Source organism: Culex quinquefasciatus, chromosome 2, assembly GCF_015732765.1.
Source record: "Culex quinquefasciatus strain JHB chromosome 2, VPISU_Cqui_1.0_pri_paternal, whole genome shotgun sequence".
Classification (NCBI taxonomy): Eukaryota; Metazoa; Arthropoda; class Insecta; order Diptera; family Culicidae; genus Culex; species Culex quinquefasciatus.
Window position 1 is genome coordinate 115,200,483 of NC_051862.1, and position 141,774 is coordinate 115,342,256.

The 141,774-nt window shown below is 40.5% G+C and overlaps 11 protein-coding genes and 2 long non-coding RNA genes across 19 annotated transcripts; 7 read left to right on the plus strand and 6 right to left on the minus strand.

The window, feature by feature from the left end:
• Positions 1 to 4,661: 4,661 nt before the first annotated feature.
• On the minus strand, positions 4,662 to 43,457 carry LOC6052361 (histone acetyltransferase KAT6A). 3 transcript variants are annotated; one of them, XM_038257494.1, is made up of 8 exons: positions 43,051 to 43,455; positions 24,217 to 24,789; positions 23,814 to 24,145; positions 23,626 to 23,742; positions 23,363 to 23,556; positions 21,941 to 22,048; positions 11,390 to 11,681; positions 4,662 to 11,305 (listed from the first exon to the last, which is right to left on the minus strand). In XM_038257494.1, exons 2-8 carry the CDS (start codon positions 24,778 to 24,780, stop codon positions 4,966 to 4,968), a joined length of 7,947 nt encoding a protein of 2,648 aa, XP_038113422.1. In that variant the 5' UTR covers positions 24,781 to 24,789; positions 43,051 to 43,455; the 3' UTR covers positions 4,662 to 4,965. The 3 variants fall into 3 exon arrangements, with proteins under 3 accessions (XP_038113422.1, XP_038113421.1, XP_038113423.1); XM_038257493.1 differs by having other exon boundaries at positions 21,941 to 23,556; positions 43,051 to 43,457; XM_038257495.1 differs by lacking the exon at positions 21,941 to 22,048.
• Positions 43,458 to 46,480: 3,023 nt separating this feature from the next.
• On the plus strand, positions 46,481 to 50,658 carry LOC6052358 (centromere/kinetochore protein zw10). Its single transcript, XM_001868612.2, has 4 exons — positions 46,481 to 46,691; positions 48,331 to 49,941; positions 49,999 to 50,264; positions 50,324 to 50,658. Exons 2-4 carry the CDS (start codon positions 48,348 to 48,350, stop codon positions 50,543 to 50,545), a joined length of 2,082 nt encoding a protein of 693 aa, XP_001868647.2. The 5' UTR covers positions 46,481 to 46,691; positions 48,331 to 48,347; the 3' UTR covers positions 50,546 to 50,658.
• Positions 50,659 to 50,971: 313 nt separating this feature from the next.
• LOC119766275 lies at positions 50,972 to 55,347 on the minus strand. Its single transcript, XM_038250720.1, has 3 exons — positions 53,662 to 55,347; positions 52,142 to 53,563; positions 50,972 to 51,208 (listed from the first exon to the last, which is right to left on the minus strand). The coding sequence occupies exons 1-3, from the start codon at positions 55,345 to 55,347 to the stop codon at positions 50,972 to 50,974; spliced, it is 3,345 nt and encodes a 1,114-aa protein (XP_038106648.1).
• A 27,700-nt stretch (positions 55,348 to 83,047) lies between these two features.
• On the plus strand, positions 83,048 to 84,941 carry LOC119767100 (phosducin-like protein). Of its 2 annotated transcripts, none has more exons than XM_038254738.1 (2): positions 83,048 to 83,197; positions 83,908 to 84,941. In XM_038254738.1, exon 2 carries the CDS (start codon positions 83,930 to 83,932, stop codon positions 84,785 to 84,787), a length of 858 nt encoding a protein of 285 aa, XP_038110666.1. In that variant the 5' UTR covers positions 83,048 to 83,197; positions 83,908 to 83,929; the 3' UTR covers positions 84,788 to 84,941. The 2 variants fall into 2 exon arrangements, with proteins under 2 accessions (XP_038110666.1, XP_038110667.1); XM_038254739.1 differs by having other exon boundaries at positions 83,108 to 83,228.
• LOC119767099 (lysosomal-associated transmembrane protein 4B) lies at positions 84,864 to 92,539 on the minus strand. 2 transcript variants are annotated; one of them, XM_038254736.1, is made up of 8 exons: positions 92,387 to 92,539; positions 88,330 to 88,464; positions 88,069 to 88,261; positions 87,868 to 88,006; positions 87,520 to 87,799; positions 87,099 to 87,454; positions 85,983 to 86,783; positions 84,864 to 85,707 (listed from the first exon to the last, which is right to left on the minus strand). In XM_038254736.1, exons 2-6 carry the CDS (start codon positions 88,438 to 88,440, stop codon positions 87,125 to 87,127), a joined length of 1,053 nt encoding a protein of 350 aa, XP_038110664.1. In that variant the 5' UTR covers positions 88,441 to 88,464; positions 92,387 to 92,539; the 3' UTR covers positions 84,864 to 85,707; positions 85,983 to 86,783; positions 87,099 to 87,124. The 2 variants fall into 2 exon arrangements, with proteins under 2 accessions (XP_038110664.1, XP_038110663.1); XM_038254735.1 differs by having other exon boundaries at positions 85,983 to 87,454.
• On the plus strand, positions 92,516 to 93,229 carry LOC119767101. The gene is made up of 3 exons (XR_005277327.1): positions 92,516 to 92,778; positions 92,839 to 92,908; positions 92,968 to 93,229. It is a non-coding gene; the product is annotated as an uncharacterized LOC119767101 (long non-coding RNA).
• A 793-nt stretch (positions 93,230 to 94,022) lies between these two features.
• Positions 94,023 to 97,069, plus strand: LOC119767885. 3 transcript variants are annotated; one of them, XM_038257709.1, is made up of 3 exons: positions 94,023 to 96,237; positions 96,339 to 96,638; positions 96,703 to 97,069. In XM_038257709.1, exon 1 carries the CDS (start codon positions 94,785 to 94,787, stop codon positions 95,775 to 95,777), a length of 993 nt encoding a protein of 330 aa, XP_038113637.1. In that variant the 5' UTR covers positions 94,023 to 94,784; the 3' UTR covers positions 95,778 to 96,237; positions 96,339 to 96,638; positions 96,703 to 97,069. The 3 variants fall into 3 exon arrangements, with proteins under 3 accessions (XP_038113637.1, XP_038113638.1, XP_038113636.1); XM_038257710.1 differs by having other exon boundaries at positions 96,342 to 96,638; XM_038257708.1 differs by having other exon boundaries at positions 94,023 to 96,638.
• Positions 97,070 to 104,858: 7,789 nt separating this feature from the next.
• LOC119766276 lies at positions 104,859 to 107,614 on the minus strand. The gene is made up of 2 exons (XM_038250721.1): positions 105,707 to 107,614; positions 104,859 to 105,647 (listed from the first exon to the last, which is right to left on the minus strand). The coding sequence occupies exons 1-2, from the start codon at positions 107,612 to 107,614 to the stop codon at positions 104,859 to 104,861; spliced, it is 2,697 nt and encodes an 898-aa protein (XP_038106649.1).
• A 2,995-nt stretch (positions 107,615 to 110,609) lies between these two features.
• Positions 110,610 to 112,010, minus strand: LOC6041419 (FAD synthase). Its single transcript, XM_038258015.1, has 4 exons — positions 111,856 to 112,010; positions 111,084 to 111,431; positions 110,906 to 111,027; positions 110,610 to 110,845 (listed from the first exon to the last, which is right to left on the minus strand). The coding sequence occupies exons 1-4, from the start codon at positions 111,901 to 111,903 to the stop codon at positions 110,707 to 110,709; spliced, it is 657 nt and encodes a 218-aa protein (XP_038113943.1). The 5' UTR covers positions 111,904 to 112,010; the 3' UTR covers positions 110,610 to 110,706.
• A 12,594-nt stretch (positions 112,011 to 124,604) lies between these two features.
• Positions 124,605 to 125,866, plus strand: LOC6041418 (cleavage and polyadenylation specificity factor subunit 4). The gene is made up of 4 exons (XM_001850628.2): positions 124,605 to 124,878; positions 124,940 to 125,466; positions 125,526 to 125,680; positions 125,744 to 125,866. The coding sequence occupies exons 1-4, from the start codon at positions 124,776 to 124,778 to the stop codon at positions 125,832 to 125,834; spliced, it is 876 nt and encodes a 291-aa protein (XP_001850680.1). The 5' UTR covers positions 124,605 to 124,775; the 3' UTR covers positions 125,835 to 125,866.
• A 567-nt stretch (positions 125,867 to 126,433) lies between these two features.
• Positions 126,434 to 129,294, minus strand: LOC6041417 (cytoplasmic phosphatidylinositol transfer protein 1). Its single transcript, XM_038257513.1, has 9 exons — positions 129,135 to 129,294; positions 129,035 to 129,072; positions 128,913 to 128,961; positions 128,775 to 128,836; positions 127,366 to 127,454; positions 127,268 to 127,275; positions 127,119 to 127,190; positions 126,803 to 127,054; positions 126,434 to 126,738 (listed from the first exon to the last, which is right to left on the minus strand). The coding sequence occupies exons 1-9, from the start codon at positions 129,180 to 129,182 to the stop codon at positions 126,553 to 126,555; spliced, it is 804 nt and encodes a 267-aa protein (XP_038113441.1). The 5' UTR covers positions 129,183 to 129,294; the 3' UTR covers positions 126,434 to 126,552.
• Positions 129,295 to 131,485: 2,191 nt separating this feature from the next.
• Positions 131,486 to 132,100, plus strand: LOC119767273. Its single transcript, XR_005277427.1, has 2 exons — positions 131,486 to 131,853; positions 131,913 to 132,100. It is a non-coding gene; the product is annotated as an uncharacterized LOC119767273 (long non-coding RNA).
• Positions 132,101 to 141,083: 8,983 nt separating this feature from the next.
• On the plus strand, positions 141,084 to 141,644 carry LOC119766277 (secreted RxLR effector protein 161-like). The gene has a single exon (XM_038250723.1). It carries the CDS (start codon positions 141,084 to 141,086, stop codon positions 141,642 to 141,644), a length of 561 nt encoding a protein of 186 aa, XP_038106651.1.
• The last annotated feature ends 130 nt before the right edge of the window (positions 141,645 to 141,774 follow it).

The window sequence follows — 141,774 nt, forward strand, 5'->3', positions numbered from 1 at the left end:
TTAGACTGGACTGTCGCGCTGCCTTGGGCTGTTCCCTCTCGCGTAACCAACACGAACTCGATGTCAGCCAAGTCACCAAGGTCAGCAACTCGGAAGCGTTTGTTGGACTCCGGGTGCGTGATCCAGGTAGATCCCTTGTAGATCCACGGACGCTGCAATCCAAGCTTACACAGATCCCAGGCCTTGGTGTGTATCTTGTGCTTCTCCGGTGTGAGATGATCCTGGACCAAGATGAACTTGTTTGGGGACCGGATGTCGATGTCCCGTGGAGCAATCGGTTTCTTGAGGGACCGGATGCACCGAATGAACCGACCTTTGTCTTCGACCCTCCAGAACTTCACCAGCACGGCGTCGGTACGTTTGTTGTTCTTGAAGACAAGTGGACGCACCTCCTTCACGTCGTCTGGCGTGTCGAACCCAGCGCGCTCGCAGACACCACGGAACACCTCCAGGTGTTGATTCGGACGTTCAAACTTGAATCCCTTGATAAGGACTTCCTCCTGCAACCGATCTTGGCGCAGGTCCTCGATTTCCCTTTTCAGCAGTCGGTTTTCCGCGGAAACAACGTCGACCCGATGCGCAAGCTGCAGCAGCTTCCCGTAGAGGTCCTTGTTTAGCTTTTCCAGGTCGTCCAGCTTTTGCAGCTTCGCGGAAATCTCCTGCAACTGCTGTGAGACGGTGGAATTCGCCGTCTCGGAGTTCGCCGACTTTCCGTTCTTCCCACCTTTGGAATTGATCGAGCGTCGGTCGGATCCGGTCATCCTAACCTCAATCTGCGACACGGTGAAATTTGAAGATGATTTCACCGAAAAGTGACCACAGGACCAGAACTCCAATCCTCCCGGTTCCGCAACGTCCTCCAGCGACCGGAAATATGCAAAACACAAGAAAAACAAGTTAATTAGTAATTTTTCCGAATTTATTTTACGGAGCGTAAATAATGCCGACCTTTCAGGTTGCAGTGCTGCCAGTGCCGTGTTGCAGCAGCATCAATTAGTAAAATAAAGTGGAAAAGCGTTGAGAAATAAGAGAATCAAATAAGTAAAATCGAAATCAAATGGAGGATAGTAAACAGAAGCTGCGTTAGAGTATCAGTGAAACAAAATTAACAGAATATAGATGATAGATAAAAACGGAAAGAAGAGAAACCCCGTTGTGTGATGTTTCAGGTACATCCACAGCAGTTGACTCAACATACTGCGAATCAAAACAATACCGTCTACAATCACAAATTACTTCCCTTTCCCACATTGTCGCGCCCCTTTCTTCTAGCCGTCTCGACTCTGACCCTCGCTGGTCAAAGGTTTACGATCCGTTTCCACAGGCCACCAGCTAGGTCATCATGAAAACCAAGCCAACGTGGAGGTAAGAAAATAGGACACTTGCAAGGAACCAGAGCTATACTGTCCTGATCAAGAAAGATCTAACAGGACTACGGACGTAGTCAGTGACGCTCCTTCCAGGATGTTCCTCGCCTGAGCGTCAACTGAAGGGATATCATCAGAATCATTCGCACTTGGCCTGCAAGAACGATCAAAATCATGGTTAAATCATAATCAGGTCCCTGCAATGGCGGCCATCTTTTTGTAACAAAGGCTTCTGACGAGTACGAGAAGATAAAGAAGACACCAACAAAAAAACAGGTTGTCAAATTGTATCAACAAACCTAACCGCGTGCATTGATCCACTTGGAAAAATGATAATTTTAATTGAATTTAGGAGAAATTCGAAGAACGGGGTCTCCTCGGAGCCAATCCGTCACCGAATCTGGATCACCGCAAAAAACGGCTTATCAACACCTCACCGAGGAATTCGTTTCAGCAAACTTACTGCAGCGGATAGTGGAACCGTACTGCTCCGAACAGCTCCACTGAATGCAACGTTGATTAGCTAAAAACCCGGCCATTCCGGTGCAAACAGTCGGGCAGATGCATATCGAGCAGGTTAAGGTTTTATGTTTGCCTTCAAAAAAAAATCCTGGGTGCTCCTTTTTCAACAAATCCACCGTTATTTTTTGGCCAGTGATTTAGACCACGACGGATATTCGGTGGTAGCCGCGACATTTCATTACTAAAGTTACTCTCTGATTACGCAAACATCAAAATAAAATATTTTTAAAGCCACACTACCGCAAAGAATTCCACATTTTCGCGAAAAAAAAATGTGGGTTTCGATCGCTTTGACGTTTCTTTCGGCTAGTCTGCAGAAAGGGGTCAAGAAACAGCTTTACGAACAGCAGAACAAAGGAGAGGGAGCGATTTCTTGGGGCTTTTCTTCACCCTCTCTGACTTGCTTGCGCTGCCGCTGCTTCCCATTTGAAATTTTTCTTGACCGGTTTCTTCCGAAGTGCATACCTTACATTAATGTAAACAGTAGGCCGCCATCTACCACTAGAGAGCCTATATGGAGAGGCGAAATGTCACTCTGAGGGTTCCAGTCGAACTGTCAAATCGGGGTTCCAATCGAGCAACAAGATCATGCAAAAACAAGGTTGGAATCAATTTAAAATAATTTTGGCAAAAAAAAACGAGACTTATAACAATTACAAGTATTGTAAAACTGTTGTTGATAATAATCTGGTAGTTTTTATTATGTTTGTGCTTGTTCGGTACAAGAAAAGTGCCAACACCAAAGAAAAACTACAAGTTTTTTAACCTTAAATTTAAATGCCAGAACATTTCATTTCCCTATGTAGGTCCCTATCTACCACTACATCAGCAGACGATTTCAGACGATTTATGCGTGGGCTATTTTTCAGACAGGGGCTACTCACTAATACTAATGCAAGATTATGGTGATGGACGAGTAGAGTATCCCTTTACTCTGACACCACCCACTCGGGCCACGCTTAAATGCTCGTCGCGTTCAACGCCGACCCTCTGAACGTCGGGGAAAAAATCGGGGACCTGGCGTTGCCTGCAGGGCTCGCATTTTTCGCTTTAGTATTGGTGGGTTGGGAAGAGTAAAGGGTGACGGGCCAATGCTTTTTCGGTGCATGCAGCGCTGCTGAACATAGGGCGTTGATTTTGTTAACGTGTGTGTGTGTGTGGTCCAATCCAATACCCGCTAACTGGTAGCGATATTATGGGAAAGTATAGTTTGTATCAGACTCTGTATATGCCTAATGCTGATACAACTTATCTCAGTCCCGGGTATTAGGTGGTGATAGCCCTCGCGCTGCTTCCAACGACCCGTTTCAGAATGACAGAGCTCCTTGCGGTCCAATTCCGAGGTCGCTGGGCATTGTTCGGCCCCGCCTAAACATAGAAGCAAGCATCTGAAGGAAACTCGATCTATATTTAGACTTCCAATCCCGTCAGGCAAATCAGGAATCAGCGCGTATTTAATATGAGGAGATAACATGTTTCAACACTGAGAGCTGGTTGCACTGGCAACGTGATCGGTCAAGTTAATAATTAAAAAACTAACTCTACTTTATTCGCCCGCAATACCTTTCGGGGTGTATCCTAGGGTTCTACCTCTCCTACTAACATTGAGTCCAAAACCTCCCTACAAACATCTATACCACTAAGGTGACGTAGGGGTCCCTGCGCACTTTAGATAGGTGTTTACTAACATTCCTTCATTTCCCCGAGGATAGCTTGGACCCGGCGTGGACCCCCTTATGCCCTGGGCTGTATTACACACTCATCAAAAGATGAAGACATGGTATCTCCCGTGTTGAATTATTATTCCGGATGAGGGTCTAACACAACCACACCAAACAGTGGTATAAGCGTTGTGGAGCCTTCCGGTGGTGGGGCGTCCTCCAAATGCTAATGCTAATGCTAATAACATGTTTCAACACTACGGATCAATTCACTGCTAGAGTGTAAACCTTCTGATGGCCGACTGCTTAGCGTCTCAGACCACCAATCCAGAGGTGTGAGTTCGAATCTCACCTGATTCATTTTCGTTTTTGTTCATATTCAAAATTCAAATTCCTGATTCCAAATTTCAAAGGTACCGGCCGGGATTTGTTCCCTGAACCTTCTGCTTATGAGGCAGAAGCCGTAACCATTAAGCCACGGAGCCGGTCAGGGCGTTGATTTTGTTAACGTGAGCTTATATTCAAACAAAAAGCTCCTCGATATTTAAATAAACATTATTCGCTTGAAATCGTCTACCTGTTCAATGAACAGGTTGAACAGGTGGACGAGTCGCCTCTGGTTTTGTTTTATAACAGGCCCTTTCACTCAAGCTTAGTGATGTTTTATCCATGGTCTGATAACTTTTTTTGTGAAAATAACAGTTAAATTCAGGTGTTCCACAATTGTGGGAGGCACAATAACATCCCACAATCATGGAACAGGCAATTTGGAGGCAGTGTTTTTCTGCTCTGGATAAAATAGTCTTGAAGTGATGTTTTTTGTTCAAAAAGTACTACTTTTACTAATCAAATAGCAAGAAAATGTCCAAATAAAGGTCCTAAAAATAGCAGGGTCGAGAGAAAAGCTGCATTTGACATGCTATTGACAAATTATCACAAAAGTGTTCCGAATTTGTGGGTGTTCCGAATATGTGAGATGACTGTTCTGTTATGTTTCTGAAGGTTGTCATCAAATCGTTATATAGAAATAGACAATGTTAGGAATTAGATAATATTTTTTTTAATAATACAACTAAAAGTTCACATTTCTTTAACAAATAATATAACATAATTACGTTTGTTACAAATGTACAACTCTATTATTAATTTATTTTTGCTTACACAACTAACTACATACAAGTTATTTTACGATTCGAAATGTTGCGTACGCTTGCAATATTGTTCTTTCCGTTTTTATACAAACCGACGATAAGTGAATACTTGCCATATGACTATTTCCAGAAGTAGGTATTTCAGCACACTTTATTCGCTGAACTAGAACAATTAAATCCAATCAAGAAGTTGAAGAGAGCTGATCCCAAAGAAGATACGAATAAAACGATTGTGCATAACAAAACACACTATTTCTGCTACTCCTATCGCCGCATAGCAGGTAAATAGGCGGAATAGGCCGCCGGATACATCGAATTCTGCTGTGCTCTCTGAATTGCCGAAGGGTCTTGATATTGCGATTGCATGTTCATTACACCCATTTGGACCGGAATTTGAGCAGCATTATTGATGAACCCGGCAGCCGGATTTGCGATGTAACCGCCAGTGGTTGAAGATTGTGCTGCCGACATTCGGTACGTATTCAGTGTGCTATAAGGCGACATAAGATTCGGACTGATGGCCACGTTAGGGCTGACCCGGCTGGAACTGTTGCTCATGTGTTGAATTGGGGCAGACGCAGTGTTTCGAGACAATCGGCCGCTACTGTTTTGTGCCCCCGTGATCGGTGCTACGTTCATGTTACCGGTGTAATATTTGTGATAGTTCAGCGAAGGCATTTGAGTTTGTATTGATGCCGGTGGAGTCGAAATGTTTCTCACCGCATTTTGGTTGCTCATGTGCGACGGCGACGGCGTGATCGAGCCACCAACATGGGAGTGATGATTCGGCGGAGGAGTAATGTTTACAGCTCCCGTTGGAGGAGTATTACAAGACGGACCTACCATGTCCACGCTAGTCGTCAGTTGCTGCAACTTGGATAGGCACGATAATGAACCTTGGATTACGTTTCCCTGACTGACGGTTCCTTGAATGTTTCCGGCTTGACAGGGGCTATCCATCTGTGGAGTTGGGGTAGGAGTGGGCGTTGGCGTTGGTGTCGAAGCCGGTATTGGTGTGTGCGACTGCGTATGGCTTACATTGCCTGACTGGATGTAGAAATTATTAGCCGAAGAAACCGCACAAGACGACGGCGACGGGCCCAACCGTTGGTGCGGACTGTGCAAACTGTTGGGGGTCGCCAAACTCGTGTGGCTTCCGGACATCCTGTGCTGTATCACAGTCGTCATGGGGACGCTCCCGTATGACGTCGGCGATTGTGGATAGCTTTGACTAGATAATCCTAACTGTGATGTGATGTAGCCGGATTGATGCATGTTTTGTGAATGGTTTTGGTGGTTCGAAATGTGACCATACGATTGGTGCATTTGTTGCTGCAACGTCAACTGATGCTGATGCTGTACGACATTTTGCTGTTGCATTGCCTGCTGTTGCTGTTGCTGCTGTTGTTGCTGCTGCTGCTGCTGTTGGTGCTGTTGATGCTGACCAGGACTGGTTAACGGTTGCAAGGCATTACCCACAGGTGGAGTAGCTCGGTTTTGATGTCTTTGTTGTTGCTGTTGCTGCTGCTGCTGTTGCTGTTGCTGAGGATGATTTCCAACTGGAGTGGCAGTATTTCTACTTATTTTGGGTGTAGACGAACGATTTGTTGTAGAAGTTCGATTGTTTTGATGTTGCATCTGTGACTGAGCTTTCCCTCGCCCGCTAGTGTTGGATTGTTCAATGCTTTGATTATTGATTATTGCCATGGTTTGGTGCTGTGGACTTGAAGCTGGTACGTGAGTGTGCATATTCATCTGTTGCATTTGTGTTTGATGCTGCTGTTGCTGAATTGAGCAATCTGAATATTGGTTAACCTGATGTGGGATAACACTTGCAGGACGAATACTCTCGACGGAATTCTGAGCTGTCATATCGGTGGAAATACTAGCCGGAGATTCCAACCCCAACTGGGTTACATCCAAATCACACTGTCCATACTGGTGCATGTTGTGGACTGAATTCGAATTCGCATCGGAATTAAAACCACCGATGGCTTGTACCTCACCTCCATGCTGCTGTTGCTGCTGCTGCTGCTGCTGTTGTTTGATATCGGTCGCAACAATGTTCGTATTGTCCTGTTGACCTAGCTGCTGTTGCTCTTCGTTTTGGAACGTTCCTTTGGAGTTGATCGTTTGTGGGTGAATGTTCTTGTTCAAAAGGTGCTGATTATGGTGCTGTTGTTGATGCTGCTGAATAGCGACCATCTGACACGATGCCGCCTGGTTGTTGGTGTGAGCAGTTTGATGATTAGGCTGCTGCTGTTGCTGCTGGTTCGACTTGACAAGCATACAGTTTTCACTTGATTTGTTGTCCAACTTGTTTGCTTTCGAATTTGCTTTAATTTGATTGTGACTAATGTATTGGCCAGGAATCGATTTGGCACATGAAATACCGTCTATGTTGACAGTCATATTAACACCAGACATTTGCTGTTGCGTCTGATGTTCAGTGGCACTTTTGTTAAACTTGGATTCTTCCATTGCCTTCATGGCTTTGTTTGATTTGTGTATGTCACTGCCACTGTTCAAATTCATTTGACTTTTCTTGTCAACTCTTTGGTTCTGGCGCTCTTTTGTCTGGTAGGATTGCTGATGCTGCTGATATTGTTGCTCCTGATGTTGTTGGAATGCTGTTTGATATATATTAGGTGGAAAACTGCCGTACGCCATCGATGTTGCTAGGTCAAGATGAAACTTGTTAGGTGATTTTTGATTAGAGGCATCCAGGTGGGACAAATTATATCCTTGATAATACGGATCCAATTGCCAATACTGAGAGGTTGTGTGATAGTTGGGTAGTTGATTAATTGCAGGAAACTGTGGAGCTATCTTATTGAGATCAATTTTCGTATCATGCATGTTATGTTTCGAAACATACTTGTCCGTCCTGGAATTTGCGTTGTTGCTAGAAACGTTACCACCCATTTTGTTACCATCTTGGTTTGTCATGTTTTGTTTTAGCAACTCTGACCCATAACTATTCTTTGCACTACTGTTGACACTCGACGATGATGTGCTTTTCTGTGATTCCTTTTTGATAGTTTCTGGTCTTTTCAACACATTTCCACTAAAATTACTTAAATCTTGTTCATTTCGTGCTTTCGCGTTTTCATTTTTCGTTTCCGACTTCACGTTTGTGCTTTGCGTTTTCTTAAAATCAGATTTCACCTTTTTAGTATCATCGACAGCAACCGATTTCTCTTTGAACTTTTTTGCGTCTGTGCAGTTCTCATTCTCGTGTGCACCAACTGAAGGTTTGTTGTCCACAATTTTATCAGCATTGTTTGGGGAAAGTTGCCGATACTGAGTCGACGATTCAGTTTTGGGAAATTTATTTGGTGATGTTTCCTTTTTCACGTCAACGTTCTTGATGGAAGGTATGCTGCTTTGTTCGTAGGATTTCGCTTGAACGGTTACGGCTGTGCTCACTGCAACCGTCACCGGTAGCGTTGGAAAACATCGTACATCTTCACACTGCTGAATCACCGACTTTTCCTTTGGAATTTGATCTGTCTCGGCCAGTTTGTTGGCCTCTTCGGCTGCACTTTTGATGAACTTTTTCTTATGAGATCCGGCGCTATCCACCATGCCGACGTACGAGACATTATCCAAACATGCATTGCCACTGTCTTCTGCCTTGGTTTCCCTATGCAGATTTTTCACGGAATTTTTGTTTTCATCGCCCTCAAACGATACATTGTCACCAGGAACCTCTTTTTCAGGAGATTTCTTAGAATTTTCAGTGCTAGACTTTACATCGACAATAATCTTGGGTCTTCGACATTCCTGGTTCTTGTCATAGTTTTCATTTATTTTCAAAACACTTGCTGTATTACTGCCGCTGGTTTCCGAGCTTTGATTTACGGGAAGAAAAAATGTTTGCTGCTCGTGTTTTGTCGGACTAGGTTTCTCGACTTGCTTAACAACACCACCGGAATCCGCCGACGATTCCGTAGTAGTTGTGGAACTTGATTTGGATTCTGTTATAACGGAAATTTGTTCTACTTTTTCGTTCAGCGAAGCTTCTTTATTTGCGTCAACAATTTCTTTGTTACAATTTGTACTGTTGATAAATTTCTCCTTTTTCTCCTCGCACAACGCATCTTCGGGCGCATCCGGCGATAGCTTCTTCGGCGATGCATTATCCGACCGCTGTGAGTCAGGCAAGTCCTCTACCTTCAGATCTATGCAGGGAGATACAGATTGATCAGTTGGTGAATCTGTTTGCTGTTTTGAGGAATTTGGTTGGACTACTTGCTCAACTTCTTTTCCTGGCGGCTTTGAACTCTCCGAAACGCTCTCAGTTACGCCATCAATCGCGGGATTGTCTACGGGCTTGTCTGGATCACTGGTCCCCTCAGCTATTAACTCTGGTGCCGCTTCGAGGGAACTCTCCTTCTCCTGTTCTTCGCTTTCGGCGTTAACTTGAACTTGACTGTTTTCATTCTTTTTCTCACAGTCTGCATCCGCAACAGCAGCTTCAGGCGTTTCCTCCTTCTTTTCCGGTGATTTCTCCAATACTTGGTTTGTATGCTGATTGACGACGCTATCAGTGGCACTTCCGGCATCAACCTCCGAATCGATTGGTTTAGTTTCGTTTCGCTCGTCTTCTCGACATTCTCCGGGGGACTTTTGCGGCTCGTCCAAGGCGGGCGGTTCATTTGAATGGGTCGGCCCGAGTGAAACCAACATGGTGGCTTGCTTTGTTACAGGTTCGTTTGTAGTGGTCAGAACAGAAGCTTTGTCTGAAGTTCGTTCATTCTCTTCTTCCATCTCATCATCGGCTTCCCCGGACGAAACTTCACCCGTTGAATCAGCTTTACTACTGCTCAGCTGGTTTTCCACTTCCGATGGCTTTGATTCTTCCGAATCAGTCTTTGAACAAATGTCCATCGAGTTGCTTCCTTGAGATTCCTGACTCGCTCTGCCGCTATCCTTTGCCGAAAGTGAAGCCTGTTTGGCACGAAGCAACTCCGGAAGAGTTGCCTGTCTTTTAACAACTGGACTCATTTCCTTCGATACTTCTTCTGCAGGTACAGACGAAGCAGCGATCCGGGTGGAATTGCGACTTCCGAGCCGCTGGATAGCACGCCTTTTGCTTTTAAGTGGCACATCAGGTGATCGGCAAGCTGGTTCCTCGTCGAGCGGCTTCTCCTCGCTGGCGGCATTTTCCGTATCACTTTGGTCCATGGCCAGTCCTGAGTTTTTCCGCAACTCGGACGGGGGTTTTAGCTCCGGCTCAGGCGATGGAACTCGTTGCTTGTGTTTCCGAGAGGTGCTCGCATTCGGCTTTGTCGCTTTTTCTGCCTCAGCATCGGTAGACAGACGGGTTCGCTTTGGGTCACTTTCACCAGTGTTTGCCACATCTGACCGCCTTCGCTTTCTGAAGTCATGCTTGTCGGATGTTGTGGCTAGCTGTGATGCGGGTGGCGATTTTACCATCAAATCGTACGTGGTATCATCGAACTTGTTGGGACGAACCCGTTTGCGTCCAGCCGCAGACGTTGATATAACCGGAGTTGGAACTTCGCTTTTCTCTTGAACTGGCGCTGTAGACGGTTCTGGCTGAGCCGGAATAACCGGCCGCTTTTCGCTGCTGCTGAATCTTTTGTTGGCCTTGAACGACGTGAATGATTTCTTGCCTCGCTTCTTAACGCCTCTGAACTCCTCGCAAACATCGCTCTGCAAAGCAGCCACTACCGAGATTGGATGTTGTTTGCCAGTGTCCGGCTCCGGAGTTGGAGCAAGATCCTCAACCTTCTCTTGCTTCAATCTTTTGTCCTCTGCCGGTAAATGGTCCGGACTTAGATCACTTTCGACAAACGTCGGTGCCACCAACAGCAGCGGAGTCCAGCGCAGACATTCTTTGTCGATTGTTCGCCTGGTTTTAGATTTCAACAATCGCTCGTTGTTCTTGTTCACGATGTCCCAGTCTATGCAAATGACCGGTTTATAAATCTTGAAGCTGCCCTGTTCAACTTTAATATATTTGACAAAATTCAACAACTGAAAAGCAAGCGCAACATCGGCAATCACAATTCCAGTTTCCCGTGAAATGGATTTCAGAGAAACGAACCGACTTCTGTTATTGTGCAAATATTCTAGTACTACGGACCGCCAATATGCATGGTACGTTACACGACCCAAATCAGAGAGCGGTTTCTCAGGGGTTCCGGGTTGCCCTTCCTCCCGGCTTAACAAATAACTAAAATCTATCAAGAACCTTCCAAAGCCCTGTCGCTGATACTGCGGCATTGTCATTATGCACGACACGTTGTACTTTTGCTGGCAATGTTTCTCTTTTGAGAAGTAACCTACCAAATGATAGCCCTTCCGGTCGTACTTGGTCAGCACGTAGAACAAAAACGGCTCCACGTCGTAATACAGCGTCTTGTGGTCCAGAAACAACTTCGCCAACAAACAAAGGTTTTGACAGTAAATCTTGTTTGCGTTGCCGTCCACCTCAAAGATGGAAATGTCGTTGCAGCGATAGATTTCCGTTCCCGGTGGATGCCGCCAGGTGCACTTGTCCTGATGCCGCTGAAGAACCGCCTTACTTTTGGTGTACTTTAGGCAAAATTCACACAAAAACAGCTTTGGCAACCTGATAAACAAAAGAAACAATCCTTAGTTTGCAAATCACACATACACACACACACTGTCTTTCAAACACTCGTCGATCCCCTACCTTGCATATTCCTGAGGAAATGGACTCGAATACCAGGTTTGTATTTCGTATTTCCCAAACTCTATGGCAGCAGGACATCGCTCTTGCGCGGCCATGAACTTTGACGGTGACTGCAGCTTGGACGATTGAAGGGGCTTTTTAGGCAGCACAGGCTCGGGTGTGGTGTCTCGAACGAATGAAACTTTGGTATTGAGACTCATCAGCTCGGCCAGCGAATGCGTTGCCTGCTCGCGAACTTCTTTGTACAGATCGACGTCGTTCTTGGTGACTCCATTCGGCAACGGAGGTTGTTCTGAAAACGGAGATAACCAGAAAAAAAACATGGTAAAGGGTGAAGGCAATTTAAATCGAATTTGAGAAGTAATCACCACGTCTTTATAGATCATGTAATAAAATAACACTTAAACCCTAGTTCACACATTAATTGTGGAATGCTCTCTTAATACATCTTTGATTTATTTTTCTGCTGTCCGGTTATTCAGGACATAGTTAGAATCTGGCTAGTTATTGTATCTACATTCACATTGTTTGCGCAAATACTAGCGTCAGAATCTTGGTTGCCTTACCAAACCTGATCTTTCTTAATCCATCAGAACTCGTGATGTTACATAGTACACAAAATAAATATTTCTCCAAAGTCGTTAAGTTACATTTCGCGGTCAGATTGACTAAAAGAGGACTGTACACTTATCTTCGTAAAAACTGTGGACAATGCGATGCTTTTGAAGGATGAATCGTTGATTAAGGAGACACTGGACGTCGATCCAATGCGCACCTTGGGGACAGAATGGACAACCCTAATTCCTTCTGGAATGTGTTCATTGGACCATCCCCTACACACCTGTCTTTATTCCGAGTGAATCCATGTTGTCCTTAGACTTGGAACGATTGAACGAAAAGCACAAAAATCCCATAGAAATTTCCGGATTTTTTTTAAATGGTGCAAATTTCCAGTTTTTGCTTTTTGGGTGTTTTTGAAACCGCCTTGAGTCAGGGGTATTAAAAACACCCAAAAAGCAAAAACTGAAAATTTGGTTTTTTGGACCTTTTAAAAAAAACTCAGGATGTAAACTTTAATCCGCTAAATCAAAATCAAATCATTCGCTCTACAGCATTGCCTTAGCGTTCTCGATTGCGAGATTCCTACTCGAAACTAGGTGTCCGAAGGCTTGATTGTTGAGGCAATTGCAAACCTCTTTTTACACCTAAGCTTCCATCCACCCCGGGATTCGAACTGACGACCTTTGGATTGTGAGTCCAACTGTCTACCAGCGACTCCACCGAGGCAGGACCCAGGCAGACGACTCCTACACCTGGATTGAGCTAACGACCTAACCCTCTAGGTTAGACCGGGGCCAACATTTACTTCCCTTCCGACGGAAGGCGTGATCAGACAAATCTCGTCTCGTAAAATGCCACCGGGACCGTCTGGGATCGAACCCAGGCCGACTGGGTGAGAGGCAATCACGCTTACCCCTACACTACGGTTCCCGGCTAAGGACCGCTAAGGAAAGGCCAATTCTCAGCCAAATGGGCTGCTATTTGGCGTGAGAGTCCCTATGGGTATCCTTTTTTTTTTTTTTTTTTTTTGGGAGGGTGGTCCAGCCGCACATCGTTGATGTTGAAACCTCTAAACTGGGCCCTCGTCCTGTCACGTCCGTCAGTAGTCTTGTCGTATATTACAACTAGAATCAGATCTGCCAATGAATTAGTACACTTCGACCAAATAAACACTGACGCTGTATGGATCTGACTCTAGAATAAATGCACAGTTGTTTGTTATTCATAAGTCCAAAATGTTCAATTATTCGTGGAAATCTAAATTTTAATCTAAAATCCTGTTCAAAACTAAATGTTCATTTAACTGTTGCAGTACTACTTCTATCAAAAAACAATTAAAATTTGTGAACTGATATACAAATAGGATAGAAATCGCGATTTCAAAAACAAATTACCATTTACGTCAAAAGATCCGTAGTTCCTCGATTCGCAACAATGGTCAATACAACCATAATCCGAAAACCGTTAGTTCAACAGATCAACGAATTTTGTCCGATATAATAACATTATTGATTGATTGAGACTCTATGGACAATTTGACATAAAAGAATGCCTAGTATTCTACATCAATCAAAGTTTATTGACAGCATTACTCTAACTTAACAATTGCAACTAAATTTATCATCAAATAGATTTCGAAAGCATACAGATTTATTTTAAATGCTAATGCTAAGCAACAAATCAATTGTACTATCCTGAAGTCCCAACCTAAAACCCACATTGTGATAGTGAAAAAGTCACAGTAGCAGCGGTGTCTTGTGCAATTGTGATATTTTCACTATCGGAGAACTACCTAGTTCACGAAGACAGCTTATCGGTCTACGCTTAAGCCCTGGGGCTGCGACAAAGCGAGTTCTCGTAGCATGAAGTGGTGTCCATAGCGCTTATAAAAAAGAATGTATACCCAAATTTTAACTAATGCACTAGGATCAAATCATGCCCCTTGACTTTACAAGGCCCAGGGAGTCCCTATGGGTATCCTTTACAAGAGAAAAATCTGTTTGCTTTTATCTGAGTTTTTTTTTTTTTTTTGTTTAGTTGAAACACTCTAATACATACGGAAGGGTGTTTCAACCAACAGTTCGTTGACAGCTACCAACCAGTCAACATCGTGGAAAAGTCGCTCTCGGGCTTGTTTACTTTCAAAATCGTTAATCTCGCGTAATCTCGCGCGGTTTCCCTGCCGAATATGGGAAAAAAGAAGTCAAAGGCACCGCCGCAGCACACGTTCGATCGACGAGACTACGGTCCGAAACAGAAAACTAACCCCACTTTGGACACCGAAGTGAAACAACTCGCTGCTGCGGATGACGGCTATTCACTCCGGCGAAGGGCATCTTACTCGGCTTTGTCTAGCACGCCAAACGAAAATACCTGGGCTGGTGCGTCCACCCAGCCAATCCCACTTGCCAACGGGCTTGACATTTTGCAGTCGATGGAAGACGATGACTCCAGCAGTATCAGCGGTGACAGCATCCCGGGAGTTGTTGACATCCGCGGTAAAGTGCGCGGACCTTTTTGAGAAAAATAACCGCTGAGCTGGTGCAGTTGAACGCGGAGGTCTTCACCCATGCCAAGCCGGAGGACGCCCTAGTGAAGATTGTCCTTTCGGGTCTCTCCGTGTTCGAGGTTGATGATCTGATCGAAGAACTAGAAAAAAAACTACATATCCTGCGGGAAGTCAAAGTGCTGTCGAAATCGGAAGGTGGAAATCGGGTACTTTACCCCCTCATCTTGTGGAAGGGTTCGGTGAAGCTGACGCAGCTTCGCGAGGTGAAAACCATCTGCAACGCCGTGGTCTGGTCTGGCGTTTTTACACTGGCCAGAAGCACGGATCGAAGCTGGAGAAAGCCCCGGATGACGTCCGCCAGATGATAAAATGTGCCAACTGCAGGGTTGTTACGGAGAAGTCGAAAAAAATCCGCGCCAAATCCGCGCCGTCCCAAAATCCAATCCGCGCGATATCCGCGCCATATTAACAAAAATAATTTCACAACAACATACAAGAGAGTTTATTTTTTTATGAAATAAAAAAAAATGGGAACAAAATCAAGAGCTCCATCAGAAGAAACACAAAAATCACAGACGATTAAATAAAGTTTTATTCAATCAAAAAATAGCCGCATGAGGCCGAATCTCAGAACGCAAAATCTTGAAACGCTGAAAATTTTATGTTTATAAATTTGAAAATCTTGAAAAATCATAAATCTAGGGATTTGAAATTTTAAATGCAGTTCGTACTTGATGATTTTCGCCACTCAGAAAAATCGAAACACGAAATTTGTATTATTTTCTTCTAAAAATTTCTCGAACCCAACATATGTTTCCGAAAATACTCCAATATTATCAGTTTTTCTGTAATCTATGATGATGAAAAAAATAATATCATTTAAGAATTTAAGAATTTTGCAGTTCTTATTTCAAAAGGTTCTGAATTTAAGAATTCAAGAATTTTGAAATTAAGGGATCTTCTAATTTAAGAATTTGTGAAATAAGAATTTGAGAGTTAAGAATTTAAAAATTTAAGAATTTAAGAATTCAAGAATTCAAGAATTCAAGAATTCAAGAATTCAAGAATTCAAGAATTCAAGAATTCAAGAATTCAAGAATTCAAGAATTCAAGAATTCAAGAATTCAAGAATTCAAGAATTCAAGAATTCAAGAATTCAAGAATTCAAGAATTCAAGAATTCAAAAATTCAAGAATTCAAGAATTCAAGAATTCAAGAATTCAAGAATTCAAGAATTCAAGAATTCAAGAATTCAAGAATTCAAGAATTCAAGAATTCAAGAATTCAAGAATTCAAAAATTAAAGAATTCAAGAATTCAAGAATTCAAAAATTCAAGAATTCAAGAACTCAAGAATTCAAGAATTCAAGAATTCAAGAATAAAAGAATTAAATAATTATATAATTAAAGAATTAAAGAATTAAAGAATTAAAGAATTAAAGAATTAAAGAATTAAAGAATTAAAGAATTCAAGAATTAAAGAATTCAAAAATTCAAGAATTCAAGAATTCAAGAATTCAAGAATTCAAAAATTCAAGAATTCAAGAACTCAAGAATTCAAGAATTCAAGAATAAAAGAATAAAAGAATTAAATAATTATATAATTAAAGAATTAAAGAATTAAAGAATTAAAGAATTAAAGAATTAAAGAATTAAAGAATTAAAGAATTAAAGAATTAAAGAATTAAAGAATTAAAGAATTAAAGAATTAAAGAATTAAAGAATTAAAGAATTAAAGAATTAAAGAATTAAAGAATTAAAGAATTAAAGAATTAAAGAATTAAAGAATTAAAGAATTAAAGAATTAAAGAATTAAAGAATTAAAGAATTAAAGAATTAAAGAATTAAAGAATTAAAGAATTAAAGAATTAAAGAATTAAAGAATTAAAGAATTAAAGAATTAAAGAATTAAAGAATTAAAGAATTAAAGAATTAAAGAATTAAAGAATTAAAGAATTAAAGAATTAAAGAATTAAAGAATTAAAGAATTAAAGAATTAAAGAATTAAAGAATTAAAGAATTAAAGAATTAAAGAATTAAAGAATTAAAGAATTAAAGAATTAAAGAATTAAAGAATTAAAGAATTAAAGAATTAAAGAATTAAAGAATTAAAGAATTAAAGAATTAAAGAATTAAAGAATTGAAGAATTAAGGAATTAAGAATTAAAGAATTAAAAATTAAAGAATTAAAGAAAAACTAATCTTTCCCAGTTCCTGAGGGGAACACCCTTGAAGAGTATCGGGGCCGGCATTTACAAAGCGGATTCAGTGGCAGTTTCATTCTCAAATTAATGTTAACATGTTAAGGTTAATGTCAACATTCCATAGGTCGCCTACCTAAGGTGTCGTGATAAGGTCCAATTTGTGACGATACACTACCTTCCCTTTACTAAGCAATCGATTCCAGAAGGGAAAAGATCACCAGTTGTGTTGGTCCGAGCCGGGATTTGAACCCCGATCTACCGCTTACGAGGCGGAAGCGTTACCACTGGGCTACGTGGCTCGGTAAAAGAATTAAAGAATTAAAGAATTAAAGAATTAAAGAATTAAAGAATTAAAAATTAAAGAATTAAAGAATTAAAGAATTAAAGAATTAAAGAATTAAAGAATTAAAGAATTAAAGAATTTTAAAATTTAAGAATTTAAGAACATAAGAATTTAAGATCAGGATTTCATGTTTCAAACACACCCCCAATCTGACCTAAAAAACTAAACTGCATCACCCCACATTGTCAAAAGTAATTTTTCATGCGTAACTTGCAGCACAGGAAGGAAAATACCTCCAAACTCGAAGAATTGAAACCGAAAAATCAATCATCACTCCTAATGTTGACATTTACTAACGTGAGCAGGATAAATTCTTTTTTTACAAACTCACATTGGCCTAATTACATTGTTTTGCTTGAAAAAACCATCCGTCAGACGATTTGCTCCCGGTAGATCCCGGAGCTAAACCTGAGTTTTGTTTAGATTCGGATGAACACGGATGAACTCGAACCTAAATTAGCTCTCGCACAAGTACCACGGTGGGCTTGACGCGGGTGCCAAATTAGCTTTGCAACGCAATTAGTTCCCTGCGGTGGAGATGCCCTAAGGCCGTTGCAAATATTTTTCAAAGTTTCAAAGTATTTTAAAACATTTTTTTCATTTAAATGTTGAAACCATAGCTCGTAATTACAATTTGTATACTTTTTCAATTTTTTTTTATGTAAATTTGTATTTCTAATCAAAAAGTACTTTACAAATTTTTTGATAAAGGGCTCTGTTTTCAAGATATACCCACCGAAAGTTTGATTTTAGCTAAATATTTGCAGTTTTTATATTTAAAAAAAAAGTGACCATGAGTGACCATTTCTGAAAATATTTTTTTGAAAAGTTCAGAAAATTAGCTATAAAATTGTCTAAGAGGCATTGAAGATTGGACCTCCGGTTGCTGAGATACAGCTACTTTAAGTAAAAGAAACACGAAAATTGAAGTTTTTTAAGTTTCACCTAAACAACCCACCATTTTCTAATGTCGATATCTCAGCAACTAATGGTCCGATTTTCAATGTTGAAATATGAAACATTCGTGAAATTTTCCGATCTTTTCGAAAAAAATATTTGAAAAAAATAAATAAATCAAGACTAGCATTTTAAACGGGCGTCACATCCAATGTTTGGCCCATTTAAAAGGAAAGTCTTTATTTAAAAAATTATAAATTTTTTTTTTTTCGAAAAGTTCGGAAAATTTCACGAATGTTTCATATTTTAACATTGAAAATCGGACCATTAGTTGCTGAGAATCGATATTGGAAAATGGTGGGTTGTTTAGGTGAAATTTAGAAAACTTCAATTTTCGTGTTTCTTTTCCTTAAAGTGGCTGTATCTCAGCAACCGGAGGTCCAATCTTCAATGTCTCTTAGACAATTTTATAGCAAATTTTCTGAACATTAAAAAAAATATTTTTAGAAATGGTCACTAATGGTCACTATTTTTTAAATTTGAAAAACTGCAAATACAGTCGACTCTCTGGTTGTCAATATCCAAGGGACCGTCGAGGAAGAGAATCATCAGTTTACAAAACGATGCAAAATGAAGACTCGATTAAAAAAAATGTTTTTCTTGGTACCCAGCTATGGGAGAGAATCATGGCAACGTCCAGCAAACAAAAACAAACTAATGTCAAACACCCTTCAAAGCTTCGTTTTGCAAAGAAAAATGTCTATGCAAGCCATGTGATAGTGACAATATTGACAACCGGAAGCGATTTTTAAAGCAAACAGAATTCAAGGGACCGTCGAGGAAGAGATCCTTCAAGCAAGAGAAAATATCGAGGAATAAAGCCAATCGAAGTATGCAGTTTGAAGGGACTGAAAAATTCATCGATAGATGGAGCAATATTGATATCGAGAAGATCGACAGCCAGAGAGTCGACTGTATTTAGCTAAAATCAAATATTCGGTGGCTACATCTTGAAAACAGAGCCCTTTATCAAAAAATCTGTAAAGAACTTTTCGATTGAAAATTCAATTTAACATTAAAAAATTACGTTAAATTTGTTTTTGCATGAAATTTCGATTTTTTTTCCAAAAATCAAAAAAAAATCAACAATTTATGACTCGGCGGCAGATTTTTTGACCATGTTTCTCTATGGCTCAAAAGTTGCGGGTTTTTGTCGCCTAAAACATATCAAAAAATCTCGAAAAACATAAATACGTATTTTGGGAAAATGAGTTTTTGTAAAAAAAATTATAAAAAAAATCTGCAAAATTTTTTTCCGTGTACCTATTTTTTTCTCAATAATTCTCACCAATACATACAACTTTGCCGAAGACACCAAATTGATCAGAAAATTCACTCAAAAGTTATAGCTGTTTGAATATTTACTTACGATTTTTGTATGGACAGCTGCCGAAATTGCATGGAGACTTGTATGGGTGAACCAATTCGCAATTCGCAATTTTCAGTGTAAGAACGGGCCTTGACCGATCTTATGCACTAGGTTCCCAACGAACACGCACTGCCCTTACACCTACATCTCACCCTTGCTCTGAGTCAGTACGAGCAGCACGCTAGAACACGCTCTTAGTGTTCGTGCCAGGCATGCACACCTTCTTTTCCGATTACGCATTTTAACTCGGCTTGGGGTGGTACATTACGTAGGGTTTGATGTAAGTATAAGCGCCTAACCATTTGTAGTGTGCCTATCAATTTTCATTAAAGAAAAAACTGTTTTATTTTTAGTTTGAATTCAAAAACTAATTGTTATTTACTGTGTTTTGTTTTCTCCTGAAATCTTTCCTAGTGTTGAGTCGTGTTTATATGTTGCTATTTTTTTGTCACGGTGTTTTGTTACATTTTTGGTCCTAAGCATTTTATAAAAGTTTTTCAAAAGTACAATAGTAATATTTGTGTTAATTCTTTAATCATTCCAAAAATTGAGTAAGGGCTCGAACCTCATTTGTTTGAAGAAAAGGGTGAAGATTGAAAACAATGGACAGTGAAAGAAATATACTATTTGAAGAATCAATAGTAAAAGAAAGATAGTAATTTATGAAGTAGATAAAGAAATTAACAATAGTTAATAAATAGAGGTAACAAACAAGCTCAGATTGTATTCAGAGCAATTTATAGGGCAGATGAAAAATTATTCAAATAGATAAATACAGATAAACAAAATTGACATCGCTGCCAAATTAAGGGAAAACAGACAGTTTGTTACAGCAGCATCAATTAGTAAATAGAGTGGAAAAGCGTTGAGAAATAAGAGAATCATGAAAGTAAAATCGAAAACAAATGGACGATAATAAACAGAAGGCGGGTTAGAGAATCAGTGAAACAAAATAAACAGAATATAGATGGTAGATAAAAACGAAAAGAAGAGAAATCCCGTTCTGCGATGTTCAGGTACATCCACAGCAGTTGACTCAACATACTGCGAATCAAAACAATACCGTCCACAATCACAAATTACTTCCCTGTCCCACATTGTCGCGCCCCTTTCTTTCAGCCGTCTCGACTCTGACCCGCGGCGGTCAAAGGTTTACGAGCCGTTTCCACAGGCCACCAGCTAGGTCATCATGAAAACCAAGCCAACGTGGAGGTAAGAAAATAGGACACTTGCAAGGAACCAGAGCTATACTGTCCTGATCAAGAATGATCTAACAGCACTACGGACGTAGTCAGTGACGCTCCTTCCAAAATGTTCCTCGCCTGAGCGTCAACTGAAGAGGTATCATCAGCATCATTCGCCCTTTGCCTGCAAGACTTGTATGGGTGAACCAATAACACAAAAAAGCTTATTTGGCCATAGGGAAGGACCCCACAAAGTTTGAGCCAAATAAAAAAATACAAATAAAATCCTTTTTCGGTTTTGGTAGAGAATTTGAAAAAAACTACGTTTTTGTGCTTTGCTAAGCTTGCTGGGTTCCTATTTAGTTAGTACAATTGAGCACAGAGGCTTCGAAATATTACTAGTACTGAAAAAGTTTAGTTCTGCAACGTACGCAGCGTACAAAATGAATAACTCAGTCAATCGTTTATTTTCCCGTTTGAATGTCAAAAAATTTAATAGTTTCAAAAGTATTACCTTCAATACAAGTGTTTATAAGTTGACCTTTTCCGAACTTAAATTAGAGCTATAATGAACTTTTCAGCACTGGTATTTCTAGGGAAGAAAAGTATGCCGTTTTGTCTTTTGAGAATGACAGAATGAAGTAACTGTAAAAAATGTAATATTGTCTGATACACTGCAAATCAAGCATTGAATGTCTCGTTTTTCAAGAAACTTTGCATACAGAAAATTATGTCAACCTTTAGAGAACTTGTTAAAACTTTATTTAATTATGAACACGTTTCGCCCACCCAAAATAACACTTGGCCGTAAGTCATTTGGCAGAACAGCGAATGGCAGAAAGAACTAGACTAAAAGGCTTTTAGAAAAACGAGCCAGATTATTTGATACTCAAGCATAAGTATTTTTCAATATCCATGTAATCGAGAGGTTTAATATATCAACAAACGGTGAATGACTTTGTTAGTTGCGCGCTCCCAACATAATGTACACCAGAAGAAGAGGGGGCTGAGAGAACGAAAGAGAAAGAGAGAGAGAGTGATAGAGGGAGCGTTTAGAAAAACTTGCGGTGCCAGCTATTTTGCCAATACATTTTCAATGTTTCTGCCAAGCACCTTTTAGTCAAATATTCTTTCTGCCAAGCGTCGCTTCTGCCAAATGACGTTACAACCAAGTGTTTAACGACAACAAGTGGATGCGCAATATCCTTGTCGTTAATTTGTTTTATAAACTTGCATAGCATTAAGATAGTTGACAGTTTGTGTATTGTAAAAATAATGTAACATTAAAGGCATGGCATTGAAAATTTTATATTAGGGAACAATTCTTCCGGATATTTTTTAACGCTTTTATGTACACCGCGTCAGAAAGAGGATTAGCAGTTCAATCGATTTAGTCATTCGTCATATTAATTTGATATATCTTACCAATTCGAGAGGAAGATGGATGGTGCAAGGATTCTGTCGCAGCTTTTCCAACCGAATCTGTGGCGAAAGAAGATTTCGTCTTCTGCTTGTTTGCTGTTGGGGCTTCGCCTGTAAGAAGTTCACTATTGTCGCCTTCGAGAGCTTTCAACTTGGCGGTGTTGAACATTTTTTGCGTTTGTGGGTCAGTCTTCGTTAAGTTTCGCTTTTTGTGCTGGTCAAAGTGTTTTTCATTGATCGCTTTCTTAACAAGCTTGCTCGGGGATAGCTTGTCTGGCATTCCTTCCTCTCCAATGGATCTCATGAACAAGTTGTAATTGTCCTTGATGGCTTGCTGCTGGTTGTTTTTCAACGATGAAAAGCAGCGGCTTAAAATTGTGCTTTTGTTGCAAGTTTCTGTCGTTTTCTTGCTTTCATGTTTCAAATTTAAGGCCGATGCTTTCTGTTTGCTGGATTTCAAGCTCTTTTCCACACATTTGGACGTTTCTTTGAACGAGGATCCTGCGGACAGAGTGTCAGTTGATGCATTCTGCGTCTTTTGAAAATGTCTTTCTCCTAAGACTGCTACATTAGTAGCGGACGCTACGGTTTGGAACAAGTTGCAATTTGCCGTTGGAGTATCTTTTTTTCTCGGTTTAACGTTTAGACGATTTTTTTTATCCGACAGAACCGACGCTGCTGGTAAGCCGATACTCGTAGTCAGTTGCTTTGGGTCGCTAGATGATTTGGGACAAAATATGTCAATATTTTTCTTAGCCTCCGCCGCAAACCCCCACGATTCGTTGCTGCTAAACATATTACTGCCGAACGCCAGTGCTGCTGTGTTCTGGCTGGTCATTACCGACTTTGAGCTCGCTTGAGATGCGATTATTCTACTGTCCATGGTATTAACACTACCAGATATTGCCGGATTTGTTTGCATTTTATCACAGTTGTTGTTAGTTTTTAACTCGAGTTCATCGGACGAACTGTCCCCGGATAAGTCATTACTGTTTGAGCTGGACGTGCAACTCTCACTTGAGGAATAGTTATCGTCTTCGTTATCACTACTTGACGATTCCGAGGACGAATCGGACAAGTTGAAATCTCGGCAATTGGCAATGGGACCTGCTTTATTAGAGTAACTTTTTGAAAAGCTTGGACCCGAGTGAACTTTATCACTGCCAGATCTAGAAGTTACTTTGGACCGCTTATTGGGAGGACCAGACAAGTTTGAACATTTCATTTCATCGTTTGAATAGCTGTTCGCGCCTGCAACCATTCTATGGTCGGCTGGCGACTGGCTTGTTTCAAATTGTGAGCGATACGAGTGTGACACATTTCCATTGAGAAAAAGACTTGGAACCCTTGCTTCGTTCTTGGATGTGACGTTCTTGGTCACCGGGGTTGGAACAATGGTAGAAGTAAATGAATTGAAAAGTTTACCAGGCAATTCCTCTTTCCGCTCCGGCGACTCGGGAGATGATAACTGGGGCTGCTTAATACGACGAACGTTACTAATTTTAGCACCGCTCGCTTTAGATGATGACTTGACCGACGCACCCGAATGGCGCGCCGTTGGAGACTGGTTCAAATCGACCGGTTGAGCTCCTTGCTGTACGTGCCTATCCTGTGTTGATCTGTTGGGTTAAAGTGTGAAAAAGTGTATTAGCTTAAAGCACTAAAGTATCACTACCGAAAGGAATTACTTCTTCTTTCTTTTTTCCTCCAATGCTTCAGGTAACTTTCGGATTTGTGTTTCAATGCTTGGGGAACCGACCTCTGCCTTGGCGGTTTTGTTGTAATTGTTCAAACATACAACGCACCTGAAATAACCAAAAACAAGTCAGTCAAACAACCAACGTTTCACGCAAATTTCAATCTTCTCCACACAAACCTCCAGATTGTTTTAACTTTCTTCAAGTCACTTAACCCGGGATCCATGCACGAGAAGTGGAACGCCTTGGGGCAGTTACCACAGCTCAGCACGCACGGCCCACGTTCGTTCTGCGTTGCGCAAGCGTCACAGGATCGACATTCCTCGCAGAACCATTTGTTGCCCCGCGTCACCAGCACGGAAAGGGGCGGAACCAGGTCGGAATCGCCGCTGGCACACTTGTTGTGCAGCGACATGCCGCACCCGTTACAAGAACTGAGTGGTTCCGGACCGCCCGCTGGACCTTTCGTGTCCGTGCCGAGGCACTCGACGCACACGGTGTTTGTTGATTTCTGTAAATAAAACAAACAACATCATTTCATAATTAGGGTCACAATAATTAAAAATCATGCATTTTACAAACCTTTGCAGGAATTTCATTGCTGGGTTTGTCTCTCTTTTTGGGAGAGTTTGATTTTCTCTTGACCACGTTTTTAGCAGAACTGCCAAGCTTGTACAGTTTGCCTTCCTGCACCACGCTTCCTTCGGCAAGTGCAATCCGGATTGAACTTTTGATTACTTGGTTGTAGTCTGTGTCAGACATGATGTTCAAATTGTTTGTTTGTTGAACGTAGTTTTCGATCGACTTTAACGTCGACCCATCACACTCGCCCAGGTCACGAACCGCTTTCGCTACCAAACGTGACAGATCACTGCTGTTCGTAACTGCCGTTACACGACGTTGTGTGTTGGTTGGTGCTTTATAGGAGTGCAATCCTTTGTTGTATACTTTCAGTACGGCGCCCGCTTCCACCGCTTCCTCGAGCTTCTCGGCCACAATGTCCTCGTGAAACTTGTGATGGCTGCCGATCGCCTGGCAGATTCGCTGGACGCTCGGGCGCTGCTTCTGGCACCGAATGCGCCGTATGGCCTCGAGGATCCATTCTTTCCACACGTGCGGACTGACGTCGTCACTGTTTTCACGCATGGTTGCAATCTGCGTGAGAGAAAAGAAAGTTGAAAAGTATAAGTTTTTTTTCCAAGACGTTAAACAGAAGATTTTTGTTGCTGTAAAAGTATTTACGTATTTGTCAAGAATACGCATAGGCATGTACAATAAATCAGGAACGCAAAGCTCGATAAAAAAAACCTGATTTAATCCCACCAGATAGAGCCTTTCTTACTAAAGAATATTACTTCTTTCAATTCATAACATCGACTTTGTTTATTTATAACGTCAGCACAAAATGATGATGATTGATACAAAAAATCTTATGATGAAAGCAAGGTATTATTAATGATGTGTTTTCCAAAAGAAATTGAAAACGCAATTTTCACCAAAAGAATATTTTTAATCGTATAAATTCTTAATCAAGCAAGCGTTTATGACAAACGCGAGCATAGAAAGCTTCCCATGCGCCAGTGAAGACGCACACTGCGGTTTTGGTTTTCTAGTTTTGGAACGAGCCCAAAAACCGAACAAAGCAGGCGCAAAGCAAAACCGAGTTAACCGCACAGTGGGAAGCTTGCCATTCAGCATCTACGAAAGTGAGAGAGTCAGAGATAGCTATTTTTACAACCGCACCACTACACACTCAACCGCGAGAACCTTAGGTAGATAGCCATTGGCGTTGCGAACATTGAAAACTTTGAAAACGATATAAAGCTTAGCGGCTTAGAAAGCTCCTGTTCGAATCCAATGAACTCTGTTAAATAAACTTACGAAATCACGACAAAATGAAGCCTACTTAAAGGCGATTTAAGGAGCACACGGGAAACAAATTGTTTGTAGCGGGATGAATGTCCTAAGTCACAAAAGTTTTTGCATAAACATTGGACAGTTATTCAATAAACGGACAGAGCAAAAGAAACCGAAAAGCTACGATATCATACATGTTGAAGGAAACATCGGTAGACAAGCTACTACAAGTCGAGCCAAAACATATATGCGCCAGCATTCTCGCGCCAGTATTCGAAGCTCAACTTGACAACTTGGCGACGAAGCGTCGAAAATCAATGCAGTGTGATTTTTTGGCGATTTTTCCGATTAATATTCATGCTGCATCGTCTTATTTACGAAGATGAAAATGACGTCCAGCTAGTGATGGGCAAAACCGCTCATTTCTGTGAGCCGCTCATTTTCGTTCGCTCATTTAAATGAGCGGCTCTTTTGAACGGCTCATCCGCTCATTTCGCTCAAAGTCAGAAAATAGACTGGAATGCATCTGTTCATGGTATTTAGATTTTTTAAACGACCAATGGAGTGTCCATGATCACACTTCGTATGATTTTTGTTGATTGATAATTCAAAAATATATGTTTTCATCGCACTTATTCTGAGCAGATTGGAGATCGTCCATAAAACATAGAAAATCTCCGATTTGCTTTATCCTTTTAAGGAAAGCATTTCAAATACAAACGTTTTATATGAAAAAGGAGAAAAACATTGATCTCTGAAATCCACAAATATCTAAAACTTTTTTCATAGAGAGGTAAACAAACTTGAATTTTATTCAGAAGAGAATATTTTCAACCAAATTATGCTTTCAATCGTTAAAAGTAATGAAAAGTAAGCTGAATTATCGTTTTGATAATTATCTTCCCATTATTTTGAGAAACAATAGATTTTGGTGTTCAGTAACAGGCATATTTGAGGTAGCGTTTTGCTGCACTTGATAAAATAGTCTTGAACAGCAACTTTTATTCATGACAGCAAAAAAATGATCAAAACAAGCGTCAAAAAAGAAGATCTGAACAAATGCCTTATGAAAACTATTGAACAATTACCACAAAAGAGTACCAAGTTTGTGTGATGTGCTGTGGTAAATTACATTTTAAATCACAAACGGTCCAATACATGGATTAAAACCGCGAACCTAGTTTCCCCTCTTTTCTCAACAGCACCGTCACCACCAGCGCGTGGAAGAACGAACCGAACGAGAGCGAATGAGCGAGAGCGAAATAACGAAAGAGTGAGCGAAAACGACGCCGTTCGACGACGTCGACGACGGCGCGAGCGACGCTAATCAAGCGCTTCGTTCGTTCTTTCCGTTCATTCGCTCTCGCTCATTCGCTCTCGTTCGGTTCGTTCTTCGACTCGCTCTTTGATTTGACGGTTCTTTGAAAAGAACCGGTTCACAAAATGAACCGCCGCTCATTTTTTCTGAGCGATCGCTCATTCGTTCTTTAGCTTGAGCCGGTTCATAAGAACGGTTCGCTCAAATAAGCCCATCTCTACGTCCAGCCATAAAGTAAAACCTATACCTTTCTTTAGTAAGAAAGGCAAAAAGTAAATTGTTCTAAAAATTGATCGGGATTGCCGATCGATGTCAAATTTGTTTCAGATTCTCACTCATGGTCATGTGCTATGAATGTAGTAAGAAATTTCGAATAAAATCAGAAATGAAAAATGTTGGCGAAGGTCACCAGGTGGGCTTTTACCTTTTAAGGGATTTTTTTTTCTTATGGTAGGTTAATCAAACGTCTCTAAATCCAGAACCATAATATGAATCTGGATGAAAATTTGGGAGGTTGTAGAGCTCGAAAAGTGCAATTTTTGAGATAAATAAAAGATATGAAAATGAAACATTTTGACCATATTTTCATTTGAAAACTGTGTATTTTGTTGAAAAGTCTGTCCACATCCGAAAACAGATGGATATTTCGAAATTTGAGCGGCAACTCGCCCAGGTTCAGCACACTAGCTTTTATCTGCATTCAGAAGAATCAAAATCGGATTCAGGGGAGCTGAGAACAACGCGACACAAAATTCGGCAAAATTTTACCACATACGAACATCACTCGATCTCCACGGATTTTATTTTCTCAAAATTCGAGGGTTGGAGATAGACGAGTTCTGTCAAGATGAATCGATAGAGCATCGAAAATCGATGCAGTGTGATTTTTTTAGCGATTTTCCCGATTTAAATTCCTGCTGTATCGTCTTACTTATGATGATGAAAATGACGTCCAGCCATTAAGTAAAACCTATACCTTTCTTTAGTAAGAAAGGCAAAACGAGAATTTCTCGGAGTTGTGGCAATGTGGCAGCCCAAGGATTGATACCTAAGAGCATGCAATGGCACTGATCTTGTTGCGTGCACTTCGGTTGACGTCCAGGTAAGGTCAGGTCAGTGTGAACTATATATCAAGTCAAGGAAGCAACTATCCGGAAATTTACATTTGATCTAGTGGTGGGCAAAACCGTTCATTTTCGATCGCTCATTTAAATGATTGGGTTTTTTGAACGGCTCATCCGCTCATTTCGCTCAAAGTCAGAAAATAGACTGGAATGAACTGAAGCATCTGCTCAAGGTATTTAGATTTTTTTAAACGAACAATGGAGTGTCCATGAGTGTCACACTTCGTAAGATTTTTGTTGATTTATAATTAAAACATAATGTTTTTATCGCACTTATTCTGAACAGATTGGAGATCATTTATAAAACATACAAAATCGTCGATTTGCTTTATTATTTTTTGGAAAGCATTTCAAATTTAAACGTTTTATATGAAAAAAAAAAGAGAAAAACATTGATCTCTGAAATCCAAAAAAATCAAACCATTCACATTAACGACCCCCGGGTCTTTTCTGGTCTCTATTGCAAGTTTCTGCTCGAACCTAGGAGTCCAAAGGCTTGAATGGGGAGATCACCCAAATCTCTTTCTACTCCAAGGAACCTTCCACCCCAGTGTTTGAACTGACGACCTTCGGATTGCGAGTCCAACCGCCGCCAGCGATTCCACCGGAGTAGGCTTGGTTTGGTGTGTTATTTGTACTTATGGCATGGAGACGACTCCTACACCTGGAATGACTTAACGGCCTGACAACCAAGGCCAGGACCGATATTTTACTTCCTCATCCGATGGAAGGTTGCAGCAGATGGGAATCGAACCCAGAATCATCCGCTTACAAAGCGGACAGCGTAACCATTCGGCCACGAAATCCACAACTATCTAAAACTTTTTTCATAGAGAGGTAAACAAACTTGAGTTTTCTTCAGAAGTGAATATTTCAACCAAATTGTTGCTTTCAATCGTTAAAAGTAATGAAAAGTAAGCTGAATTATCGTTTTGATAATTATCTTCCCATTATTTTGTGAAACAATAGATTTAATTTGGTGTTCAGTTACAGGCATGTTTGAGGTAGCGTTTTGCTGCACTTGATAAAATAGTCTTGAAATGCAGTTTTTTTGTTTAATAACAATAACTTCAATTAATGACAGCAATTGAATAATCAAAACAAGCGTAAAAAAAATATTCGCAATTCGCAGTTTTAAGTGTAAGAACGGGCCTTGACCGATCCTATGCACCAGGTTCCCGACGAACACGCACTGCCCTTACACCTACATCTCACCCTTGCTCTGAGTCAGTACGAGCAGCACGCTAGAACACGCTTTGAGTGTTCGTGCCAGGCATGCACACCTTCTTTTCCGATTACGCATTTTAACTCGGCTGGGGGTGGTACATTACGTAGGGTTTGATGTAAGTATAAGCGCCTAACCATTTGTAGTGTGCCTATCAATTTTCATTAAAGAAAAGAACTGTTTTATTTTTAGTTTGAATTCAAAAACTAATTGTTATTTACTGTGTATTGTTTTCTCCTGAAATATTCCATCATATTGAATCGTGTTAATCTGTTGCTATTTCTTCTGTCGCGGTGTTTTGTTACAATTTTTGGACCTAAGCATTTTAGAAAAATTTTCAAAAGTACAATAGTAATATTTCTGTCGCGGTGTTTTGTTACAATTTTTGGACCTAAGCATTTTAGAAAAGTTTTTCAAAAGTACAATAGTAATATTTGTGTTAATCCTTGAATCATTCCATAAATTGAGTAAAGGCTCAAACCTCACTTGCTTAAGTAAAAGGCGAAGTTGCAAAACAATGAACAGTGAAGGAAATATACTATGTAAAGAATCAATAGTGAAAGAAAGATAGTAATTTATGAAGTAGATAAAGAAATTAACAATAGTTAATAAATAGAGGTAAATAGATTGTATTCAGAGCAATTTACAGGGAAGATGAGAAATCATTCAAATAGATAAATAAAGAAAAGGCACATGATAAACAAAATTGACAAAAAAGCAAAGCAAAGTAATTCACTTTAACGCACCCCGGGTCTTTTGTGGGCTCTGTTGCAAGTATCTGCTCATTTCTAGGCGTCCGAAGGTTATGTGTGATGAGTCACCCAAAACCTCTTTTACGCAAATGGACCGACGTTTTACTTCCCCATCCGATAGAAGGCCAGGAGGATAAGGCGGGAATCGAACCCGCGCCCCATAGCAACTTATGGATCGGCCGACGAAGCCGCTAACCACCGCGCCACAAGGCCCTTGACATCGCTGCCAAATTAAGGGAAAGCAGACAGTTTGTTACAACAGCATCAATTGGTAAAATAGAGTGGAAAAGCGTTGAGAAATAAGAGCATACAATGAGTAAAATCGAAATCAAATGGAGGATGGTAAACAGAAGCCGCGTTATAAAATCAGTGAAACAAAATAAACAGAAGATAGGTGGTAGCTGAAATCGAAAGAAGAGAAACCCAGTTGTGCGATGTTTCAGGTACATCCACAGCAGTTGACTCAACATAGTGCGAATCAAAACAATACCGTCTGCAATCACAAATTACTTCCTTTTCCCACAATGACGTTGACATTGACGCCTGGGTGTCAACCGACGAGTATCATCAGTATCATGCACCTTTGGCCTGCCAAAACAAGCGTAAAAAAAGTTCAGAAAAAATGCATTAAGAAAACTATTGAACAATTACCATAAAAGAGGACCAAGCTTGTGTGATGTGCTGTGGTTAATTACATTTTAAACCATAAACGGTCCAATAGGGTAGAGGACCCAGAAATCGCCCACTTTATAGTGGCAATCTAGGAAATTTGATGAGAATTTAATGACAAATTATGGTATTTGGTTCTATTTGTTGTAGAACATTGATAAGCTATTTGATTTTAAGTTTCCACAAGGTTTTTATCATTTACATGTTCATTTTTGATAAAATTTTGCGTTTTAATAAAGTGCTCTGAAGAACCTATTTTCGTGCCCCTAAATCCAATTTTCGCCCACCCTTAGAACCAGTATTCGCCCACGACAAAAATCAAGAAATCAAATAAAATTATGACACAAAGCTATGCAAATATGGTCTCCTATTGATACACAACATGTTCCCGAAGCTCAATTTCATTAATGTGCACATATTTTGTCGTAAAATAAATTGAAGTTCAAAAATCCCTATAGGAGTTTCCTTTACAGATATCCTACTAATTTTGAGATTCTTTGTATAATCTAACTAAAACCAAAACATGTTCTAACTCTCACTAAAAAAAAATATGACTAAATCTAAATGTGTGATAGAACCCAGTAATAACATTTCAAAAGGGCGAAACCTACAATCCTGCCGTTTCGGGGAAATCAACATTCAAAATTTTGCAATTTCGATCAATTCCTATTTCCACAAAAAAAGCATGAAAACCATCAATTTTGTCGAAACGTAATAGAAAATAGCAATAATTTCATCATAGAGAGCAATTTGAAATTAGGTGTTTATGCTATTAAAAAATTAGAAAAAGAAATTACACCTTTTTGAAGATCGTGCCTACATTTTCGCCCCACCGTATGCGCCACCCACCCAACCAAAACAACGGAATCGCCCGTCAGGTTACGCCAAAAAGCAGAAGTAAACAAACGATTCGCCCTTTTGCGTTTTTTTTTCGGGTTTTAAGGAAAAAAGTGGTTGAACAACTATTTTATCATTGTGAAACGTTACAGTCAGTGATAATACAGTGATATTTGCGACCTCAGTGATAAAATATGGGTCTAAAAAGCCTTCAGAAGGAGTCCGATTCAGGCCAAGAATCGTTGAGCAAGGATCACGGCTATGATACACAGTAAGTAGCAAGTTGGTTTGACGATGTGGTCTATATTGAAGCGACGACCCTTGGGGTGTCCTGGCCGGAAGTGGGAGACAAGGCAGCCGACGTCAAGGCCACCCCGCGACGCCATCCTGCCTTCTCAATCTTTGCATAGCTTCAATGGTTACGGATGCGATGATTTTGTACAGCATTCCTCCTAAACTTTTTGCCCTGCAACTGCTCGACCCAGAATCCCCGGATGTCCCAAGAACCGGTAAATTATGAACCTTCATGTCTAGATTGTGAAACCAGACCATATCCGATACTACAATAATTGAAATAAAAAAGTTATGTATTTAGGATCATACAAATCAGTGTTTGTTGTGGAATTGTGGTCAGAGACCTCAGAAACATACATTTTGATCCATTTTGAGGATTGTCAGGTTAAAATTCACTAAATTATAACGAAAATTTAGTGTTTCTAAATATACGTCGGAACTTGCAGAAAACACTACATTCGCCCCTCGTGATTGGGTGAAAACACAAGGGCGGAAACTCAATTTGGTTTGTTTTGATTGATGCTCTTGATTAGCCCATTTGTTTTTTGCTTGTAAAACTACGTATTTTCGAAATTTTGAGTTGTTGGAGGGTGTTTTAGAATCAGTTTTGTTCGCTTTACATGATTCTGACGAAAACTCAGTTTGTTTACATCTGAGGGTTTCACCCTTTTGAAAAGTTGTTACTGAACTCATGTGTCACAATTCACCCAAGATAAGGGCACACAGTTACAATAAGCTCCATGTTGTTGTTGATTTGTTAGGGGAGCTTTCAACCTATGGGTCATTCGCTCCCTAATGAATGAAAGTAATTAAAATGATTATTTAACTTTTATAAATAATCTAGAATGTTCCAAATATATTTTCAAGCACATGTCGCTGCGATTAGATAAGTTTCATGGTAAACGAAAACTGGTTCTAGATACAATCTGAAAACACAATACTAGATTTCGCCCTGGACGAAAATTGGATCGCATGTTTTTCATGACCCCAGAAATCACCCACTTTATTTTATTGAAATAACCTTTTTTAAACGTTTAAAACAGGTAAATCACTAGATTTTCATGAAATTCAGATAGCAATGTGAACTAATGAATTATTCATTTACATTATATTCGGACAAAATGAGTTGTTTTCCCTCATTAATATTAATACCCGCTGTAGTCGAAATTGACAAAAATATTGCGGCTGCAATAAGGCTTTTTTTTTAAATGGTTATAATAACTTAATAAACAATAGAAATTCATAAGGAAAGTTCTATTAGTACTAGAAATGAATGAATATGTAAACCTGCATAATAAATTCAACCAAAAAATGGTATAAGTTTGCTAAATACAGATTAAATCCAGTAGGTGGGCGAAAACTGGAGCAGGGCGAAAACTGGGTCCTCTACCCTACATGGATTAAAACCGCACACTATCATACGAACTATGTTCGAATGCGTGTAACAACTTCATGTAGGAACATTTGAGAGATGTATCGATATTTTCATAATGAGATCATGCAACATCGGGCGACAGTCAGTAGATTCAAAATCCCAGACGCCCGACACAGACTAGCAACAAGCATAAAGTGCGCCATAATGTTGGACCGGTGAGAACCTAGTTTCTCCTCTTATCTCCACAGCATCATCACCACCAGCGCGTGGAAGAACGAACCGAACGAGAGCGAATGAGCGAGAGCGAATGAGCGAGAGCGAAAGAACGAAATAGTGAGCGAAAACGACGCCGTTCGACGACGGCGCGAGCGACGCTGATCCTCCGTTCGTTCTTTCCGTTCATTCGCTCTCGTTCGGTTCGTTCTTCCAAGGATCTGACACGCATGCAGTTTCCTGAAGTCTCCGCCAGAGGCGCTGTCAATATTGTTTACGCGTGGTTTTTGAAAAGGTCGTATGAAATAAATACATAAATTGTGTGTGTGTGTGTGTGTGTGTGGTCCAATCCAATACCCGCTGGCCGGCAGCGAAATTATGGGAAAGTATAATTTGTATCAGACTTGGGTTTTGCTGATACAGCTTATCTCAGTCCCGGGTATTAGGTGGTGACAGCCCTCGCGCTGCTTCCAATGACCCATTTCAGAATGGCAGAGATCCTAGATAAAAAAAAAACTGGCAAAAAATAATGTGGGAACAAAATTTATGTATTTATTTATTTCATAGGCGTCGTTGTTTAGCGCGGGAGAAAAAGAAGAAAAAAGTGTTTTTGAAAGAAGCTGGCCAGTCTCGTCGTTGCTTTTTGCGAGGCAAGGCCTGCTTCGATCGTGTTTGGCCTGCGTCGTTGTTTCGCGCGGGATAAAAAGAAAAAAAGAAGAAAAAAGTGTTTTTGAAAGAAGCTGGCCAGTCTCGTCGTTGCTCTTTGCGAGGCAAGGCTTGCTTCGATCGTGTTTGGCCTGCGTCGTTGTTTCGCGCGGGAAAAGAGGAAGAAAAAGTGTTTTTACCCAAATGCCACTTATTCATCATTATATACGCGCTGATCCCTGTTTTTCCTGATGGGATTGGAAGTTTAAAGATAGTTCGAGGATCCGTCTGGTTCTTGTTCTATGTTTAGGCGGGCCCAGACAATGCACAATGACCTCGAAATTGGGCCGCTAGGATCTCTGCCATTCTGAAATGGGTCATTGGAAGCAGCGCGAGGGCTGTCACCACCTAATACCCGGGACTGAGATAAGCTGTATCAGCAAAACCCAAGTCTGATACAAATTATACTTTCCCATAATTTCGCTGCCGGCCAGCGGGTATTGGATTGGACCACACACACACACACACACACACACACACACACACACACACACACACACACACACACACACACACACACACACACACACACACACACACACACACACAATTTATGTATTTATTTCATACGACCTTTTCAAAAACCACGCGTAAACAATATTGACAGCGCCTCTGGCGGGGACTTCAGGAAACTGCATGCGTGTCAGATCCTTGGGCCAAACACGATCGAAGCAGGCCTTGCCTCGCAAAGAGCAACGACGAGACTGGCCAGCTTCTTTCAAAAACACTTTTTTCTTCTTTTTTCTTTTTCTCCCGCGCGAAACAACGACGCAGGCCAAACACAATCGAAGCAGGCCTTGCCTCGCAAAAAGCAACGACGAGACTGGCCAGTTTCTTTCAAAAACACTTTTTTCTTCTTTTTCTCCCGCGCTAAACAACGACGCCTATGAAATAAATAAATACATAAATTTTGTTCCCAAATTATTTTTTGCCAGTTTTTTTTTATCTTTTGCGTATATATGCGAGATAATTTCAATTATTACGTAAATTTTTCCACATTTACAATTTATTAGATCAATAAAACAAAGTTCTACTTGACGATACAATACAACCAAACTCACTAAACTAAACTAAAAATTTTAATATCTTCAGTTACCTTGAAATAAAATTAAATTAGTTTGATTCTTCCTGACCGTTGGTTTAAAATGAATGGAATACTTATTAAATTTCAGTCAAACAAACTTTAAACTAGCTGTCACTGAACATCACAGTGCTGATATGCCAACATTAGGTGCTTCACGGAATCAAATGCAGTTCCCCTAGTTGTCCCCTGAGATTAAATATATATAAAAAAAACTTATATTAAACTTTAAAAAAAAATAATTTTGTTATTTATGTTCGAGGCGCATACCACATTTTCAAAAGCAACGCGCCAAAAACTTGGTTCGATTTTGACTTCACTCGCTTTATATGTGGATGACAGTCTTGACGTAGCCTTGCGTTCTTCGATTCGCTCTTTCCCAGTCAAATCAATCCGAATTCTGAAACGGAATCTAATTAGAATCGCAATTCGCAATTCGCAATTTTCAGTGTAAGAACGGGCCTTGACCGATCTTATGCACTAGGTTCCCAACGAACACGCACTGCTCTTACACCTACATCTCACCCTTGCTCTGAGTCAGTACGAGCAGCACGCTAGAACACGCTTTGAGTGTTCGTGCCAGGCATGCACACCTTCTTTTCCGGTTACGCATTTTAACTCGGCCGGGGGTGGTACATTACGTAGGGTTTGATGTAAGTATAAGCGCCTAACCATTTAAAGTGTGCCTAACAACTTTCATTAAAGCAAAAACTGTTTTATTTTTAGTTTGAATTCAAAAACTAGTTGTTATTCTACTGCGTACTGTTTTCTCCTGAAATCTTCCCTAATGTTGAATCGTGTTAATCTGTTGCTATTTCTTCTGTCGCGGTGTTTTGTTACAATTTTTGGTCCTAAGCATGTTATAAAAGTTTACCAAAAATACAATAGTAATATTTGTGTTAATCCTTTAACCATTCCATAAATTGAGTAAGGGCTCAAACCTCACTTGTTTGAAAAAAAAAATGGTGAAGATTGAAAACAATAGACAGTAAAAGAGAATTTATTTTATAAAAATCAAGTATCAATAGTAATAGAATGATGAGCGTATTTTGAAGAGTAAAAATGAGAAGCTAGATGTATTAGATGTAAAATTAGACAATAGTTAATAAATAGAGATACAAAACAAGCTTAGATTATAGTAATGATAATTCATAGGACAGATAAAGAATTATTCAAATAAATAAATTCGCAATAAAATCGAAAAAGATTAGGCGGATGATAAATAGACTTGATATTACTAGTACATTAAGGAAAACTATATTTTTAAGGAAAAAAAAAACAAAACAAAGTTTGTTACAGCAGTATCAATTGATAGAAAAGAGTGGAAAAGCTTTGAGAGATAAGAGAATCAAAAGTTAGTTAAATTAAAATCAAATGTTGGATATTAAATAGAAGAATCAGTGAAGAATTGGGAATCAGAAGAGCAAAATAAAAATAGGAGATAGGTGGTAGCTGAGATGAAGAGAAGAGAAACCCCGTTGTGCGATGTTTCAGGTACATCCACAGCAGTTGACTCAACATACTGCGAATCAAAACAATACCGTCTACAATCACAAATTACTTCCCTTTCCCACATTGTCGCGCCCCTTTCTTTTAGCCGTCTCGACTCTGACCCGCGGTGGTCAAAGGTTTACGATCCGTTTCCACAGGCCACCAGCTAGGTCATCATGAAAACCAAGCCAACGTGGAGGTAAGAAAATAGGACACTCGCAAGGAACCAGAGCTATACTGTTCTGATCAAGATAATTCGGATGATCTAACAGAACTACGGATGTAGTTAGTTACGCTCCTTCCAGGATGTTCCTTACGTGGACGTCAACCGAAGAGCACGCAACAAGGTCAGTGCCATTGCATGCTCTTAGGTATCAATCCTTGGCCTGCAAACGGAATCTAATTAGAATCGTACACAAATTCCGTTTCAAACGCAACAACCGGTTCGAACACGGAACCGGTTGTTGCGTTTGAAACGGAATTTGTATACGTTTCTAATTAGATTCCGTTTCAAAATTCGGATTGAGTTAACTGGGTCGATTTGGCGGTTTTTTGAAAAGAACCGGTTCACAAAATGAACTGCCGCTCATTTTTTTTGAGTGGTCGCTCATTCGTTCTTTATCTTGAGCCGGTTCATAAGAGCGGTTCGCTCAAATAAGCCCATATCTCAAATTTTGATCCAAAGTAAACTAACAACATGGTGTCGATCCAAATCCCAAAATAAAATTCCCTGACTTTTCCCTGACCTCTCCAGGCGACCAAATTTTTTTATTTTTTTATTATTTTTTTCTAACATATTGTTTGCAGATTTTATTATGGTTTCATGCAATTTCCCTTTTTGAATATTTGAAATTTAAGATATTAAAAAAAATAGAAAAAAAATATTTTTTAATACATTTGTTTGAAAAAAAATGGAAACAAACGATGGATTCAGCAAAAACTTTCAAACTTTTTTTATTCTGTCAATGAATTTTTCCTATCGAGTATCCAAAATGAGCAACCATAAGAATTTTCCTGTGGTGTTATCCATCCGTATTTTTTAATCAGAAACAAAATAGTCAAAATTGTAACCAATAAAATTTAGTTAATTTCACAATATTTTCCATTAAAAAATAAAGTTGAAGTTTTCAAAGAAAATTTTAAGTTTAAAGCTTTCAATTGAAACCTTGAATTAAAATAAGGGCTCATATTTCATTATAAAATTGTTTGCTTTTGCCGAATTTTCAAACGAATCAGGCCGTTGAAATTTTTCAAAGTTTTATAAAAAATATAAAGGTGCTGGAAACAAAAACTTGAAAGAATATGTAATATAGCTTTAGCTACATAACTGAACGTTAAATTCTTAAATTCTTTAATTCTTTAATTCTAAAATCCTAAAATTCTAAAATTCTAAAATTCTAAAATTCTAAAATTCTAAAATTCTAAAATTCTAAAATTCTAAAATTCTAAAATTCTAAAATTCTAAAATTCTAAAATTCTAAAATTCTAAAATTCTAAAATTCTAAAATTCTAAAATTCTAAAATTCTAAAATTCTAAAATTCTAAAATTCTAAAATTCTAAAATTCTTAAATTCTTAAATTCTTAAATTCTTAAATTCTTAAATTCTTAAATTCTTAAATTCTTAAATTCTTAAATTCTTAAATTCTTAAATTTTTAAATTCTTAAATTCTTAAATTCTTAAATTCTTAAATTCTTAAATTCTTAAATTCTTAAATTCTTAAATTCTTAAATTCTTAAATTCTTAAATTCTTAAATTCTTAAATTCTTAAATTCTTAAATTCTTAAATTCTTAAATTCTGTAATTCTGTAAATCTGTAATTCTTAAATTCTTAAATTCTTAAATTCTTAAATTCTTAAATTCTTAAATTCTTAAATTCTTAAATTCTTAAATTCTTAAATTCTTAAATTCTTAAATTCTTAAATTCTTAAATTCTTAAATTCTTAAATTCTTAAATTCTTAAATTCTTGAATTTTTAAACTCTTAAATTCTTGAACTCTTTAATTCTTAAGTTTTTCAATTCCTTATTTTCTTAAATTATTAAATTTTTCAATTCTTAATTTTCGTAAATTCTTTTAAAAAAATAACTTTTTTTGCCACTTTTTTAGATTACACAGATCAGTTCACTTTGGATCGAGCTTTGGATCATTTCGAGTGATAGTTTAGTTTATTTTTAAGAAAAATTAAAATTTCGTGTTTCGATTATCTTAAGTGAAACTTTGGCCAGCGTTCCAATTTTCTAATCCTCAGATATTTTGAATTTAAGGAATTTTGAAAGTAGGATAATAAAACAAAAAAATATTTAAGAATTAAAATTAAAAATAATTGACAACTGTAGAATCTCAGAACTTAATAATTTATGAATTTTAGAATATCAAATTTTTATAATATTAGACTTTTAAAATTTGAGAATTTTTGCCTTTGAATTTTGAAATTTTCAGGTGTTTTAATTTTTGAGCTCATCGAATCAAAATAAAATTCCTTCATCGACGGTTTAATTTAAGAATTAAAAAAATCAGAAATTATAAATTTCAGAATAAAAATTTGAGAATTTTATAATATTAGATTATAAGTCTTTAAGAATTTCAAAATTTGAGGATCCTGGAAATTAAAAAAATATAATCTGATTAAATTTTTGACACTTGAATTTTCCAAATTCAAATGTTTGCTATGCTACAATTTTTGAACATTTGTTTATTTGATTTGATTAGATAACCAACAAGGTCACAAGGATGACCTATGTAGCGGTTGAATGACAGTAGCTCAGACTTTAAAAAATCTGACAATGCTGAAAAACAGGTGAATTTTAGATTTAAAAAGAGGATGTTTTTTTCTCTGGTTTATTTACATTATTTTGAACAAAAAACACAAACCGGCTATTTAATTTTCGTCCTGAATGCAAAAAGTGTTTTAAAATTCATTTTACACTAGTTCAGTTGTTTTGCAATGATTAGTATAAAAAAAGTAAGATTTGACGGAAACAAACAACGTTTGACGAAAAACAACATTTAATTTTTTTAAAATTCAAACTTAAATTTCCATTGAAATTTTGAAGAAAAAAAAATATTTTGCCCCCTGAGTTTTCGGGACAACTGTGACGGGGTAATTTGTTTGTTTTGAAACCACACAACATATTATACATGAAAAAATAGGCTGAACCATTTTTTATGGTTGGAATCTTTTGTCTTATAATTTCTTATTGCACCCTGAGCAGAACTGGTGAAAAAATCAATGTCTTTAAACAATCTAAAACAAATTTTCCCGAAATGACTAAAACGATAGTTTTCCTTGTAACATAATAGTAATTCTGTGATCTCCAAACAAATAATAATAAGAGATGATCAAAATTGACATTCAATCGAAATTCGCACCTGAACGAAATTTTCTAGTAAATTCACGCCAGATCCCTCAACACGCGCGTTCCCCGCCGTCCGAAGAAAGCACTAGCTCTACCCATCCTTTGCGAAAAAAAAACCTAGGGAGCATTCTTTTATTACGTAACGCGAAAAATCGGACTTTTAGACCCCCTCCCCCCCCTCGTAACAAAATTTCCATACAAATTTTAAAAATTTTGTATGGAGCGTAACACGGCCTCCGACCCCCTCCCCCTACTGCGTTACGTAATATAAGAACGCTCCCCTATATTATATCTATTACTTAAACAAATAAAAATTATCAAATTGGGTACTAAAGTCCTATGTCAATTTTTATGTACAACGGTAAAAAACACGATTAAAAACCATTTCTGATCACTTTTTTTCATTTGAATGCAAAATTTTTTTTTGACAAGACAACATTTTTTCGATGGATCAACTATGGTCCCCTTGGAACGATCTGTCAAGTAGGAGCTTTTCTGTCAAGAAGGACCGCGAGGTTTATTTTTCAAAATTGATTTAAAAATCCATTTTAAACTCTTTGTGCTCGTACAAAGGGTCATTGTACTCAGAAAAATAAGCTTTATCGCTGTAAACAATAATATCAGCAATCTAAGCTTCATTTTAGGACCCAATTGTTGAAAAGTTTGGCCTGGAAGATATTTAAATACCTCACAGAGTAAATTTTCAAAAAGAAATTAAAATTATTAAGATCATCAAAATTCCCTGACCTAGCTTAAAATTCCCTGACTTTCCCTGACTTTTCCAGGTCAAAATAAAATTCCCTGACAATTCCAGGTTTTCCCTGACTTTTCCAGAAATCGACACCATGAACAAATTTCAAAACACTTGCTCTAAGGGCATCTCCACCGCAGAGATCTAATTGCGTGGCAAACCTATCGGTTAAATCCCCAGTTTTAGCTTTGCTCCGTAGCTAATACACGTTTTCGCCCCGCTGGGAGCTAATTTGGCTACCAAATCAAATTCTAGCCGTTTTGTTGATCGAAATCAATAAAACTACATTCTAGCATGATAAAACATGCTTCCAATTGCATTATATGTCCTAACTGTTTGCTTACATCAATAAAATATCATTTTCAAATTTTTAAAAGAGTTCATCCGATTTGCTCCCGACATGTTAGCACCGCGGGTAGTAAAGCTAAAGCTAAATTAGCCTTCGAGTTCATTCAGCGAAGAAAAAGTTCATCGGGGATCCGTCGAGTAGCCAAGATAGGTGCTCGAGAAGTCTACGAGCTGCCTGTGGCTAATTTTTTCAGCGAATTTTAGAATTCTTTGTTTGGTTGAAATTGCATTTATTTTGATTATCAAATTTGAATGAATCAGTAATTTTGTTCAAAACGACTTTATTAAATTGAAAAATTGTGTTATTTATCATTAGTTAGTATTTTTTAAATAAAAAATAGAATTTAAGAATATAAAAATTTAAGAATTTAAGAGTTTAGGAGTTTAAGAATTTAGGAAATTAAAAATTTCAGAACTTAAGGATTTAAGAATTTAAGAGTTAAAGAATTTAAGAATTTAAGAAATTAGAATCAGGATTGCTAGGATTGCTTGTTTTCAAATCCGTATTGGCTTATTTAAAATGTTATGCTTGAATTTTGCTTTTTACTCAATACAAATGACTTGTCTCTTGCATGTCCAGCAGTAGATCGACAATGCGTTGACCAAAATTGGCACTACGCCCCCCGGGGCATGGCCTTCCTCTAACGTGGGATTTCTGCTCCAGCGCCTCTGACGAGACAGGAGAAACCGGGACCGACGTTTTACTTCACCATCCGATAGAAGCTCAGCGGATAAGGCGGGAATCGAACCCGCATCATCGGGATCGGCAGCCGAAGCCGCTACCCCTGCGCCACGAGACCCACCACCACACGGATGAAATCGAACCTAAATTAGCTCTTGCACAAGTACCGCGGTGGGCTTGACGCGGGTGCCAAATTAGCAACGCAGTTAGGTCCCTGCGGTGGAGATGCCCTAAGTCGAACAATGTTTACTCTTAAATGTGCCTTTTGAGCGCACTTTAATTCAATTCAATTGTGTTTTTATTAGAATTTAACAGTTCTGCTCCAGGATGTTACATTTGCAATTCAGAGATTTGGAGAACATTTCAACTGAGATCAATTCAGGGGCCTTTGCAGGGAGGGTACATATTTCTACGTTTAGATGTTGCTAGCTGGGTGCTCTTTTAGGGAAAATAAATTTTGAGAAAAAAAAACCCTAGATCTATGTTTGGCTTAAAAACTAATACAGTAGTTGTTCGGTAACTGGGCTGAGAACGTAGCCCAGTCATCGAATGCTGTTCGCTAACTGGGCTGACCGAAAAATAACGAGGGGACTACCGATGCATAATATTTATTTGATGATATAAAAATTAAAGTTACTCAAATTTGTCCGGGGCCAACATTTACTTCCTCGTCCGACGGAAGGCGTGAAAAATGCCACCGGGACCGTCTGGGATCGAACAAAGGCCGACTAGGTGAGAGGCAACCACGCTTTCCCAGCTGGAGCTATTACCAAGGTTAGTAAACACCAACCCACTTCCCTTTGACCTAGAGTGCTTATATTTGGGCCGAATGCTAGTTTTATATGTACAAACAACCCCTGATAATTTCAAACAGATTGGTGAGGTCGATGCGAGATGGGTATGCTTTGCTTATGGACTCGCTCTTAACTTAGGCAGACCAGCGAAAAAATGTGGTACAAAAAGGAAGGGTGGTCGGATTTGGATGCAAATTGAGATGCTTGCATGTTTTGTAGTTGCCCCGTTAAATTTGCTTGCATACGTTCAACCAAATTCCAATGTAAAATCAGCATATTATAAAACGTAGCATAAACTTTTAACGGCCAAAAACGACACTTTACGGCAGCACGCACTTCTGATTGATGTAAAAAAGGCAACCACTTCTCTTTCACTTCCCATTCGTGTTGTCATTTATGTACTGCCCCCTTCCGTGTGTGTGCAAGCGAGCGAGTACAATCCCATAAAGAATTCACAAACCGAACGTGCCGACGGCAGCCATCTTGACCATCAAAATTTTCTTGTTTGTTGCGAATAATTTTATTCTTTACGCGTCGACTTACCTGTTAATTTTTCCAAAAATTACAGCCTTTCTGTCGAAACAACCGCTACTCCATAACGAAGCAGCGTTTGGATGATTAAACAAAGATTTTTCAGGGTACAACTGAAAAATAATTCCCAGCGCTAAATGTTTTAGCAGCCAACACGAAACTTTTTCCTATTTCGATGAAAACCACCTTTTTCCCGCTCACTCAAATGCAATCTTTATCGAAATTGTGTTCTTTCGATCACCATTCACCCACTGCACGATTGATAACAGTTTAATTAATCAGCGAATCATCGATAAATCTTTTTTTTCTATTAATATACATTGCTTCCACTGCGTACTTCTTTGACAAAATGGCTATTTTTTCGTTTGAAGCCCGCGCATTAAGGTGTTGCCAGCGCTAACCAACTTTGTCCATTGATACTGAACTGACAGATACTGAACTGTTGACGTTTGTACACGTTTCGTTAGCAGCTACTCTATTTTAGGTACATGTTGAAGCGGTACATGGAAACACATTTTAGCTTCAAGTTTGCGTTTATTTGTAGTTAAAAAAAAGTTGTTTGCAACTTTTAATTATGTTAAGAACGATGATTGAATTTTTGCTTTTTTTTGTAAGATAACACCTGAACTACCAAGCTCGAGAAAAAGGGAGAATTTCTATACAAATTCCACTTTTTCTCGAGCCTTGGTAGATGCCTTTCTCTTATTTGAGAGCGTTCTTCTATTACGTAACGCATTTTGTGGAGAGGGGGACGGGGGGGTAAGGTACTCGCGATTGAGTTCGTAGTGGCGCGGTTGTCAAAATCGCTATCTCTGACTCTGTCACTCCGATGAAGGTGACTTTGTTAATAGGTCTATTCCCGTACAGCAGAATTCTGCAATTCTGCACGAAATTGGCAGCAGAGCGTTCCCGTACTTTTCTGCAACAAAAGTAACTTTTCTCTCAGACAGAACTTCTGCAATGAGAGAGGTAGAAGTTGCAGCAAACCCCTTCCCGTACTTTTCTGCAAGCTCTCTCTTCTCTTTCGTGTTGAAAAGATTGAGGTTAAATTTTGTCCGGCCAGCAAAATCAAATGGTGCGCTAGTGTGTGTACGCGAAACGTCATAAAGCTCTATTGATCGCAAAAAAAGGCTTTCCAAGCTGGTTTTTATAGATACATAACTGGAGTTTTTTTAAGAGGTCCAATAAATCAAATTTTCAGTTTTTGCTTTTTGGGTGTTTTTTAATACCCCTGACTCAAGGCGGTTTTAAAAACACCCAAAAAGCAAAAACTGGAAACTTGGTTTATTGTCCCTTTTCAAACAAAACTGCAGAAAGGCAGCCACTTTGTGCGAGAAGATTATTTAGTAGGTAATATACAAAATAATTGTGAAATACTTACGAGGATGATGAAAACCGGGATGAAAGCGATTTTGAGCTGCTAGCTTCGCCAGCTTTAAATCGTTGTTGATGTTTTTGGGGGCGATACGAAAAAGTGAGAAGGTTGTTGTTTTCTTGCACTCTCTCCCAGTCAAATCAATCCGAATTCTGAAACGGAATCTAATTAGAATCGTACAAAATTCCGTTTCAAACGCATCAACCGGTTCGAACACGGAACCGGTTGTTGCGTTTTAAATGGAATTGGTATACGATTCTAATTAGATTCCGTTTCAGAATTAGGATTGAGTTAACTGGGCTCTTTCACTCTCCTCTCAGAATGAGAACAATGTTGCCAGTTTGATAGAACCAGCATGACAGTGTTGCTAGCGATTGCACTTAATCAGCACTTATTCAGCTTTGGACAGTGCAGTTGAATAAGTGCTGAATCGCATTTGTAAATGCTGTTGCGTGACTAATTAGCAATAGTATGCCAATTTGTTGCCGATTTATGACTATTTGCTAGTGCTGGATGGTTACTTGGGTAGTCTCCCTATTTAGGGTCTTTACGTGAGATCGGGCTTAGATTCTCTATTTCTCGATATTAGAAAGTGATTGAGTGTATTAGGTATTTATTTCTGGAGCAACACGAGAAAAGGGCGGATAAGCATTTTAACAGGTTTAACTATTTTGCAAATTCTCAGGCTAATTGTAACTTTTTCACATAACTGAACGTGGTAATTATTAGCTGGCCTGCACAGCTACCTTTCAATACTGCGGGTTTTGTTAAATAGTTACCTGTAGTCTCGGAATTTGCATAATAGTTCCAGCTAGAGAGCCTGGAACTTTTTAGAGAACGGACAGTTTTCGTGCTTCGATTGGTACTTTTGGTTTGAGATGTCCGTTCTTTAAGGCTAGTATGCAGATCGGAAGGAAAGGGGTCAAGAAACAGCTTTACGAACAACAGAACAAAGGAGAGGGAGCGATTTATTGGGGCTTTTCTTCACCCTCTCTGACTTGCTTGCGCTGCCGCTGCTTCCCATTTGAAATTTTTCTTGACCGGTTTCTTCCGAAGTGCATACCTTACATTAATGTAAACAGTAGGCCGCCATCTACCACTAGAGAGCCTATATGGAGAGGCGAAATGTCACTCTCAGGGTTCCAGTCGAACTGTCAAATCGGGGTTCCAATCGAGCAACAAGATCATGCAAAAACAAGGTTGGAATCAATTTAAAATAATTTTGGCAAAAAAAACGAGACTTATAACAATTACAAGTATTGTAAAACTGTTGTTGATAATAATCTGGTAGTTTTTATTATGTTTGTGCTTGTTCGGTACAAGAAAAGTGCCAAAAGTTGCCGCACTTGATCATTTTTGCTAGAATCATCATCGTCATTCCGTTCATTCCAGAATTAACCCAGAATTATTCCAGAATGATCGAGTGTCAACCCCCTTGGCTGCCACCCATTTGATTTTTTTCTTGACCGGTTCCTTCCGAAGTGCGTATACCGCTTTAATAAGCTCCAGGCTCTCTAGTTCCAGCTGTCAAAACCCAGTCAAATCAATCCGAATTCTGAAACGGAATCTAATTAGAATCGTATACAAATTTCTAAAATTTAATTAATTAATTAGAATCGTATACAAATTCCGTTTCAAACGCAACAACCGGTTCGAACACGGAACCGGTTGTTGCGTTTGAAACGGAATTTGTATACGATTCTAATTAGATTCCGTTTCGGAATTCAGATTGATTTGACTGGGAATGCTTACACTCAAAGTCAGAAGTATCTCTCAAAAAGGTACTTTCAATCCTCAAAAAGGATACTTTCTATCCTTTTTTAAAGTTCACTCGGCGTCACCCTTTTAATAGGGAATGTCAAATCCAGTACATTTTCGATACCATTTTAAAGCGTGACGACGGGTGAACTTGAAAAAAGGATACTTTTTACTTTGAGTGTATGCGCCTTTTTCAAATGTTACTCAAGATTTTATAAGTTTCACCCACTTTTTATTTACCCAAAAAAACTGCTTAAAACGGTTCGTGTATATTGATTTGAAATATCGTTCGATTTCTGGGAACGTGCATTACAAACAGTTGGAGGTTTGAAGTGTTGTTGTCGAATCTGGATGTGGCAAATTTTTTGTTGGTGATTTTGAAGGATTTGAAAAAAATTGCAGTTTAACGTATTTTGGTTGCGTTCGGTCTTTGTTTTTTTATAGTAAATATTTTTAATTTACATTTGCCTCAAACGGTACATCTCCGCGCGCTGCCCAGATTTTTCGCGAGTTCTTACAAGTGAGTCTTAAGTAAATTTTTATGTCTGTTCATAATTTAAGAAACCCTTTTTGCGTTCTATCGTTGTTTAAATGCATCCGTAATTTAAAAATGCAGATCATGCTAAAATCCTGCAAAAACATGTCGCTTGACATCTATATACACTGCAGCATGACGTAAGAACTACATATTCTACCGCTCAACTGAGTCCGCCCAAGCAACAGTTTCCAATGAAACGGATGCTCTCCCTTTAAGTCCTCCTGTCTGTCTACTCTACGCAGATCAAAACTGGAATATCTTTTCGAGATTGAGCTTGTACATAGTCTTCCTTGTTGCCTGTATTGATTCTTCAGAAAATTCCATCTCGTCAATTTGGATAATCAATGGAAAAACATTGAAAAACTTCATTCATCAGTTGCTCCGATTATACGTCCGCAGTTCTTTTCCCGCAGTCCCTCCGAGATGTTCTTGTCAGGTAGCTCAATGTACGTGTACTCCTTCTCGAACACCTGGCACTTCCTCTTCCGGGCGCGCACCGGATTCCGCACCATTCGCAAACCGTCCGAATAAATTGTTTTTACTCAAACATATAAAAAACGAAAACTTCATAAAATTCGACATTTTCCTGCCAGAAATCATCTGCACAAAATAGGCAGGTGGCCGACAACCTCTGTCGTTTGTGTTTGACTAAGCTGTAAAGCTCGTTACATTTGTTCTGCTTCTGCGGATACACTCAACCCCCGGTGGTTGGTCACTTTTTCGTTTGACACTATTTTAGTTTGTACCCCGTTGGTTGGTCAAAGTCAAACTAAAAAGTTACGAACTGTCACTTTTTACACTGCGCTCACGAACACTATCAAAACAAACGTTTGGTAGTGTGTGTGAACTCCGTGTAAAAGGGGTGTCAAACTAAAAAGTGACCCTGTTCAAGTACACGTCAAACCATCGGGGTTTGAGTGTACTTGTGTCTCGAAGGTTGCGGTGCTTTGGATCGCACCTTCTTACGCCGTACAATGTATGGCACCACATTCATCCCAAGAAGGTCATATAGTTCATCGACTCTATGGCACCGAATTAGGATAAACCATGTCTGCAAAACAACTTCTCGTCTTCCGATCTAATGGATACGATTAATTTCCCTCTGATACATGTAACGCCCCGATCAGGCCGATGGTTGTATACAATCGGGCTGACAAGGCCGATCGAGACGTTGCATTAAATGTAAAATGAGAAATTTTCTCAGTGAGTTGTAGTATGTCAGTAACCCAGGGTACATCACAAAAGATAGCCGACTCAGCTGGTCGCAGTTAACTTACCGCAGACGCAAAAATAATAAAATTTTAAAATTTATATATTAGGTAATGATGCATGCTTTTTATATGTCACCTTGGAACCAATGGTTGGTAGTCCTTGTAGCAAAAAGAAACGGTTATATCACCTATCGGTACTACTTATCCATCCTTGAACCGCAAGGTTTGTAAGGTCCCGAAAGACTTTAAACGGCCGGTTACGTAATTGTAATTGGTTACTTTTAATTTAACGGCAAACGGATAATACTAAGTAAAAAAGTTTTCATAAATATGAAAATGCCTCTTTTGTTAGCTACTCAAAAAAAAAATGAAGTATGTGACGAACGAGAAAATATTCTACATCATTTTAGATAATATATCAGCAAAAATGGATCTAGATGAAAGCATGGAAGTTGGACCCATCAGCGAGGAGTTTGACGGCAAAAAGCGGATTACTCGCATCGTGTCCCGGATCAAAGACTACCAGGACAAGGTAAAGGAAATTGTAACAGGGAACTACACGGACTTTCTTCCCTGCTGCTACGATAATCTGACCATCATGAAAAACGGAAAAATCTTAGAGGAGGAGATAAATAACGTCGTTTCGCTGGTGAACCAAGATTCGTCATGGAAACATTCGGAGGAAAACATGAAGCACCATCGCGAAGAGTTGAGCGAGGCTATTATGGGATATAAAACATCCTTCAAGCTGCAGACAATACATAGCCTGTTTGAGATGATACCTCGGTGCGGAGATGATTATCCGAAGCTGCTGCAGATTTTGGAAAAAATTAAAGTGTTGCTGAACGATGGGTCAGATCCGATTTTGCCGAAACTCGATTGCTATCAGAGCATTAGCCTGCGGTACCACGAGGAGTATCAGATACTTCTGCACAGTCTGAACAAAAAGTTTGAAACGTTGATTCAGTTCAACGAGAAGCTCTTCCAGCACACCAAAACCGTCACGTTGAAAATCAAGAAAGATGAGGACCAGTTGCATCAGGTGATTGTATCGCTTGTGCATACCAACTATAACGTGAACAAAATGTGCAAGTTTTTGATGGACAACGTGTTTGAGCCGATCATCACTCGTCCGGTCTCGCTGACTGTTAATGAGAACGATGGGGATTTTGTGACGATGCAATTGTCATACCAGCTGGAAGTTAACGAGGATCTTCGACCGAACCACAAGATCATCTTTCAACGGATAATGGAAACCTTTTACTGCCTGGGCCATATGAACATTGTAATTTCCGAGCGGCAGTGCATTTTCTCCATAATTGCGAAGCACATAAAAGGAAGCATGTGCAAGCTAATAATTGATAACTGCTTGCAAAAGGACATTCCCGATACGATCGATGAGATGAACGACTCGAGTATCATGATGGCGATTCAAGCTTTCAACAAATTTCTCGCCGAAATGCTTTTCCTCGACAATGAAAACGACCACGTGCTGGACGAGTACGCGACCAAAATTGATGTTCTATTTCAGAAAAAGTTTTGCACCAACATCGTCAGCAGTGCGCTTGAAATCATGAAAAAAGATCTTCACGACATGTGCTTCGTTGAGGAACGAGAGGCTCACTTTTCGAGCGGTTCAGAGACGTTCTCGAGCTGCATGATTTCGAAGAGTACAATCGATTTGAAAAAATTCCTGGATAAAATTTTACTGGAAGCCTCGTCCAGCGAGAAGCAGCTCTCCGAGCGTTTGCTGAGAACAATTGCTATCATACTCGAACGGTACACCACCGAAGTCAGCCACAATCACCAGAAACTGTTGCTGAAAATTCCCCAGCACACAGCTCTATTTCACAACAATTGCAACTATTTGTCGTACTGGCTGCAGAAAAATGCCAGCAAGCTGAACGAGCAGCAATCATTCATGCTTATTGGAAGCTCGCTCCGAAACCAGGGCAACAAAACGTTCAACAATCAGCTTCAAAATCAACGCACACAACTGCTGCAATCGCTGGAAGGATTTGGTAAGTTTAAACCTGATTGAAATTACGTTCCAAATCCCAAATTCTTCTTTTCTCCAGATATTACCAACGCAATGGTCGAACTGGGTCCGGAACCGCACAAAGCGGTGCGCCAATGCATCCGACAGTTGGATCTGCTGAAAAGCGTTTGGCAAACCGTGTTGCCCGAGCACGTCTACAAGCACAGCATCGGAAGCTTGCTGGTTACTTTCTGTGGCGAAATAATCCGGAAAATATTCAACTTGGAAGACATAACAGCGGTCATCGGTAAAGGCCTCGTCAACGTGCTAGCGATTGTAATTGAAAAGACTCCCCAGCTGTTCAAGGTAAGATGATCGTCTTAATCGCACCTACGGTGACTGACTTCTGTACCTCTTTTCTACAGGATCCCACCGATATTACGATCGTGGTTAAAAACTGGACCAAGTTGACGCAGCTTGCGACGATTTTGGACGCGTCGCTTATCGAAATCACCGAGATGTGGGCCGAAGGAAAGGGACCACTTACGCTGAGCTACAAGGCCGACGAAATAAAGCACCTGATACGGGCGCTGTTCCAAAACACGAAACATCGCCAGACCTGCCTTGCGTCGATTGTTCAGCTGTAGCTGCGTTAAAGTGACTTGCTTGAGATATTTGATACGTTGAATAACGTCTTCAGAAATCAGTTAGCGTTCCAAATAAAACAAAATATTACGAAATTCTTTCTGTTCAAAAATAAGCAAAAATGAACTATGAGTGGGTTAAAATAGTTATTTATTTTAGTTAGCGGTTCAATCTTTTTAAAGTAGCAATATTCTATGATCACGCTCCAGTCTACGTTTGGCACACAATGAAACAACTCCCATCGCGTCTTGTGGTGGTGGCAATCCTGGGTTTTTGATGGATGATTCTTGGTAATAAATCTCAGACCTGCCGCAGCGGTAACCATAAATGACGGCGTCCTGGGATCTGTAATGAAATAAAAAAAAAAAAAAACAAACAAACAAACAAACTCATTCAATCTTTAAATGTCTGCTCGTAACTTCTTGTTTTTACCTCATGATGAACTCAATTAGCTTGCGATTGCAGTGCAAATCATTATGCATCGAGTTCAGTGTGAGCAAGTCTCCCGGAGTCCAGGGGCCACACCTGTTGTTTACGTCCCACTTGGAGTCCAGACAGATGAAGCTGTATCCGCCGTCGCCCTTACTGGAACCTTCCACGTTGATGCTCAGCACTTGGTGCAGATTATTTTCCATTTTGGTAAGCTTGGATACGCACGTTTCAAACTATAAAAAAGAATTCAAAGTTTAGTAGGCGATTGACAAGCCATCAACCTCGATGATGCCATCAATATGCTGAAGAACAACAAAGCGGCTGGAAATGATGGTATCAATGCGAAACTCATCAGGCTGGACCCGGACAAGTTGGCGGCCTGCCTGAGCCCGCAGAACAACTACCGAAGGAGTGGAACGTGCGAGTTAAATATACCCCGATCTACATAACTACCAAGCCATATGCTTTTTCAGATAATCTTCTGTCGTCTGTCGGAAGCCAATCAGAATGGTGAAATCCAGAACAGCCAGAACGTTCGAGGATTCGAGGCTAGGAAGTACACTGAATTGAAGCAAGAAGCGGGAAGATTGGATTGAGGGCGAATGTGGCGAAGACGAATTATCTGCTGGCCGGAGAAGCTTAGTTCTTTAGGTCTGGTCACCTTTCTCGGCTTACAATGTGCACCATGTACAAAATGCTGATAAGGCCGGTCGTTTTCTACGGTCACGAGACGTGGACGATGCTCGAGGAGGATCTGCAAGCACTTGAGGTTTGCGAACGACGAGTACTTCTCAGTTAACTCAATCCGAATTCTGAAACGGAATCTAATTAGAATCGCAATTCGCAATTGTTCCTCCGGATGAGTGGACTGTATTAGGGTCATTCCAGGTCAACTGAGTACACTTTTGGACTCGACCTTTACCGATTTGGACCAAACTTGGAGGGAACGTTTATCTATCGATAGTTAATAGAAATCCCAAGTTTGGTGCTGATTGGACCATCCCTCTATTTTTGGCACCGCCCTCTTTTTTGGCGATTTTCTAAAAAAAACTTTTTTTTTTTCTTTTAATAATAACTTTGCAACTATTTGAGCAAAAGACTTTCTACAGGTTGCATTTTATAGAAAATTGTCCAAGGAATTCGATAAAAATAAAATCCTTGATGACCTTCGTCTTCAGCCACTTCGATCGGTTTTGCAGCTCCGGCAGGTATTCAGCTGTCCACCGCCTCCAGAAGTGCTGCAGCATGGTCTGCACCAGCTGCCATCGCGACAATCGGTTCTCCTTCAGGTGCGAGTAGTCTGGTTCTGGCACGGCCTGCATCTCGCGTCCGATCAAGAAGTGCGCTGGCGTGATCGCGGTGTAGTCCGACGGGTCGTCCGAGCTCGGCACTAGGGGCCGCGAGTTCAAAACAGCTTCTATCTGGGTCAGCGTGGTGTAGAGTTCCTCGTAGGACAACTTTCGCTCGCCGACAATCCGCTTCAGGTGGTGCTTGACCTGCTTCACGCCGGCCTCCCAGATGCCGCCGAAGTGTGGACTCCGCGGCGGGATAAAAGACCACTCGATTCCCTTCTCGATGCAGTAGCTGGCGATCTTCTTCGTGGCGCACTCATTCTGGAACATCTGCCAAAGTTCGTGCAGCTTCGTTTTGGCCCCGACAAAGTTGGTTCCGTTGTCGGAGTGCATCGTTTTCGGGCACCCGCGTCGGCTGGCGAATCGTCGCAAGCTCGCTAGGAAGACGTCCGTCGTCAGGTCCGAGACCAGCTCCAAGTGAATGGCCCGGGTCTGCAGACACACGAACAAGCACACGTAAGCCTTCGTGATCTGGGGCTTGTGCGTGGCCGACGACGACCTGATCCAGAATGGCCCGGCGTAGTCCACACCGGTGTTTGAGAAGACCGGAGCTGGCTGGACACGATACGACGGGAGGTCACCCATCAACTGTGTCGTCTTCAACGGGTTCGTTTTGAAGCACACGATGCACTTTCGGATCACTTGGCGGATTGTACTCTTCACGTTGAGCGGCCAGAATCGTTGTCGTACAACCGCTAGCAGACCTCGTTGCCCGATATGCAGGTTGTCCACGTGCAGTTCTCGGACGAGTGCTTCGGTGATCGGGTGCTTAGCCGGCAGCAGCATCTGGTGACGGCTATCGTACGGCACGAAGGCCCCCTTGATCCGGCCACCAACTCGCAGAAGGCCGTCGTCGGGAGAGCGGAATGCCTTCAGCCCGTTGAGTCGATGGTTTGTGTCCGCACCGTCCATCAGTGCGAGGATTTCTGGCTGGAATGCGACCACGAGCGTCGCTGTGCGCATCTCCTTGGCAGTGAGTCGTCCCTTCACCACCTCCGTTTTGCGCGACTTGACGAACCTCGCCAAGCGCATCAAGTAGGCCATGCTTCTGACGATCCCCGTGAAACTGCTCAACTTGTCAAACATCGGGAAACGTTCGACAGGAGCTGTCATGGCCAGCACTACTCCAGTTCGCATTTCCGGCAGCTCGTCATCCGGAATCACGATTTCGTCCGCAGCCGCGGCTACAGTTGTGCGTGGTCGGCCCTGCCACCACTTCTTAAACTTGATCAGCTTCTTCGGTGTGACTCCCGCGAAATCAATTCGGCCGGGTTTTCGTGCGTAGCAACGTAATGCCAGTGGAAGTTTTGCGTCAGTTTTTGAATTTCGCTTACCCTATTCGACACGAACGTCTGCAGCAGCTGCGGGAGTTTCTTGAGCCAAGCCAGGACGATTTGCGAGTCTCTCCAGAGGTGCACCGATTCGAACTGGTGTTCCGTGGCGCTCAGGAACTTCACGACCATTCTAGCGAGCAGCAGTGCCGCCAGCAGTTCAGCTCGGGGGGTCGAGATGGCCTTCTCCTTGGGCTTCCGTTTCTTGGGCAGGATTCGAGACTTGCTGTAGATCAATCTCATCTCGGTCGCCTCGTTCGCGAAGAAGCCCTTCACGTAGATACACGCACCGTAGGCCAGATCAGATGCGTCCGCGTACCCGTGCAGCTCAAGCTTGAGCGCACCTTTCCAGGAGATCCATCTCGGCAGTCGCACTTCTCTCAGCGCGGTCAACTCGATGCGAAAGCTCCGCCACTTCTCACCGACCCAACAGACGTCATCCCACTCGATGTGCAGCTCGCCAACTTCTCGCAGGATCAGCTTCGCGTAAGTAATGACTGGCCCGAAGAATCCCAAGGGGTCGAAGATCTTGGCCAGCTGACTCAGAAGCTTCCTCCGAGTCACTTCTTCCAGGTCGTCGAAGTCGGGGACTGACACCGAGAACCAGTCCTCAAACGGGTTCCACGTAACGCCCAGCGTTTTCACCATCGTCTTCGAGCTGTCGTCGGTGACCTCGAACGAATTGCCACGCAGCCTGATGGCCGCGCGCAGTCGACGGCTAATCCGGGTTTTGTTACCGCTCAGACCACTGACAGTGAAGTCAGCGGGTTTCAGTTTCAGGGAGAGAAGGTTTGCAAAGCGTTCGGTCACAAAATTCATCTGCGAGGCGGAGTCGAGTAGCACACGGCACGGGATGGGAGTGTTGCACTTGCCGTCAACCAGAAACACGGCAGTCGAGAGGACGGTTTGTTTCTCCGAGCTCGCAGCGCTCGCGCACAGGGTTGTCGACGTTCCCGCTGCTGGTGTGTTGGCCGTCTGGGACACTTCGGACGCATGCGTCGTTTGAGCTGCGCTGTTCGGGACCTGGCTGGGACTCTCCTCATGGAGCGAGCTGTGGTGCTTCTTGCCACAGTAGCGACAAGAGCCGGACGAACACGCGCGGGTTCGATGGCCTTTCATCAAGCAATTGAAGCAGGCGCCGCACTTTTTCAGGATCTCGTACTTGTCACTGACGCTTTTGTTTTTAAAGGCTTCGCACTTCCACAGTTCGTGAGCGGCCTTGCACACTGCACACTTTTGTTCGTTTTTCGATTCACTCACTGCCAGCGTGTGGCTTCTTCCCGCCGTCTTCGGCTTCGCACTCTCCTTCACAGGTTTCACTTTGGTGTCGAGATTCTCGGAGATTCGACACTGCTCTTCCAGGAACGCCATCAACGCAGCGTACGTCGAGAGCACGTTCTTCTTCTGCTTGGCCTCCCAGGCCACCTGCAGCTTCTTCTCTATCTTGCCCACGATGAGGTTGACCAGCATCTGCTCGCCGAGCCAAGCCATCGGTAGTTCCTGGTTCTTCAAGGCGTCAACGTTCTTCGTGCAGGTGTCGATCACCTTCCGCAGCTCCGCAGCATCCTCCTGGCTGTTCTTCGGTAGACCGTAGAGTTTCTCCACGAGTTTGTCCACAACGATCCGCTTGTCCTCGTAGCGCAACGTGAGCAGCGCCCAGGCGGCATCGTAGTCGTTGTTGTTGATCATCTCGTCGTCGATGATGCCAGCTGCTTTCTCTACGAGGCATTCCCGCAGGTGGTAGAGTTTCAGGGCGGGTTCTTCTTATCGGTAGCGGTTCATCAGAGTGGTGAACAGCGCCTTGAACGCGTACCACTTCTCGTAGGACCCATCGAATTTGGGCAAGGGCACTTGCAGCGGTGGGAGGCAGGGCTGGGCTAGCTGCTGGATTGGCGCTCCGGCCGCTAGAGCAGCTGGTTCCGCCTTCGGCACGACATCGATCAGCGTGCTCAACTTCAGCGACACTTCGTTGAAGACACCCTCGAATTCCACGTACTTCTCGGTTTGCACTGTGTCTTGGTCTTCAAAGAGCGGCAGTGCGTAGATTTTGTTTTGCACACCGTTGCACTCGCCGTAAATGTTCTCCAAAGCCCGCTTCTGCAGCTGGAAGGAGTGAACGTTTCGAACGTTCGGGTTCGGTTCCTCCTCGCTGTCTCTCAAGGCCGCACGCACACGAAACAGCTTTCCACGCACTGCCTCTCTCTGTTTCACTAGCGCCTTGAGTTGCGCTTCCATCTTGCTCTTTTCTTCTTTCTTCTTCCTTTCCGACTTTTGTTCGGCCACAGACTTCACTCGCGTCTTTGGTAGTGTTGGTGTTGGTGTCGGCGACGGCGACGGAGACAGTGGTGGTGTTCTTGGCGTTTTCTTACTTTTCCGGAACGGCGTGGACATCGTCCATCTCGCTCACACACTTTTTTCTTCCTGGCCGTCCGCCATTTGTAAAGCCAACCCACGCCAACCCGAGCCTACCAAATCCACCGGAAAAGTTCACTTTTTCACCGTTTTCTTCTCGAAATCGGAACGCCTTCGGGCAAATTCCGTCGGGATCGCACTTCCCGGGTCACTTCCGTTGTTCCCCGGAGGAGGCTACTCTTTTTTCTTCAGCAGCAACGCGCACTTCCGCGTCACCAACATCCGATCGCGGGTGTTTCAATCGTACTTTTTCTCGCGAAAAACAGAACCACGACGATTCCACCGGTTTTCCGCGTATCCGGTTCCGTAAGGACCAATGTTCCTCCGGATGAGTGGACTGTATTAATCGGTTTCGCGGTCAAGCAGTAATTTCGGGAGCAAGCAAGAAAAACGTCCGTTTGCTAAGGTTACTACTTAAGACTGATGGTTTATTCGGGTTTGTCGTGTGTGTCGTTACAGATATCGTGTGTTATTAACTTTCTACACCCAGAAAGGCTTACGACAAAGAAAGCAGCTCCTTATAATCGTCTTATATTTTGTCTGAAATAGTTAAAATCCCACTCTATTATCTTGAGTTTGGTATGATACCAAACTAGAACAAAAATTTCAATTACATATCCCTATTTAAAAATTTACTTAATAATAACAGATGACGATTCATGGATGAACTAATTCATCGACATTTTTGTTCTCTCTCACACGCTCTGATGATATGATATCTATTGTTAATGACACATTTAATTTTATTTCTCAAAACAAACCTGCTATTTGAGTAGCAAACGGAAACGACGACGACGACAAAAGTCCTATCCGAGAAACAGCGCGCGCGCGTGTAGGTAAACAGGCAGGCAAGCTCGTGAGAGAGTTTGAACCTGAGAAAGAGCACGTACGTGTACGAATGGGAAATAAACATCGTTGTTAGGTAGCCCCTTGCTGAATCTAATTAGAATCGTATACAAATTCCGTTTCAAACGCAACAAAATTTGCTCTCGAGTTTGCCCCCGAGTATCCTACCGCGTGTTGCAAAGCAGGTATCAAATTTGATCTCAAGTTCATCTTTAGAAGAAAAATATGTGTCGGTACCTGGCGGGTATCATTTTCTGATACCTGACAAGTACCGGCAAGCCGGGGGGCAAAGTTTTAAAAGCGTGTTTCTGAGATTTGTGTATGTCTGCTCTTGTGTATGATTCAAAAATTCAAAAATTCAAAATTTAAAAATTCAAAAATTCAAAAAGTCAAAAATTCGAAAATTTAAAAATACAAAAAATCAAATATGCGTTTAAATCTCTATTTTTTTTTCAAAAAATCACAAATTTGACAATTCAAAAAGTCTTAAATTTGAAAATTTGACAATTCAAAAATACAATAATTCATAAATATAAAAATTCAAAAATACGAAAATTCTTAAATGCGTTCAAATAGCTTAATTTTTGCAGCTTTTTTTTAAATTAAAATAGCTATTTTTTTTAATTGTGAAATCCCGAAGAACTGAGAGTAAATTTGCTACCGCGACAGGTACCGCGGTGGGGTTGACGTCGGGTGCAAATTTGATTTGCTTCGATGTTTGCTACCCGCGCTGGAGATGCACTAACGATTTTTTGTTGAAATAAGTCTCAAATCCAATTGAAACAACTCAAAATTAAGCGTCGAATGAACACCCTCGATTTTGTCACCAGTCTTTTGGAATAACAACAAAAATGATGGGTTGATTCTACACACAAATCAATTAAATCAACTTGTAACCTATCGCTTGTATGTAGTACAATCTCTGGTCACAATGCTTCGCATCATCCTGTCAAACTGAACCGTAGGGACAAGTTAGGATATTGTAATCAACCATTACACTTAAACAACATACAAAACATGGTATCCCTATTCCTAAAACGGTTAGCACGACTCACATCTCTTTGAGCAATTTTCGAAATACGCAAGAACAAAGACTTAAAATTAATAAAAGGGACTTCGTCATTTTGAATCGTCCTCATTTGCCGCTACCGACCAGAGTCCGTTACACATACTCTGGTCAAACGAACAAATTGTGAACGTTTTGTAATTTAAAGTGCTGTGAATATCTGTTATTTGTACCCAGCATTCCTGTAGCCGGCGAAATGTGTCAGGAGTTGGTCCCAACCCGCACCATCCAAACTAACCGTCAAGGACCGCGCTCTACGTCAAAAGTGGTCGTTTGGTTGGTGGTGCAAGGAGGTAACAAAAATGTGAACCTCCAAGTTGGCAGAGCGCGCCAACCCGAGAATCTGTTAGAGCGCAATGGCGGAGGCCATCCGGTTTTTTTCTACCAAAGACAAAGACACAAAACCAAAGACACCAAAACCGTTGCTGCGCCAGGCCTGGCCGGAGGAAGATCCTCCGACTTGACTCGACCACCGCGGGATACACTAGAACACACGAACACACACACACATGGTTAGGTTTGTTTTAAAACGACGAAAAACAATAAATTAGGACAGTTAAATGCAATAAACATGACTTTTTCCATAACCCAAAGCGACGATCTTTTGTGATTCTTTTTGCCAGGACAGTGCGATTAGCTGAATCGAACCAGGATTGTGAAAGGGTAGGTACAATTCTCCTTCCCCACGTCAAATGTGAGCAGTTGCAGATCTTTACATCTCTCTCTCATCTCCAAGAGTCTCAAGTTCTGGTTTTTATTTAATTTTTAATTAATGAACTAGTGGTGGTTATTGCCCCCTAGTTCGTTATTACAAACTCTCCCAGGTTTTTTTATTCAAATAAAAGTAATTGTTATTTACACGTACTCTTTTTCTGTCAAAATAATCTGTTTTCGATAGTCGACTTGTGGCAAATTTTTTTTTCCATCTTCGGGGTTCGCTTCTTCGGTCCATGCCTCGGTTCCGTTGACCGTTCACGTGATTTGTTCAATCAGTGACCTGCCTGCCAGCCGTTGAAAAAAAAATTGCATAGTTCGAGAAGTTTTGCTCAAGAATCGGGACAATGCAGCATCCTCCTATGTCAATCAAATCAATGGACGGAAAAGCAGAAGCTTTGACTATTTTGCTCGATCCGATCAGGTGCCGTTCAAGCGAAGTGAAACTCCACAAGGGCAAAATGAGATGCAAACCCTGAAGAAGCAGTCTGATATATTTTTGTTTAATGAATAAATTCATCAAAAATAAAAATTATTTCAATATATTAGTTATTGTTGTTTCAACTAGATCACTAGCCTTATATTGAAAAAAATGGGGATTATTTCAACAACAAAAAAACGTAACTTAATCCACCTTTAGGTGGTTGGTGCCTTCTTCTCATTTAAAGAGTGATTACAATCCCCTAAAGTGTCCACATGGTTTATGGATCTCCCCTAACGTGATCGCAGCACCTAAGAGGTCAGACTTCAAGATTATACAGACACCGCCTTTCAGGAAAATGGCATCCCTCTACAAGGCTTTTTTCGTGGCGACCAGACGGGACCATTTTAGGGTTATGTAAATTCAGACCATTTTTTAAACTGCTTGTAATTTCAGATAGGTAAGTCAGATCTTGAAAATTCTTAATCCACAAGAAAGTTCTTCTTCAGATGACCCTCCTAAACAGGGACAAGCAAGTTACGCGGATTGCAACACCACCAACGCCAACTACGTCCGGTACGAAGGCGAGTGCCATCGACTTGTCGCTCTGTTCCAACAGTCTGGCAGTTCTTTGTGACTGGAACGTGCTTCAAGATCCTCGTGGCAGTGATCATTTGCCGATCGCTATTCTGGTTAGCCATGGCCCACAGCAATCGACAACGGTGGAGATGCCTTACGATCTGACGCGAAATATCGACTGGAAACAGTACGCGGAGGCAGTCTCCATTGGAGTTGAGTTGCGAGCTGGGTTGGCACCGCTTGAAGAATATGCGTTTCTGGCTAATATGATCTATGACAGTGCGGTACAAGCTCAGACGAAACCCGTCCCGGGACCATACATCCGAACGCGCCCTCCACTTCCCTGGTGGGACAAGGAGTGTACGGATCTCTCGGCGGCCAGGTCTGTAGCTTATGTGGACTTCTGCAAGTGTGGATCCCCAGCGAACTTCCAAAGGTATAGAGCTCTTGATCGCAGGTACAGTAATACTCTGAAGCGGAAGAAGCGAATGTACTGGCGGGAGTTCGTTGAAGGACTACCAGCAGATACGTCCATGAGCACTCTGTGGCGCGTTGCGAGGGCCATGCGTAGAGGTTCCGTTCCGAACGAGAGTGTGGAACAATCGGACAAGTGGATATTGGATTTCGCCAAGAAGGTGTGCCCGGACTCGGTGCCGACACAACCATCATTCGACGTTGTTGATGGGAGGGATTCTAATCCTCCCTTCTCGATGGTAGAGCTCTCCATAGCACTATTGACGGGCAACAACACTGCTCCTGGTCCGGACAAGATCAAGTTCAGCTTGCTGAAGAATCTTCCGGACGTCGCCAAGCAGCGTCTGTTGAAACTGTTCAACACATTGGTGGAGCAGAACGTAATTCCACACGAATGGCGACAGGTCCGGGTGGTTGCCATTCAAAAGCCCGGTAAGCCGGCGTCCGACCACAATTCGTATCGTCCAATCAGCTTGCTGTCGTGTCTACGCAAGTTGCTGGAGAAGATGATCCTCGACCGCCTCGAACCATGGATGGAACGAGAGCACTTGCTGTCTGACACGCAGTATGGCTTCCGGAGAGGCAAGGGAACAAGCGACTGTCTAGCCTTGCTGGCCACAGGGATCGACATAGCCCGTGGTAAGAAACAGCAAATGGCTTCTGTCTTTCTAGACATCAAGGGTGCATTCAATTCAGTCTCCATCGATGTGTTGGGAGTAAAGCTGCGTCGGAGCGGTCTCAATCCGACGATGTGCAACTTCCTCATCAACCTGTTGTCAGAAAAACACATGCACTTTGTGCAAGGTGATCTGGCAATCACCCGGATAAGTTACATGGGTTTGGCACAAGGCTCACGCCTTAGTCCATCCATGTATAACTTCTACGTCAGCGATATCGATGATTGCTTGACCGGAGACTGCTCCCTTATACAGTACGCAGATGACGCAGTGGTTTCAATCGCTGCCAAGAAGGAAGTCGATCTGCTAGAACCCTTGCAAGATACCCTGAACAACTTGGCCCATTGGGCAGTTGAAAAGGGTATTGAATTCTCTCCGGCGAAGACGGAACTGGTCGTTTTACGGGGAAGCATGAACCGGCACAGCTCAATCTTTCTCTCTCGGGAAAGACTATCGAGCAGTCGGACCACTTCATGTACATGGGTACCATCTTCGATCAAAAGGGAACATGGGGAAGCACATTAACTACCTGAAGCAAAAGTGCCTGCAAAGAACTAATTTTCTGCGCAGTGTCTCTGGCAACCGGTGGGGTGCTCATCCTTCTGACCTGCTTCGACTGTACAAGACAACGATACTCTCGGTGCTGGAATATGGCAGTTTCTGCTTCCAGTCAGCTGCGAAATCACGCTTGTTGGTTCTCCAGCGGATACAGTACCGAAGTCTTCGCATTGTCTTGGGATGCATGCACTCAACTCACAACATGACCCTCGAGGTCTTGGCGGGAGTGTTGCCTCTGCGAACTCGTTACTACGAACTGTCTTACCGGTTCCTGATCCGGTGTGATTACAGGAATAAACTGGTAATTGACAACTTTGAAACGTTGCTGAACCTTCACGTTGAGTCTCGGCGCATGCTTCTATATTATGACTTTATGTCATCGTGGGAGTGGAGCCCGAGCACAACGGTACAGCGCACGCCTCCGTTAACCAGCAGCACCCTGATTGGTTTCGACACGTCCATGAAAGCCGATACTCGCGGTATCCCAAACCATCTTCTGCGGGGGGTTGTACCGTCGATCTTCGCATCAAAGTACAACCATGTTCCTCCAAACAACAGATTCTTCACCGATGGCTCCAAGCTCGACGGCTGTACGGGTTTCGGTGTTTATCATGAATCTTATCAGCTGTTCTTTAAGCTGAAGGACCCGAGTTCGGTTTACGTCGCAGAGTTAGTCGCGGTTTACTGCGCACTGCGAATCATCGAGACCATGCCACCTGACCACTACTTCATCTTCACCGATAGCTTTAGCTCTGTTGAGGCTATCCGGTCTCTGAAGCCGACCAGGGAGTCTGCGTTTTTCCTCACGGAAATACGCAAGACTTTAAACAACCTGGCGGCTCAGTCCTTCACGGTGGTGTGGGTCCGCGCTCATTGCTCGATTCCGGGTAATGAGAAAGCGGACTTGCTCGCCAAGAAGGGTGCTGAGAGTGGAGACATTTTTGAAAGGCCAATTAGCCTACAAGAATGCTACGGTTTGCCGAGGCAGCGTGCGCTTCTGGATTGGCAAAAACAATGGGACGACGACACCAAGGGACGTTGGATGTATTCCATACGACCTAAGGTGCAAAGAAAAGCCTGGTTCAAGGGAATGGACTTGACACGTGGATTCATCAGAACGATGTCCCGCCTTATGTCGAACCATTACTCATCCAAGGCTCATCTGTACCGTATCAACATGAGTGATACAAACTTATGCGACTGTGGGCAGGGTTATCAGGACATCGACCATCTCGTATGGGCGTGTCCAGATCACCAGGCTCACAGAATTAAGTTGAAAGATACCCTCAGGGCCCGAGGAAGACCACCAGAAATCCCGATGCGAGACGCGTTATCTCAACTAGACCTTGATGTTCTCTATCCGATCTATCAGTTCCTCGTAGATTCCAAAATATCCATTTAGTTTTCTTCCAGTTAGTTTTCCTTCAGTTAGTTTTCCTTTTGTTAGTATAACTCGCCTTCGCACAAAGCCGTCGTTTCTGGATTGCACCGGAAGCAAAGCAAGAACGCCCCAGCAGCTTGACACCGAGTTGCGGCTGAGGACACAAGCAAAGGCCAGCAGAGCCAACCAAGACCCCTACACAATCCCCCTTCCCATCCCACGCCTTGTCTTTAACATCAATCCCTTCCCTACTAACCCCGAGTAGGCCGCGGGTAATCGGCTCCCCTCCCACTAACATTTACACACAAGATCCTCTGTAATTATTAAGTTTTTTGTAATTACAAAAGCCGACTCGGTCCTATCCAGGTCCCAGTACCGAAAAGGACCTAATAAAAATAATTTTATGAAAAAAAAAAGAAAGTTCTTCTCATATCGACGGTAACATTTCAAAAGGCATCATGTACATTTTGATACTTTCTGAGTTATTGTATATTCTGAAAGTACTTCTAATAAGCTACCTCTCCACCAAAAATGAGCAAAAGTTACTTCAGTAAAGTCTGTTTAATCATGATTTTAAATAAAGTAACATAAACAAAATCTCTGCCATCAGCGGTCCCTGTTTATATAGCCCTGTCAACCTGTCAAACAAAAGGCTACATAAACCTCATGACGAAAAAAAGCAACAAGAAAAAAACGCCATGTACATTCGGCGAAGAAAAACGAATCATAACAAAGCGCCCCCCTCAGTGACAGCAGGGTGATATCGACGTTGGTGATTTCAAAAGAAGTTATGTTTGGTTTTCTCAAATAAAATTACGGAAATAATGTTTTATTGAATATGGATGATCAAGTATAAACAAAAGCAACGTTTTTCATCGTTTGTTATCATTAGAACATCTTATTTTGCTTTTATATAAAAATGGTAATTGAAAATGGGTGCTCAACATTCAAATGCGTTTTTCTCAAAACGCATGGTTTGTACATGATGCTTTTTGAAATGTTGGCATCGATATGCTTTCTAAAAATATATAACATGTGAGCAAGGTTGAAAAAAAATCTCTTCGAGCGAATAATGATTGCCTGAAGAAAGGCCCTCTGAGTATGCTTTGATCTCGTTTTTCCTGACTGCCACTTGATCGCTGGGTGTGGCAGAGACGAATAAAAATTTGAATGATTGGGTTTAGTCATCAACTTGCTGCGATCAACACAGAAAAAAAAATTGGGTAAATTTACATCATTTATGATGTACCAAAAGTGCACGTCATTAATGATGCGAATTTTCATCAAATTCATTGTAAATTTAAATGTCATCCAATTTAAACATGCGGAACAAAAAAGGCTTCGAAAACATGTAAATTTCCGATGAAATCGACGTAAATTTACCGAAGTGAAAAAAAATTATCCTCGTTGAATTTAGAATCCGATGTACTCGTTATGCTTTTTTGGTTTTATGCTGTACTCCTATGCTTCACATATAAGTACAGCATAAAAATTGAAAACATTTTAATTAATACATCGAACTCTAAATCCAACGAGGCAGAGGATCCTATAAGACTGGTTGCAACGCGGCTCTACTTTGTTCTAGCTGTTTCATTTTTCAAATAGAACTGAAACAGACCACCCGCAACGCGGAGTTGCAGTTTTATTTTTCGAGCAGTATTTTGAAACCGGAATAAAACTGCTCGACGAGTTTGTTTCAAACGTGAGACGATTTGGAACTGGAATAGAACTCAGTTTCAAAAAAATCAGATATATAGAGATATCCACGTATTCTTACACACACACTATGATGCTGTGTTGATAATCATACGCACACAATTAAAAGCATTTTTTTGAAACAACATTTAGATCAGCGCGTTGCGAGCACCGTGTTCTAGTTTCATTTCCGCCAGTTCTAAAAATTTAAAACTGCTCGCAATTTGAAACAATTATAAAACTTCGCGTTGCAACCAGTCTAAGGCTTTCTAGGCCAAGTGAAAAAAATATAATTCAACTCAAAAATGACGAACTGCTCGTCACAGTGTCCTGATGCAAACAATGATCGAGCTGTATCTGTCACAGCCATGCGAAGTATGTTGGCTGACATATCGGGCAGTCAGTCAAAAAAACCAGCTAGAAGTCGCCTGACAAAAAACTTTTGCTAGAAAGAGATAGGAAACCTGATGCAAATAAACGTCCAGCTGTCATGTAAACATACTTTGAATGTGTTGGTAAATTTCTGACTAGAAAGCCTTATGCTGGAAATAGCGATCTGGTTATTTAAAAAAAATCTTCAATGACGATTGAAAATAAAATTCTTGGAGTGCTTACTCACGATTTGTTCTAACCGTCATCAGTTGACCATGTTGTTCGAACTAGGGCATTGTTGGTGTAGGTTTGAATTGCGTGGCGGAACTTGCCCTTAACGTCCCTTGAAGGCGGCCACTCCGGACACAAACTAGCCGTCGTCGATGGCATTAATGATCGAGCGAATCCGTTACAGACGGGGTCCTTGATTTGGGTGAGCGTGTACGCCTCATCTGGATGATCACGGAGAGTAGGTTTTTGCGACTCTCTATGAAGATGAACTTCCGTGGGTTTGGGGCGGGGTTGATGACGACGAGTGTTTCCGTTTTCCGCGGTGGAAATGTTGTGCTTCCAGTTACACGTCAGAACCTAAGTGTTACCTAGTCACATCGGCTTGTCCGGATGACAGGAACGGTAATCCATGACAACACGGCGGACCAACTGGGTGTCGGGCATTGATTTGTGCTGCATCTCCATCATCTCAATCATCTGCAGATCAACCTCCATCCGTAAAGCAATCACGCAAACCTTCGTCAACAATTCGACCACCGCGGTTAAACACTCGTCTTCTTCCTCACCCAACAGATTCTGCTTGTTGATCTCAATCGGAACCAACATCTAGTCCAGATTCTACAGCGCCTGCTGGCGATCATAATCACAACCTTCAACCCGCGGATGAGGCCGTCCCCGATGTACAGTTCTCTGATGAGCAACACCGCCGTGGTCGTTCCGTCGCCGGTCATGTTTTGGTTCCTTCTAGAACGAAACAAAACAAAAATTAAAAAAATGCAGCTTCGCAAATTCCATCAGCAACTTACCAAGTAAAACATTAGCTTGTGTCCCAGAAAATTTTGTGCAGCTAAGATGCAGCTTTACAAAATTTCGAACCACTTTCGAGCTGCTTGAACGATCACGATCGCAGTAGGCGACTCAGCTGAAAAGTGAAAACAAAAAACAAAACAAAATGACATTTTACCAGTCAATGAAATTGCATCTTAGTAGACCGGTAAAAGAGAATGTTGTTTTTTTTTGTCGGAGTTCAACTTACCCAATTTAGGGTAGCTTAAACGCTGAAACTATCCCGATGACTGGACTTCTTTTTATAAAATCCTATAAACAATTGTATTCAGCTTACTCAGATGGACATTGACATAACATGTTAAGGGGATTAAGGGGTAAACAAACCCGTTTTCCGATCAGTTCTCGATCAATTTACGAATTGCCAAATTCAAAAACGAACATCTACAGTTTTTTAGGTCCTATAAACCTAAGAAATACAATAGCTTAGGCCGCTGCCAACATTTTTCAAACTTTATGTGCCCCCCCCCCTTCCTTCAAAATTGGAATTGGAAAAATCAGGAGGTAAAAAAAATTATTCCAAAAAAACTTCCATGAAAATAGAAGTCTAATCAACTAAAAACAATCAAAAATGCACTTTTCTGATAATCATACTAAGCATGTTTGAGCTTGTTTAAAAAAGTTTTGAATTTTTGTGAAATTCTAATGTACAGCACCCTAAACAGCAACGAAAAAAAGCATGAAATTAAATATTCGTGAATACTTTGATATTTTGGAAACTTATGATGGCAAAACAACTGGACAGGTGTATAATGCATTTTAAAACACTTTTTTCTTTAAAATGTTGAAACCATGGCTCGTATTTTAAATTTTTATGGTTTCCTCCCCCCCCCCCCCTCGACTTTGGTCATAGTCGACGGGCATAAACTTCAAAAAATATTTGCAACGGCCTTATAGGACCTTTAAAAAAATTCTAGAATTTCAGAGTTTTTACTATATTATACTATTGTCTTTCATATGATTATAGGACTTATAGAATTGTTGCTCTACTTATAAAAACAATGTCAAAAAATAAGTGTCAGAGGTCGCGATGGCTGTTATGACGTATTTCAAACTAACCAGAGATTTGTTTATAGAACCTTATTAAAAAAATGTCCAGAATGTAAAGAGTGCGGAATCTGGTCCTAAAATTGAATTAAATTGTTGATATTATTGTTCACATCAAGGTTCACAACTATAAATCTTTATTTTAGCTGCACAAGGACACTTTGTACGACCACAAAGGGTTTAAAATTGATTTTTAAATAAATTTTCAACTGCTTTAAAGCGTTTTGAACTGCTATCAGTGAATAATAAGATGCAGTTTTTTTTGCAAAAAAAAAAATTGTATAAATGGTGCAAATCAAAAATGTGTATAGAAATATAAACGAGTCCTTATTCTGCTAATCGCCGTCGATTTCTTTCCTGTCGCGGTAGCATTGACGAATCCAGCCGTTCCTGTCGTTCATGCCGGAGGCTGACTGCGACCGTAGCCTCGCACGAATCTGCTTGTTCAATCCATTCTGGCACCGATAAGGAAGCGGCGCTGGGTGTTGTTTAGGAAGAGAATGACGCCTCCGAGGGCGTCCCAGCCGAAGTGCAATCAAATCAAGGTGAACCTACGAGATAGCTCCAGCTGGATGCCAAACCAGCCGGAGAAACTGCAGAAGTTGAAATCGAGTTTTATTGTTTGTTTTGTAAGTAATATTTAATTATTTGTGAAAATGTACTCACCAGTTTAACCTGCTGCAATACAAACGGATGCATTCCTCCAAACCGAGACGTAACCAAGTACAACCTTATTTGAATGCATCGGAACTAACCGCTTCCGGCTACAAACCTTACGAATTCGTTGCCTTTACCCTGACAACTTCCGGAAAGCCAATCATGCTTTGTTTACAGCAGAATCTGTAAAATAGTTTCAAACTTCTTGAAAAACTGCATTGTTTTGTCTTTATTGGTCTTTTTCCTCTCTTTTTGTTTTTGACTAAACCAGCACGGATAGTCTACAAACACTGAAACACTCATCAGATTTGTTTTCAACATAAAAACAAACATTTGACACAAAAACACTTTCATTAACTGCACCGCGCATCAAACAACACCAGCAATCGACTGTTTTGTTTCTGTCTTCCACTTGAGCTGTCATTCTCAAACCAAATCTGAAACTGAAATTTAAACGCTTTTTATGTTTGCATTTCGAAAAATTTACATCAAATGTGCATTTACATGCTTTTTAAATTTTCAAAATAATGATTTGCCAGGAAAAAAATTCCATTTCCATGAGATTCGACCATTAAGTTGAATCTCATTTTACATGAAGGCACTTTAAATGCAATACAACTGTTTACGATGAATTTCAAAATTACATAGAGCATGTTTACATTAAAAACATGGTTTCAGTGTTGGGTAAATTTACATTTTTTTTTCTGTGAAGATCCAATCTTGCCCCTTTACTGCCAGCAGTCATGGGTTGTTACAATCATCGACAGCACTCTTGACGAATGACAGCTAGTCGTGGCAATTTGAGAATAAAGACTATTCTCAGCAGTCTTATTCGTGGGGTGTAACAGGCAGCGATTAATCGCAAAATTAATCATAGTCGCCAGATTTTCAACACTGCATGTGAGGGTTTCATGAAAAAACCACCCTTTTTACCATAATTTTAATTTAATATGAAACAGTTTTTTTAACAAAACTTTTTAAATACATGATCAAACTGCATGAATTTAAATAGCAACTTAGGGGACGTTAAGACGGATCGATTAAAACCATTCCGGCCAAAATCGTTTGAGCCTGTGACAAGATATTCCAGTGACATTGATTTGGTACACATGTCTACATACAGCCAAACACACAGACATTTGCTCAGCTGGTGATTCTGAGTCGATATGTACAAATGAAGGTAGGTCTAGGAGGTCTTACTAAAAAGTTCGTTTTTCGAGTGATTTTATAGCCTTTCCTCAGTAAAGTGAGGAAGGCAAAACATTGTTGTTTCAACAAAAATCGGATTTGAACGCACTTTCTGTCAAAATTTAATACCGCTTTAATGCAACAAAATGTACCGACTTGAAACAACAAAACTCCAAGGTTGAATCAATGCAAAGTTTTTGTTGATTCCCACAATTATGGAACAGGCAATTTGGAGGCAGTGTTTTACTGCTCTGGATAAAGATTACTGAAGGAGCTTATTAAGAGGTAACTTTTTTATTATTATTTTCATGTTGTGAAGATTGTCTATGCTCGTGTAATTGTCACTTAAATTTCTCTCATATAGTATGGGCTTACATTTTTGTGACTTGGTGATGGTATGTGAGGCATTATGTGTGTAGATATATCTTATTCGTTTTCTGATCTATACGAGTGGTTGGTGGTCAATGATGCTTAGTTTTGCATGATATGGTGATCGTGGTGATGGTGATGGTATAATTATCAGCATACTAACATATAGACCAAACGGGGGACTAGAACAACTGGTTGTCTTACTCGGTCGGTATTTATTCGATGAGGATTTAGCTTTTCTTTGTTTTAAAATGCAGTTTCAAATCGAAAAGTTGTTTTATATTGGTTCAAATTAAAGATCAGGTCTCTGTATAGTTAACCGTCAACTTTTTTAATTAGATTCAAAAATAGTTTATTAAAATCATATACTTAAATCTTAATATGTACTTAAGACAGCCGGCTGTATGAGTGTACGATTCCCACGGATGCCGAAGCTGGAAACTTGATGAGGACTTTCCATTATTATGTTTTTATTTTATAATTTTAAATATGCTGATTAATACCATTACAAAAAAGATTTAATATTAACTAAGTATGTTTTTTCAATCGGTCGTTTTAATTCAACTTCTAACTCTTACATTCCAATAAAACAAATATATAAATAATTAATGTTCACTCCGCATCGCTGTAAGAGTTTAAAATCACAAGTTCAACTATGCGTTAAATAATTCATAACCTCGAATTTCGCTAAAACACATAATCATTTAAAGGAAAATATTTTTTTTTGTACTCTTACAGTCGGTAGCATGAGTTTAATAACTGACTTGTTAAAACTGTGTTTAATCAGCATTGATATTACCTGAGAAAATGATTGATTTACCTCAGTAAATTTTTATCACAGATTTATCATGCACGGCTTCGTCGCGTTGTGTCTGCCGTGGCTTTAAACAAAATATTTATAAATCATGCATCTTGTACACTATACTGATGGTATAATTTTAATAATAAAAAAACTAACTCTACTTGATTCGCCCGCAATACCTTTCGGGGTATATCCTACCTCTCCTACTAACATTGAGTCCAAAACCACCCTACAAACATCTATACCACTAAGGTGACGTAGGGGTCCCTGCGCACTTTAGATAGGTGTTTACTAACATTCCTTCATTTCCCCGAGGATAGCTTGGACCCGGCGTGGACCCCCTTATGCCCTGGGCTGTATTACACACTCATCAAAAGATGAAAACATGGTATCTCCCGTGTTGGATTATTGTTCCGGATGAGGGTCTAACACAACCAGACCAAACAGTGGGATAAGCGTTGTGGAGCCTTCCGGTGGTGGGGCGTCCTCCAAATGCTAATGCTAATGCTAATGCTAAGTGTTTTACTGCTCTGGATAAATTAGTCTTGAAATGAGGTTTTTTTTTGTTCAAAAAGTACTAATTTTACTAGTGAACTGACCAGAGAATGTCCAAATGAAGGTCCAAAAAATAGTAGGGTCGAAGGAAAAGCTGTCTTTGCATTGTTATTGATAAATCATCACAAAAGTGTTCCGAATTTGTGGGTGTTCCGAATATGTGGGATGACTGTACCTTCCCTAGTAATACCAAGTCTATTTATCATTTGCCTATTCTTTGTTGATTTACTTCTTTATTTATTTATTGGAATTATTTTTTATCTTGCCCATCATAACAATAATCAAAGCTTGTTTGTTATCTCTATTTATTAACTATTGCCTATTTCTACATCTTTTTATTTTTTAACATACAATTATGATGCTCTTACTATTAGTTCTTTATACAGTATATTCTCCCTAACTGTCTATTGTTTTCAACCTTCACCCTTTTCTTAACAAGTGAGGCTCGAGCCCTTACTCAATTTATGGAATGATTGAAGAATTAACACAAATACTACTATTGTACTTTTGCTAAATTTTTATAAAATATTTAGGACCAAAATATTGCAACAAAACACCGCGACAAAAGAAATAGCAACAAATAAACACGACTTAACATTAAGGAATATTTTAGAAGAAAACAATACACTGTAAAACAACAACTAGTTTTTCTAATCTAATCTAATCAGACCCTAGCGCAGCCAATCTTTCGAAGGGATCCTGGAGAGTGCCTTAGGTTAGATGAAGCCTAGCACTCTTCTTGTCATTTATTAACATTTGTAGTGCGCCATTGCATTGAAATGCATTGAAACATCACAAGCGTTAAAGCGGCCAGGCCTACTGCGTAAAGCCGTATCGCAGAGATTACTCGTAATTGGGTTGAGTTTGAGCACTGAGTGTTCGAACAACAACACAATTCTGAATCGACAGGGGAGGAAGAAGCGTGGGGACACACCACCATACGCTCCGAGATTTGGTTGTATTCGTTGGGAGCACCATGCTAAGAAGGTTTGGTACTCCGGGACCCTCTGCGATGGGACATTGTATTTCCACGAATGCCCTGGACACTATTTGCCGTGGTTATAGCGCCACAACTCGCTCTGTAAAATAACAACTAGTTTTTGAATTCAAACTAAAAATATAACAGTTTTTTCTTTAATGAAAATTGATAGGCACACTACAAATGGTTAGGCGCTTATACTTACATCAAACCCTACGTAATGTACCACCCCCGGCCGAGTTAAAATTCGTAACCGGAAAAAGGTGTGCATGCCTGGCACGAACACTTAAAGCGTGTTCTAGCGTGTTGCTCGTACTGACTCAGAGCAAGGGTGAGATGTAGGTGTAAGGGCAGTGCTTGTTCGTCGGGAACCTGTTCTTACACTGAAAATTGCGAATTGCGATTCTAATTAGATGTAAATAAGGATTTCCGACTGATGGGTGGAGCGTGAGAAGATTCTTTCGGCTTGCAGTCGCAGTAAAACGCGTCGATTTATATTTTGTCGGTGACGTTTTACGACAAAATATAAATCGACGCGTTTCACTGCGACTGCAAGCCGAAACAATCTCTTCACATTCTAATTAGATTTCGTTACAGAATTCAGATTGATTTGACTGGGTTAGGACGATCTTTGGAGGGGTACTTGGGACAATGTGTGAAGGAAAAGATGAATCACGAACTGGTCTCGTCGCTAGAATGACGGACAGGCTAATAGTTGGTGTTGAATTTTGAGCCAGTTAGCTAGAATTAGGCTGTTATTGGCAACGCATCTGGAGCAGCTCATGACCAATATCAGCTCAGAAATGAGTGGATCTGAAAGTGTCCCTAAGAATATTTACTTACCAATGAATGAATCATCTCTTCTTTCTCGCAACTTTTCTCCTGCAGCAGCAAGACTAGTGTCATATTCTGCTGGACGCATATAAAAAGTTCCACCTTGACTGGCTGGTTGAGCGCGTCTTGTTCGAATCCTTCCCCAATTGAACCGGCTGAATTGAACGTTTTCGACTTTCGGCGCTTCGGCTGATAATCCATTGGAGTCATCGGGTTGTTGAAGCTGGAAGAGCAGCCCGGGGTTGTGTCCCAGCTGGAGAATCCACTACTGGACTGTTGATCGCTGAAGGCTAGCAACGTTAGTTTCGACATCAGCGGAGTCAGCTGTAGCCCGGACATTTTTCTGCCATCGAATCCGCTGGTGCTCTGCACAGCATTTGAATCATGATTTAGCGATTTGAGCGGCAAGTTCAAACCAAATCGGCTTTTCTTAGTTTGTACTGATGGAGGAACAAAACTTGTTTCTTCTTTAGCAATGCAGTCTTTTTCGGTGGTGGAAGGTTCATTCTTCGCTTCCTTGTGATTTGTTCCATTCAATATGTTAGAAGTGTTTGCACATTTTTTCAAGTCATTATAATGTAATTTCACAAATTCTTGGAACAAAGTATGCGATATAAGAGTACCATTATCGTTAAAAATAGGATAAATTGGGTCAGCGATCGTGTTACGGAATTTCGATCTTTTCTTTTTATACGGTGTCGAGGTTCGTGAGACGATCTCACCCGATTCACTGCTGCATTTTTCAAGGTTTGGCAATGAGGATCGAATACGATTGCTGGAATGTGGATTGCTAATGTAGTTGGTAACACAGTTTTGAATTTCTTCCGTCGAGTTTTCTCCAGTTTGTTCCTCATCTATCGCTTCTGGTCTCTCCTCGTCTTGATTCAATGTTTCAACCTTCGTATCGATGTCGATAATTTCACTTGCCGCGCATATCGACAGTACATTACCATGGGGTAAAAGTTTATTCTCAGTCATTGGCGTTGAACAGACGCTGGTTTTGCCGATAAAGTTGGGGAAACTATCGGTTTCGTCGAAATTGATCGAATTGAATCCCGACTCGACAGCCCCCATAGAAACTGGATTTTTGAATAAAAGCGGCAAATGTGTCGGTCGACTAAAAGTGAGCTTTCTTGGATTAACCGATCTGGATGGCCCGGCCACCTCCTCCAGATCTTCTTCCGGAATGTTGGTAAAAATTAACGATTTATCCTTTTTAATCATAAAGTCCTTCGAAATTGACTTTTTACGCACGTGAAATGGAATGATATCTTTCGAAACTGCACTCTGGAATAAGTTATGCGATTGCGTTGATGATCGCAGAAGGTTCTCATAATCAGCCGTTGAAATGTATCCGTTGATGAGCGTAACGCCAACAGGAATGTGGAAATTAGCTGGAACATATTCCGACGTTTTTAGCCGGTACAAATCGGACAGTGTGAAAATTTTAGTAAGATTATCCGACAGTTGGCTTGCAACCACCCTGTAATTAGAAAGCGATTAAAAATAAATATTTAAAAGAGTGGTCCAAATTCGGGCTTTTTTGGGGCTACCCCCTTGAAATCAAAGATTGACCCATCACTAAGCTTAACTCCAAATTTGAGCTTATTCTGACCACGGGAACCCCTCCCTCCAATCGCTTAAAGCTTGTATGGGAAAAATCGTCAAAATGTACGGAGAAAAGCAAATGTTTTACTTTTTTACCTGTGGAAGGCGCCATAACTATCCAATTCTTACCATTTCTCAGATGTACAACTTTCATTAAATTTAGAACAACTTTCTCGAAGACACCATGTTTTTAGGATTTTTTTCCCGCGAAGTTATTAGCGCCCAAAACTAACCATTTTTGCGCGGCCAGCTGTAAGGGGCTAGCTAACAACGATGTTTATTTCCCATTCGTACACGCACGTGCTCTCTCTCAGGTTCAAACTCTCTCACGAGCTTGCCTGCCTGCCTGTTTACCTACACGCGCGCGCGCTGTTTCTCGGATTGGACTTTTGTCGTCGTCGTCGTTTCCGTTTGCTACTCAAATAGCAGGTTTGTTTTGAGATATAAAATTAAATGTGTCATTAACAATAGATATCATATCATCAGAGCGTGTGAGAGAGAACAAAAATGTCGATGAATTAGTTCATCCATGAATCGTCATCTGTTATTATTAAGTAAATTTTTAAATAGGGATATGTAATTGAAATTTTTGTTCTAGTTTGGTATCATACCAAACTCAAAATAATAGAGTGGGATTTTAACTATTTTAGACAAAATATAAGACGATTATAAGGAGCTGCTTTCTTTGTCGTAAGCCTTTCTGGGTGTAGAAAGTTTTGCGCGTATCCCGAAAAAGACACGCGGCATACCAGCCTCGAAACGACGCGCCGCACTCTCGGCAAATGCGCGCTGTCAAATCCCATACTGTGCTTTTTGTTTTTGTTGATCTTCTTCTTCGAATTGCATGGCATTGTTGCCGGTAATGTTTTTTATTGCATCAAAAGTGCAGAAAATCGCTGGCAACAGTGTCTGCGGCACATTCTGAAATGCCGCGCGGCATGTACCTTCGAGAGAAACGGACAATATTCGCGATTAAAAGCTCCATAATTCCGACAGATGGCGCAAAGCATCGAAGAATGACGATTCAAATTTTCGCTGTTCGGTTACATAGGAATGCAATCTTAAAATTGAATTTACGGCTCTTAGAACAACTTTTGAGAAAAAATTCAAATAGTACGTGTGTAAACTTTTTGCCCTCTTTAAATTAACGCAATAAAAAAAAATTAAAAAATAATAAAAAAAAAATTATATTGTTTAAAATGATAGAGCATAAAAAGTTAACAAAGTATCAGCTCGAATTTTTGCTCAAAAGTTGTTTTCAACGCTGGAATTTAACAAAACAGAATTCGCATACATAACCTCAAAGGGCGGAAATTTCAATCGACATTCTGCTACTCAACACTAGGTGTCGCATGTCGTTTGGCTCTTGAACGGCAATTCCAGCGTTCAAAACAACTTTTGAGCAAAAATTCGAGCTGATTTTTTTTATTGCGTTAATTTATAGTGGGCAAAAAGTTCACACTCGTACTAGAGGAAATATACCCATTTTAATCACACTAAGCCGTTCGACCAATTCTCATCACTTTTGCCGTTTTCCGCTATTAAATCAACATTTTCAGATCTATCAACAATGAAGAGTTGCTTGCTCACATTTATTTGAGCTATTTATTTCTTTGAAACAGTCAAAAACACTTTATTTTAGCTGTAATTCATGATAAAAGTGCTGATAGGCCGATAATAGAAATAGGCTGAGAAAGGGTATAGTTCCCCTATTTGAATTTTTTCTCAAAGGTTGTTCTAAGAGCTGTAAATTAAATTTTATGTTTGCATTCCTATGTAACCGAACAGCGAAAATTTGAATCGTCATTCTTCGATGCTTTGCGCCATCTGTCGGAATTTTTGAGCTTTTAATCGCGAATAGGGGAGAGTGGGGAGACTTGATCCCCGGGGACACTTGATCCCATGCCTGTATCTCGTCAGCATGTGGGTAAAACAATTAGCTTTGTTCTAGAAAGTTGTGCTAAATTAACTAAAACTCATTGTAGAAAACAAAGAAAAAAATTTAAAAAAAAAGTTTAGATTGAGTTACACACATTTTTCTAAAACGAGCTGCAAAAAACTTCCAAGAGATCTTTTTTTCTTTGTTTTGATATGAATAGAAAACACTCAAAAATTATTCAAAAAAATATTTTTTATACATGAATTGTTTGATAAACTTATCAACTACAAAACCCTTACGCATTTGATGTAAAATTTATCGTCATACTATTTTTACAATCAATTGTTTAAAAAGGTGCGTTTAGGGAGACTTGATCCCTGCATTTTAACAGTCACTGGAATCAGCCTCAAGATTAATTAATTGGGCTGGGTTTTTATACATGATTCCTTTAGTATAGTTGTACATAACATACTGCAGTTTGGACCTTTTTTCAAAAGTTTTGTAAACAAAAATTTCCAGCTTTTGTAAACATGCTTAATTTTGGTCTAAAAAATAAAATTTTAAGTTTTTAAATATTTTACATACTAAACTTGTTATATTTTGAACACAAACGTACAGGTTTTATGTGAAATTGCTGTAACTTATAGAAAATTAAAAGTTTGAATGAATAAGAATCATTTTCCTTAAGATTTCTTCAAAATGTTGAAAGGGGGGTCATGTTACCCCTAATATTTTTAAAATGCCGGTTTAAAATATTTGTTTAAAACGCTTGGCATGATTCGAAGAGTTCATCTGAAGAAATACCCTTATTAGCCAAACATAGATGAATGTTTAAGCTTTCAATTCATGCAAAAAGTTTATAGTTTTGTGAGAAATTCACAGAGTTATGTGCGATACAAAAAAAGGGGATCAAGTCTCCCCACTCTCCCCTAAACATGCCAGAAACGCAGCGCAGCGGATATAGCAATCACTCAAAATAATCCACACGTTGATGCTACCTGAAAAATCACGTAACCCCGATTTTCCCCTCGCTAGGCTCGTTTCACGTGACACACGTAAAAATAATGTGAAAGTGTACTGGCAAAAAAAAGTTTTCACGTTGATGTTACGTGAAAAGCCTTATGGTATTTTTCCACTAGGGTTTTCCATGTAGTTTTTATGCGTTTTGAAATGTAACTTCAACGGAACTCGAGTGCGCCATTCGGCGAAATTTCTACGTTCTATCCTTACCACGTAGATACCGTTTTGGAAAATTGTCCTTTGCTGAAAATGGCCGCTACAAAGAAAAAAAACTTTATTTATGGAACGTGGATGATCTCAATACCCCGCACTCTTGAAGTGTCCGCGTGGTTTATTAATGGCCTTCTACGGTTATTTGTTTTTTTTTTTAATCTTACAAAACACGTAGGAGAATTTAATATTAACGTCATACTTTTATAAAAAAAAGTCCCTAAATAACAATTTAGTTTATATCTAGGTCATCATTCGGAAAAATTGATTTTTTGGAGAAGTAACCATTCGGGTATATGTAAATTCGGGAAAACGGCAGTTCGGTAAAATGGCCATTCAGGTAAATGACATTCGGGGATATGGGATTTTCGGGAAAATGATTTTCGGGGATGTGGCATTTTCGGGAAAATGATTTTCGGGGATGTGGAATTTTCGGGAAAATAATTTTCGGGGAAGTGGCACTTTCGGGGAAATGATTTTCGGGGATGTGGAATTTTCGGGGAAATGATTTTCGGGGATATGGGATTCGGGAAAGTGGGATTCGGGGATAAGGGATAAAACCAACTCTAGTGGAAAAATACCACATAGCTTTTCACGTAACTTCAACGTGAATGTTTTTTGAGTGAAACGAAATGACGACGACGACAAAAGTCCAAGCAGAGAAACAGCGCGCGCGCTTATAGGTAAACAGGCAAGCAGGCGAGTAAGCTCGTGAGAGAGTTTGAACCTGAGAGAGAGCACGTGCGTGTACGAATTGGAAATAAACATCGTTGTTAGGTAGCCCCTTACAGCTGGCCGCGCAAAAATGGTTAGTTTTGGGCGCTAATAACTTCGCGGGAAAAAATCCTATAAACATGGTGTCTTCGGGAAAGTTGTTCTAAATTTAATGAAAGTTCTACATCTGAGAAATGGTAAGAATCGGATAATTATGACACCTTCCACAGGTATTTTTTTCTTAAAAATCTTCCACAGGTAAAAAAGTAAAACAATTGCTTTTCTCCATACATTTTGACGATTTTTCCCATACAAACTTTAAGCGATTGGTGGAAGTGGTTTTTGTGGTCAGAATGAGCTCAAATTTGGAATTTAGCCTAGTGATGGGTCAATCTTTGTCTTTGGTCTATTAGGGGGTAGCCCCAAAAAAGCCCGGATTTGGACCACCCTAATGTTTAATCAAGGCAGCAAAAACATACTTATTATGGTAGAAAATAGTTCCTCCTAAAACTCCCTTAATTTGTTGAAAACTTTGCAAAATCTGCGTTGCTTCTAGGTACATGTTGCTTGCGCTCTAAAAACAAGGAATTTCATATTCCGTAAAAATTAAGCATCCGATGTCAATACTCACCTTTGGTATTTTCAAGCTTGAAACATTTTGAAATATATTTCCATTAAATTGCAACAGCGGTAAATAGCTCTCGATGATGCCGTACAGTTTGTCGGCAAATTTGGTTTGCTGGCCAGCGGCGTTCGACTGATCGTAGATGGTATTAATGTCACAGTGGTACAATTTGAGCAGAGAATGCAGAAAATTTGCCCGATGCTCCAGCACTACCTCCGAAATGTTGCGATCCGATCCAACCGCCTGAAAGGACAGGTGGTGAAATTACAACAAAAAGAAATACAGAAAAACTGTAAAAAAACTTACCATGACAAATCTCCCAAATGATTTGATTGCAAATTTTCCACTTTGCAACGTAATCAGCCGGGGTTTGAAAAGCGTCTCGCCCAAAAAGTGTGTTGTCCCCTAAAATTTAAAATATTGCTTAATTGCAACCAGTTTGATTCTCTTCCAACTCCCTTACCATTAATTGACCACAGAGTAACAGTTTTTGAGTTTCCGAAACCCAAGACGGGTGAAAATAAACTACCGACTTGACTGGGTCCGCAAATTCATCGTTTTTTATTGTATCGTAGACAAAAACGATCATAAGTTCCCTGAATAAAGTAGAAAAATATTTAGGTTTTTTTTTTCTATGAGAAACAAAATTATTGAATTAAAAAAGTAAGCCTCGCTGGATAAATGTACGTCTCGTGCTGAAAAAAATCTAAATTTTGCAACGAGTTTAATACTGTAGCAGGCCTTGACCTGCACAGCTGATGCAAGTTAGTTCAATCCACCAAGCAAGTCGGATGCAAATAAACCGTTTTCCGCTACAACAGCCTTTTAGTACCCTAGCAACGGCTCTTTCAATTGGCGACGGGGAGAAAAAAAAATTCTCGGAAAATTCTCGAAGCTCTCAAACTCTCAAGAAGTCAAGATCAAGATGACCGATCCGGACTTGGAGAACGCGATTTTGCGACTAACGGACATATTGGCCAAGCAGCAGGAGACCCTCGAACGGTTGCAGAATCCGGGTCATCGGGCTGGCGGCGCAGAACGGATTGTCGAGTCGCTGGCAAGCGGAATTAAAGAGTTCCAGAACGATCGGATGCCGGAGTATTCTTTGATGGCTGGTACACGGAAAAAAGTATGCGAGAAATCGTGAATTTCGATTCATGAATTCGTGAATAATTTTGTGCATGATTTCGTGATACCTTTCATGATTTCATGAATTTTGGCATGATGGTTTGATACATAAACTGTATTTATACGATTTCCAATGTATCTTATCATAATTATCCAGCACTATCTTTCGGAGAGATCGTTCAAGGTTTTTCTGAATGGGATTGCTTCTGGATTATTCAACATTGATGCTGGGGTTCCCCAAGGAAGTATTCTTGGCCCACTTCTGTACAATATTTTTACATCTGATTTGCCTACTCTTCCTGGTAATGGTGTGTTGTCACTTTTTGCTGATGACACTGCCGTTATTTATAAGGTTAAAATAACCGGATATTTAGTTGGCCGTCACCAGAAGGGTCTTGACGTTCTTTCCGAATACTTTGGCGACTGGAAAATTCGCATAAATGCAGCCAAAACTCAAACCATCATTTTTCCACTTTCCACCCGATTTGCCCCTAAGGATGATGTTTTGATTAAAATGAATGATGTTTCAATACCCTGGTCAAAGGAAGTTGTCTATTTAGGTCTCATATTTGACTCGAAACTATTGTTTCGGCAGCATGTAGACAAAATATTGAACAAGTGCAGCATTCTCATCAGGTGTTTGTATCCTTTAATTAACAGAAAATCAAAGCTATCTTTGAAAAATAAGCTAGCAGTTTACAAACAAATAATTTACCCCGTTATTGAGTATGCAGTACCTGTTTGGGAGTGTTGCGCTAGAACTCATAAATTGAAGCTCCAGCGTGTCCAAAACAAGGTACTCAAAATGGTTTTGAATGTTCCTGGCTGGACAAGATCAAGTCAGGTTCATGAATTAGCAGAAGTTAAAATGTTGGATCAGAAGATTCAAGAAAAATGTTTGAAATTCAGGGAAAAATGTGCAATTTCTGAATACCCCTTGATTCAAGGATTCAAGGATTGTAAGTTTAAGTTAGTTTTAGGTTAGGTTATGTTTTCTTAACATTTTTTTTCCTCTTTGTACCTAGTGTTACAAAAATGATAAATCATATACTTTTAAAGTTATAAAAATGAACAGTGTTTAAATCACGAAAAGCAAACTAAAGCTGAAGAGCCACAGCTGATCACTTATTATGTAAACCAAATGTAATTATTATAAGAAAGATTCAATAAAGTATATTTAATTAAAAAAAAAACGTAGCTGCCATCACGCACTGAGCAAAACTTACACAGCTCAACGAAGTGTTCTACCAACCCTCTGGCACCGCTGTAAATGGCTAGAACGTTTGACAGTCACCAAAACCTCGAAGAGCCCACGTAGTAGTATTAGTGAAGAGCCCACGTTGTTTATCGTGGGCTCTTCACTAATACTGCTGCGTGGGCTCTGTGAGTGTAGCAGTATTGGTGTTGTCTGTTTGTTTACACCAAATCTTCAAGAAACATCTCTTTTTGTGTGTGCAAATCTGTTACGAAAAAAGATGAGAACTGTTGCTTCCGATTGACCGGGAAGATTTGCCGGGTAGTACTGGACCGGGGACTGGCCAAGTCCCGCTGTAGATCCTTCCGAACAACTCGCTGCAATCTCCGGCAGGGATCAACCGACCAAGTGCAGAAACATCCGTGATTCCGGTGATTGTGGCGGAGCTGGTCTTTCCGAGCATCCTTCGATAACCTTCTCCGAGGGGCCACTCCCGCTATCGACTTGCACAGGGAATCAAAGGAATCGCGTGCTTGTGTAGAATCCGACCTTTGTGGAATCACAAGAAGTTCATCGCGAAGTTGTTCGAACAAATCTGAACTTCTAACTTGCAAAACCGTCTTTATCGCAATTTCGCGGGGCATATTTATCCATAGTCTCTGGCGGATAGGGTCCTTCGGGAACTTGTGTTCAGAAATCCGTCCCGTGTCGTTATTTTTTCATGGAAATCATTTCAACATTATGAAATTATGCCTTTTTTACCCCGCGGTTTGTTTATTTTCAAATTTTGACAGCAAATGCGTTCTTCATCTTCTTTGTTGTCTTCATGTTCGCGTCGAACATTTAGGTTTCATAAACATGGCCGTCGTGACAGAGGGCTGTGTTCTACACATGATCTGGCCCTGCTGTACAGAGCACTCAAATATCAATCGCAAAACACTGAAATTTCGGTGATTGGCCATGAAATAATGTCAATAGCCAAACACTTGAATTTTAAATGGTGTTGAAAAAAAAGTACGTACAAGCGATTTACAGGTTCTCGCTTGCTAGTCGTGCACGCTACCACTGCGCCGGCCGGCCAGTTGAAGTCGGGAGTGTTTTTTGTGCTATTAGTTCTTGCCTCGCTTCTAGCCTTCGATGAAAGTCGCGCAAAAATCAATCAATGAAACACATCAAATTCATGTGGATAATCACGTTGACTTTGAATAGTGCCTGTTTTGGGTAGATCTTAAGATCATTTTCAAGTGTTTTGCTCATCACTTTGAATAGTTCAAGAAGGTGGGACAAATTCATGAGCAAAACAATTGAAAAGCTTGAGCAACCCGAATGAAAATAACATGTTAAAAAATACCAAAAAGTCAACCGCCCAAACACTTGCACTTGATAGTGGTTTGGATTGATGTTGAAACACAAACCAATTAGATCTACGATGTGACTTTATTCAATCATTCAAGTGTTTGGGCACTTGAATAAAAAGTGTGGCATATTTTCAGTGGAGAGCTCGTCGTCGTCGTCGTCGTGGTTACCAGAAGGGCCTAGGGTGTGCGCAGACTTGATGTGGACAGCGCAGATTTCCTCACATATTACACCCTAGTGTTTTATCTTTAGGTTTTTCATTTCGCTTCTTGAAATGTTGGATTGCTACTCCGTATAGAGCCCTAATACGAAGTTATTCGTTAATATACATGTCCATTGAAACACATGAATTGAAATTGTAGTTGTAATTAATAAATTAATTGTTTATTTGGAACAAGAGCCTGTTACTTTTAGGTTTAAAAACAGTTGGTTGGTAATGATTGGTTTAAACGCATATTAACAGCACATAAAAATAATCAAAAAATCATAAATGAAAAAATATATGCGATCGTTTACTTACTTAGACATTTTAAGATATTCAATGAAATACTAGATTTAAGTGATTTTAGCTGAATTTTTCATTCATTTTCCTTAAACATTTAGTGAGCTTACGGTAAAACTGTTTAAATTATTGGCAACACAATTTACTACAGCAACATCTTTACATTTCTTTCCAATGTAAAGGGAAGTTGTAAGGAATTCAATTTCGGGCGTTGTATGAAACTTTTTGTGTTATTAAAATTTGATTTTTGCTTCTCTTTCTTGACGCAGCCAATGTCAGTCTGGAAGATAACAAACTGTACACGCTTAAAAGTTGAACGTAAATCAAGATGTTTTAGTCTTCAGTACCTTAAATTGCGTATACATGAACTTATTTTAGAGTTCTACTTCATCGAATTGAATTCATTTGATTCAAGTTTCGATATTTCCTACGCAGACATGGTTTCGATTTGAGTTAGTGCTTGGGTTTAATTGTGTTTCGCAGGTGTGCATGTTTGGGTGGAATTAATTAACCGTGCATATGTGAAACACCGTTTATCCATTGAATTTTGTGTCTTGATAAAAATCGATAAAATTTGAGCACTAATTGTGTTAAACAGAGTAAGTGGTTTAAAAAAATGTATTGGCATTGGTTAGTTAGTTGTTAGTTGCATTGAGCAACTCTCCTATGAATAAGTGTTGTTTAAATCAATTGATAGTTGCTTCATAGAATTACCATCACATCCAATTGTCAAGCTTGAATTTTAATTGCACCATTACTTCAATTTTAACTTGAAAAAAAAATCAATATTGGTCGGATTTCGATACTTGTCCGGATATCATTGTTAGTAAAAATCATTGATATTTTGCTAGTCTATTCGCAATTTTGAAACGAGTCTCCATAAAAAATTAAAATCAAAGGGCATCACAAGATAAGGCTTACTAACAAGTCGATAAGTAAAACCAATTTGAAAACATTTTAAACTAGCCCATTTTTAATATATCGATAAACCTGATAAAAAAAACGTTGCTTAATCCACCGTAAGGTTGCTGATGCTTTCCTCACATTTATATATATATATATATTTTGTTAATTAACAATTTGCAACCTATAAGACTTCGTGTTCTCTAAACATAACTTCATAATATATATTATATACCTACTTATAACTATCGATAGGGTTGCCTTTGTCCTTTGGACTCGTTGGAAAGGTCTTTTGAATACGCATCCAACAATGAGTCGCAATCAAAAAGCTGGAGCAGGGACGTTATTAAGCAGGACCACGCGTCTCTATAAGAATGAATACTAAAACATACTTTTAATTCAACAGCTGAACCAAGGATCGACTTAACATGGCTACACTTGAAGATAAAATTCTGGGCGAAAAGCTGGAATACTATTGCAGCAGTAGTGAGGGCGAGAGTGATGGCGAACAAGATGGGGGTGAGAAGACAAGTTCGAGCAAGGGCGGCGGAAGCTCCAAGTTGCAGTTTATTTCGGAAGACAAAATCAAGGAGCAAAGCCATTGGTCGGGAAGTGCGGCCAATACGGGACCTAAGGGTGTAATCCGAGATTGGCAACGGTTCAAGCAGCTGGAAACCGAGCAACGGAATCATCAGGAGCAAGAAAAGTTGGAACTGATCAAAAAGCTGAGTATAACTGCCCGTACCAGCCGGGAGGACGAAGAAGCCAAGAAACAGCAACAGTTGGACGACGAGATGGCAGAGCTCATGAGCGATGACTTCCTGCAGGAGTATCAGAAAAGGCGAATAGCTGAAATGTTGGCGATTACAGGAAACCTCCCTACGTTTGGCACGCTGGCCGAGCTAAACAGTGGCGAAGAATTCTTGAAGATGGTCGACTCTGAGCAGAAAACTGTGACGGTCATAATCCATGTGTACAATCAGAAGCTTCCGGCTTGTGCCAAAATGAACGTTGCGCTGAACGAACTGGCCACGGAGTACACCCACGTGCGGTTCTGTAAAATGTTGAGCTGCGTGGCGGGACTTAGCATGACGTTCAAATCCAACGGCGTTCCGGCTCTGCTGGTGTACAAGGCCGGAAACATGATTGGAAACTTCGTTCGGGTCACAGATGATCTCAGCGACGAATTCAACAGCTCGGACGTAGAAAGCTTTCTCATCGAGGTTGGAATGCTTCCGGACAAGTCCTGCGTGCCAGTCATTATGAACGGCGGAAGTTCAAACTGAATGCGTGGCAATCAACAGGGGGTTTCTTGTTCCTTAACAGGATTTCACAAATCAAATTTAACAATTTAAGCATTTATTTCGGAAAAATCTCTTTTTGTAAAACCACAACAAAACATTTTAAATACAACCACTAAATATATATTTTTATCATTAATGTCCTTTTGTATTTCTATTTGAAATAAAAAACAAATATTTATAATTTTTCTCCATCATATGCAATGAAGCAACCGATTCGAGTGGTAGAAATGACAGTTCTCTCATAAATAATACATTGTAGAAAAAAGAAAAAAAAAACTGCTCGAATGGAAATGCTCCATTGATTAAACCATAGAAAAAAAAAATCTTCAAATGTGGACTCTTAGCACGTATGAAACTGACTAAATAAAATAAATCTGTTTTCAAAATAATCTCATCTTTAATTACTGGTTGAGGCGTTAGAGAGCGTTCAATCAATCAATCAATCTTTTATTACGTAACGCAGTTAGTGGGGGGAGGGGGTGTCGGCGTTTGTTACGAAAATTGGGGGAGGGGAGGTGTGAGGAAAAACTATGTTACGTAACGCAAAATTTTCATATAAGCACTCATAAAAATTTGCAAAAAGACCTTGTGTTACGCGTTACAAGGGGAACCGGGGGATAGCCCATCTGTTACGTTTCTTTACGAAGTGGGGGAGGGGGTCCAAAAATCCAAAATTTTGCGTTACGTAATAAAAGAACGCTCCCTTACGCCAAAATCTATTGATCTTCATTGTACGACGCATGGTTGAATGAAAATATCGAATCCTTACAGGGTATGCTCGATTCGCTGGATTCATCCGGTTGTTTCTGGTCAAAGCTGTACACGTTATTGCCAAAAATGGCACTGTCGGAAAATTTGCTATCATTCTGCTGGGTTGTGAAACTGCTGTCGTCCGTCATCATCTGGAACAATTCGAAAAGAGTGATCTTGTATGTATGTAAATTTACCTAATGCTCAATGAGCTGAATTCTACAGTTTTGTTTGAAATGGTCTAGAGAATTCCAAAACTTTTTGAACCTTTACGAAATACTATTGAATTTTCAATTTAACTTGTATAAGGGATAAAAATTTATCTATCCGAAAACAGAAGGTGATCCAAGTAGCAACCGATCTTTAGAGGCAGAGACAACTAGAAAAAATCGTATTTATGGGGTAGGTAAGTAAACATCATGCTTACAAAATCTGGACTTGGCAGGAAGTCTTCATATTTTGGTTGACTTTCCAGCGGAATAAGGTGCGTATCCGAGTTTGGTTTGGCCCCCAGAAGAGCGGCTTGAGCCTTGTAATAGTCAAGCTGATGCTGCATTTCCTGTTGTGAAAGTTGTTGAAGGAGTTGAAAATGTTATACGATGATTTTGAAAAGAAGCTATACGTTATACTTTTCCTCAGATGATAGAATTTTTGTTTGGTAATCATAAAAGTATACTACACAATTTCTTGTACAAACCTTATTTTTAGCTTACTAATCCGATGTGATGTCCGGCTACATTATATTTATTCTAGGTCAAATAACTCTTTTTCGTGCATACTATATTTTTTGGGGAAATGTGTGAGTCAGAAAGGAAAGGACCATCTCCAAAACCGATAAAAAAGTGAGTCTTTTTAATGCTTGTTAGAACAGTGCGACTTTACATTCTTTGAGAAAAATTTCCAATAAAAGGTTTGTTCTAACGGTTATTATATATTTATTCAAACTTATTGTTGATTGAACTAAAACCTCTAAAATGGATTTCACACTATTTTCTGTTTTTTTTTTTCGTTAATTTTACATGACATTAATTGTGTTCTAACTTGCACTTTTTATTAGAAAACTTTGAGTAGGTAATGAGACATTTGTGTCGAATTCCTACGTCGAGCTCTCTCCTTTTGAGGAAAAATTCTGTTATTTATCAAAAAATATAGTTTAAGCAGATTAAAATTCAATTAAAGTAAAATGGGTATGATTAATGAATTTTGTATTGAACTATTCCGAAAGTAACTGAAACGATATAAAGGAAGATAAAAAAAAATTAAGTTCTAATAAAAGAGTTCAGAATAATTTAGAAGACATTTTTAGAAAACAAAGCAAAACGATTATTTTTCATCGCTTTCATCCTTACATACTGTGTGTAGCACAACCACAGCAGATCGATTGAAGTGCAATGTTTTCTTAATTTCCCATTTTTTGTGTGCCTTCAAGGTTCTGAATTTTAAACAGTTTCAGAAGTGCTTCGAAACAGTGCAAAATGATGAACCTTTTTTCTTTTGTCAGAAAAGGAATGTTATTACATCTTGAAAAACCAATCAATTTTACCATAACTTTTTTGTGCATAACTCTTTTTACAGGGTATCGCCTGTATTTTTGTTGGGCGATTGGGCTGGAACTTCAGTAGCAGCAGCAGGATCAATAGTGAGTACTGACACGTGATTCTCATCCCCAGATTCTGCATCGTTCTCGATTGCATTGTACGGCGGCGGATCGGCGTTGCTAATAGTGTCCTCCTGGTTGGCGTCCAATGATTCCGACGGGGTTGTCTCAGCTGGTCCGGCGTCGGCAACCGGTTTATTACTCATAGCCATGGCCACAACGTACGACGGAGGAGGAGCCTGTTTCAAACTTTGCGTGATGGCTTCCTCGTAGTCTGGTAGAAGTAAATTGTTATCGCGCTCCTAAGAAGTTGGGAGAGATGATGATTACGAATGGGCTATAAAGAATGATAGCTAGCTGAAATTACCTGCAAAACATTAGTTGCATCCACTGTAACTGGAATGGTGTATGGCAGTGTCGAACGAAGATTGTGCTGTCTGAATGTTAGGAATTTGTAGCAACGCCAGACCACACCAATGGCGTAAGCCTTCAGGAATATAAACAGAATGAAACCAATCAACACAAGAACAGATAGTGTTTGGGGATTCAGTTTGATCAGTTCTTCGCGCCAGGGTAGGCGATTTTGAGATTCCGTTATCCAAAGATGCATGGACCGTATATAGCACAGATGTCCAGCCGCAGTGAGACTAGAAGGTTAGGTTAAAAATATTTATCAAGCAAATATAGTCACAGCTTAGTGTCAATGAAAACCTACGTAGCGATGGCAAAATCGAAGATTTGCAAACAAAAAAACGGCAGCAAATGTGACGGTTTGCCCTTAACGGCGCCGTAAATCAACATAAGCGTTACAGCAATCATGCAGAGGAAAACCAGCCCACTCATGTCGACGTCATCTGAAATTGGAAAAGAAACCCCGTGAGTCCTTTGCAACCGAACAAAATTAAATCAGACATACTGCTGTGCAAACCAGCTTGCTGGAAATGATCGCGATAGGCGTACGGAGGATCAACCTTGCTGAGCGGAGTTGGTAAGATCGGAGCAATATCGTTTTCATCATCCTCGTCGCTCTTGTAGTCGTCCAGCAGGAGGTGAAAGTTGTTTGTTCGTATGATGATCGATAATATTCCCAACGCCAGTACATTGAGAATCTGAAATAAATGGATGCGAATTTAAGACACTCAACTCGGTTAGCCTGGTAGATAGAGAAACTGCTTACCAAATGCCAGACACCAATGATGATCGTTGTTGTCCGGACGTGCAATCCGAAGCAGCATGTCCACTCTTTGCTTCCCATCGTAGAACCCAGTTTAGGTCTGATTCTGAGCATGTCTTTCTTTCAATTACTGATTTTCTGTAAGCAAAAGTTGAACATTCTATTATTTAATCGAATTAATCGAATAAGGTCAATTTCGTTTTCGTTTTCAGAGCAAGGTGGAGGACGCGGCCTCAAGTCAGTCCAAGTCCGGTTTCTTGTGGAAAAAAGAGTAGTGGCCGAACTAGTATTGCATACCAAATGAACACCACCGGAAGATATAGGGGATCGGGAGGGATAAGATGAGAGAAAATTAGTGTAGGTGTGAGTAGAGAGAACTTGGACGACTTGAGCAGTTACGTTAATCTTAGTTTAACACTGAGTAAAGGAAATCTGAAATTATGATTCAATGTGAAAATGCCCAGAAGAAATAAAATTATTAGTTAATTAAATAAGAAAATCTATAGATGAAAACTGACTTGTCTAGGGAATATGAAAATTGAGGTCTTTTTTTTGGGCAACGTCCTGTCGCGTCCGTCAGTAGTCATGTCGTACATCACAACCAGAAGCAGATCTGCCAATGAAATAGTACACTTCGACAAGGTCAACTAATCATTTAAGTCCAATTAATAATTTACGGGAAACTAACTTGAATCAACAACCTAAACTAAACTGTCTGAAAGTAACTTGAACCTTAAATCACCGAAATTTTAATTAAGGGGTTACATACATGTAGAAAATGACCAAATTTTATGTTACAGAAAATTTATTGAATCCACTAAAAAGATCACTCCTGAATTTTTTATGAAGATATTACATGATTAAACTGAGTAATATACGATTTAAGATGGTGCCACGATATCTCGAGATGGGATGGACCAAATTGGCTGAAATATTAGGTGAAGACTCTCAAGACATATCCCGTGTGCATGACGAAGCTCGATTTTTGAATTTTGCTTTTTTTTTTAAATACAAAAATCCAATACTGACGATTTTTTAAAAGAAAAACATAATAGTATTTTTTTATTATTGCGGATTTCAGAGATTTTAGACAATCGTGCAAGTAGTGAAAAGCACTCCAACAAAGTGCACACCTCAAACTACAGCAGAAAAAAACTATCTAAGACACACATCCTAGTTTGAAACTGATCTAAAGTGGTCGAAAGCAACAAAGCTCAGTCGAGACACGCACCACTCTAGGCGAGGGGGAATGGGTAGGATTTCAAGTGTGCAAATATTTGGTGTGCAGTTATGATTTGCAAGGGTGGAGAATTTGGTGCAAAGTGTGCAATAAACTTTTCGAAAATCGGCCTTCGTCATGCACACGGGAATAGTTTGACGAGCCTTCACCAAAATGTTGAGCCGATTTGATCAGAGCAGTGTTGAGATATCGTGGCACCCGTTTTTTGAAACTGCTAACTTCAAATAGCTATATCTCGACAACGGTCAATCAAAAAAACGGAATCGACGTAACACCTTATAATGTGGCCCTCTTAAACCTTGCGGTTTCGTCAACGGATCCACAGGCGTGTATCGTTCTTTTTGCGACAAGACTCCGCCTCCCGGGTCTCCTAAGTGTGAAGGTATGAGCAGGAGAGGGCACCGAATACCTATATTTACACTTAGAATTTTTTGCGTCCGCCTCTGGATTGTGAGTCCAGTGCGCGGTCCGATTGATCCACACAGGCAGACAACAACGGTCAATCAACCTCTGCCATTTTTGGCGATTTACATGTATGTAACCCCTTAAAGGAAAAACATTCCTGTACCTTTTTTTAACCTGACTTCCCAAGTAGCACACTTTGTTCGCCAAAAGACTTCCGAACTTGTTGTTGAACTCATTTACTATGTTTTCCCAACGTCCCTGAGAACTCTTGAACGCTGGATAAAGCGCACGTTTTTTTGTTGTTGTATATCTCTTAACCTGTTAGAAATGTGCGTGGTTTAATTAAGTTTTACCAGCGCACGTCCTACTTGCATAGAGAACGTTTGTTGAACATGTCATAAGAACTCTTGACTTCAGATTCTTAACCGGGTTGGATAACGTCGTTAGAACTGTTCAACAACATTCTGTCTTTAAGATTTAGGAGGGAGTTAGGCAAACTTTTTTATAACCGTTCAAGAACATATCGTGGCAAACAAGAATGTTAAACAGGCTTTTCATAAAATACGTTCAAGGTGTTCGCTCAAAAGTTTTTTTTTTCTTAATATTCTAGCCATTTTTTATATAAACTATCGATTGTTTTGGTGTTAACAGCATATTTGAGACCTAACGAATGCCATTCAGTAACATTATGGTACTAAGTGTCCACAGTGTGGTCGCAATAATATGAAATTCACTGAGCCAAAATATTAATTTTTTTAAACAACCATGTTTTGAACAATCTTTTTTTAATAAATATATTTTTTTAAATAATTATTATTGTTTTTTACTTACAATTTAGAGGGAACATTTAACAACAACAAAATAGCAGTCATAATAAAAAAAATATAACACGGATTGTCTGCTTTGTTTGTTTACAATAATTACAACCATTTAATCCGAAACAATCATAAACCCTACAACATCCGCTCCTACCCTACCCCACCAACCTTTTAATCATCATCATCCCCTAACCCAGGCCTGCCCAACGTCCGGCCCGTGAGGCCATTTCATCCGGCCCCCGATGGCATTTTGAAAATAGTTCTATGACTGGCCCTGAAAGCTGTTCATAAAATACTCGATGAATAAATTGAGTGTCAAAATTAGAAAAATAATCTTGAGATTAATTTTTCAGATATAACAAAACATTTATTTTATGTATTTTTGCTTTTTACATAAAATTTGGCTTATTCATCGTTTTGTTTATATTTTGTTAAATAATCCCACATTTAAAAATTCATTATGTTTGAATTTATTTCTTATCATTTTTCAGAATCAATTATTTATGTTAAAAAATGTGCAAAAAGACTGAAAGACACTAAGTTTTAGTTTCTTAAAGTTTTTGCTGTTTTTACTTCTAATTCATTTTTTTATTTTCATAAGCAAAATAACTTTTTTTCAGAACAATTTTTCAACGATAAAGTTTTGCTGGAAAAAAGCTTTAAAAAATCAAATTGAACATGTCGAGAATAAAGATCGCTGCTATTTTTTTAATACTAAAAACTCAAAATACGTCCTGAAATCCGATTTTTTAAGAAAGACGAATAAAAACCTACCAGAAATATATTTTTCTACACTGTTTTAAATTTCGTGTCATAAAAATCATTTTATAATGTTTTGAAAAATATTTGCATCAATAACGCAACCATTTTTTTCGTAAAGAAGATTTGAATCCAAATTTCGATTCAATTTATCAATTCGATTTATCTTTTTTTCGTTGATTTTTCAAACTTGAAAAAAACATGCAACGACGAAACTAGATTTTTTTGTCAATACTATCAGCGTATTTAATTTCAATCGACAAAACAATTACAATACGATTTTAGCTAAAACAAATAAAAATAAAATAAATAACCTCATGCTTAAAAGATTTTTTTCTTTCTTTAAATCAGGATATATGAAATTTATTTGCAACACTTCTTTATTAATTTGTTTACTTGAAACAACCTAACAAAATAAACATTATGAAAAAAATGTTTACTTTTGCCGACATTAGTTCCGGCCCGCCACTGCATCAGAAAAATCAGATCTGGCCCACAGGGTGAAAAGGTTGGGCACCCCTGCCTAACCGATCAATGCCTACACATGATTTCAATGAATTTCGCTCATCAGCTCAAATTCAACATTTTTGTTCATATAAAATGCAGAATTTTTGAACAATATGTTTTTGCTTGGGCTAAATCCAAACAAAATCAGATCAATGCAATTGGCAAACGAAATTAAGTCTGAAAATTTTGAGTTTTGTTTTCGTCATAATGGCGACGAAGATTGGAAATGGTGAAATTATCATTTTTACATGTTATTCCAAAATATTAATCGCCAATTAAGTATAATGTACATCATAGTTCAGTAACTCTACGTAAATTTTAAAATACTTGCCGGTTTAATCAGTTGTGACACGAATAATTGTTGAAAATTTTCCTTTAGAAAAACATTTTCTCTTCAAATTACGTTTTTGCACGACAAAATGCAATTTTATACACGAAAATGCGAAATGACTCACAAAGGAATTGTGTGTGGCACACGTTTAACATAGTTTACTTTGTTTTTGGTGTGTGTTTCACACAATTAACATACACGCAAATTCCAGATAACACAGATCTGTGTAAAAAAATTACACAGATTGTAGAACATGTTCTAGCTGTCAAAACTGTGTAGTTTTATAACACAGATCTGTGTAAAAAGTTACACAGATTTCCGATCAGCTTTCCTTTCAAATCTGGGTAAAAAAAGGAAAAGCTAAGATGGCGTCGCTCTTGCAGCAAATTTTTGTAAGTTTTTCCTCGTGATCAAAATATTGGAAAATTATTAAAATACTTCAATGTTTTTAGACTTATCAACAAACTGATCATCATATGCACCGTAAACCCATGGGGCGCAGTGGTCGTATTTGGATTCAAGGTAATGTATCTCATAAATATTTGCTTGGTAATCCTAACCTAACTCAATTTTTATTCAAGTTGTCTCACACACACTGAATTCCTCCGACGTGGTGCTTTTGGGGAACCTCGGAAGTCCAGAGCCCCGGAACTCGAGCCCGCGCTAACCATTTTCCCAGTTCCGGTTCCAAGCGGAGAGTTCCATAGACAGCACTAGTAAACGGACACTGTCAGCTTTTCCGGACCGGGGTAGTACGCTGAGTGGTCAAATATTTAGTTTATGTTGTCTTATGTATAAAACCCAAAACAAAGATTAATAAATGATATTATAATTTTTACTTGTATTGGCCTGAAAAATCAAAATCAGATTCTTATTTTTTTTTAATTTTTACCCGGATTCTGTGCAAAATTTTACCCAGAATCTGTGTAATATTTTACCCAGAATCTGTGTAAAATTTTACACAGATTTGACAGACAACGGTTGTACACAGTTCTGTGTACAAGGCTTTTACACAGATTCTGTGTATTCCAGTTTTTGAGCGATCTGTGTCAAATTTTACACAGATCTGTGTTATTTGGATTTTCGGTGTATAATTTAATAGAGTTATCTAAGCTAGAGACCCTAAATACGGAGACTGGTCTAAGTTTGCTAAATCGATCTGGCAACGTATGTTTTGAGCTTGACAACACTGATAAGTTTTGCTGGGCGTAAAGCCAAATGCTTGTTTGGATACGTCAAACTCGTGTCTGTTTGGGTAAGTCAAATTCACTTCGACCAGATCTCTAATATAAGCCCGATCTCACACACACTAACACGCCATTTGTTTTGCTGGCCGGTACAAAATTTAACCTCAATCTTTTTCGTGTACGTACACGCAATACATGCGCACGTAGATAACTCTATATCCTTTCAGCACTACTGATCATATATCATATATCGAAGCCTATAGGCTTCGACGATCTAGTGGTGTTTCCCTTATCAACAGCATGTATGAATGCGCCGAAAAGATAAAACACCATGATTGCTAAAACTAGATCAGTTGCGAGTAGGTAACAGTCATTGGCCACCAACGGCGCCCGCCATGTCAGTTTGTAGACCTCGATTTTAAGGGACGGGAATGTTAGTTAGCGCAGGTTGCTACTAGAGCAGCTGATATACTCTGTGCTTACACCTCACAAGCAGGGTTACCAGGTCAATATTTGAAAAATCTGGCCAATAATCGATTAAAAATCTGGAAAAATCTGGCAGACGATAATCTAACAATCTTGGATGGAGGGTGGATCTGAATTCGTTCAAAAAAATAGAATTCAGATGGTTTAACTGATTTTATGTTTCAAAAATTTTAAATTTATTTTTTTTAAAGAAAAACACTTTTTAATTTATTCGATTTTGGCTTAAATTCGTTCGTTTTAATCAAGAAGTCTTTCAAAATTGGCATAAAGTGAAAAATCTGGCAAAATCTGTCAATATCTGGCACAGAAAAGGGCGAATCTTTATTCAGGCTGACACTTGAAAATTCTGGCATTCCCAGATTTATCTGGCAACCTGGCAACCCTGCGCGGCGGCTGCAGACGTTGGAGAGGAAGCTGGACAAGAACCCGGCGTTGAAGCAGAACGTCTGTCAACAGATCGCCGAGTAACAGAGCAAGGGGTACGCGCACAAAGCAACGGCCGAGGAGCTCAAGACGCCCAGCAACGCCGTTTGGTATCTGCCACTGAACGTCGTCCTGAACCCTCGGAAGCCGGACAAGACAAGACTGGTTTGGGACGCGGCGGCGTCGGTACGGGGTGTCTCGCTGAACTCACAGCTGCTCAAGGGACCGGACATGTTGGTGCCATTGCCACGAGTTGTGTGTCGTTTCCGGGAGAGATCGCGCTGGGTGGGGACATCCAAGAAATGTACCATCAGATCAGGATCAGAGAAGAGGACAAGCAAGCTCAACGCTTCCTGTTCCGCGAGATCCCTGCCGACGCTCCGCAGGTGGACGTTGCAACTTTCGGGTCGGCTTGCTCCTCAAGTTCGGCTCAGTTCATGAAGAACTTGAACGCGGACCAGTATGCGGAGGAGTTCCCGGAGGCAGCGGCGGCAATAAAGGAGCGACACTACGTGGACGATTACTACGACACGGTGGACACGGTCGAGGAAGCGATTCGGCGGGCCAACGAGGTGAAGTTCATCCACTCGAAAGGAGGTTTCAACATCCGGAACTGGGTGTCGAACTCGAAGAAGGTGCTGGACGCGATGGGAGAACGAAGCGTGAAGACATCCGTGCACTTCAACCAGGAAAAGTCGGCATTTTACGAGCGTGTACTCGGCATAGTCTGGGAACCGGATCAGGACGTGTTCTGCTTCGCGGTGGCCTCGAAGCCGGAGTTCCGTAACGTCCTGGTGGGAGAGCGACGTCCGACCAAGCGGATCGTGCTAAGTGTGGTCATGGCGCAATTCGGTCCAGTGGGATTCCTCGGACCGATCACCATTCTCGGGAAGATCCTGGTGCAAGATCTGTGGCGCACGGGGTGCGAGTGGGACGAAATGATCGACGAGTTGGCTTTCCAGAGGTGGCTGCGTTGGATCAACATTTTGGGGGACGCGAAGCACTTCAAACTACCAAGGTGCTACTTCGGGAACGCGCGGTGGGATGAGATTGAGGAGATTCAGCTGCAAATCTTCGCGGATGCGAGCGACAAGGCATACGGATGCGTGGCGTACTTCCGGGCGATTTTCCGGGGCGAAGTGGTGGTGGCGCTGGTGATGAGTAGGTCCAAGGTGGCGCCGCTGAAAATGCTGTCCATCCCGCGTCTGGAGCTGGAGTCGTGCGTACTTGCGGCGCGCATGTCCCAGGCGATTCACGACAACCACAGTTTCCCGATCAGCAAGACTTTTTTCTGAACTGATTCGGCGGTCGTCCTGTCGTGGATCCGCGGAGTGGTCGAAGAGCCGATCGTGTCCGGCGACGGGAGGATTCGCCAAGCATGGGTGCGAACCAGCAGCGGGCTGGTGAAGCGCGTGGCAGCGAGGCTGGCCGTGCTGGAGATCGAAGGTAAACCTGCTTCAGAAGCCTCGGAACCTGGTTTACGGGCCGAGGAATGTTGAGGCCGCTCACTGCCGCGACGGGGTCGACACCATGCTGCTGCGTGGGAACGAACGGCGCGACGGCATCTCACGCGAGTGAGACGTGAGGAAAAAGGGAGTAAACAGTGATAAAACACACGAGAAAAAGGGCGACGAATCAAAACAAAGTCACAATCAAAATTTACGAGCACAACTGGTCAGGGAAAAAGGAACGTGGAGTGATTTGGATAATTAGGAGGAATAACGGGAATAACGGGAGGTAGACGGACACAAACAAGTAAGGAATACGGCGGGACAGAGTTTCCTCGAACAAGACAGGACAGGGCGCAGGTTATCTACCCAAGTAACCATCCAGCACTAATTAAAGTCATTAATCAGCAGGATACTGGCACTTCAATTGCAAATTAGTCACACAACAGCATTTGTTAATGCAAATCAGCACTAGTTCAACTGCACAGTCAATAGCTGTTATAATGCTGATTTAGAGCTACGCTTAGCAACACTTCCAAGATTATTCATCAAACTGGCAACACGATTCAGATTTTGAGTGAAGAGTGAAAGAGAGAGTGAACAAAGGAAAACAAACTTCTCTTTCACTCGTCGTCTTGTCCGAAATTTGGAAATTATCAGAAATTAGCAAAGAGTTTTTCTTTTCTAAGTTTGAACTCGGTTTTTCATGTAAGTATGTGGAATAATTTGATGGATTAAATTTTTTACAGAGTTGCTTAATTAATTTTTCCAGTACTTTCCAAACTCTGCACCGTCACCATGTGGAAGATCAACTTGTCAACTGTTCTGGGCAAGCACCGTCCGGATGATCTACAGAGTACGATGGCCCGTAGTCCCATAGGATGTCCGGAGCCTGCAAGGAAGTGCTCGAAGCTACCCACAATGTCGGATGCACGGCAATGACGACATGGAGAGCAAAGCGGTTAATTTTATTTGATTTGCCGTCGGCAGGGATTTTTGTTGTTCGCATTCAAGACATGTTTGTAGGAAGGATTTGTGTTGAAAGTGGTTTATTTTGTATGTTGTGCATACATATAAATATGTTTAATTAATAAAGGCAGTCAATTGATTTTGATAAATCTCAAAAAAAAAACTTTTCAAATGTGAAAAAACGAAGTTGACTTTATAGCTGTCGGCCACCATTGCTAGTACCAACCACTAGTGTCTTCCTTTTATCTACAAGGACTTCGCCGCCCTGGGCTCCTAAGTGTATGAAAGTATGGCACGGAGCGACGGCGCCGAATACCCATATTTACACAAAGAATTTTAGAGCGCCCGCCGCGGGATTCGAACCGGCGACCTCTGGGTTGTGAGTCCAGTGCGCGGTCCGATTGATCCACACGGGCGGGATGATCAAATGTGATCAAGAACAAAATTAATGTATTTTAGTCTATAGCTCGGTCTATAGTCTGAAACAGTAAACACAAGATACATTGAAGTTGCACTGGGAAATTACTTCTCACTTAGCCGTGCGGACACGGGCTCAGGACCATCACCACAACAGCGATGTCAACTTCCATACCCCTCTGCAGAACATCATCAACAAAACAACATCACAATCAGCTCAGTCGATAATGCAGTTATAAGCAAACTAAAAATAGAATAGAAATCGTGAAGGCAAGGGGAGAGGGAGAGCGAGAGCAACTTTTGTTTTGCTCTCTGTTTTTTGTTTTGACATTTTCCGCAGGGGTGGACAGAAACAGTCGAGGCCAGCACTAAACCAGCCGAGTAAAGTCCAAATGCGGTCATTATTCAGCACTATAGTAGCTGTTAGTGCTGACGTAAAAACTGTTCAGCTTTTACTCATAGCTGTAAAAGCGCATTAAATGCTGAAGTGTGGCTATGTTTAAGTGCTGGATGGTTACTTGGGATAATAAGTAAGTTTAAAACATGTAAACGTGGAAAAACACAACAGAAACATGCGAAAACTTGCACAGTACGAAACGAACAGGAACGTAGTTCTAACCTAACCTAAAATTACAGCTACAACACAAACGTTGAACACTAATCCGGATCGGGTTGGACGGAAAACAGGAAACAAAAAAATTGTAAGACAAAAACACACACACACACAAACACAACATGTACTAAACATTGAAATATTTTGCAGCTTTGATCTGCCTCGAATAAATTGGGCTGATTCGCAAGGAGGTTTATTTCCGTTGGCGTCCGAACACACCCCATGCACACAAACAGCGACACAAAAGAGACGAAAATTATCACAAAAAACAGGACTGCGCGTCCCAAAGGCACTGCATTTTTGATGGCATCATTCAATTATTATGCCCAATCACCCCATGCACACAAACAGCGACACAAAAGAGACGAAAATTATCACAAAAAAACAGGACTGCGCGTCCCAAAGGCACTGCATTTTTGATGGCATCATTCAATTATTATGCCCAATCACCCCATGCACACAAACAGCGACACAAAAGAGACTAAAATTTGTTGAAATAAACAGTGTTCACCTTCTTTACACGACCTTGGTGCGCCGTTATTGTGCTAACCTTGCTAGCCGAGCCTTGGTGGTTGTGACAGCTCATTCCCGCCAAACCAGTCGACGCGTGCGGTTGCATGTTGTGTTTGCTCGCCAAATAAAAGTTCTTTCGTGGAAGTTACTCGTGTTCTTTCTTTCCTCGATTCCGATCCGATTCGCGGTAATCCGCTGTGCGTTCTGGACGGCAAATTCCGTCAGGTTATGGGCCCAGTCAGGACGGTTTCGGGAAAGTGAAAAAGGACGGTTCCGCGTGGAGGAAAAGTTTAGTTTTTTGTGTGTTTACTTTTGTTTACCGTTTGGTGGCGGAGCACCAACGGAAAAGTGAGGTTGTGTTTTCGCGTGTGAAAAAGAACTTTGAAGTGCGCGTGGAAAATGGCCGGTAAGTTCCGGATTGCCAAACTCGATGGCACGAACTGGCCAGTGTGGGAGATGCGTGTGGAGGCACTCTTGGCCGTCGAAGACCTCTGGGAGGTTGTGATGGAAGATGTGCCGGCGGCAGAGAAGCAGGACGCGGCTTGGAGGAGCTGCGACCGGAAGGCGAAGGAAAACATCGTGTCGCTGCTGGTGGACAGCCAGCGGTCGCTCGTGGAGGGAGAAGCCCACGCGCGGGATGTTTTCAAAGCTCTCAAGGAACATCATCAGCAGGTGAGCCGAACCGCGGAACACAAACAGCGGGGGAAAGCACGCAAGTGCTTCCGTTGTGGCCAGCCGGGTCATTTCAAACGGAGTTGCCCAGTGCGTGGCGGATGGCGCCGAAAATGCGAGAACGATGTTGAGAAGGATGCTGCCAGGAACACGGAGAAGAAGATCGCCGGGAAGACGGCGACGGTGTCCATCGAGGGCACGGCAGCGGCGGCTGTCGGAACCTTGGAAGTTCAAATCGCCGGGTGCACGGAGATCGAGACCGCTGAAAGCGACGAACAGGACGTCGCGCTCACCACCGGAGTGAGGAGATCTGCGAGTTGGGTGATTGACAGTGGTGCCAGCGCGCACATGAGCAACGACAGGAACTTTTTCTCGTCGCTGCGGGAATTTGCTGGTGGTCATATCACGGTGGCCAACGGAAAGCAGACCGAGATTCGCGGTGAAGGAAGCGGGGTAGTGTACGGCATTGACGGAGAGGAAAAGCCGAAGAAGATCGACATCGGCGAAGTGAAGTTCGTCCCAGGACTAGCAACGAACTTGCTCTCGGTCGGGAAGTTGGCCGAAAAGAACTACAGTGTTGTGTTTGAGAAAAAAAGCTGTTCGATTGTGAGTGCCGAAGGTGAAGTGGTCGCTACGGGTAGACGTCACGGAGGTCTCTACTACCTGCGCCAGACGAAAGCGGCGGTCAAATCGATGGCGGCTGTGGAGCCTCGACACAACGAGGGTTGCCAGCACCAGTGGCACCGACGGCTCGGTCATCACGACTGGGCAGTGGCAGAGCGGATCTACAAGGAGGGGCTTGCCACGGGGATGAAGGTGACAGACTGTGGACTGCGGCTGGTGTGTGAGTGCTGCGAAGAGGGTAAGTCAACCAATTTACCTCCTATGCTCGGCCGGAAGTCGAAACAATTGCTAGACGTAGTGCACGCTAGCGTTTGTGGGCCGATGCGAACCGTCACGCCGAGCGGAAATCGATTCGTCTTGACGATGGTCGATGACTTCAGTAGGTTTACGGTCACCTACCTGCTGAAGCGGAAGTGTGAAGCGGCGAGTGGGATCAAGGAGTACGTCCGGTGGGTCGATAGCCAGTTCGGTCGCAAGCCGCGAGTGGTGAGGTCGGATGGAGGGGGAGTGTTCAACAACACAGAACTCCGGAACTTCTACAAGGTGGAAGGGATCCAGCCTCAGTTCACCAATGTGCGTAACGGCATCGCTGAACGGAAGACCAAGTCGCTGATTGAAATTGCTATCTGCATGCTGAGCGACGCAGAAATGGACATGCGATTCTGGGGTGAGGCCATGCTCACGGCCACGTACCTCCAGAACAGGATGCCGATTGTACCGGATCAGAACACGCCCTACGAGCTCTCGTGGGGACAGAAGCCAGACCTGGAACACCTCCGAGTGTTCGGTAGTAGAGCGTATGTCAACATGCCGGAAAAGGAGCTGATCTTCGTCGGGTACGCCTTGGACCGAGAAGCGTACCGGTTTGTCGACCTGGAGACGGACAAGGTCACCGTTAGCCGTGACGCCAGATTCTTCGAACTCGGCGACGGCACAACAACGGTGGAGTGACCTTCGTCGGAACCAGCGGAAGAGATCCAGTTGAAGCCGATCGTTGTGAAGGAAGAGTTCGAGGAACAAGAAGTCGGAGACAACGCGGCTGGAGACGAAGAAGCTGAAAAAGAGGCCAACGAAAGTGACGACGAAGAGTTCTTCGAAGCAGAAGGAGACGAAGGCGGACCGAGTCTAAGCCTTCGACGCTCGGGAAGGTCGAATCTGGGAGCAAGACCGCGCTACCTGGACGACTACGAGGTGAAGCACGCTGTCGGGATCGCGGTGAGCGCAGTCGAGGAGACTGCAGGCCACATGGAGGAGCTGAAAGGACGGAAGTGGAGCACCTTTAAGCGGTGCATTCAAAGGCTGTGGCTGTGAGAGGAGGCACCGGATGGAGGACTAGTGAAGAAGGCTCACCCTGAGGGGGAGTGTTGAAATAAACAGTGTTCACCTTCTTTACACGACCTTGGTGCGCCGTTATTGTGCTAACCTTGCTAGCCGAGCCTTGGTGGTTGTGACAGCTCATTCCCGCCAAACCAGTCGACGCGTGCGGTTGCATGTTGTGTTTGCTCGCCAAATAAAAGTTCTTTCGTGGAAGTTACTCGCGTGTTCTTTCTTTCCTCGATTCCGATCCGATTCGCGGTAATCCGCTGTGCGTTCTGGACGGCAAATTCCGTCAAAAAAACAGGACTACGCGTCCCAAGAAGCACTGCACTTTTGATGGAATCATTCAATTATTATGCCCAATCACCCCATGCACACAAACAGCGACACAAAAGAGACTAAAATTATCACGAAAAAACAGGACTGCGCGTCCCCAGAAGCACTGCACTTTTGATGGCATCATTCAATTATTATGCCCTATCTCCCCACACACAACAAAATATTATGGTAATGACAAAAGTAACTTACTTTTGAATTAAAAAGTGGTTAAAATTTGCTACATTAAAAGTTTTTTTTTTCTTGTTTTGAAAATGAAAACTTTTACTGCTACAGTTTTTGAAAATCTCATTGCTAACTTATTTAAAAGTTTTAACTTTTAATTCGACTGTATAATTTCTTTCATTTTGTCGTTCTCGTGAAATCGTGTACGTCTATGTCTATGTCCAAAATGTAAACAAACGTTTAGGTGATTCCGGTGGTTAGTGAGTGGTGGTCCACGACGTCAATCAAAACAGAACGCGTCCGCAGCCAGGACTTGGACGCGAATACCTTCGAAGGAGGATGGTGCGGAACAAGGTTAGGGGATTAGGGGAAAGTTGGTTTTCAAAACGATGAGGCCAGCTTCTTGCCGGATCTGCAGCTGTTTCACGACAGAAATGGGCAAAAAGGAAGCTTGGGTGTTTGGTGGCGTTTGTGTTTGATTTTGTTTGTTTTTGTAGGACGCCGTTTATGCGGATGTGAATTTGCACCGTTAAAGTTAATTTTAACGGTGAGGACAACGATCCGACGGAAGAGGGAAACGACAAGAAGCGATCGGAGGTTGTCAGCGCGGATGTTGCACTCGGTGCCGGCGGTTTACGACCATCAGCAGCATTATGTGCCGGAAGTGATGACGGGACAGTGTGGGATGTCCTGAGGGTCCGCAGTCCATTTCTCGGTGCGGGACATGTTTGACGAGTGTTACATAAACTTCCGGAAGAACAGTTTGCACCAGTTCGGGAAGAACCGTCTGTACGAAAGCCACAGATCCTGAAGCTGTCGTACTTGGCTTACTTCCAGAGGTTGGAGCGATATCCAACGAACCGAATCAAGAACATCTACCTGGAATACCGAAGAAGTCACCGGTGAGTATTGAGAATGTGTTCAGTGCCTAGCCAGTTTAATTTACTTTCAAACTCTTTCAGCAAATCCCGCCCGAAAACTCTCAACTCGCGACGGCGCAGATTCGGCCGGATGAACTGGCAACATTTGTGCCATTCTCGAAGGAGGACGATGCGATCGGGAACTATCGGTCCAGGCGCTTCACTTCCCAGTCGAAAAACGTCGACTTACCTTCCCGAATTAACACCCAATGGCCAACTCCTCCAAGCCTGTCCTGATGATGGCCGGCAACGAGACTACCCTGTTCTCTACATCGCTGTCGCGCTCCAAAATGTAGGCCGCGATGTGAAGCTGCATAAGCAGCACTTTTATTATTGAAATAAAAATAAAAATAGAAATAAAATCCATCACATTTTTCCAAAATCATCACTGTAATATTGAATGTTATATATTGTTGCCATAAAAAGTTTCTTCTTATAATAAAAGTAAAAAACTTTTACCTATACAACGATTTTGTTCCGGAAGTGCATGGTAGAATCAAAAACTTTACAACTATTAAATTAAAAAGTTTGAACTTTCTACGAATAATCACCAACGCGAACTTTTAATCCAACGAACGATCTTTTTAAATTTAGAGTATTTTTTCTTTGTGTGCATGCACACAACCAGCGACACAAAAGAGACGAAATTTATCACGAAAAAACAGGACTGCGCGTCCCCAGAAGCACTGCACTTTTGATGGCATCATTCAATTATTATGCCCAATCACCCCATGCACACAAACAGCGACACAAAAGAGCAAGGGGAAAACCACTCTCATCAAAGAGCCCTGGGCACCATCGGGCACGTTCTCGGGCACTTTCGGGCACCTTTGGGCACCTTCGGGCTCATTTGGGCAAGTGTTCGGGCACATTTTTTTTCAATGTGAAAATCCAAATCAAAATATCAAAGTATTCAGGATTCTGTCCAAAACATTTTAAGTTTTCAGAAGTACTTTTCCTGGGTGCAAGCGCATTTGTTCATTTAAATGATTTGTGTTCTAAACCATTGTATTTTTTCGTAAAATCATTATGTTAACATTTTTTAGATCATGTGTGTGTAATGAAAACATGGAAAACATTTTCTTCAGCTGAGGAAAATCTTACAACAAATCTTCAAGATGAATTACTAATCTGGGCATTCTTATTAAAGACCAATTATGGAAACAAATTTTATGTATGTTCAAAGGAAATTAATTTTAAACTATGACTTTATAAGTATTTAGCCCACATATCTTTTCTAGAGGCAGGAAAACAACTCGGTCCTGAGGATCAATTGAAGCTAAATTTCCAGATTTCTGAACTCGGCTTTGGAAGAGCTTCATTTTGAAATATGACTTTTTTTGTACTTGAATAAAATTAATGGCAAATTTCTCATGTAGTTTTTTTGTGGGAAAAATTAAAAAGAGTACGAACGAGATTAGAGGTCTAGAAATTGTTTATGTCGCGTTACACCCTGTTGCGTTGCGAAAGCCTGTTAATTGGAACGGATTTCCGTTTCGGATTAGTGAAAATTAGAGAATTCATCATTAAACTATTATTAAAACAAGTTTTCTTTTATTTTTCATAAACAAATTTTGAATTGAGAAATATCGATAGGTGATCATTTTGTCGAAATACCCAATAAACAGGGCGTGTTTTCGGCCACATCGAACAACTCTTGAACCAGCCAGGGTCATCGCCGAGTTATTTGTAAACAGGATGAGCTGGGTGCTTGGCTGATCGGGACCTAAGAGGAACCTAGGGCGGGACCGGAATTACTTTCTTCGGGGGATTGGTTTCCTAGCTTCGAATATAATTACAAACTTGTCCAGTAAGTTTTTTCCACGGTTTATTCCAAGTATGTTTGGTTTTACGAGATTTATAGATTTATACTCTCTTTTTTTCTGAAAGGGCAAAGTACCTTATTAAATAAAATTCTATAGTTTAATTAATGCTTCTTACCAACAAAATTTTAAGATTTTTAACTTCGGCATTGGAAGAGATTCATTTTGAAGCATTGATAATAAATATTTTGTAATGCATTTTGGTTGGACTAAAATAAAAGCAGCTTCTGGTGTATTTTTTTTGGAAAACAGAAAAAAAGATTTAAGGTCTATAAATTGGTTTTGTCAGTTTGATTGGTTTTACCATCCGATATTGATCATAGATCGAATTCAAATTTGAATTTGAAGATCGTAATTTTGTAATTTGTTGTTTTATTGGGTACGGCAACTTGTTAGTGTGGACTTTATATCAAGTCAAGGAAGCAACTATCCGGAAATTTACATTTGATCCAAAGCGAACTAACAAATTTCAAAACATCTAAGTCTAGCAAAGCTTACTCTTGAATGTGCCTTTTGAGCGCACTTTTGAAAATCGAAAAGGTTGGTTTCAACTTAATGTCTAAGGGAAGGTGATTCCAGCACGAGGCTCCAGCGACCAACACGCTTTTGCCGCTCGAAGTGGTGTGCCTTGGGATGATAAGTTTCGCGTTCGTTGTTGTTGCCCGTGCACGAGATGTTCTTGTAGGTAGTCTGGTAGGTTGCCGTCATACCCCCGTTTGATGAAGCAGCAGGATCGAATTTTGTAGTTGGCCAGCAGGTCGTGCCCAAAGATGCTGTTCCGGACCGCGGCGGTTGTCTCTCGGCGCCGGAGATTGTACACGAAGCGCACCGCCGACTTGAAACAGCGATTCAGCTGCTCTTTCAGCGCCGCGGAGAGGCCGTGGTGGTACACAACGTCACAGTATGTGAAGATGGGCATCACGACGGCTTGGACCAGCTTGCGTCGAGTCGCCGTAGAAAGAACCGCAGCGAATCTCCGGAATGTTCTCAACGTGTTGAACGCTCTCTGCACCACGTCGTTCACTTGCCGCACCCACGTCATGTTCCTGTCCATCTGGAGTCCGAGGTTAGTCACCGTACTGGACAGCTGCACAGTTTCCCCGCTGAAGACGATCTCTTCTTGAGGCTCAACCGTCCCGTTCCGACAGAAGACAATTGCTTGTGTTTTCTTGGGATTCGGATAGAGGCAGTTGGCCTTCGCCCAGCGTGTGATGGCTTCCAGGTCTTCGTTGATCTTTTTAATCAGCTTGTTGATTTCGGAAACCGGTCCAGATGTGTATATTTGCAGATCGTCTGCGTACAGCTGATAGCTGCACTGCAGAACGGAGGGCAGGCTGTTAATTACAAGCTGAACAGGAGCGCACTCAAGCAGGAGCCTTGAGGGATGCCATCGCTGACCGCACGAACCGAGGATACAGTATCGCGGTGGCGCACGGATTGTGATCTCTGCCCGAGGAATGACGAGACAAGCCTGCACGCCGATCTTGAGAAGTGAAATTCGCCGTTGAGCTTCTGTCCCAGCAGGCGATGGTCAACACAGTTGAACGCTAGCGAGAAGTCCTCCAAAACCATCACTGTGCAGCGGTTGTCGTCCAGGTTGCTGTACACATCGTGCGTTACCTTCGCCAGTGCAGTTGTGGTGCCATATCCTTTTCTGTAACCAGATTGGTGACGAGCAAGCAGGCGGTTGTTAGGGTTGTCCAGGTGGTCGGTAATCTGATCCAGCAAGATCTTCTCCAGCACTTTCGAAATTGCAGGAAGGACGCTAATGGGGCGAAAGTCCTTTGGCAGTACTGGGCTTGGGGATGGGCGTGATGATGGCTTTTTTCCACGAGGCTGGAAAGGCTTGGGCAGAGATGACGGCGTTGAAGAGATGGGACAGAATCGGGAGCACGAAGGGGCAGAGCAATCCACGGCATTCGTGTGTATGTCAAATATCTTCCGGCAGACTTCGTCAACGTTTGTGCGTCGGAAATTGAACTCGTTTGCTCCGTGATCCACCGCTGTCCGGTGGCTCGGTTCTCTTGGTGGTGCGGTGCTATCGCGGCCTGCTCCGAGTCGCCGGTGACCTTCTGCGAAAAAGCCGTTGAGTTCGTCCGCGTCAATCTCATCAGCGGAAGAGCTCTGCTTCGACGGATTGTGGATGCCTTCACGCTTGAGGTTACTCCACAGCTTCTTGGCGGGACGATCGTGGCCGAAATGCTGGTCGGCGTAGGGCTTCTTTGCTACAGAGATCAACGTGCCTGCGCGGTCACGTAAGCGCAAGTACTCCAGCCACTGATCATCACCTCTTCTCCTGTTGGGATTACGCGAGTAGAGCTTAAAGGTTAGATCTCTCAGTGTAGTTGCTCGTTTGATTTGAGGTGTTATCCACGGAGTACGCTCGTCGCGCACGGAGATGGTTCTTTCCGGGGCGTGCGTGTCCAGCAGATAGGTGATCTTGGTGGTTAGCACTGTTAGCAGGTCGGTTTTGTCGTTGACGTCCTCGGCTTCAAAAAACGGTCGAAAATCTTGGTCTTGAAAATCAGCTTGAAGCTGAAGCGCGTCGACGTTCCGAAAATTATGCACTCGAACCGTCCGCTGAACCGGTTTCCGTATCCTGACGTCAGCCAAGAGATAGATCACCTCGTGGTCCGAGATGGTGCTGGCGGGAGAAGCTTTGGCTTTTTTGATGAGCTGCGGACAATCTGTGATCATCAGATCGATCGTTGTTGAGGATGTGTCGGTAATTCTTGTGTGGTCAGTCTCAAGCACCGTCAGGTTGAAGGTCGTGTTGATCTGCTTCAGCGAGGTGAGGTTGGCGGACGGTTGATTGGAGGCAACGTTGATGTTGAAGTCCCCTAGGACGAAAGTCCGGTCGCACTCAAAATCAAGCAGGTCCAGCAGCAGCTTTTCATAGTTCTGGCTGAACGCCGGATTCGCTCCAGTGGGGTTGTAAAGGACGATGACCGCGATGTTTGACTCCCCAACCTTGAGTTGAAGCGCAAGGTACTCCACCCTCGAAGCGATTGGCAGCGAGACGTCGTGGGTTGACTTTATTATCGGCGTTACCTTGAGACCTTTCCGGACGTAGAATCCAACTCCTCCACAGGCCCGTGACCCACGGCCACGACCAGCAGGTAGTGAGTGTTTGACAAAGTTGTAGCCGGGGACGCGCACCGGTCCTACTGGAGAGGAGCTCTTCATTTTGGTTTCACTCACGGCAAAGATGTGGTACTGGCAGGCGTCGAGAAGAAGTTTAATTCCGTCAATGTTATGCTCCAGGCCCCTGACGTTCAGGTGCCCGATGCGTAGATTAGAGATGTTGGTTGTCATGTTGATCTGGGAAACGTCAGCGAAGCGGTGCGTCTAGCAGCGCGAGGACGCGGAGAGATCCGCGGAAGTAGCATCGAAGAAAATCGATGAGCACTCTTCGTCAGGAATGTTCCCAGCGAGTTCGCCGAGCTGCTCTGCTGTTTCAACCGGCACGTAGCGTTTCTGCCCAGGAAGCAACACAGAAAGCCTGTCGTTACGCACAAAGACTGACTTGACCAGGCTTCGTTGCTTGAGGCGGAGGGCGAAGTTGCGTAACCGGAAGGTGTTGATGGACAGCACTTCATTAAGAGTGAAGCGATAGTCGAGGCGGGGTCCGTTCTTCAGATTGCCGAGTTTCGCTGTCTTGTGCTTCTCGAAATACTTCTGGAGGATCCTTCGTCTCGACTCTGTGCTGTTTAACACCACCACTATCGTCGGAGAGAGAGAGCGATCGGACCACTTTGAAGCACCCGCAGGGATCCGGAAGCAGCTCGTTACGTTTGGCATTTCGCACTGACAATCCAGAAGATCCAGCACGCTCTCGACGATGGCCCCGACGTTTTCGCCCTCCCGCAAGGGGATCTTGTTAACAGCTAGCCTGCAGGAGTTGACCGTACGCGAGCACGCATTCACGATCTGGGCTCCTTTCTCGATCGCTTCCAGCTTCTCGCAGATGTTGTTTGACAGGCGGTTCTGGACATCATCGCAGCGCTCTTCACTCCGAAACTTGTTCTGGAAGCGGTCGAATTGCTTCTTACTTACCGCGCGGATGTAGTCGAGCTCAGATTGCACTTTGGATAGCTGCGTTGATAAATCCTGGATGGTCTTCGTCAGCCTGTCAATTTCTCCGCTAGAGACAGCCGCCTGGGGTGCTTGGGCCAGTGGTTTCCGAACGAGGCAGCCACGCACTGAGCAGGAGTCGCAGAAGTACTGGAAATCCGAGATAGATTCCATTTGAGCGCTGCCGATTCTCATGCACGTTGCGTGGAACCAACGCGAGCACGCGTCGCAGTCAATCCAGTCGATCATGCTGGGCTGCTTCTTCTTCCTCCCCTTTGTCTTGATGGTCGGTGGCTCGCTGCTGTTGCAGGCGCAGCAGTTTCCCTTCATGTTGTGATAAGCGCTCCACGAACTACCACGACGCTGACGTTTCAAACATACACACACACACTAACACATTTGGCGCTCTCGGAGCGCGAATTAAAATCGTCGATAGAATGTTTGCACTCTAGGGCAACGGCCAACACCACGGGTCGATCCGGGAAGTCTAGTTGCGGTCACGGATCACTTTCTTGCCGAGTTATAATGCAAAATTCACCGAAAAAAAATCGATTGAAAACGGAGCTTTGTTTTGGTCGCTACCAGACATGCATTGGCACGCTCTGCACTGGCACTTCAGATTAGCACTTACCTCAAGTTCTACGCACACTGCGCATTGCACAGTGCTAGTGCTATTTTTTAGCACTCCCATGTAGCACGCCCACGAAATTTCACTAGTTTTGGTGGTTAATTTGTTACTAAAACTGGGTTTGCGTTCCCAATGGCCACAAGCGTTGATCCATTTGCCCAAGTACTCAAAAACTAACAATTTTTCAGGTTCCCTTGCCATTTTGGAAGACTTTTCGCTTTAATCTAAAAGAAAAAAAATGCGCTTTATTACACCAAAAAGAAAAAAAGTTTACCTTGCCGAGAATAGAACCGTAGATCATTCACTTCCAAGGTTTGAACGCAAGCACTGTACTAAACTTTCAGATACAAATTGAAGATATTATTTGCATGACGTTCCACTGGTCAACGTCACTCAATTCAAGATAAACAAATGAAAAAAACGTCTTAGTTACCAGTTTCGTTAGAGTGCAAGGGCGAGTGCTATGATGAAAAGCGCAGTGCTATTCGCTAAAATAGCACGCGTGCTAACCGCGCGCAGTGCCAATGCATGTCTGGTCGCTACCGACTTTCAGTGTTGCCAGTTAATAATGATAAAGATCGTCGATTTAGGTACATTAAAACACTTCGAATGTGTGTTTTTTTTTTACATGGATGTAACCTTGTTGATTACTTCCTGCTTCCGCTTCGGATTAGTGAAAATTAGAGAATTTATCATTGATCCATTACAATATTTTGTTAAGTTACCATCAAATGTTATATCGTCGATTAGCCGATAGTAATCGAATTTAATTGGAGCTCAATTGCGCACTTCTTTGCAGCTTCGTTCTTTATTCTCTTCTGATACAGTGTTGTCTAAATATAAATCATAACAGTCCGCCATCTTTGAATTATACCTAAATATTAGTAATTTTAGATTCCACACTTTTCCAGAAAATACCTCAAATTTAGGGTTTATGCCTAGAAATTAGAAATAATCTTGGTCCGCCATCTTGGATTATTCCTAAATAGAAGTAGGTTTGATCCCTCACTTTTTTAGAAAATACCTCAAGATATTTATGCTTAGAAATTAGGAATAATCGTGGTCCGTCATCTTGGATTATATCTAAATATTAGTTCTAGCAAAACATTCAAATAGGGCCGAAGCCGAAGTGTCAACAAAGAGTCTATCCCTAAATTAGGGTTTTATGCCTATAATCTTAGATTATTAAATACTAGATGTCTCACTTCGGGTATAGAATAGGCGCTTGGCGACACTGCCGACAGCGTCATCATCAGGCCAAACGGGGAACTAAAAAGTCTGCAAACTAAATGAGGTGCGCATTTTTTGGCACGCTGTCATTTGCAGTGACAGATAGTGGGCGCGTTTTGATTTGACATTTCTCGGGATATTTTTCAAAAGTTCCTTAGCGCCAGTTGTTTGCGAGTTTGGCAAACTGTCAAACACGAAAAAGTGCGAATTTGTTTGCGGTAGTGTAATAGCTTCTTAAGTGTGAACAAGACTCTGCATGCATATAGAGAGGGTGAGGGAAAGCCCCAATAAATCGTTCCCTCTCTTGTGTTTTGATTTTCTTTACCTTTTGGCTCTTTTAACTGCATACGCTTTGAAAGGAATTTCGGATAAGATTTATTCATCTGTGAAATTATTTATTGTTAACCTGGTTAACTATGTTAACACTCTTTTTTACCAAAATGGTGCACTATTGTTGTACAATGTGCAAAAAACATTACAACCGCCCGGCTCGTTCATATTGATCGCCTTCTTCCAGTTGAAATGCTGCTAAGTACATCTCTTCACCATCGTTCCCGGTGCGTTTAAGGTAAGGATTTGGAATGGTGTTGGTTTTGTCGCCAATTGAGGTATACCTGAAAAATATGTATTCAGTTTTAGTCACTTGTCTTTGGTTTTCCTTGACATACCCTTACCCTTGGTCATATAAGGCACAATAAGGAACATTATTGGACCTAATGTATTTCCAAATGTCATTGCACGTCCATGAAAGAAGAGGATTTATTCTCATTAATTTTGGCCACCCTGCATCCGTTTCCTATACAACAAATTTAACGATTTTATAGTTGTTCAGCTATGTTGTTCCCTAGTTACCTGCATCGGTTGTAATTTATCGCAGTACGGATCAGTTCGTCGAGATCCCATTATGCATGCCTTGATGTTTGAATTTTCGTCGCATATTTGCTCTAAAATTGCTTTTATTCCTCCCCTCATCGTACGTATCCGCACCTGGTAGTGATTCTGGCATGATTTCATAAATTCTTCGATCTCTTCAAACGGCTCGGCAGGTTGCATGTAAATGCAATTCAACTCATAGCCTTTGCTGGCATGTTCTTGTAATAATTTTATTATGATGTCAAGCAGCACTGTGCAATCCTTTCCTCCGTTGAACGACAGAAAAAATTCATTTTGCTTATAAGATTTGAAGGCATGCTCGACCAGCTGGAAGGATTAATATTAAATGTTATCCAGGTTTTTAAACGAAAATGGCATTCGAATGATGAACGCCCGAAATGTCAAAATCACGCGGTGATACCAATATTATGAAAAAAGTGTACCATGCCATGACAGCTACATTTTTTTTCTAATGTTGGTATTACTGCGCGATTTTGACATTTCAGACGTTCACCATTTCGAACGCCATCTTCGCTTAAAAACCTGGATACTTCAGCACCTCAGTGAAATGGTAACAGTACACCAAGGGTTATGGTTCGGATAGTATTCACTCAGAAAAGCTTAAATTTGCAACAGAACACTTAGTTACATTAAGAGTGTAATAACATTCAACTTCATCTATATCATAATGTGCATCATTATTAATATATAAGATAAAATGCTTGATTGAAGATGTTCCATAAAAACCTACCTGTTTCGACTGCTCAATTTTTTCATGATAACTAGTTTCATCTACCATTTTAAAAGATGTTGAATTTCTGAACTACTTTGTTGTATATTGAACATGAGTTTGATTATGCAGTAATTCACGTAAACAACACGCTCATCAAGGACTGCACATAAATCATTCCAGGCGTGAAGTTCTCCTGCACGTTGTTATCAAACGACTCATTAAATAGTTGAATGAGAAAAAATGTGTGAATACACTAATGGTAGGTTCGTTTGATGGCTAGTTCCACACTGAGTGCCGCACTCAGAGCTGTCAAAGTGTTTGTTTGAAGAAACTCGCGCTAGTTCCGCACGAGTTTCGCCGCCATCTTGGAACTGAAACTCTAGTGCCGCCTAGGGGGTGTACAGAGTCAAAGTTTTTACCGTTCGTTAATATATTGACGCCGATATCAATATATTGGTCAATACTTTAACGAAAATTTGAGTAGTCATTCCCACCGTGCACTTTTCAACCTTGAGTTGACAGATGGTAAACAATAACAGTATGATTATGGTGGATAAAAGTAAATTGAAAACCCAAAGTGTAGGCGATCGGAACATAGATTTTCTAACGGTTCCGGCATGTTCCGGCTTCAGTTCGACCATCCCTCAATCACGGATGAGCGAACTCTTCCTCTTGCAGCGCTGAAAATCAGGAATGATCTGTTTTGACCGGTGTGTCCAGTACTGCCGAACGAGAGGTCGAGTTTAGGTTTAGATTTCTCCATCTTGGTAAATGACTGAGCGACCGGGAAGAAATGCTTTCCGGAGGACTTGACAGCCCGATGAGATGGTGGACTATGAGCCGACATGGCAACGGCGTCTGAAAGCACAAGAGAAAGTGATTTCTGAAAGAAACCGGTTCCGAAGCATCCCTCTTCAAATCCCACAGACCAGCTGACGGCGGATGCTAACGAAGATACTGCAAGCGGTCACCAGATAAAGAACCGCGATCATATCCGAAGTATGGTTCTTCTCTTTGCGTATCTTCCCGCAGGGGAGATGACATCAGAGACGGGGTGTGGAAAGAAACGGGGGCCAAAGCAGGCGAACGAGGTGGAGATCGGTTCTAGGATGAACGGAGCTTCCGCTAGCCATCGCTCGGTCAAGCTTTGCGATGTTGATGCAAGAAGTCATTTTTTCGGGACATAAGAGGGGTGGCGATCGATTCAAAAAGTATTCTGGATTAGTCACCAGATGGCAGACTAAAGATTGCAATCGCCTCCTCCGGGAAAATCGTTCCTCCGGGGGGATTGACAAATATAAGAATATTGTTGATTAAGCCATAAGAATTTTCTCTAACAAGCGGAAGAGGAAGATCTGATGAGTGCCGTCATGACGACGGCTTGGAATACGGAGGTCTTCAGAACTTCCCGAAGAGTAGAGCAGTGGTTTTGACTAGGCAATGTACAATTGCCAAAGCCAACTGGATGCAGTTGAAACCTGGCAATGCGTTGTGAGCTCAGCAAGTGCATCGGAGTGCAAATAAAATGAGATCCATGTGTGTGTGTGTGTGTGTGTGTGTGTGTGTGTGTGTGTGTGTGTGTGTGTGTGTGTGTGTGTGTGTGTGTGTGTGTGTGTGTGTGTGTGTGTGTGTGTGTGTGTGTGTGTGTGTGTGTGTGTGTGTGTGTGTGTGTGTGTGTGTGTGTGTGTGTGTGTGTGTGTGTGTGTGTGTGTGTGTATCCGTAAATATCGCATTCAATTTATTTTTCAACACTCAACCATCATCATAAACATTATCGAGTCACTGGTCGGTTTATCTACCGATTTCTCTTCCGACACCGTAGATTAACTCTCGGAATTCTTTAACGATTCAGGCCATCTCGAATAATTCAACCTAAAAAAACAAGAATCTTTGAAAACTCATCCAAAAACCAATTTCAAACAACTCACCTCCGGATAGCACAATAACGTAGATGTCGTTTTTTCATCGCCTCGCTAGCGGAACTAACGATGATGGTGAAACTCAAAACGGTTGGTGATTCCAGTTGAGGTCCAAACCAAACAGAAACTTATCCAGCATCATCCAGATAAATGACCCTGCACTTTTTGGTCACACACATTTTAATCGGCACCTCTCGAGGATTTTTTCGGTGCCGTAAGATTTAGTTGCGGCCGCAGGACCGTTATCAGCCGTAATCGCTGCCAACAAACGGCTTGAAGGTTGCCGATTCCGAGGAGTTTTGGTACCCTTGCACGACGTCGCGAATTTCAGATTTTTTGTTTTGGTTTGATTTCATCTGACATTTCAACATATCAAGGTTCCTAGATCATAATGGGATTTCGTCAATATATTAACGAAACGTCGATGCGTTGACCAAGTATCATAATCTATTTTAATGTGTTTATAGTATACTAACCTATCTGACCAGCCCCTAGAGTGCCGCACTCGATATTTTTTCAGTTTCATGCGAGTTCCACGCGCACTGACAAATGACGTTCGATTGAACCAAAACTGGCACCGACGGGTGCGGCACTCAGTGCCGCACCGGCTCTTCGAACGAACGCGGTTTAGTTACCCTCCAACTTCCCACCCTCCAGATATTTTTCATTTCATTTCATTTCATTTCATTTATTGGATTGTTTTGGCAAAAACATCAGTGCAGTAATTATCCTAAGCTGAGATATGGGGTACCTTTCAACAGCTGACTAATTCAAACAGTGTTTAGAGTTTACTGGAACACGGGAGAAAAATTGAGCAGGGGAAGGAAAAAAATTACAAAATACCTTCGAAATTGCTAATAGATAGGCTCCAGATATTTTAAACGGATCTTTACCATCCATCCTCCAAGTTTCCAAGCAACTTTTTCAAAACGGCGTATGTATTATTCGATTTAATACATACAACTTCTTAAAAAATATTCTTAGCCAAAAAGTATTTTAGAGAGCTCTCGTGTTACCACATGCTCGTCTGTATCAGAGGGTCCAAAAATCTGTCTTATCTGCACCAAGCATGGCGAATATCTGTACAATTATCTGTACGGTATATTTTTTGTAAAAAACTTTTTTTTTAACATGCATTTTGAACAATTTTATGACAACACTAAATGCTGATATGCAGCTCGGAAGGAACGCAAAACTCCATATAAAAAACACCCAAGAAACGGCCAAGGAAAGACGTTTCTTCGCGTGACGTTCCATCGCGCGATGTTTGTTTGCAAAATGTTCTAGTGAAAAAACTTAAATATTCAGAATTTGTTTAATGATGCAACTGAAAGTTATAAATGTATCAATAATTTTGTAATCGATATAATAATATTGAAAATTCCGAATTGCCTTTTGATGCCGAATCTCAAAAAGCAGAATCTTGAAATTAAAAGGAAGGATTTTGTATTTTGCTTGAAAAGAAGTAAACCAAAGAGAAAATCAATAAACACAAAGATTCAAAAATACAAATATTAAAAATAAAAAAATCTAAGATAAAAAAAAATAAAAAGAAATATATAACAAAACACAATTTAAAAAAACAAATTCAAAGCTTTAAAATTCTAATAATTAAAAATTAATAAAATTAAAATAATATAATTTAATAATTTGTATATTCAAAATCCTTCAAATTTTCTGTAAGTTTTTTGAAAACTTTTTCTTACTCTTGTCTATTCCATAGTTATAAGTAATAATTTTCGATTGAATTACGATGTAAAACACAGCTGGAAGGAACACCACAACTCTGTTGTGAACCTAAATGAACTCATTGTAACTTGATTATTTACAAATAAAAGAGAATTGAATTGAAAAAAATCCTTCAAATTAAAAATTATAATCCAAAAAATTTAAAATTCTAATTAAAAATCTTGGATTTAAAATCATACCTAGATATAAAATTTAAAAAATATCAAAGAATTAAAGAATGAAAGAATTTAAGAATTTAAGAATTTAAGAATTTAAGAATTTAAGAATTTAAGAATTTAAGAATTTAAGAATTTAAGAATTTAAGAATTTAAGAATTTAAAAATTTAAGAATTTAAGAATTTAAGAATTTAAGAATTTAAGAATTTAAGAATTTAAGAATTTAAGAATTTAAGAATTTAAGAATTTAAGAATTTAAGAATTTAAGAATTTAAGAATTGCAGAATTGCAGAATTTCAGAATTTCAGAATTTCAGAATTTCAGAATTTCAGAATTTCAGAATTTCAGAATTTCAGAATTTCAGAATTTCAGAATTTCAGAATTTCAGAATTTCAGAATTTCAGAATTTCAGAATTTCAGAATTTCAGAATTTCAGAATTTCAGAATTTCAGAATTTCAGAATTTCAGAATTTCAGAATTTCAGAATTTCAGAATTTCAGAATTTCAGAATTTCAGAATTTCAGAATTTCAGAATTTCAGAATTTCAGAATTTCAGAATTTCAGAATTTCAGAATTTCAGAATTTCAGAATTTCAGAATTTCAGAATTTCAGAATTTCAGAATTTCAGAATTTCAGAATTTCAGAATTTCAGAATTTCAGAATTTCAGAATTTCAGAATTTCAGAATTTCAGAATTTCAGAATTTCAGAATTTCAGAATTTCAGAATTTCAGAATTTCAGAATTTCAGAATTTCAGAATTTCAGAATTTCAGAATTTCAGAATTTCAGAATTTCAGAATTTCAGAATTTCAGAATTTCAGAATTTCAGAATTTCAGAATTTCAGAATTTCAGAATTTCAGAATTTCAGAATTTCAGAATTTCAGAATTTCAGAATTTCAGAATTTCAGAATTTCAGAATTTCAGAATTTCAGAATTTCAGAATTTCAGAATTTCAGAATTTCAGAATTTCAGAATTTCAGAATTTCAGAATTTCAGAATTTCAGAATTTCAGAATTTCAGAATTTCAGAATTTCAGAATTTCAGAATTTCAGAATTTCAGAATTTCAGAATTTCAGAATTTCAGAATTTCAGAATTTCAGAATTTCAGAATTTCAGAATTTCAGAATTTCAGAATTTCAGAATTTCAGAATTTCAGAATTTCAGAATTTCAGAATTTCAGAATTTCAGAATTTCAGAATTTCAGAATTTCAGAATTTCAGAATTTCAGAATTTCAGAATTTCAGAATTTCAGAATTTCAGAATTTCAGAATTTCAGAATTTCAGAATTTCAGAATTTCAGAATTTCAGAATTTCAGAATTTCAGAATTTCAGAATTTCAGAATTTCAGAATTTCAGAATTTCAGAATTTCAGAATTTCAGAATTTCAGAATTTCAGAATTTCAGAATTTCAGAATTGCAGAATTTCAGAATTTCAGAAATTCAGGATTTCAGAATTTCAGAATTTCAGAATTTCAGAATTTCAGAATTTCAGAATTTCAGAATTTCAGAATTTCAGAATTTCAGAATTTCAGAATTTAGGAATTTAAGAATTTAAGTTAGACTGTAATCCATATTCATACAGATTGCAGTCCCGATTGACCCAGTTGACGGTACAAAACATAATTTATCGAAAACTTTCAATAAATTTTACTTTGACCAGATTCCATTTATTAAATAGTTTAATGTGACATAATGACGTTACCTTTCAAGAAACAAATAATAATGTTTTGAAAAACGAGGATTAAATTTTTTAAATATTCAGGCAACTACAAGGCGGTTGTAAATATGTTTCAAATTTAGTGCAGGTAAAGTATGGAATGCTAAAAAGATAATTTTTATAATCAATCTTTTTTTGCAAAAAATGCGATAAATGCAATAAGCAAGATTATTGATGTAAAAAAAATCATGTTGTTTTCATATCATTTAAAAATATATTCAAATTAATAAAAAAAAATACAATAAACTTTATGACTCATTATGTTCTGTATGATTCAGTACAACTTTTATTAAATTTTTGAAGTATTTTAGATTTTATTTTACCGTAAAACGGGGTGACTTTGATAGCCGGGGTGACTTTGATAGGTTTGCGATTTTTCCGCAAAATAAAGAGTTCAATTAAAATACGTAAGGAATGGTTTAGAAACATACTGACCGTGGTAGAGAAGTGTTCAAAGTATCTCAAGAAGAACTTTTCATAAAATTATAACAAGTTTAAATAGTTAGTTAACTATAGTTAAGAAAATGTTGATGAAAGTCATTATTTTAAACTTCTCAAAGTGTCATGATTTTCTCAATGAACATGATTTTTAATCGGAAAACGGAATGCATTTTCGGATTCTTTGGACAATTTTCCACTAGGAGAAGGTTAAATAAATTTGTAAATAATAAATAATATGTGTTTTAGAAACACAATTTAAAAAAAAATCTCCAAATTTATAAGCAATTTCAGTTAAATAAATTTCATCTAAAATGTGAAAACTTGTTATTCGAGCTTCAAATTCTGTAAAAAATGCAAAATAAATCGATGATTTTATAAACAAAACCAGTTTTAACAAATTTTAGGTGAAATTTCGACTTTTTAACAATTTTACCTTAAATTTATATGTATTTTGCTTAAAAACTTATACACTTAGTTAACTAAATATAAACATTGCTTTTTCTCTTAAAAACTATATCAGCTACTTTAGTGATGGTACATTTAGGGTAAAAATAAAGTTTGAACATCTTAAAAATGATTTTAACAAGAAAAACTATGACTATCAAAGTCACCCCGGAATTAAAACTAAGAATTTTTAACGTAACTATTTTTTTAAACATTATTCAAAAAACTTTTATTCCGAAATAGTGCATGGACTTTGTGTAGTCTACCCCAGTACATGTTTTAAAAATAACAATCTTGAGAAAAACCTTACCTGTTGGAAAATATGCTAAAAACAAATTGAAATCCTATCAAAGTCACCCCGGTTTACGGTACCTGTGTTCTCCTTCATTTCAAAATCATTTTTGAGAAGAATGGGAAATGCTGGAAATTATGTCATAACTTTATTAGAAAGAAATGCTATAAATTATTTTTATTAGGTCCTTGTCGGTACTGAAACCTGGTTAGCAATGAGTCTGCTTTTGTAAATGCAGTTTTCTTAAACCTAAGAAAAACCTAAAACTACAGAGGATCTTGTGTGTAAATGTTAGTGGGAGGGAGGCAATTACCCGCGGCGTACTGGGGGTTAGTATTAAGAGAGACTCCTAGTTCAAAATATTCTAGCATAAATGGATCTCAGATCGTTAAAAAATATAAGCATGATCCATTTCTAAATGTTTCAAAAGTTAAACTAGATTTAATCAATGAAAAGTTCTTAAATGTTGAGATAATTGCAATAACTTAACTATTCAATAATATCATTTTGAGTATGAATCTGTTTTATCTGAAAATCGGTACAAATCAGTACGGTGACCCAAAAATCTGGCATCTGTACGTACAGATTCTGTACTCAGATCTTTGCTGAAAATCTGTACCATGACAGATAAATCTGTACATGTGGCAACGCTGGATATCACTCAATCAATTCCAGAGAAAACTCTTGCAACAACACCACCACCAACCGCCCTGTTCCGCTATCGATGGCTAAGTTATGTTTCAAGCAGCACCACTACCCACACTAGTAATGTTACATCAGCGATGGATAAATTAAAGTTTTTAATCAATGGGCTTTTGGGACCGATTTAGATTAATAATTTGCATAATTTACCGTTTTTACTTTCAAACCAACAATTAATTAACAGATTAATCACATTTCGCTTTTCAACTAATGAATTATTCCTTTCTAAGATTTTTATTCATTTCAATCATTTTAAGCATTTCAATTGTTTGAAGTATAGTAAGTTGATTTTAAATATTACGAGTAATTTTTATATTTAAGGTATTTCAGGTATACGAGTGTACCAAGTTTTTGAAGGTTTTTAAAGATTTCACGTAATTCAAGTTTTTTGCAGTTTTCATGGATTTTAAGTATAATAAGTATTTCCAGCATTTCAAGTATTATAAGTACCGCAATCAGGGGTGAGATTGGTAGATACAAAAATGCAGAAATTTGTATGACCCAATCTCACCCCCTCACGGTGCATCAAGTATTTCAAGGGTTTAAAGAATTTCAAGTATTAATTTTTTTCTAAGCATTTCAAGTAAATCAAATTTTCAAGTATTTCTTGAACCCAAGCATTTCAACATTTGTAACTATTCCAAGGATTTCAAGTATTTCAAATTGATTTTTAATATTTGTAGTATTTCAAGTAGTTGAAGTAAATATTTCAAGTATCTTTTTCATTTATTTAAATTTCATAAAGAATTTAAAATATTTCCTGTACTTCAAGTATTTTGTGTTTTTCAAGCATTTCTAGTAATACAAATAAGTCATGTATTACAAGTAATTCAGTTAATGTTAATATTTTAATTTTTCTATAATTTCAATTCATTTTTTTTTAGATTTAATCGTCTCTTACTAAGTTTAATCATGAAATATCTTTATAAACGTTTCAGGAGTGATTGAAAATCATTTTTTTAGAGGATGTAATAAATTTTCAGTAACATGATTTTTTTTTTGATTTTATACATGTATGTAACCCTCGATGTACACATCCAAATTTAAAGTATTTCTAGTATTTCAAGCATTTCACGTAATTCTATTATATTATGTTTTTAAAGTTTTTCTTTTTCAAGTGATTCCAGTTTTAAAAATATTTGGAGTGTATCAAATATTTTAATCATCTTAACACTTTTTAAATTTTCAAGCACTTCAATCATGTTCATTCATATCATGTTTTTTTATTTAAATTTTTTTTAAGAATTTCAATAATTTAAGATTTTTAAGGTATTTTAAGTACCAAGTACATGAAATACTTAAATTATTTGAGCCAAAATTTGACAAAAATACCAGTTTTAAGTGTTTCTAAATAAATAAAATAACTGATTTAAATTAATTTCCTTTTTTGAATAAAATTTTAAAAACCCTATAAAAGCATCATATTTTAAGGAGTTTATGTAAACCGAAAAGTGATAATACAGTGGACTCTCTGGCTGTCGATCTTCTCGATACCAATATTTCTCCAGCTGTCAATAAATTTGTCAGTCCCTTCAAATAGATTGCTTTGATTTTTCGTTCTATAATTTGATAACTCCCGCTCTCGACGGTCCCTTCAATATTGACAACGAGAGAGTCCACTGTAATGATTGAAATGCATCTGAATATACAAAAGAAATCTTGGAACAATAGAAATTTGTCGATGTTTTCAAATATATGAAATTCCTCAAACTTTTTAATAACATAAAACAGTTAACAGTTTAAAATTTAATAAATGTTCTTATGAAGTGAAAATCATTCTAAAACCCGAATAAAATGGTACTTGAAATACATAAACTATTTATTGTACTTTCAATATTTACAATATTTTCAAAGATTACTTGAACAGTTGGAATATTTTTGTAGCTTGGAATACATGATAAAATATTTAAACAGGAAGTATTTGACGTGTCAACAATTCTTAAAATACTTCAACAACATTTAAAACATTCGAAATCACTAACATATTTTTAAAACAATGAAACACGTTAAAAATTCAAGCTTCATATGATCAAAATACTCGACAAACCTAAAATGCTCAATATCATAACAAAAAAAAAACAAAGCAGAAAAAAAGACTTTAAATAATAGAAACTTGAAAATTTAATATACTTGGAATCTTTGAAATAATTGAAATACATGAAAAATAAATACAAAGAGACGAGTTGTTCCTTTTAATTCCGCTATATATTTTTAATATCTTGACAGATACGTATTTCGTCTACTACTTGCAGACTTCATCAGTGTTCTGTTCTCGACTAGTAGTCGAGTCATATGAATCACATGAATTACTTAAAGTAAAAGAAATACTTCAAGGTCTTGAAAAAACAAAATACTCGAATTAATTCAAAAAACAAAATACTTGAATTAATTGAATAACTTGTAATACATTTAATATTGGAAAAACTTGAAATTCCTGAAATACACGAAAACACGAAATTCTTCAATTACAAGAAATTTGAAGTATTTGAATTACTAGAAATGTTTGATACTTGTTTTACTTCTATAGTTTTTAAAGGTCCAATTACCAAAATTTTGCTGTGCTAAATGCGGTTTCAGAAACACCAAAAAACAAAAAAAAAACAAACATGTGTTTACTGGACTTGAAAAAAACCCAGACTTGAAGTACTTGAAATTCTTCATATACTTGAAACACTCGAAATACTCTAAATACTTAAAATACTACAAGTTTTTGAAATATCTAAGATCAATCTGAAATACTATTGATTCTTGAAACACTTTCGGTTCTCGCAATACTTCAAATCTTTGAAATCCTACTTCGAAAACTTGGAAAATTTTAATACTTAAAGTACTTATGAGACTTAAAACCCAATACTCCAAAACTTGAAATGCTTGATGTACCGTCATCAGGGGTGACATTGGGCCAGACAAAAATTTCGAAATTTGTATGATGCAATCTCACCCCCAGACCCAATGTCACCCCTGATGACGGTACTTATAACACTCTTGAAATATTTAAAATCGATTTGAAATGTTTGAAGAATTTGAAAACATGAAGTATTTGAAATACTTAAAACATATTTATTTACTTCTATTGTTTCTTAAAGGTCCAATTTTGCTACCTCTGACTCAATGCGGTTTCAGATACACCAAAAAGACAAAATTTTGTTCATTTGACTGTAAAAAACTACAAACATGAAGTACTTGAAATCCTTCAAGTTCATGAAATCCTTGTAATTCTTCAAATACATGAAAATTGCTTGAAACACTCAAAATACATAAAAGACCGAATTCTTGAAATATTTAAGATCAATTTAGAATACTTAAAATCATAGAAATTGAAATACATGAAATAATTGAACTACTTCAAAACTCGAAATTTATTAAATACATGAAATCCTTGAAATATCTGAAAACATGAAGTATATACAAGTATATACAAGAAGTATTTAGTTTTTTAGAAGGTCCATGCCAATATTTTGCCTGTGTTTTTGAATACCGCTAACTCATTGCGGTTTCAGAAACACAAAAAAACAACAACAAAAAAAAACTAAATTTTGCTTACTGGACTTGAAAAAAACCCCAGACCCCTTCAAGTACTTAAAACCCTTCAGATAATTGAAACTTGCTTAAACACTCGAAATACGACGAAATACTAAATTACTACAAATTCTTGAAAAATCTAAGATCTATCTGAAATACTATACATTCTTGAAATACATTCAGTTCTCTCAATACTTTAAATCCTTAAAATTATACAAACACTTGATATAAGTATATACCTACTTCGAAAACTTGGAAAAAATGAAATAATTCAATTACTTATAATCAAAACTTGAAATACTTGAAATTCTTGAAATGTTTGATGTACTTATAAAAATCGAAATTCTTAAAATATTTAAAATCAATTTGAAATATTCAAAGAAATTTAAAAAAATTGAAAAAATATATTATAAGTAATTAAATAACTTGAATTGCATGAAAGTATTTAATAAACAAGAATTAAAAGAAACATTTGATATTTTTATTTACTTCTATTGTTTTTATAAAGGTCCAATTTTGATTTTTTGGCTTTAGAGTGTTTTTGACGCAATGTGGTTTCAGAAAAACAAAAAAAAAATTTTGTTCATTGGACTTAAAAAAACTCCAAACATGAATCTTGTTTGAAACACTCAAAATACATAAAAAAAACTACAAATTCTTGAAATATTTAAGATCAATCTGAAATACTTTAAATCCTAGAAAATCTTGAAATATTTGAAATAGGTACTTAAATACATGAAATACTTTGAAAACTTGAAATACTTGCAATGCTTAAAATCCACAAAATACTTTACATACTTGAAGCTCTTGAAACACATGATGTTCTTATTACACTTTAAATCCTTGAAAAAATTAAAATCAATTTGAAATAATTGAAACAATTTAAAAAATAGAGTATTTAAATTATTTGAAAAACTAAAACTAATTGGATAAACAATATTTGAATAACTTGGAATACATGATATACATACAATATTTGAAATACTTGAAGCACTTTAAATCCTTGAAAACTTTAAAAACCTACCTGAAATACCTTAAATATAAAAATTACTCGTAATATTTAAAACCAACTGAACATACTTCAAACTATTGAAATGCATAAAATGATTGAAATGAATAAAAATCTTAGAAAGGAATGATTCATTAGTTGAAAAGCGAAATGTGATTAATCTGTTAATTAATTGTTGGTTTGAAAGTAAAAACGGTAAATTATGCAAATTATTAATCTGAATCGCTCCCAAAAGCCCATTGATTAAAAACTTTAATTTATCCATCGCTGATGTAACATTACTAGTGTGGGTAGTGGTAGCCATCGATAGCGGAACAGGGCGGTTGGTGGTGGTGTTGTTGCAAGAGATTTCTCTCCAGGATTGATTGAGTGATATCTACGGAGAGCTCTCTATAAAACTTTTTGGTCAAGAGTATCTTTTCATGAAGTTGTATGTATTAATTCGAAAAACACATACGCCGTTTTGAAAAAGTTGCTTGGAAACTTGGAGGGTGGAGGGTAAAGATCCGTTTAATATATCTGGAGGGTGGGAAGTTGGAGGGTAACTAAACCGCGCTGGTTATGCCTGTAGCATTACATTGTAACTAAAAATCGCACTTTGCTGAGTTCGTTTTCGCACTTTTTGATACGCTTTTTTCAGTTCGACTGCGATTACATCGTACGAAAAAATCGTATGAAAAAGTGCGAAAACGAACTCAGCAAAGTGCGATTTTCAGTTACAGTGTGGGGATGAGGTGCGAAAACGAACTCAACAAAGTGCGATTTTCAGTTACAGTGCACTGCACCTTTTTAAACGTGTAGGTCTACCATGAGCTGTCAATTTTAAACTGTCAAACCCGATGCTTCTCCCTCCAGCTCAAAGTGTCATGGTTGTGGATTGTTTATTGAAAAGTACAAGCGAAACGGGACGTTGAAATTCCCGGTTTGTTAATTCGACGGTGTAAAGGATAAGGTGATTGTCGGCTTGCCGGAAAGCATTAAGCGAAAATGGATTTCCTCATAGCAAACGTAGATGATGTCGTGTTTAAAATTGAGAAAGATCTTAACGAGCAGTTCGGCGCGTTGCCGCTGCCGTTCCCCGGAATGGACAGTAAGTAAATCCGACCTGGCATAGTTCTCATGAAATGTGTTTTAATTTATTCATCTTTCAGAATCGACCGCCGCCGTTTGTCTGTTCTTCAACGGAACCGACGGTACGGAGTGTGAGAAGGGTGCCGGTTGTCCGTTCCGGCATATCCGCGGCGACCGCACAATCGTCTGCAAGCATTGGCTGCGCGCGTTGTGTAAGAAGGGAGATCAGTGCGAGTTCCTGCACGAGTACGACATGACCAAGATGCCGGAATGTTACTTTTACTCGCGGTTCAACGCGTGCCACAACAAAGAGTGTCCGTTTCTGCACATAGATCCGGAGAGCAAGATCAAAGACTGCCCTTGGTATGACCGTGGCTTTTGTCGCCACGGGCCCAACTGTCGGCATCGGCACGTGCGCCGGGTGTTGTGCAACTTTTATCTGGCCGGATTTTGCCCGGATGGACCGTCCTGTAAGTTTATGCATCCGCGGTTTGAGCTTCCACCGCCGCCGGAAACCAAGGACCAGATGCCGAAGCGACCACCAACCTGTCACTACTGTGGAGAGCTGGGACATAAGGCTTGCTATTGTCCGAAGATGCCACAAGAGGTGAGATTTAGTTGTGTTTTTAAATAAGAAATACGATTAACGTTTTCCTAAACTTGCAGCAACGTGAAGCAACGCTGAGAATTGAAGAGGCGAGATATCGAACGCTAGGTTACTTCAAACATCGACCGAATCAAGACAACTCGAACCAGAACGCGGAAGATGGTGGCGCTCCGTTGCCGCCGAAACCATCTCCTCGTCCGCTGGAGGAAATCACGTACGTTGTTTGGATGACGAATAAAATAAAATATGTACTAAATTTGATTAACTTCATTTGCAGCTGCTTCAAATGTGGTAACAAGGGACACTACGCTAACAAGTGCACGAAAGGACATTTGGCATTTTTGTCCAACAATGCTGTTAGGAAATAGTGCAAAATAAACAATGTTATACTTGTAAACTAGATTTTTTTTTTTTGCTTTAGCAACGTGAACTGCCGTTCTACGCATAATTGTCCCATGTTCAAAAAAGTGCAACTGAGAAAAACGCGATTGAAATTTTTCGACCGATTTCTGTGTTTCTACGCATAATTGTCCCGTGGGTTCCTATTCGCCCTATGTGTCCCTAATCGCCCCAGTTAGCAGTTTATCACCCTTATTTGTGATTCTCTTGCTATACAACAGGTAAACAAGGCATAATGCTTAGTAAAACTAATGATTCCGTGTAAGAAAATACTTGGTTGGACAATTATGCGTAGAAGTTCAACGATGGGACAAACAGACTTGGTGTTGTTTTTGATGAGTTTCCGAACAAAGTTCCAGATTTTATGTGTTTTTCTTAAAGTACACATCAGACTAAACTTAAAAATGGCATAAAGTCAAAATCGTCAAAAACTGACATGGGACAATTATCCGTAGAACGGCAGTGAATGTCATCGAAATAAATTTACAATGCGGTCGGATGAGAGTGAAAATGGATACGATTTAGCAAAATGTTATCAAATTTCATTCCCACGCTGCAGGAAGAATTCGGTATGATATGGGATTGTTAAGCGATACAATTATGTTTATTCCAGGTCTTTATTAAATGGAAACTCATTCCGTCCCATTTAAACTATGCAACATAATATTATTTGCTAGTGATGATGATTTAATCGACACATGCTTGTTTGCTCTCCTCTGCCTGTTGTTCCTGGGTCGCAGTCAAAACTTTATCGTTAGCTTCCAGTTGCTTGCGATGCTCGTAATCCCGCACATCTTTGATCGTCATCCCGTGCCACTCGTCGATCCAGGCAAACGCCTGCCGGTGGCCCAACAATAAAACGTCCCGGACGCACTGCAATCAACGTTGAGATTTTGTTTTTTTTTTTTTTATAATTTCGAATCTAGCCAAAACTTACACGCTGTATAAAGTCCTCTACTTTGGTCTGAAGTCCCCAAACCTCGAACGAAACCTGCACTAATTTGTACGAGCACATAATTGGAGTGTCGTGCATCCACCCCTCTACCAGGGGACCACGGCCAGTGATGTTGGACTTGAAAAATTTAGGATCTTCCTCCTTTTTATAATGCTTTGGGTTCAGCTCGTCAAATGCAATGTCCACAAAATCGACCGCCCGTTCGCTCAATTTGTCTTCAGGTACGTTGAGACACTAAAATCCCGTGAGAAAACCTTAAAATGTTGAGCAAAAAGCAGAATAACTATAATTAACTTACATTTTCTGAAGTCCCTGCGTTGTCCTCAAATTTTGTAAGAATAGTTATATGCAGCTTTGGTATAAAGGAACACTAGGAAGGTTGAAGAGAAGGTGGATGTGGAGAAATTGGTTTAGTAAAGTGTCCAATAAGTGAAACATTAAACTTACAGTATACTCTGCAATTCGTATGTCCCATAAGCATGTTCATGAAAGTATACGAATAAATTAGTGAGAACACGATGAGCAAAACTTGTTTCTATACGCACCAGTAATAGTGAACGGATAGTAATTCCATCCTCTTTCAACAATGTAGAAAACTTTAGGACAGAAAGCCTGAATCCAGTAGGGCAAACGACTTGCAATGAGATAGAATAGAACCAAAGAATGTTCACGACTACTTTTATCTTATCTTAAAATGATAACAACTCTTAACACGATTTATTTAATTGACTGTGTCAATTTTAGGCATAGCGTTTTAAGTTTAAGGCTTAAATAACAGAGAAATAATGGACTTTTGGTTGGAATGCCACAAAATGATTAATTTTTTTTTTTTTTTTTTTTTGGGAGGGTGGTCCAGCCGCACATCGTTGATGTTGAAACCTCTAAACTGGGCCCTCGTCCTGTCACGTCCGTCAGTAGTCTTGTCGTACATTACAACTAGAATCAGATCTGCCAATGAATTAGTACACTTCGACCAAATAAACACTGACGCTGTATGGATCTGACTCTAGAATAAATGCACAGTTGAGTGTTATTCATAAGTCCAAAATGTTCAATTATTCATTTAAGTCCAAATATTCATTTGCTAACTGTTTTAAATTGAAAATCTAAACTTTAATCTAAAATCCTCTAAACTTAATGTTCAAAAGTAAACGTTCCTTTAACTGTTGTAGTACTACTTTTATCAAAAACAATAAAAATTTATGAACTGATATACAAATAGGACAGAATCGCGATTTGAAAAAGAAATGACCATTTACGTCAAAAGATCCGTAGTTCCTCGATTCGCAACAATGGTCGATACAACCATAATCCGAAAACCGTTAGTTCAACAGATCAACGAATTTTGTCCGATATCATTACATTATTGATTGATCGAGACTCTATGGACAATTTGACATAAAAGAATGCCTAGTATTCTACATCAATCAAAGTTTATTGACAGCATTACTCAAACTTAATAATTGCAACTAAATTTAACATCAAAAAGATTTGGGAAGGATACAGATCTATTTTAAATGCTAATGCTAAGCAACAAATCAATTGTACTATCCTGAAGTCCCGACCTAAATCCCACATTGTGATAGTGAAAAAGTCACAGAAGCAGCGGTGTCTTGTGCAATTGTGATATTTTCACTATCGGAGAACTACCTAGTTCACGAAGACAGCTTATCGGTCAACGCTTAAGCCCTGGGGCTGCGGCAAAGCGAGTTCTCGTAGCATGAAGTGGTGTCCATAGTGCTTATAAAAAAGAATTTATACCCAAATTTTAACTAATGCACTAGGATCAAATCATGCCCCTTGACTTGACAAGGCCCAGGGAATAACAGAGAAATAATGGACTTTTGGTTGGAATGCCACAAAATGATTAATGTTACTTAAATGTTAAGCTTAGATATAGTGCAATAGAAAATGATCATTCAAAAGTCGTTGATGAAATACTGAAGTTTCTCACCTGGATAGATGAATCCTTTTCTCGGTGTACTGACCCTTACCATGCTCCGGGTCCTCACACTCCTACAGATGAAATTGAAAATAAAATGTTTAAATTGACTGACCGATTCATTGAAACTAGACAATCTGGTACACATTCCTTATTTTCGACCACTTCGACTCCATTTCCTGCATCGGATTGCTCCAGACTGCAATATGCAAGGAAAAACTATTATTTTTTGTTTTTCATTAAATGTTGTAAAATTAAAAAAATCTTCTTACCTATGGCGTGCTATCATATAAAGTTGGCCTATTTTGTACTGAAAATCAATGAAGGTGATTATATCTGCAAATCCCCAACCAATTTAAGCGTCCTACTTACCTCTTCTACCGTCAATGGCATACAAATTCGATACTCTTTGGTAAGCATGGTTTACTTAATTTAAATTTATTGAAAAATGCGAAAGTTTTTTTTTTCCGAACACAATGTTGATAACACTACACGTTACCTGCGACTTGTAGGCATTTAGATAAAAAAAAGTGTTTGAGTACACGTTTAGAAAAAATAAGTCATAAGTTTATGATTCGCTCACTTTTTTGAAAAAATATCTATCCCGTGATCGTTGATTTTTGTACCTACTTTTTGTTTTATTTGTTATTTATTTTGTGATATGTGCACTGAAAGACCGACCATGGTAATTTCTACCATATTGTAGGGTAAAAATAAACATGGACCACCGACGTTTTTTTGCTAAAAATATTATGTGCTTATTATAACTATTTTTCTTTCATTTTTACTATGCAGTCTGGCGTGAAATGCATAGTAAAATTGAACGAAGCATGTATTAAATTTGACATTTTTAATTTTTAAATTGACTACAATTCTATGTTTAACTTAAGAAGAAGACAGGTAGTATTTATTTTATGTGTGGTATTTTTCAGTGATCCCCGTGCACCGCATTCAACCGCGTTCTCTGTTTTCTGTACTCGATCAAACACCAGCACCGCGTGTGCACGCGTACAAGCAAACCTAAACTCTGCCGTGTATAGGCTGTACCCGTACACGAACCTCAAGTTTAAACCGAACCTTGCACCCCGGGTACAAACCCCGTGCAAGCCGACGACGCAGAAAAGAGACAAAAATAGTTCCCTCACGCTCCCTCTGCTGTAAAGTGGTGTTTCATTCTCCGCTGCAATCACACTACAGCACGCAGAAAAATCAAGCCTATTTGAATCAAAAAAATATTTGGTTATTTTTATGTAACGATTTTTTGTGGAAATAACCCTGAAAATCAATTGAAACAACTCAATATTTTGAGTTGAATTAACTTGCTTTATTTTGTCAAACTCTTTGAGGAATACCAACAAAATTATTGCTTTGCACGGTGGGTAAGAAGGGGATTATTATGCAACTTGCATGCACCTCGGAAATTCCTTCTGGAGGTTGATGGGGGGACTATTCTGAGTCAGAAAAATCAATTCCCAAAATATTCTGTCGGTGAAAACTGGTTTTATCTCGATTTGAAGTTAAAAAACCTAATATATCACCTAAAACCTCAAAAATACGTCTAAAATCACGGTCTAACTCTGGACAAAGATGCACATTTTTATCAAGATATCAATTCTTAGTTCCCAAAATATATTCCTGACATAGTACACCTCAAATCGATCCATTACTTGAGTCCCAGCGTCATCAGGAGGTGTAAAATAGTGATATTTCTAAAACAATATTTTCAATTTGCTCTGGTAAATAAACTGTCATGTCTGAATTCAAAAATTAATGTTGTAGCATTGTTGCAAACAAAATGAAGAACAATTTTGCAGAAAAAAGAATGAAATTTTATCCATTTTCAGTTAAGTTATGTCTATTTTAGTGGGAAAATTGCTGCCAATTTTCAAAATTCTCGATATTTAACTCATTTTTGTTATTGACAGCTACTGCGATCATACTCAGTAGGATGTAACAAAAATTACATTTTGGCGGTCATTCTGGGGCTTGTTACGGAGGGCATACTGAGCTGAAATCCCAAATATGTGCTTGATTGAACTCAACAGGAGCCTGCTTTTTGCGCTTGAATTTTTAATAAGATTCATCCCGTAAATATCTTGTTTTATCAAAAATGTAGATTTTTTAGTCATTCTGGTCACTGAAGCGTTTATTTTCAACATCATTGGCGTGTAGGACAGATCCTTGCGCATGTTTTGGTATAGATAATATTGAATTAACTGAAAATGGATAAAATTTCATTCTTTTTTCTGCAAAATTGTTCTTCATTTTGTTTGCAACAATGCTACAACATTAATTTTTGAATTCAGACATGACAGTTTATTTACAAGAGCAAATTGAAAATATTGTTTTAGAAATTTCACTATTTTACACCTCCTGATGACGCTGGGACTCAAGTAATGGATCGATTTGAGGTGTACTATGTCAGGAATATATTTTGGGAACTAAGAATTGATATCTTGATAAAAATGTGCATCTTTGTCCAGAGTTAGACCGTGATTTTAGACGTATTTTTGAGGTTTTAGGTGATATATTAGGTTTTTTAACTTCAAATCGAGATAAAACCAGTTTTCACCGACAGAATATTTTGGGAATTGATTTTTCTGACTCAGAATAGTCCCCCCATCAACCTCCAGAAGGAATTTCCGAGGTGCATGCAAGTTGCATAATAATCCCTTTCTTACCCACCGTGCTTTGATTCTACCCAGAACGGCGTAGATTCAACTTTGCTGTGTCTTTTGGTTGTAATCAAAAATTGTTGTTGTTCACACGTGCCCGCTATCTGTCAAAATGTAAAGTTTTTCCTCAGTAGGCGGAAGATCAAGCTCCGAGGTAAATTTTGTTTTCGTTCCGTGCGGCGAGGCCATACATTTGATTCTATCCGTGGCTTGTTCTTTTGCCATGAGCAATGATTCGCGAGATTCGGAAAGGTAGTGCTCGAGATTCGGGGTGATTTTAATGCCATAAGCAACCAGGACTAAACAATTAAGAAGCGGAAGCTGCCTCGACCAGAAGTTGCAAGGCGGAAAACCAACTCAGTTTAGCCGATCGAATGGAAATCCCTAAAATATTAGCCTTCAACGAAACAAGCTTCGTAAGTACCTTATCATTTTATCTCAAATGTCCTTTTTTAACGTTTTCCCACCCTTGCAGACCTCTGTGGAAAACCTTAGGATCTACCTGGAAGCCAGTGACAACATGGCCGCCCAGCGCGGAAAGGCAACTTAGCAAACTTATCGGCTGAGTTGTCAGCAACACCAGGTGCGGTTGAGGGCAGCGAAACAGATTGTTCAAGAGCAGATTAAAATATTTGAGATCTTCAATAAAATTTTAAGAATGAAGTGCATTTTTTATTTATTGATTCAAAAGAAAGAATTACAGAAAATTGAGAAAATACTCAGTTGTTTAAACAAAAAACATTGATTCGATTCTACAAAAAACCGACGTTGTTTCAACAAAAATCTTATTTGATCGCACTATCTGTCAAATTTCCTTCTGCAAAAGTTAGGGTAGATTCAACAAAAAAATGCTTTGAAATAACAAAATGTCCCGATTTGAAACAACAAAATTCGATAGTTGATTCAATGCAAAAATTTCGTTGATTATATTCAACAAAATATTTTGTTGAATCAAACTTTGTACAGGCTGATTCTACAAAACATTTTTCTGCGTGAGTGTTTGCCACAGAGAGAGTGAGAAGCAGTCATTTTTTCGTCTTTTTACACGCTCTTCGCTCGCACGGCGTTGTACCCGAGGTGTGCACCCCGTGTTTACACCGCGTGTAAACTTGAGTGCGCCGTGCGGGGAGAACTCGAACATGGCAGCCTGGTGTGTTTGAGGTTCATCTGCACTGAAAACTTGTACGGCGTGTACGGCGTGCGCACGTTTCGGGAAGACTGGTATTTTTTTCTTATAGAATTGACAATGTTCATGCTTAAGAAAACGACATTTTTGTTATTTTGATTGATTTCTTTTTATTATTTCTACAGGTATACATGAATGTATATTCGATACAATTTTTTATTAAATACCCCACCTCCGTGTACGCACGAGTGCAAGCAGCAGTCAAGTGCTCAGTGCTCCATCGTTTTTTTCGAAATTTTTCGCCGTAATTTACCGTGATTAGCCGCGAGTTTGCTCCAGCAGCATGCCAAGGGCCGGCCGTGGCCGTGGCAGTTCGAGTGCGGCCTCGAAAACCCGCGAAGTTCGTCTACCGGCCGTGCAAAAAGGTAAACAAACCAACGCCGTGTCGACCGCCATCGCGCAGGGAGAGTGAGCGCAAAAGGCATCGACAAAAGTTACTACATCCCGGATATGTTCCGAGATCACCAGTGCGAACCCGTTCCGGTACCTCCGGTGCCACGACCAGTGGCACATCAACATCCGCCAACATCCCCATCAGGAACGAGTTCCAGATGCTGAGCGACGATGAAGAAAACAACAACAACAACACCGACGGTAGCAGCACTACCGACGACGACGATGATGGTCGTGCACGGAAAAAAGTGCCGACGTCAAAAAAGAACAACTCTCCAGCGGAACGTAGACCACCTCCAATTTTTGTTTTGGACACGTTGGCGGACGATGTTGACGAGTTGCTGGAAGGCCTCGGATATTGTCTGAAAATCGGTAAGTCGGCAGTGCAAGTGATTACACTGAGCAAAAAAGATTTCGACCTGGTGCTTGAAGAACTGAAGCGTAGCAACTTCAACTTCTACACATACGACCCAGAGAAGTCCCCTGTTAAGGTCGTCTTGCAGGGTTACCAAGACCGTCCGATCGCCGACCTGAAGCGACACCTCTCGAACGCCGGAATAAAACCGCGGGAGATTAAAGTGCTCTCGCGCAAGACAACGGTCACGGGTGTGCACACTCTGTACCTGTTGTACTTCGACCGCGGCACCGTCAAGATCCAAGACCTGCGGCGGACTAAGACGTTGGACGGTTTTGGGTAAACTGGCGGTTTTACTCCAAAACCCGACGGACGTAGCGCAATGCCACCGTTGCCAGAAATTCGGCCACGGCTCGCGGAACTGCAACCTCCGGCCCCGCTGCGTGAAGTGCGGTGAATCACACCTCTCCGAGGCGTGCGCACTGCCACGAAAGGCGGACTTGGGGGACAAGGCAGAACAAACCAAGCCGCGCGTAAAGTGCGCGAACTGTGACGGCAACCATACCGGCAATTACCGCGGATGCGTCGCGCGCAAGGCCTACCTCGAGGAGCAGGAAAAGAGGAAGAAGAAAGCCCACCCTCCTCCTACGGTTCCAGCGGACAACCCAGCGATCCCTCCTGGATGGGGGCGTTCGTTTGCCAGCGTGGTCGCTGCCGGTAGCGGCGATGCGGCCCAGCAAGGAGTCACCGGGGAAGATCTCTTTACCCTGCCGGAGTTCTTTGCTCTCGCGGGGGAGATGATGACGCGGTTTCGGAGCTGCCGTAAAAGGCGGAGCAATTTCTGGCCCTCGGGGAGCTGATGATCAAGCACATCTATAATTGATTATTTTTGTCTGTGATCTAGTTTTAAGCTTTCTCTTTATCTATCCTTTTCCCATTGCACTTTCTGTAAGTTTTTTGAAAACTTTTTCTTACTCTTGTCAATTCCATAGTTATAAGTAATAATTTTTCGATTGAATTACGATGTAAAACACAGCTGAAAGGAACACCAAAACTCTGTTATATACCTAAATGAACTCATTGTAACTTGGATTATTCACAAATAAAACCGAATTGAATTGAATTGAACTATTAAATACTGTTTAGGTCAACTTTTTGTGTATTTTATAACTTCATACAAAATATGTCTTAGGTCTAACAAAACGTTTACTTCCTACCGTGTAAACATGGATTGGAGGCCCGTCTATTGCGTCTACATTTAAAAGTTCAAAATTTAAGGAAGAGTCAATCACTTCAAAAGATGCAAAATGATTAACCAGATCAACCAGATAGTTGAAACCTGTTCAAATGTTAGAGATTTAGGAGTCATACTTGATTCTAAAATGACTTTCATCGAACATTACAACACGATGGTATTCAAAGCAACTAATATGCTCAACTTCATAAAACGATTCAGTTATAACTTTAAGGACCCCTATACATTGAAAACATTGTTCATAGCTTATGTTCGCTCTATTCTTGAATATTGTAGCGTCGTGTGGAGTCCACACATCAAAACACATGAAACCCGTATTGAATCAGTGCAAAAACAATATTTACTATTTGCTCTTCGTAAACTAGGGTGGACCTAGGGGTGGACAGTGTTTCCCCTTCCTTCGTATATTGCACGCTGTATGTTAATAAGCTTAGAAACACTTGTAAAGCGTCGTGAATTCGCTTCTCTCTCGTTCGTAAATGATCTTATTGCAAACCGAATTAATTCTCCAGAGTTGTTACAAACATTAAATTTCTATGAACCCACACGCGTATTGAGAGCACGTGAGCCATTCGCATTGCATTTTCACAGAACTGACTACGCTAAACACGGGCCCATGAATAGAATGATGGAAACTTATAACAAATATAATAACATAATCGATTTCACAATGACAAAATCCACCATGAAAAAACAGTTTTACAATCAAAGATAGATGCTCCCCCCTTGTAATTAGAAACTAAGCAACGATCATGTAGTCTACGTATGTTTGACGAATAAATAAATAAATAACGTAACCAGCCAACTGCCACTCATGTCCTACAATATACAAATTGTCGCCTAAAACTAACAAATCTCTTATTTCGTAGATCTTAAGATTAGTGATGCATTCATTTGAGATCGTTATAAAGTAACCTTTGCGGAATTCAGATTGCGCAGATTGCTGGCCACGTCAAATTGTGCTGCTTTGGCTTAAACTCCGGATTCTGGCCTGAAGCGGAACTTGTGCACGGTTCTTCTTCCATCTTGCTCTCCGGCCATTGCACAAGCTTGTTGCGCAATGCGTACTTATGACCGGTCCACTTAGCCATGGAAAAAACCTTCTAGTAAATCTGGGTCGGCCAACAAGTCGTCCACAATTATTTCCACGTTTTGTTCACTTTGCATGTCGTAAAGACCCCGAAATAAAAATTTTCGCAAAAAAACACGCCCGAACAAGACAAGACGCTTCGACAATATGGACGACTTTGACACAAAAAGAATGCTTTGTAAGAGAACAAAAGGCACGAATTTTCAAGCTCCAAGTGGAGAACAAAGAGCTTGCGTTTTCGAGGTAAATTCTACCATATTTCAGGGTTAAAACCAGCATGGCCCACCGACGTTTTTTTGCTGACAACTTTTTGCGATTGTTGCAACTATGATTCACAGTCAATTTTACTATGTGACGTATGAATGAAACCATAGTAGTAATGACCGAATCATGGTAATTTGTACCACCTATAATTTTACACCAAACACATGGTAATTTTGTAGACATTTTTGTCAAAACCAAACATTTACTAGTTAAAAATACTACAATCAATCATTCCAATTATGACAATAATTTTGCGTTTGTTTTTACCATGGGCGGTCTTTCAGTGTGGATGAAATATTGCGCGTATTCCCGAAAAAGACACGCGGCATACCAGCCTCGAAACGACGCGCCGCACTTTCAGCAAATGCGCGCTGTCAAATCCCATACTGCGCGTTTTGTTTTTGTTGATATTCTTGTTCGAATTGCATGGCATTCTTGCGGGTATGTTTTTTATTGCACCAAAAGTGCAGAAAATCGCTGGCAACAGTGTCTGCGGCACATTCTGAAATGCCGCGCGGCGTGTACCTTCGAGAGAAACGAACAATATACCCTTTCTAATCAAATACCCATCATCGTCATATGGTGAGTTTGATGCTCGTTTAAAGCTCCAAAAATACTATCGAGACCGTGACCTCCGACACTAATTTTCGTTTTTCTTCAAATTGCAGCAATATTTCATTTGTTTTTAGTTTAGGGCACTTGAAATACGTGTAGATGAACAATCTCAAGCATTTTTGAAATTGGTTTATCGTAAGTAGGTCGAATACCAATGCAAAAAGGGCTTTGTTTACCAATGCCTCCTACGGCTTTTTGAAAACTCACCCGAGAAATTAAAAGTGCTACATGAAGTTAAACTTTCGGTGGGATATAAGATTGCGCTATCCCTGTACCGGTGCTACTGCCAATGCTGAGTGACGCATGTGACGTTCACAGTCAAGCTGTGGGCCCGTCGCATACATGGCTTTCTACCTAAGGTACTCGCGATTGAGTGTGTAGTAGTGCGGTTGTCAAAATCGCTATCTCTGACTCTCTCACTCCACTGACACTGACATTGTTTATGTTTTGGTTTTCCTGGCACGGTCCATTGTTATTTTGTTATTGTTTTGGTTTTAGTGGCACGGAGTCATGCACTCACACTAATGCAAAGCAAGATGACGAGTACCTTTGATATACAGCCTTGCGTCGCATAGAGTTATCTAAGCCCGCTCTCACGCACACTAGCACGCCATTTGTTTTGCTGGACGGTACAAAATTTAACCTCACTTTTTTTGTGTACGTACACGCAATACATGCGCACGTAGATAACTCTATTGTATTTAATAAGTTTTCGGTTGTAGACCAGCAGCCAAGAGGTTAGACTCTCTACACGGTTTTCATACACATACATGACATACATGATTCTTAAAACCCGCCAAACAAATCGCAGCAAACATGGTTTCGGGGAAAATTCTTGTGTCAAAATTTTTAAATTGGAATCCAAAATGGCAGTGTTTTTCTTGACTGGCGCGAGTTGTAAATTTAAGCCGGCCCACTACCGTTTTTTTTTTTTGTGCTTGGTAACAATTACAGATTGTAGTAACAATGGGCGGTCAAGGTAGTGCTTTTATTTTATTTAAAAATATTTATTTTCAAATACTGGTTTCCTTGCAGACAGAAATTCTCAGATGCTGTTTCTGTTGAAAGTAACAGTGTTCACCTTTATGCCTCCTCCTTGGCCCGCCGTTTTCTGCACCAACCTTCAGTTGAGTTGCCTCGGCGTTTACACGCGTAGTGACGCGTCATTCCCGCCCAAAACGTTGTCGCGTGCGGTTCGATATTTTCTCGCAGAATAAAACGTTCTTTTGTAAAACTTAAACGCGAGTGTTTTTCCTTTCGCCGATTCTCGTCTCGTCGCGGTAATCCGCTGTGCACTCCGGACAAAAGTCCGTCAGGTGATGGTCCCAGAAGTGGACGAGTTTTGGTGAAAGAGGACGATTCCACGGGTACTCGCTGGTGCTCCGCGTGGCGCGCGGTGCACGGGAAAAAGTGAGGTTGGAATCGGGTTGGAAAGTGCGCGAAAACAAAAGACAAAAGTGCAAGTGAAAAGTGCTTGTAAAGATGGCCGATCCGAAGACCGGAATCACCCGGTTGAACGAGGCCAACTGGTCCACGTGGAAGCTGCGGATGGAGGCGCTGCTGGATACGGAGGAGCTGTGGGACGTGATCGAGGAAGAAGTCCCCGCAGCGGAGCAACAGGATGCTGTCTGGACCCGGAAGGACCGGAAGGCGCGAGGTCATCTGATCGTTGCGTTGGAGGACAGCCAGCTGCGGCATATTAAGGGCAAGGTTCACGCGCGGGACATCTTCGGGGCTCTCAAGGCCCACCACGAACAGGCGACGCGCTCCGTCCGTGTTTCGCTGCTGAAGAAAATGTGTGCGCTCATTCTCCCGGATGGCGGCGACCTTGTGGCGCATCTGCGCGAGTTCGAGGTTCTCTTCGACCGGCTGGAAGCGGCCGGAACGTCGCTCGACACGGACACCCTGATTTGCATGCTGCTTCGAAGCCTCCCGTCGTCGTACGATGGGGTCGTGACCGCGCTGGATTGCCTCGCGGACGATGACATTTCTCTTGAAATCGTCAAGGCAAAGCTGGAAGATGAGTACAGCCGGCAGCAGGAACGGAAGGGAGGTTCTCGCCAGGTGGAGAAAGCGATGCGGACTGCTGAAAGCAAGAACCGGAAGAATCCGCCGAAGTGTTTCAACTGTGGACAGCTTGGACACTTCAAGGGGAACTGCCCGAAGCTCGGTGGAGACCAGAAGAAGGGTGGAAGTTCGTCCAAGCCGGACGGTGGTGGAGGCGCGAAGGCGAAGGCCGCGCAAAACGATGCGCGGGGCGTCGCGTTCACTGTCGGAGGGAAGCAAACTGCCTGCTGGGTGATCGACAGTGGTGCCAGCGCTCACATGACCAACGACCGGGAGTTCTTCGAGTCGCTGCGTGAGTTCGCCGGTGGCAATATCACGCTGGCGGACGGTAAGAAGACGGAGATCCAGGGAGAGGGCAGCGGAACAGTGTTTGGCATCGACGGTGAAGGAAGAAAAGTGAAACTCGATGTCCAAGAAGTGAAGTACGTGCCGGGACTGTCCACGAACCTGATCTCGGTCGGGAAACTGGCCAACAAAGACTACAGTGTAGTGTTCGACAAGGTGAGCTGTTCGGTAGTGAGTGACAGTAAAGTGATCGCCACGGGTGGACGCCACGGAGGGCTCTACTACCTGCGCCAAGCGGAGGAGGAATCGATGGTGGCCGCCGAACGTCGGCACAAAGTAGACTGCCAGCACCAGTGGCACCGACGGCTCGGTCATCGCGACTGGGCAGCGGCGGAGCGGCTTGTCAAGGACGAGCTGGCCACGGGGATGAAGGTAACGGACTGCGGTCTGAGACTGGCGTGTGAGTGCTGTATGGAGGGGAAGTCTGCTCGGCTTCCGTTTCCACCGGTCATCGACCGGAAGTCGTCGAAGGTGCTGGACATCGTCCACACCGACCTGTGGGGACCGATGAGAACCGTTACGCCAAGCGGTAATCGGTACGTGATGACGATGATTGACGACTACAGCCGCTACACAGTCATCTACCTCCTGAAGCAGAAGTCGGAGGCGGCCGATCGGATCAAAGAGTACGTCCGTTGGGTGGAGAACCTGTTTGGCCGCAAGCCGCGGGTGGTGAGGTCGGATGGAGGGGGAGAGTACGACAACCGTGAACTCCGCACCTTCTACAAGGCGGAAGGGATCAAGCCTCAGTTTACCACCGCGCATTCCCCGCAGTCGAACGGCGTCGCTGAACGAAAGAACAGATCGTTGACGGAAATGGCCACCTGTATGCTGAACGACGCTGTGCTGGACATGCGGTTCTGGGGTGAGGCCATGCTCACGGCCGCGTACCTGCAGAACAGAACGCCGTCCAGATCGATCCAAGGCACCCCTTACGAGCTCTGGTGGGGACGAAAGCCCGACTTGAAACATCTTCGGGTGTTCGGCAGCGAAGCGTACGTTCATGTCCCGGGTGTCAATCGTGGCAAGCTGGACAGTAAGGCAAGAAAGCTGGTGTTCGTCGGGTACGCATTCGAACAAAAGCGTATCGTTTCGTCGACGTGGAGACGGACAAGATCACCGTTAGCCGTGATGCCAGATTCCTCGAGCTGGGCAACGGCACGTCAACGGTGGAGTGGTCAACGGAGAACCCAGATGAGGAGATTCAGCTGAAGCCGTTCGTCGTCAAGAAGGAGGAGCTCAAAGAAGAGGACACCAACGAAGAGGACACGGCTGGTGACGATGTCGCTGGCGGCCAGATCAGCGAAAGTGACGACGAAGAGTTCCAAGAGGCAGAAAGCACCCCAAACGCAAGCCCTCGTCGGTCGACAAGATCGAATCTTGGTACTCGGCCGCGTTACCTGGATGACTTCGAGCTGGAAAACGCTGTCGGTATCGCGGCGTGCGCTGTGGAGGAACCCGTCGATCACAAGGAAGCGCTGAAGGAGCCCGTTTGGCGGACGGCGATGCTGGACGAACTTGAGTCACACCAGCAAAACGGAACGTGGAAGCTGGTTCAGCTACCGGAAGGACGGAAAGCGATCGGGTCGAAGTGGATCTACAAAGTGAAGCGAGACGAGAACAACCAGATCGTAAAGTTCAAAGCCAGACTTGTCGCGCAGGGCTATGCGCAGCAATCTGGAGTGGACGTGGAGGACGTGTTCGCACCTGTCACACGTCAAGCAACCTTCCGAACGTTCCTCACGGTGGCGCTGAAGCATGGAATGACCGTGCGACATCTGGACATAAAGACCGCCTATCTTTATGGGTCGCTCGAAGAAGAAGTGTACATGCGCCAACCGCCGGGATTCCAGGAACCCGGGAAGGAGCAGCTCGTGTGCCGGCTTCAACGCAGTATCTACGGATTGCGGCAGTCGGCTCGCTGCTGGAACAAGCGCTTGGATGGAGTACTCGTGAAGCTTGGCTTCGAGGCGGCCGCAGCAGATCCTGCTTGTACGTCAACCATCGCGGACAAGCCAAGGTGTTGCTGATGGTGTACGTCGATGATCTTTGATCGCCTCGACGGACGAACGGAAGATGGCGGAGACTTGTACTGGACTGAAAACGGAGTTCGAGCTGACTGATCTCGGCGAGGTTCGTCATTTCCTTGGAGTCGAGGTGAAGCGCGAATCCGACGTGTACAAGCTGAGTCTGAAGAACTACACCAACAAGCTGCTCAAGGATTTCGGCATGGAGCAGTGCAAGGCTGCCAAGACGCCAATGGATCCGGCCTACCTGAAGGTGGAGGAAGCTGGAGAGGAATTCACGGATTCGACGAAGTATCGTAGCCTCGTCGGAGGTCTGCTCTACTTGGCCGTTGTTGCCAGACCGGATATTGCTGCTGCGGCGGCGATTCTCGGACGGCGATTCAGCGCACCCCGCGAGTGCGACTGGACTGCCGCGAAGCGAGTGCTACGATATTTGCAAGGAACCCAGGACTATCGACTACAACTCGGCGGGGACAAGAACCAGGACCTTGTCGGTTTCTCTGACGCTGACTGGGCCGGAGACGCCGAGAGCCGTCGATCGACGTCCGGGATGTTGTTCCAGTACGGAGGAGGAAGTATCACGTGGGCGAGCCGTCGCCAACCTCCCTGACTGAAAAGTCCGTCAGACGTCCGTCGTTTGTCGTCCGTGCAATCGAACGACGTCGCACGACAATGTCGTGCGACTTTCGCACGAATGTCATACGTTTTTGCACCAAAATGTCGTATTTGTCGTGCGATCG

Coding starts and splice junctions, on each gene's coding strand:
- LOC6052361 (XM_038257493.1), bottom strand. CDS start 24,780: ATGCGTGAAAACAGTGACGACGTCAGTCCGCACGTGTGGAAAGAATGG. Junction 24,146..24,216: donor GCAATGAAATTCCTGCAAAG/GTTTGTAAAATG, acceptor TTTTATTTACAG/AAATCAACAAACACCGTGTG. Junction 11,682..21,940: donor TCCATCTTCCTCTCGAATTG/GTAAGATATATC, acceptor CTCCGTTTTCAG/AACAACCTCCGTTGCCGAAT.
- LOC6052358 (XM_001868612.2), top strand. CDS start 48,348: ATGGATCTAGATGAAAGCATGGAAGTTGGACCCATCAGCGAGGAGTTT. Junction 49,942..49,998: donor GCAATCGCTGGAAGGATTTG/GTAAGTTTAAAC, acceptor TCTTTTCTCCAG/ATATTACCAACGCAATGGTC. Junction 50,265..50,323: donor AGACTCCCCAGCTGTTCAAG/GTAAGATGATCG, acceptor TCTTTTCTACAG/GATCCCACCGATATTACGAT.
- LOC119766275 (XM_038250720.1), bottom strand. CDS start 55,347: ATGATCAACAACAACGACTACGATGCCGCCTGGGCGCTGCTCACGTTG. Junction 53,564..53,661: donor AGACGTTCGTGTCGAATAGG/GTAAGCGAAATT, acceptor GTCACACCGAAG/AAGCTGATCAAGTTTAAGAA. Junction 51,209..52,141: donor CGAAGTGGCTGAAGACGAAG/GTCATCAAGGAT, acceptor TCTTTTTTATAG/TTTGAAACGTGCGTATCCAA.
- LOC119767100 (XM_038254738.1), top strand. CDS start 83,930: ATGGCTACACTTGAAGATAAAATTCTGGGCGAAAAGCTGGAATACTAT.
- LOC119767099 (XM_038254736.1), bottom strand. CDS start 88,440: ATGCTCAGAATCAGACCTAAACTGGGTTCTACGATGGGAAGCAAAGAG. Junction 87,800..87,867: donor TTCGATTTTGCCATCGCTAC/GTAGGTTTTCAT, acceptor CTAACCTTCTAG/TCTCACTGCGGCTGGACATC. Junction 87,455..87,519: donor ATGCAACTAATGTTTTGCAG/GTAATTTCAGCT, acceptor CCAACTTCTTAG/GAGCGCGATAACAATTTACT.
- LOC119767885 (XM_038257708.1), top strand. CDS start 94,785: ATGTACCATCAGATCAGGATCAGAGAAGAGGACAAGCAAGCTCAACGC.
- LOC119766276 (XM_038250721.1), bottom strand. CDS start 107,614: ATGACAACCAACATCTCTAATCTACGCATCGGGCACCTGAACGTCAGG. Junction 105,648..105,706: donor ACCGCGATACTGTATCCTCG/GTTCGTGCGGTC, acceptor GCTCCTGTTCAG/CTTGTAATTAACAGCCTGCC.
- LOC6041419 (XM_038258015.1), bottom strand. CDS start 111,903: ATGGTAGATGAAACTAGTTATCATGAAAAAATTGAGCAGTCGAAACAG. Junction 111,432..111,855: donor AAATTGAGCAGTCGAAACAG/GTAGGTTTTTAT, acceptor TAATCCTTCCAG/CTGGTCGAGCATGCCTTCAA. Junction 110,846..110,905: donor TGTGCCTTATATGACCAAGG/GTAAGGGTATGT, acceptor CATATTTTTCAG/GTATACCTCAATTGGCGACA.
- LOC6041418 (XM_001850628.2), top strand. CDS start 124,776: ATGGATTTCCTCATAGCAAACGTAGATGATGTCGTGTTTAAAATTGAG. Junction 124,879..124,939: donor GCCGTTCCCCGGAATGGACA/GTAAGTAAATCC, acceptor TTCATCTTTCAG/AATCGACCGCCGCCGTTTGT. Junction 125,467..125,525: donor GTCCGAAGATGCCACAAGAG/GTGAGATTTAGT, acceptor CTAAACTTGCAG/CAACGTGAAGCAACGCTGAG.
- LOC6041417 (XM_038257513.1), bottom strand. CDS start 129,182: ATGCTTACCAAAGAGTATCGAATTTGTATGCCATTGACGGTAGAAGAG. Junction 128,962..129,034: donor TATATGATAGCACGCCATAG/GTAAGAAGATTT, acceptor TGCATATTGCAG/TCTGGAGCAATCCGATGCAG. Junction 127,055..127,118: donor ACGCAGGGACTTCAGAAAAT/GTAAGTTAATTA, acceptor ACGGGATTTTAG/TGTCTCAACGTACCTGAAGA.
- LOC119766277 (XM_038250723.1), top strand. CDS start 141,084: ATGGCGGAGACTTGTACTGGACTGAAAACGGAGTTCGAGCTGACTGAT.